This window comes from Denticeps clupeoides, chromosome 9 (assembly GCF_900700375.1).
Source record: "Denticeps clupeoides chromosome 9, fDenClu1.1, whole genome shotgun sequence".
Classification (NCBI taxonomy): Eukaryota; Metazoa; Chordata; class Actinopteri; order Clupeiformes; family Denticipitidae; genus Denticeps; species Denticeps clupeoides.
The window spans coordinates 8168778-8312956 of NC_041715.1; the positions used below are offsets into that span (position 1 = coordinate 8168778).

The 144179-nt window shown below is 43.2% G+C and overlaps 4 protein-coding genes across 7 annotated transcripts; all 4 read right to left on the minus strand.

The window, feature by feature from the left end:
- Window positions 1-445: 445 nt before the first annotated feature.
- Window positions 446-19170, minus strand: trpm2 (transient receptor potential cation channel, subfamily M, member 2). 2 transcript variants are annotated; one of them, XM_028991218.1, is made up of 35 exons: window positions 19025-19168; window positions 17663-17731; window positions 16898-16986; window positions 15064-15137; window positions 14531-14708; window positions 14263-14443; window positions 12363-12526; window positions 11950-12130; window positions 11811-11872; window positions 11530-11730; window positions 11353-11455; window positions 9051-9172; window positions 8688-8960; window positions 8316-8438; window positions 8103-8235; window positions 7504-7649; window positions 7154-7266; window positions 6598-6696; window positions 5655-5880; window positions 5444-5562; window positions 5216-5348; window positions 4960-5131; window positions 4704-4884; window positions 4194-4375; window positions 3381-3513; window positions 3206-3293; window positions 3042-3129; window positions 2827-2969; window positions 2390-2433; window positions 2274-2303; window positions 2110-2196; window positions 1854-1932; window positions 1647-1757; window positions 1436-1552; window positions 446-881 (listed from the first exon to the last, which is right to left on the minus strand). In XM_028991218.1, the coding sequence occupies exons 2-35, from the start codon at window positions 17673-17675 to the stop codon at window positions 774-776; spliced, it is 4296 nt and encodes a 1431-aa protein (XP_028847051.1). In that variant the 5' UTR covers window positions 17676-17731; window positions 19025-19168; the 3' UTR covers window positions 446-773. The 2 variants fall into 2 exon arrangements, with proteins under 2 accessions (XP_028847051.1, XP_028847052.1); XM_028991219.1 differs by lacking the exons at window positions 1647-1757; window positions 1854-1932 and having other exon boundaries at window positions 19025-19170.
- A 2866-nt stretch (window positions 19171-22036) lies between these two features.
- Window positions 22037-51666, minus strand: LOC114797328 (protein FAM126B-like). Of its 3 annotated transcripts, none has more exons than XM_028992170.1 (13): window positions 51485-51666; window positions 38639-38723; window positions 36979-37029; window positions 35897-35998; window positions 33706-33885; window positions 32346-32426; window positions 29769-29884; window positions 28666-28761; window positions 28117-28233; window positions 26937-27024; window positions 26276-26432; window positions 25057-25191; window positions 22037-23098 (listed from the first exon to the last, which is right to left on the minus strand). In XM_028992170.1, the coding sequence occupies exons 3-13, from the start codon at window positions 37027-37029 to the stop codon at window positions 22500-22502; spliced, it is 1722 nt and encodes a 573-aa protein (XP_028848003.1). In that variant the 5' UTR covers window positions 38639-38723; window positions 51485-51666; the 3' UTR covers window positions 22037-22499. The 3 variants fall into 3 exon arrangements, with proteins under 3 accessions (XP_028848003.1, XP_028848002.1, XP_028848004.1); XM_028992169.1 differs by having other exon boundaries at window positions 36979-37032; XM_028992171.1 differs by lacking the exon at window positions 25057-25191 and having other exon boundaries at window positions 36979-37032.
- A 1100-nt stretch (window positions 51667-52766) lies between these two features.
- On the minus strand, window positions 52767-74385 carry itgav (integrin, alpha V). Its single transcript, XM_028991148.1, has 30 exons — window positions 73898-74385; window positions 72806-72936; window positions 70101-70192; window positions 69742-69856; window positions 69231-69292; window positions 69084-69129; window positions 68254-68376; window positions 68096-68140; window positions 67555-67598; window positions 67406-67462; window positions 66046-66098; window positions 65736-65941; window positions 65381-65572; window positions 63837-63882; window positions 63333-63440; window positions 62500-62555; window positions 61606-61760; window positions 60555-60692; window positions 60152-60219; window positions 59920-60067; window positions 59689-59781; window positions 59474-59553; window positions 58950-59030; window positions 58728-58833; window positions 57417-57575; window positions 57207-57323; window positions 56890-57003; window positions 56691-56798; window positions 56206-56328; window positions 52767-54034 (listed from the first exon to the last, which is right to left on the minus strand). Exons 1-30 carry the CDS (start codon window positions 74065-74067, stop codon window positions 53936-53938), a joined length of 3135 nt encoding a protein of 1044 aa, XP_028846981.1. The 5' UTR covers window positions 74068-74385; the 3' UTR covers window positions 52767-53935.
- Window positions 74386-75690: 1305 nt separating this feature from the next.
- Window positions 75691-81441, minus strand: zc3h15 (zinc finger CCCH-type containing 15). Its single transcript, XM_028991452.1, has 10 exons — window positions 81256-81441; window positions 80615-80716; window positions 79014-79122; window positions 78776-78928; window positions 78609-78700; window positions 78345-78530; window positions 78090-78236; window positions 76441-76563; window positions 76229-76358; window positions 75691-76077 (listed from the first exon to the last, which is right to left on the minus strand). The coding sequence occupies exons 1-10, from the start codon at window positions 81328-81330 to the stop codon at window positions 75905-75907; spliced, it is 1290 nt and encodes a 429-aa protein (XP_028847285.1). The 5' UTR covers window positions 81331-81441; the 3' UTR covers window positions 75691-75904.
- Between the last annotated feature and the right edge of the window lie 62738 nt (window positions 81442-144179).

The window sequence follows — 144179 nt, forward strand, 5'->3', positions numbered from 1 at the left end:
ACGTGTGTGACAGACAAACGGGACACATGCAGTGCAGGACACATTCAGTAACATTCAACCAAAAAAACATGCAAACAATGACATAGACAGTAGTGAAAGGAATAATTAATGTGCAAAGGTACATATGGAACAATGCATTAATATATATTATTACAGAGAGATAATATTACCCAATTTAACAGTTGTACTGTGTGTATAGATGTATACGAGAGTTAAGATATATATAAGTGTGTCTCAACAGTAACGAATTATTTTAAAGATTTATAATTGCTGCATCCAAACAATGCTCAGTCTGTGACCAGAATGACACTGTAGAATCACGTGATCGTTGACGCGCTGGGAGTGTGGTCACGTGTTTAAACTAGCCACGTGGATTTTCGGTATTCAGCTTTCGTGTCGCCCTCTGGTGGTGGCAAAGTAAAATAAAAAATAAAAAAAAATAAAATTCCCATATAATAATTTATTTCAAAACATAAGTGACAAACATGTCCCAGAAAAGACAATCTGGAAGGATAAAAAAACTGAAAACATTAAAAACTTTATGATAAATAACAAAGATGTGAAATATAGCAATGATTGCTAATGGACATTGTAATCTGTCTGGTTGGTATAATTAACATTATGAATTAGAGTAAACAAATCCATCTTATAAATTAAAATATAAATAAACAAACATTCATTCACCATAGCCGTTGTCCCCAACTACTAGGCAACACATATTTCCTACCTAATAAGGATTTCTAGACTAACTAGGCCTGGTGTCAGGTGCAACATTAAGATCGGTCTAATTGGAGGGCTTCTCTTTGGTACGCAGGCACTGGGGTCCGACTGTTCACTTCCTGCCACTTGATTTGCTCTGATGAAGTTCGCCTGTAGGCGACCTGCAAAAATAAAAATATAATAATCTCAGGTCACAAAAGCCTCTCGGTTGAGTATTTTCATTCATTCCTATGAATCAGGACCACTTATGCCAAATTAAAATTTTGGGGGCTGGCACTGGGGCCTTTGATTAACCCCTTACACGCCGCTCAAACAGACATTTCTCAGACCATGGTATCTGTATTGGTATCAGTGCATCCCTAGTAAAGGCTATTCTGTGATATATATATATATATATATTAAAAACCAAACATGTAAAGAAAATAGCTTGACTGAACACAGAATAAATACATATTTCAAGAGCACAAGGACACTATGTTTATGGATGGTTAAGTCTAATCAGTTTTACTTATATATGCACTGAAGCTGTATTGCTGACTGTTTGAAACAAAAAAAAAATTAATATATAGTGTTTTGTTTTTTTGTGTACCTGTAGTAGTGATGGACCGTCAGAAATCATTTCAAACATTTAACATCTGACAATACAGCTTTCATGAAGCACTTCATATGACGGAAAAAATGTTTTAAAGACAATGAAACCATAAATGTTCTCTACCACATGGTTTATTTCATCAAGCAGCTCATTCTCGTTGTCCAGGTTAAGGGCGTACACCGTTGTATGCACCCATGCATTGTCAGTGTTCCTGGGGTCGTCAGCATACCCTTCCCAGATCTACCGAAAGCACAGATAAGACCAGGAGTTGCAGTGCATTGCATACACCATTTTACTTATTAGATGGTTCACAATGTTACTCTGCATATTCCACCATATTTTTGTCACGCCGATCCTTCAGCTTGGCTTCCAATGCATGATAAATCTTATTTCCCAGTAAGTGCTTTAGTCTCTCAGGCAGAGTCTCATCCACCGCCACGTCACCCTAAAGACGAACATACTGATCAATAGGCTTCTTGTCAGGACGTCCAGTACAGGACGTGATTGGTGACATTAATTTTTTTTTTTTTTATTCTCTTACCCCAGGCAGAGACCAGCCCCCTGCTGCCTGATTCCATGCCGCGAGAAACCTAAGGGCTGAACCCTCTTTGTCTCGCCTACTATAATAATGGTAAACCAGAACACAGCTACCAATTATTCACTAATTAAAAGTGAAATTACATTGAAAAATGTTACTAAAATAAGTGATGCACTGGTATTATTAGTTCCACATTATGATTCCAATGATTAAGTACATATGGGAGTGGAGAAATACATGACAAAAAAAATTGTCTCACAGAGTTATCACTATGTCCAGTGCAGGATTCGGGCCCAGGCAGCTCAGTGCCCCTCTCCCCCTTACCCCTGTACGACCACCAGGGTTTCTGCAAAGAGGGGAGGGGAAATGAAGACACTGGCAGGGGCAAAACGGAAAGCTTCCATGACTCTGACGCTCGCTTACCTGTATTCATCTAAACGTGAAAGTTCAGATCTGTTGAGGGGGAAGAGAATTTAAATTTTTTTTTTTTTTTAAATCAAATTATATACATCCGTGATTAATAGCTTGACAAAACTCACTGAATAGGCTCATAAACGGTGGGCATGTAAAGAGGGAAGTCAACCTGAAACACAGATGAGGATGTTATTAACAATAATTGCTGTATTATATGCCTTTTTCTTTATAGTACTTTAACAGGTAAAACGCAAATGCACAAAGTGCTGTCTCTTTGACTAGCAATAATTTGATATTTACCAGACCAAATTTACCAGATTAGCTACTTTATGTAATCTGTAAAATTGTAAAATTCTTCCGCACAGGACAAATTTAGGAATTCTACCACATAAGTGATAGTTGCTTTGGAGCTCAGAAATTATTCCTTATTTAATTTCTTTTAAAACCGATTTTTATTACACGTTAGCTCGCTGTTTTACGCCAAACCTGACAATGTCATAATGTAACCCCACTTAGGAAAATGCATAATTCTGTTAAACGTTTTACAATCGGAAGGACGTACCTCCCAGGGCACTTTCTCTTCCGGCACCGGGAAGCGCGTAACGTTGCTGTCCGGGTAATGTAAGTGACGTGCATAGACGTGTCTCTTCTCAGACTCGGCCTCCTCGGCCAGGGGTTCATCCGGCAGCCTCTCAGTGCTCTTATCTACAGACGACAGAAACCAAGATCTGAGGATCCAGCGGACCTTCAGCCACCAAACGTCTCCCGTTCACTTACTAAGCGAGGGGGCGTTCTCGTCAGCATGGTAACCTTGGGATTTGAGGGCGTCCATGATCCATTTAAGAGATTTTGTGCACTGAAACACCTAAAGACAGACTGGTGCATAAATATAAACAGATCAGAAACATTTATATAATCGAAAAATAACAATCTGATTCAACCTGCTGTTCCAGTTGGTTTAGTTTCTTCCCAACTGCAGCTGAATCTCGGTCGTATTTTCTCTCCAGGAGCTCAGACATGGTGTACACCCTGAAATAAAGATGCATCAGAATGCGCCGAGTGCAGTTCATTTCACGTTAGATGCCCCAAAACCGATATGATGTCATTGGGCCCCACCTCTCGGAGGTGTTCTGAATGTGGTATTCCATGCTCTGAATCCTTTCCTGATTCGTAATCATTAAATAATTATCTTTCATGAAGGCTTCCCAAGTCAGCAGTCCCTCTTCCTCGGCCTGCGACAGCTGCTCCCCTGTGCACATGGTTAAGAAGATGCTCACAAGTGTGTCTGTCGTGGCCAACATCCACCTAGACAGACAGACCTTTCACTGATAGAACATCAAAAATTTCATGATGATTTCACTTTCACCATCATGAAAATTTCACTTTCTGAGATTAATGTTAATGAGTTCCCCTGGCCAGTCTTTGGTCCTGCAGTAGTCCTGAATAAAAAGTGCTTTGGTAATTGTGCTCCGTCAGATCTGGAATTTGTTCCCTTGTCGTCATAAGAGGTTACCTTCCGTTTCTCATGCTTAGTCCGGCCACAGAACTTCCCAACAGTCCCCTAAAACAATATCTCCCCATTCAGTCATGCTTCCCATTCATGTAAAACAGTTGCATCATGATTGGGTGTAAAAATGAGCAAAAAAAAAAAAAAAATTTTATATATATGAAGTCATTTCCACAAATGCCTCCTCACCCTCCTCTATCCTCCTCATTAGCATTTAAAGCTACACACAGAAATGGCGCATCCTGGGGAAATATCATTGTGGGATTGGCTAAGTTTCGCACCGTGGCTGAATAAAAGAAACTTCAGATACAGTATTAGGGGACCAACAAGACTGATATAAAAGCAACATTTTCATGTCAAGGGACCTTAAACTTATATTTGAACGAGCAGAATTCAGATTTGCCTCTTAGATTGCTACACACTGAAATTACTGCTCTTCTTTTTGCAGCAGGGCTTCAGAATGCACTGGACGAGGAGGCACAGATGCTCGAAAAGGATGAAGGGCGGGGGTGCAGAAGGGCGGCTTTGGTACTCTTTGATCAGCTCATATCTCTGCAACTTCCAGATCGTGTCAGTGTTGTCTTGCACCTCCTGAAATGTGTAGCTGTCGGGTAGATGAGAACATAAGATTTCATTTTTAAGCATTCTTTCAAGATTTCAGACTACACATAAGAGAGGTGCCACGTCCCTTTTAATGGGATGTTTAATGTGATTTACAATGAAAGATTAAATTGTGCATTTGGGATTACAATAATATATCATATAATTCTTAAATAGCAAGACAAAGTTCTAAAAATAAAAAAATTCTGAATGTAACTGAAACAATTTCATTATTTTTCTATTAAAATACTCTATTTGAAAAGTCTTAAAACAAAGGTTGCTATATATTGGGACCAATGCAGTAACAGACGACTGACAGCATGGCAACTCACTTGAAAATAGCTATGAGGAGGTTGAGAAGTAAGATGTTGGCAAAGAGAAGGTAAACACACAACATGATGATAGTCAGCCATTCTGGGAAGGCGGGAATCTGGTCTGCGTTCAGCACAGGGCACCTGGGCAGCAGGGCATCCGAGCCATTGGTGGTGCACTTAGTCACATCAAACTGGGTGACTGAAGCGCAAGAGAGAAGAGCGCTATTTAAAAAGGAGCAGTTCCGTGTTTAGAAGACACCTGAAGGCTACTTACTGTCTGTATCTGTCGGGAGGTTGCCGAATATAATGAGGTAGGGTTCATAGAGGGCACCTCTCACGATCCAGTTCAGGCGGTCCTCGTTGTCTATCAGGATACCCTGTTTAGCCACTCCGTAAGCAACAACCCAGATGCTCAGCAGGAACATGAAGAAGAACAGGTCCATCATCTGAAGAACGGGAGAGACAAGGAGTCTCTGTAACGGCACTGCACCACATTGCGTGCAAAGCACAATGTTAAATGGAACACCCACCATTCTCTTGACAATGATTATTTTGGGACCCAGGGTTTTACTGATTATGAAGATGGCCATCAGACGCAGACAGAAAATGATGAAATCGATGCAAAGAATGACTTTACCTGCGTACAGCGCAGTTGTGGTCAGTCTGCATGAGAGATGAGGTCACAGAGTCACAGACGTTATGTAAAATGGAGAGTCCCAGGGTGCCTGTAGGTTAATACGCCCTTAATAGGCCCTTACCTACAGACCAGGCCTGCGATGAAGACCGAGATTGAGAGCACATCGAGAATGTTCCACAGGTCACAAATGTATGCCTTGGCTTTTTTGTTGATTCCAAGTCCATCTGGGTCATCAAAAAGCTGCACGATGTGTAAATTGTATAAAGAGAAAAGTCATGTTTCACCACATGAGCAGGACTGCAATCAAATGGAAATGGGATTCATTCACCAACCTGTCTGATCTCTTCAAGCACAAGAGAGGCCATCCACACATAAAGCAAAAGTTCCTTCCATGAAGGAGATGGCTGGAAGTCAATCATCAGTATGATGGAAAAGAGCAACAAGAAGCCAAAATAAGACAGAATGTTCCAAAAAAACTTGATCTGGGGAGCAGTGTAGAATCCGACCAACTTCTCGTAGCAGCTCAGGGGTTTCACATCCTCATCCTCTAGGGAGTAACTAAATTGATACAAAAAATAATAATAATAATGAGAACCAAAACAAGTAATTGAACTACAGTCAATGGAAAATCTGTATTAATAGAAAAATTTGGATAAGAACTGAAATATTCAGGGTCATATAAGGAATCACCACTAGATGGTGCTGACATCGCACCAGGAGTTGTCACCACACTCACTCTAACTTAACATATAAGGTCTACAGCAGGGGTCCTGGAGGGGAATGAGGGGACCTCATTCAACTGAAGAACTGGGTGATAAGTACAGAAGTTGAATCAGGTATTTTCTTGCATTTTAGCTTGCTGACATTTTACTAGCCTTACTCTTTCATACCCCCCCCTCGTCCTATTTTATTTGTATAACTTTATTAACAGCAGAGTGGTTCCAGAGTGGATGCATTTCTGTAAAAAAGCCAAATTAATGGAGAATTATGAAATTAATGAATAGGAAAACCTAATATATGAATAAAGCTAAATGACTATCAATATTTTATGACTTACATTTACATTTACAGCATTTATCAGATGGGCATCACCTCTGAAAATCCATTTTTGATACGGTCATCCAAAGCAAGTGATTATATTAACTGGACTACATTGAGGATATTAAGAATAATAATCTTGATGTCTCCTCAGATAGAACTAGAGGGAGCCTGAGTACTACCAAAAGTTTAAGAACCAAAGAGTCAAAGGTGAAGGGATGCTCATGCAATGCTCACTGGGATTGGTTTTCCACCAGAGGGTCGGTTGAAGTTAGCGAAGAGTCCATGGTGAGCTTTTCTTTCCTTCTGGTCAGTCGCTGAATTGTTTCATCATGCCTGAAATGTCATTTCACACACAAACTTATAAATGTGAGTAACAAATGCGACACATGGTAACCATGATTTCTAGGCCGTTTATTGAATAACCTTCCAATCTATCGAGATGTACAGTGCATCCGGAAGGTATTCACAGCACATCACTTTCTCCACATTTTATTATGTTACAGCCTTATTCCAAAATTGATTAAATGCATTTTTTTCTCAGAATTCCACACACAACCGCCCATAATGACATGAAAAAAAGTTAACTTAAGGAATTGGCATTTTTTCTTTTTTTTTTTTTTTATATATGAAAAACTGTACATTTACAAAAGAATTCACAGCCTTTGCCATTAAACTCAAAATTGAACCGGTGCATCCTGTTTCCCCTGATCCTTGAGTGGTGGTCGTAATCTTTCAATTACATTAAACACTATATATCATTCTTTGAAGAACATCAGATATAAGGACCCACCTAAAAGTTATGAATCCTGAATATATGAGAGGAAAGAAGAACATGGTGAGCATGAGTTTCCACTGCGGGTTGAACACCGAAAGCTCCCCATACCAGATCTGGGTCAGCAGGGCCTAAAGATAGAACATGGAAGTCACGAAGTGTAGTTATTTTGTTTTAAATGACTTCACTTTGTTAGTCTCAACTGAAGAACACACATTAAAACAAATCATTCATTTTTAACTCAACGTGGTTTATGTAGCTAGAATGTAACAGCAATGTTCAAACCGTGGCTTAATGATACATAACGGCCAGTTTGGTAGTTTGTCCATTTTGTTAAATATACATTTTATACTAATCTAGTGGCCCACCTGGACCCCTGAGTGAGCTACAAAATCCTTATCATCAGCTTCTAAGGCCAGGCGCAGGCAGGTGACATTGCCCCATGATGGCGAAATGCGGATCAGAAGTTTTTGAGCCCGATGCTCATCGTTCTTATGGCATTCACTGAACACACCTGGCAAAGAAAAATTTTGAAAATAGTAAAAAGTAATAAAACCAAGTGCACCACTCCCTTAATAAGGGACAAAATGAATGATTGGCAATTTATTAAATGATCAGAGGAATTATAGAGTAAATAAACACATACAATCTTCATGCTGGCACTAAGAATAGGGCTTGATTGCTAGTGTAAGGTCAGGTGTACGTAGGACTTACATATGAGAGGAGGAACCGGTATTTATTTGTTTAAAAGGGGAGGAGCCATGTGATTGCTCATATACACACTACTTCCTCATTCTGGATTATTTAAACTCCCCCCGGTTAACATGCCACATGCTCAAACATCATGGAAGTTTATGTTTCTTTCATGTTTTATGAATCATGAGGACACTTTTGACCTTACACTAGTGATCAAGAATCGAGCTTGGCACCAGTTTGAAAACAGTGCTCATAAATAGTAAGAACATACCAATGGCCCGTTTCTCATAAAGCCTGGCAAGCTCTCTCATCTCACTGACATTGTCTTCGTCGTCCTGGCTGACCAGTGCCATCTTCTTCAGCATTTTGCTTGCAGCCAAAGCAGCACTGATGCTATCTATGGACTGCAGAAAACATATTTACACATTGGACTAATTTTATTTGATTTTGGACAATGGAAATCCATTTCTTATTCACATAGTACCTGTTCCCAAGCTATTTCAGCCAGTTCCTTGTTATGCTGCACAATGGCCCAGAGAAAGAGATCTCTGCCCGGATCTCTGTGGTTTTCTTGGATCGTTTGTTGCAGTTTATCATAGAATGATGTCTAGATGGCAAAAGGTAAAAAAAATATATAAAATAATCTCAAATAATAAAAAATGTTTTCTTAAATTCAACAGACAACATTCATATGTGCTACATTCCATATTATATATAATATATGCTGATTGCTCATGAAAATCAGAAATTGATTAAAATCTCAAACTAGAACATTACCTATGACTCACAATACAGAAATGTCCAGAGGTTTTAAAGTCTTTTTTGATATTCATTAGCATAAGGAGCTCATACTCACAGGGTAGATGGGTTGGGTAAAACTACCCAGGAGGCGCTGCACTTCGGCTGAAACAAGACGAAGGGACACGTTTTCTCCCTCCGGTCTGTCGTTATTCGCACCCTCAGCCAGTTTGCGCATGAAGAAGCAGCTGGGTAGGTTGGCGTAGAGGTCACACAGCATCTCCTCGCTCAAGATGTCCCAGATGCTCACCCCCTTCTCAAACAGCAGACGCACCATCTCTGGCTTACGGCCAATCAGAGCTGAGAACATGGCCTTGTGCAGGTCACTGGACTAAGAGAGGAGAGAGGACCATTCAGCATGGAGGGCCACCATGCACTTCTCTCAGTAGCATCTGCACATAGTGCACAGGGCGTGGCAGACCTTCCACTGGTTCTCATCTGTGAGGATCTCGTTCTCCGCGATGTCCACGCGGTTCCAAGCCACCGCCAGCTCCAGCTGCCGCTCCCAGCCTTTCCGGTCAAAACTCTCACTGCCCCTGGAAGCTGGAGACATGCCAGGGAAATAAAAATATTATTAGGAGTCACTATCCCAATGTTTTCTGTGAATGTAAAAACCTAGTTTACATCTTTAAGACAAATGACAAAATGGCAGCTGATGGTGAATAGGAACTGATTTTTAAATCAAATATAAGATCAGGATTTGCATAAATAAATATGTACAGAAAATGATTGCTTCTTAGTTATCATCTAGGACAAAGGGACCTAACTACACACATTCTGTTGGTGTTTTTTTCTGAAAGCCAGAAGATAATGTAGTTAAAAGTGAGAGGGGTCCATGGGGTTGACTGACATCTCCTACAGACCATACTTCCTTATTCTGCAGGATTTAAACCCCCTCCTGTCAAACGTCACACACGCAATTTTAGCTCAAGGTATAAGTCCCTCCCCTCCCTTCCTGCATTTCTCTCCATTTTCTTTACACCTTGATTACATTGCAAATGCAGATGGATTTCAGCATTCTAAACTAAGAACTCTTACTGGTGAACTAGAGAATCTAACATGTGAAGATATACCCCCACTTATCATTAGTCTTCTGGTCTAATGGCACTCTCTCCATTAACTAAATGAAATTACTGTTACACATAATCCATGTAAAGTGCAGAGGATAGACACTGCCTGGAAATTAATCCCTAATGGGATCAGAAAATCCCATGAGGAAGCGTGATGGGCATCTTCCATCTGAAGTGTTGTCCAGGACACCCAGTCAGGGACAGATTACGGGTCGTGTGGGCCCCTGCGCAAAACCCCCCCTCAAAAAATGGCTGAGATGGCTAGTTGCTACGTCCCCATGCCACTTGTGGGACCAAACTAGTGCGGTGTACAGTATTGTAAAAGCAGAATGATGTTGACAATCTTTTGCTGCTTTTTACCTCAGAAAAAGTGAAAAGAAGGTAGCTCAAGTTGATACAGTAAGTTGGATCTCAAATTATAATCAGTACAGCCTCATGCCATTACCTCACGTTAATGTTAGCACCAGGTTACCAATCTCTGTTTATAGAAACAGGCAGCAACGTAGCACAACCAGATCGTACCATAACAAACATTATATGTTTGAATAATCCAGAATGTGCTAGTTCGAAATAGAAATGGAAATGTCTATAAAAGTGAACCAAAATGCCATGTACCTGTTATAATCTGCAATTGTTGCTTTGCAGCTTTCCCAAAGAAGACCATTACATCCTCGTAGCTAGGGGGCAGTCATATCATGCGCAGGGCCAGGAACAAATAAATTCAAGGACACCAACAGAATGAAATGGATCCTTGGTGTACCGTTATTACAACTAAGAAACATAATACAGACTTTCAGCCTGTTATAAAACTAGAAAATCATATACTTCTGGTAATGAATAGTACAGAATATAATATGCCATATATAATATAGTATAATTACAAATAATATATTATATAATATATAGCATAAGAGAGAGAGGTTTAGATAGAGAGAGAGATAGGTGGAAAGAGAGAGTGAGAGAAAGTCAAGGAGATAGAGGGACAGAGATGCAATATAAAAGGTAATGAGCCTTTAAAAAGGCTTTTGGTTGTTAATCTTGTGATAAGAAGTTTGGTTGTTAATCTTGTGATAAAGAAGTACAGAAGACTGTATAGAGAGTACAAAGCAAGTTCTCGAGCTGAACTGTCTGAATGAGGAGTTTTGATACTGGAAGGGGGGTTTAATATCTGCAGTGAAGAGTGCTCACAACACCTGATTGGCTAACTGGAGGAAATGTACCAATTTTGCAACACTCTGAGTGAGAGAGTGGGGGAGGGGTTGCAACTGTCTACTACAGCATGCTGTCTGCTGCTCTAGCATCGAATAACCATCAGACAGAAGTCAGAAAATATTAGAACTTGTCCAGTTTTAATCAACAATGCAAACTGATCATGCAGTTTGAATGTCATACAATTCATGCTCTAAATCAAAGCACTGTTGCTAATCATCCCATTTCTATTCAGCAGTCTGGTAATTTCCATGGGAAAAGATAAGTCTCTCCCCATGATTTACGCATTGCAAGTTCTCCAATGTGAAAAAAACTGTTTGCGTTGCAAATTGCAATCAGTCCCTGCACCCAGTGTGTAATAGTATGATGGATGGCCTTATCCTCTTCACAGACATATAGAATTGATAATGCCTTGGTTTTAGTAACATTCATAATGGTCAATACCTTTCAGAAAGGCCTGAAGAATGGCTACATCTACATCATTGTTCTTTAGGTCATTTGTGCTAAACACAGTCAGGAGGTGTGGCATCCTGAGGATGTCTTGAATCTGAAATTGAGTTCATTTGTAGTCAGTCGGAATAATAAAAGTCTTCAAATAACAAAAAACATTACCCAAATTACCTTTTTGGTCCACTCAAGGATCTTAAGCTCTGAGAAATTTTCAAATTCGAGGGAAAAATATTTCTTGAGCAGGGACTGTACGAGACCAATGCTCACAGAGGACACAGATTGGCCGGCAACCTGAGCAATGACGTCAGCTATGCGCCCCGAACCCTCAAACGTCACACATGGGGTGCCATTGAGCATGGCATTATAGATGGTCTGTTGGTACAATAGGAAATGTGAAATTAACCAAAGTTGGAGAAATTCAGAGCAAAGCAAACCATCCAGGACTTACGTACATCCAGGGTTCCAGGACCACCGTTCACTACCACACAAACCACTGGGATCTTCACACCACTTTCTACAGGGGTCATACAAGAACATAAATACGGGGACAGAATTTACACTATACAAATCATATGATAGTGGACGTCCCACCTCGATTTCCTAGGTTTTGCTCAGATATGAACTTCTCCAGTTTACTGCGCATCTTGATCTCCACACCATAGTGGCCGTGCGTCCCATCATCCACCAGCAGGAAGTGCGAGTGATTGTTATCCAGACAGGACAGTCTCCCCCGACTTTGCTCGTCCACAGTATAGTGGGCAGGAAAGCAACCCTAAGCAGAGAGTAGAGTAACAGTGGGGTTAGGTGGAGTAGCCTAGTGGGTAACACACCAGAGGATTCAAACCACACTTTCTACCATTGTGTCACTGAGCAAGACACTTAACCCTGAGCGTCTCCAGGGGGGACTGTCCCTGTAACTACTGATTGTAAGTCTCTCTGAATAAGTGCAGTAAATATAAAATGTAGAACCAGGCTGGAGTCTCATCTAGAAACTGATCACTTACATCAGGGTTGATCAGACATTCCCTATTATGAAGAATGCCCCATGTGGCCACTCCGATGGCAACAATACTGGCGTCTATGGAGCTGCTCAGGGTGTACTCCCGCAGGGCCGCCCCGACGTGCTTCATGACCCCGGCATGAGTTCCCCCAGTGATGATCCAAGCACCTACTCAACACACAAATCATAAGACGACCATATATTTCCATTCATGGCAAATTACCAAACACCGGTTGAGGGACCCGGGGTGCTGGGAGCAGGACACCACTCACAGAGACAGAGAGACAGAGAGACAGGGAGACAGAGAGACAGAGAGAGAGAGAGAGAGAGATATATATATATATATGGCAAGCCAAACAGGAAATAAATAATATATATATATTGACAGGGAACTGAATATATGGAATGAAACCCGAATATATGGAATGAAGTCTGAATATATGGAATGAAACCTGACATCATGCAGTAACACCACAAATAATTCTACCAACATTCAGTATAGGACTACCGGTGAAGAGATTTTTCAATAGCTCCACATCAGGCGAGCTTCCCACCGCCATTCCTACATAAACCTCCGCCTTTTAATACGGAAATGAAGGCAAGTAAATAGGAAGGAATTACAGGGCAAACTAACTTCAGCATTTTAAATCCGATCCTAGCGCTGCCAATTCATTTCATATATTCAGTTCCCTGTCATTATATATATTATTTATTTCCTGTTTGGCTTGCCATTATATATATATATATATATATATATATATACACACACACACACACACACACACACACACACACACACACACACATATATATATATATATATATATATATACATACATACATACATACATACATACATACATACATACATACACACACACACACACACACACACACACATACATACATATATATATATATATATATATAAAATAAAAATCCAATATTTACATTTATAATTTTCTGTTTGTGTACTTTTCTTTTGCAACATGTTTCCCTTCAGGATTCAAGATCACATTATAAGTGTGGCCTATTTGGTGCCATGCTTCATAGTCACAGTCAAGATTACTTATTGTCCACACACTGCATTACTTACAGTAAAATGGCTGAATCAATGGAGCATTAGAATAGACACGGTGAGGCGATTTTATTGGTCCTCTGGCTTTCCTGTTATTTGTTCGGTGCGGTAATGTTTGCCACCAGTTTCAGTCCATGGCAGATTTACATTGCATTGTACATTTATGGCATTTGGCAGACGCCCTTATCCAGAGTGACTTACAACAGGCTTTCATGTTACCATCAGTGAAGTAATCAGTTCTGGTTCACTAGGACTCAAAACCATGAATACAATCATTTTAGTTCACTTTCAGACAATTAGAAGGTTTCAAGTTAATCTAAATATTCTCTAAAGAGGAAGGTCTTGAGCTGCTGTTTGAAAACACTCAGTGACTGAGCTGTTCTGACCACAAGGGGAAGTTCATTCCACCACCGAGGGGCCAAGACAGAGAAGAGTCTAGATGAGTGTCTTCCTTTTACCTTCAGAGATGGAGGGACCAGGCGAGCAGTCCTGGGGGGTGGGATGGTGCGAGGTGCAGTGCGAGGTGTAATAAGGGCTGTGAGGTAGGATGTTGAGACCCCTTGTTTGGCTTTGTGGGGTGGGGGGGGGGGGGGGGTGCAGCTACTAGGAGCCAGTGGAGGGAACATTGCAGTGGGGTGGTGTGGGAGAATTTGGGAAGGTTGTAGACCAGTCGTGCTGCTGCATTTTGTATTAGTTGTAGAGGCCGGATGGCAGTCAGAGTTACAGTAATCCAGTCGTGAGATTACTAGGGTGTGAACAAGTATCTGGGTGGCCTGTGTTGACAGTCCATCTGATATTGTGGAGAAGGAAGAGACGGATCACTAACCCGTAGTCTCAGCAACCTTCCTAAGACCCCTCCGGAACTTTGACTTGAGATGAGAATTCATGGTGAAGTTCACGGCCCCGCCCGTCACCGAAATGAGCAGGTTGGGCGAGTGCAGTTTCCAGTGCTCAGTCATCAGCTGATAGACCGTCTGGATGGGGGTGTCCGAGGAGACCCGCACATACTGCAACACACACAGACATCAAACAAATATACATATTTCATTCTAGTGGGGGAAAAAAAAAAGGTTCTAGTGAAACTACTTGTTTACCTTTCCTGTTTTCTGACCAAATCCACCAAAACTAATGTACCCGAAAGCATCAGTGGGCGTTTGGCAAATGTGTTTGTGGCGGTCCCACGGATCCCGGTTCTGTCCTCCATCCGAGAAGGCTTCATGCGTGTGCTGCCGCTTCTGGTATCCACACATACAGATCTCCTTGCCTTTTTGTCTGTGTGTGAGAAACGTTAGCAAAGTCGAGATTTCACCCCAACACCACAAAGACCGCCGGGGTCCACTGGACAGTCAAGGCCACACCCTCGCCAGCACTGCAGCAGGACAAGTGACACTGCCAAACCGGCCAGAATGAATAAAACGGATAAATGAAGGAAAGGTCCAGCCATTGAGGGCGCATTTGGGTGCAAGTAGCCTAGTAGGTAGGACCCAGGTTCAAATCCCACTTACTACCATCGCGTCCCCGGGCAAGACACTTAACCCTCAGTGTCTCCGGGATGGGGGGCTGTCCCTGTAACTACTGACTGTGGGTCGCTCTTGGACAAGGGTAAATGCTGTAAAACTGGACTCACGCGTCATCCTCCCGGTAGAAGCAGCACCGCTTCTTCTTGATGTTCTCCTTCACCCACGACTTCAGCAAGCAGCGCTGCGAGGGCAGAGGCAGTTTGCGGGTCAGCTCGGCCGCGCACAGCTTCTCCATGCTCGTCTGCTGGTGCTGATGCAGACACTGACTGATACTGATACTGATATTGATGCACTAATGGCTGCGGCGAGGCTGCGCAGGAGCTACAGCGCCCTGCAGCGGAGGCGGACGACCCCACCCGACCGGACACCGACCCGAACCCCCGGACAGTGTTGTGAAATTATACATAAAGATAGTAAATAACGCGGTTAATGCACTCCTCAAATTTTATTAGAATTTTCCTTGGAACGATAATGCTAAAGAATTTTTTTCAGTCCCCTCAAAATGACTAAACGCACAGCTGTTAATGTCGAAACCGCTGGCAACCACTGTGAGAAACACCCCTAAATTGTGCCAAATTAGAACCCCCGATCCCCCCCCCCCGGGTGTCACGTGTCTCGTTCAAGGTCTCAGGCGCGAGCGGGGAGCGCATGTGACGTCATCGACCATCGATCTCGCTCAGGGCAGAGGACTGCTGGCCAAGACCGTACAGCGATTTAAAACAGTGGAGAGGAATCAGGAGTGCGGCCATTGTGCAACACTTCAGCACAGCACACAATGAAATGTGTCCTCTGCTTTTAACCATCACCCTTGGTGAGCAGTGGGCAGCCGTGACAGGCGCCCGGGGAGCAGTGTGTGGGGACGGTGCTTTGCTCAGTGGCACCTTGGCGGGCATTCGAACCGGCAACCTTCTGATTACGGGTCCGCTTCCTTACCGCAGACTGCATGGCTGTACTGTTCTAAAGATGGTGCACAAGAAAGCCCCACCACACACCGCCACCTTCAGAAACTGGGCCGCAGGGCGGCATTCCACCAGTACTGCCGAACGCACCGCCAAGAGGACCGCTGCCCTGCTGAAGAAACAGAGGGTAAAGGTGCTAGACTGGCTAAGCATGTCTCCAGACCAAAACTCTATACGAGCATCTGTGGGTCATTATAAACAGGAGGCGGAGGACTGCAAGTTATCAAACGTCCACCAGCTCCATGGTGTCGACATGGCAACCAGTGGCAACCAGTGGAGCTCTAGTGATGCCCAAGAGAGTTGTAAGGCAGTGCTGGAAAACATTGGTGGCCACACAAAATATTGACAGTTTGGGCACAATTTTTACATTTTCACTTACTTTACTTTACTTTACTTTATTTAGCAGACGCTTTTATCCAAAGCGACTTACAAGAGGAAGACACCAGCAATTCTCGTTCGATTTCTAGGGGTGTATTCTATATGTATGGGCCTCAAATAAGGGGGTTTATGTTGTACAAGTATTTAGTAAGTGAAATAAAAGTAAATACATAAGGGGCAGCGGTGGCCTAGCGGTTATGGAAGTGGCCCCATAATCAGAAGGTTTGAATCCAAAGCACAGTCCCCACACGCTGCTCGCCAGGCGCCTGTCATGGATGCCCACTGCTCAACAAGGGTGATGGGTAAAGGCAGAGGACTCACCGTGTGCTGTGCTGCAGCGTTTCACAACGTCAATCACGTCACTTTCATAATACACTGCCATAAACCACTTACAAATTGGTTTTATACATACTGAACACAAACTTTTCAGTCCTGAAAGTGTTCCTATGTTGAGTGCTTCTTTTTACACATGTTAATCATGAAGCTGCCTGTGTGAGTAGACTCCATAGAATAGGTGTAGTGGGTAAAGTAGTTTTTGCAAAATTTAAATCTAACCAGTGATATTGCAAGAAAATTATTAATCACCTATCATATGACAGCTCACCTTGACCACAGCCAGAAGATGGCTCGCCGTTTTTCCCACTTGCCAGCCATCCAAAGTGTCTGGATATATTTTACTAGATCTGAACATTTCTGCAACAAAAATGAATTAAATAAATATTTTTAAATATTAAATATGGCATTTATCCAGTCCACCTTACAATTGGTGGGTGGTAGTAGCCTAGTGGGTAACACACTCGCCTATGAACCAGAAGACCCAGATCCAAACCCCACTTACTACCATCACGTCCCTGAGCAAGACACTTAACCCTGGGTGTCTCCAGGGAGGATGGTCCCTGTAACTACTGATTGCAAGTCGCTCTGTATGAGGGCGTCTGATAAATTCTGTAAATGTAAATCAGTAACTACAGGGACCATCCTCCCTGGAGACACCCAGGGTTAAGTGTCTTGCTCAGGGACATGATGGTATATTATATTTATTTTTGGGAAACTTTTATACCCTCTAAAACAATCATTATAAGACAAGCCAGTATGTGCCGATACTGGCGTGTTTAAACAGTAAGGCCAAAACTGCTGACTAACGAAGAAAGCAATCCAGACACAAGAGGAGAAATACCAAAGAGGCGCCAGTCAGGTGAAACAGGACAGAGGGATTCCAGCAATGAACACCAAACTGCATGTGTTTGTATTTTGGGGCTTTTCTCATTAAACCAGTAGACCCCTAACATTCCATCTGTTTGGCACTGGGAGAAGGGAGCAATGCATCAACATCTCAGTGGACGATCAGTGACAATGCATTGCTGCTTACCTATACCATCCATTTCTATTGTCTTCGATCTTCACCCTAGTCACACTTTAAGATCCTTTTTGTTGGTTGCTGTGCAAAAACAATCAGAAAAAAAAAAAACTAAATCAGCACACTTCGGGAAACTCTCGTGGTGTTTTAGGCACAGTGTGTCTGTACACTCAGTCATTTGTGGGACTAACACACTCTTTTATTCCATTTGATTCAATTTTACTTCAATTTATTATTTGCAATATTCAATTTATTTGCCATAAATTGAGCTAATAGATTCCAAAAAACAATTTGTGCTTCACGCTGTGCATGTCTACAAAACGCAGGCAAAATTGTGTTTCTTCTTATTCTTTTTTTTCCTTCGTTTGAGTTACCTGAGGTGTTTGGGGACAGTGCTCACTGAAGCACCTCCTACAAATCCAACAATAAGGGCTGAGAAGACCTAAAACCAGGAAGCTATTTCGGCCATACCATTTCTTCCAGGTGCCAAGGGGGGTTTGTTGGGGTTTGTTGTGTGATGTGTTACTTGTTGCATTACCCTGTGTTACCCTGATGTCCTACTTAGGTTTGGCCAAGCCACTTTAAATGTCCCCTTTTGTCTCTTTGTGCCGTAGGGCAATTATATTTAATTGATGTCTTATTTGTGGTTTTGTGTGTTTCATGTGTTTGGTTGACCTCTTTTATGGGCCTAGATATGTGTTTGGTCCCACGCAATGTTCCTACTCTAAGCTTGGACTGAAAATCCGGTATCTTTTTGCCTGACTGTTTAGTCTTACTTAACGGCTTCTTTCATGGAATTGACACACAATTGTGTAGAAAGATTTTCTGTGTGTGATTGTATGTGTGGTGCATGTGTGTGTTTTCTGGGGAAGCGGCTCAGAGCATGATCAACACAATGTCCAGCTAAAACTGGTTAACATAGTGAAGCTCGTTCGACCAGCATGGGGTAATGGTTTCACACTTCACACCAGGTAAATCCTTCATCTGCACCTGACAACAATACAGTCAAAATGAAATGCCGATAAGCATGTACTGAGATTATATTACCTATCTTTAAATATATTTAATTTCCTAAAGCAGTGATAATTATATCCATTGAATGTATAAAAAGTATATGCTGCATTTTCATGACTTCATGTTATTTTTGATCTATATTATTTTTATACATAAATACACATCAAACATGCCAGTTTGTAATAATTAAGTGTAATATTAAGGTGTTCTGCTGCACTCTAAAACACCAAAAAAAGCAATAATTATTTATTCATATTTCTCTGTAGATTGCCAAGAACCCGTTGCACGTGGCCAATAAAATGTTATAATAATGAAAGGAATTCTCTTTAATGCTCGAATTCATTGTTAAACAGCACTTACTCATTTCCAGATCTTGCCATTTCCCTTTACTCATGACTTGGCCTTGTCCCGCAATGTGATTTCAGAATAAAATAAATAAACAAAAATTTAGATTGCAAAAAAGCTGAAGCATGGATGGCATTCCAAAAGCACGTTTTCCTTTGCATTTATTGCGTTTCTCGCTGCAGTTGTCACAGCAGTGGTTGCCAGGTGATGCACCAAGATCGGTTTCATTTGTCTAGTTGTACCGGTTCACGCCCTGCGGGACAACAGAGGATATCTTACCTTACCTTTTCACTTCACCCACACGGCAACGGTTAACGGAATCCTCCACTCGGACACCAGCAGTCTCAACAATCATTCCTGAGGCTGCACTACCTATAACACCTACAACTGATGAGTCTGTATGTACCAAGACTGAACATTCTAGTAGTTGTTCTATAAAACAATTAGGTATTTATGTAGCGAAGCCTTAAAGTTGTGAATAAAAGACTTGTACAATAGTGTAAATTTGCAATCTGGACATTTTCAGCTATGTGTTTACGCACTTTTATTTCCAACAGTTTAGACATTTAGGGGTGTGTGTCTAGTTATCTTGCAGGGATGGCAAAAATCATACTCTTGTACAAACTACTTTCCTTGGGACAACACTGAAGATATGACAATTTATTACAATGTAAAGATAGAATAAAATATTTACAAAACTGTGATTGGTGTACTCCATTTGTGTAAAGCTTTGCTTGAAGGTTCTTGTATCTTCCTGTATCCTTTGGTTTTGTTCTCTAAGGGCTTTAAAAAATTTCACAACTCACAAAGCACCAGTACAGCACAAGATTTATTCACCAATATACAGAATTTCCCTCTGCATTGCAGACTTTATAGGTCTCACACATTTTATTTTACATTTTTATTATTTACAAAGATTTAAAATATTATTTCTCCCCCATTTACAACGTCAATAGTACAATGTGTCAAATATTAAATGACTCGTGTTGTGGTATTTAGATGTGTTTCAGTCACCAAGAGCCCAACCTGGACTGAGATTTTGAATCTTCAGCATTTCAAAATCTCAAGGTTTAAAAAAAAAAAAAAAAAAAAAAAAGTTGAAACGATCAATTCAGCAGCAGCAACTCTTAATTTTAGTTAAAAGGGCCTGAGAGGATAAACTGCAGACGTTTCGGTGACTACCAACAAAGTGTCTTAAACTCTATCTTAAAACTCTAGAAATAAATAGACCCTTGCATAGACTTACTTTAGAAGTTGAACCAAAAAAGGGGGCTGTGGTCATACTGGAGTTACTGCTTTGACCCCCCCCCCCCCTTCCAATGCTCCTAAGGTGCTCCAATCTTACAATATTTGGTTTAAAACAAAATGTAAATATAATAATGATGATTGTTATCATCCCAGCAGTTGAGCCACTTCTCTTTTGAAAGCATTTGTTGGATGGGACTGGTCCTTACAGCAAAAAACACTTAAAAACCCTGAACTGTGTGTGTTTTACACTTAGCACATCGACATGGGTCACAACAAGATAACAAAACAGAGCTGATTGGATAAAGTGCATCATAAGAGGACAAGCACGCTTACAGTATCACATGCAATCGATACACATGGGGGGGAAATTTTAAAATAATAATAATATCAATAATGAAATGTTTGGCCCGACAGAAGCACAGACCCCCTTGTCTGTAGGAGGTCAAAAGGACTTTAACAGCAGCGAGCGACAGACAGACACACTTCACCGGTCATGAACTCTCGGGATGTCCATACTTTACACATGATCCCCATTGCAGCATATGCTCACGAGAATTTCTAGCATGTTAAAGTTACTCCTTCCTACCGTTTTAAAATCAACAAAGTTTTGTTGATTTATGGCTAAAATAACTACAAATAGGCGCCATTAAGAACAAAATGTGTCACTTGATGGGGAGAGGGAAGAAGAGAGACACACATATAAACTCATAGTAGTCAGTCTTAAAAAGGCTGTGAAGGAACACACACACACACACACACACAGTGAAATAACAGGACCCTTGATTCAGGCCTTTCAGATTAAACCCTAAAATCACCGTTCCAACTGAAACTCTATTCACCATCAGAAAATAAAGAAAAACAAAATTAATAAATAAGAAGGCATGAACTTAAGACATAAGGTCTGCTGAGTCACTCTATTGGCACAAGGTGTGTTTTCCAGTCTGTGCAGAACTGCCTGTGCAGTAATATTTTAACTTCTATCCTGGATGTGTACGGTCATGTAAATAACTAAAAAATTACAGTCAATTTACAGACATAGCTGCAGATTCTGCAGACACTACAAATAAAAAGAAAATGGTAGCCGATATAAGAAATATTGTTATACGGATGCTGTAACACAGTATGAAAAGCTTTTCACATGCCAGACTCATGAAGGCATAAATGTTCAGTAAAGGTCCATACTGGCCTATCATGCTGTACAGTGTTAAATTGAGGACGCCTGGACAAACTGGGGCAGTGACTTTTAGAATCGCAGAAGTTCATGCACCGGTTCACCTAAAGCACCATCCTGCCCCGTTCCACCAACAGCTGCCCTGAAGTGATCTAGGCTTTCCTACGGGACCTGGCCTCCCCAGTCAACATTCCTGGACTGTGACTCTGTTCGAGTGGCAGACAGGTACGAGATGAGGTAGAACGGATGTGTTCATTAAAAGAAAAAAAAAAAAAAAAAAACGACACACCGACCGGGGAACGACAGCCACACACAAAAAGGTGATGAAAGACACATCAGCCTCAAGACAACCACACCAGATGGCCCTTGTCACGAAAAATACCCTGCTTTATACCCCAAAAATATTATTAAAAGACTAAACTTGTCCCTGCAATAAGAAATTAGGTTTTGAGGGAAACGAACAAACAAAAAAAAAAAACATGAATAATTCTGTGCATATAAACATCTGGTCCTAGAGCTGCATACAGGCAACAAACATTCTTGGCTCCATAAATATTCTATGCGAGCAGCACAAAAAAAAAAAAAAAAAAAAAAAAAAAAATCAGTTATTTAATTTAAAAGGAATTGAAGTTTTCAACGCATATTTCACAGAGTGAACAAATGAAAGGAAAAAAAGAAAGAAAAAGATCAGGAAAGAAATGTGTCTTATTGCTGACAGCTTAGAAAAAATAGAGACTATGTGAGAGAACCAAAACTATATATATATATATTAAAAAAAGTTCATAATGACATCCAACCAACAGCATTTTCTTTCCCTTGGTGTGTAATAGAAGATTCATTTTTAACTAAAAATGTCCTCCGTAGACGTGGAATGGTCGGGTTGTGTCAGCAAGGGAAGCAGCTCACGCCTGGACGTTCCAAGACAAGAGCGGCTCCTCATCCAGCAACAGAAGTAAGGTCCATGCTGATTGTTCAATCACGTTAAATGGCCCTCGAAACAGTTTGGTCAGGTGGTTGAGAAGACACTGAGACACTTATTTTGGTGGGACGGCGGGACCCTCCTCCGAGGCGCTACACCTGCGATATGATCTGCATGTTGAAGCTGGGCGAGCGGGACTGCTGGGTGAGCGGCGCGCCGGGTGACAGCAGCGGCTGGGCCTCCTCGGGACGGGCCAGGTGCTCCTCCTGCAGGCTGATGGTGGAGTAGCGGTGGGTTCCGGCTCCGGATCCCCCCCGCGGCGCTCCCAGGCCCCCGCCCTGGCCTCCGTTCAGGCCGACGTTCGTGCAGTCAAATGACTTGCTGGAGGAGGCGCTGGAGGTCCTGACCAGCCTGGGTCCCGAGGGGAAGCTCAGCTGCTTCTTGACTGGGCCGAGCTCGATGGCGTCCAGCGTGATAGCGGGGGGAGACGGGGTCCGTAGACGCTGCTGGGCCTGGGACTTCTCCATCAGCGGCTCTCTCTCCTTTTCCCTCTCTCTGTCGCGGGACAGACGGCTCATTACTCCTTTCCTCACTGCCCCACTGCCACCGCCGCTGCTCTTCTGGCTGCCGCTGCCTCTGGACGCCCCCTTGGTGGCGCTGGGCTGGCTGCTGCTGGAGGCCCCGGAGGAGAAGCCCTCATCGGGGTCATTGATATTAAAGGACTCCTCTCCGCCGCTCATGCCATCAGCATCTGTGCCACAGAGACAGAATCGCGTGCGAGAGTGGGGTGCAGAGGAAGGAAGAGCAAAAAAAATAAATAATAAAATTGTGTTACACAGAGCAAAGCGAAATGAGAGTTGGGTTTTCATAAACAGACCAAAAAAAAAACATGATCTCAATATTTCTATTTTCGTATTTATATGGTGTCATTATTAGGTCAACTTTGTACTGTAATTCATTTTAAAGTACAGAAAATTCATACTTATTAAATTGTAACGATGAGAGAAGAGAGATTACCTTTTCCCAAAGTAATTCATGTCAAGCAGGACATTAATTCACAAATCTAATATAGTGTCAAGTTTTACAATTTGATCACCTCATCAGTCAAGCATAATTTAACCTCGATTTCATCCACTTGAACAGAAAAAAAAAGGTCAGATCTCAGTCTTGTTTTGGTTCATTTGAAGATAAGAGATAACACCGGCAACAGAACATAACTGTCAAACGATTCCTTGATTTCAATGGACTAAATGAACTACTTTGATAAATCAGTCATCAATGAGAGACAGTTCGTCTGGGGGAACTGAATATTCCAAACCACACTTCACAGGAATTAACATTCAATCACACACACTTTAAAATCCTGGTTCAATTCCTGTAAAAAGGGAGGAAGAGAGACACAAGATGAAGTTAAAATTAACTCATTGTTTCAGACATGACAGACAGACACGACAGCATTGTATCGCCACCATGCAGAATTAAACAAGCAAACGCGTTTCTCTGGGTTGCGCTATTCCGCAGGCAGGGGGAGCCCAAATAAAAAAAAAAAGGGCAAAAAAAGGGGCGAGAGAGACAGAGTGAAAGATAGAAGAGGAAAAGCAAAAAAAAAAAAAAAAAAAAAAAAAGGAACCCATGCATATGAGAAGAACACCAGCACATCTGCCCTCCTGACACACTCGTCACTTCTGTCCAAAGTCAGCTGGTAACCACGGAAACCAGCACGACGGCACAGGAGAGCCCTATTCCTACACAGCGGCTGCAGAGCTGTTGCAAATGCATAACTCTGTGTGTGTGTGTGTGTGTGTGTGTGTGTGTGTGTGTGTTTGCGCGTGTTCTGACCTCCAACAGGGATTTGTTTAAATCAGGCTGCTTATCTTTGTAAAATAATTTAGAGGATTTAAAAAAAGCCCTGAACGTTTGCTTTATTACAGTATTATGCACAAGCTGCTTAACAAATGCACCCAAGCACTAAGCTCTCTGCTCTGAAACGTATCCAACACGGACTGACAGGCGAGGAAGATAAGCAGTGCTGGCGTTTAAAGCATTGATTCTGGGATGGGGAAAGGCAAAATTAGACAAATTCTGCATTTAACGTCCTCGTTGGATCTGCAGTGAGCTCGTGTCTGTTTAAAATTGCCTTTGCATGCACATGCGTTGTGACAGTGCAGCCGCAAATCACTGAGCACGCTCCCTAAAATTAAATAAAAATCACTGTACGTGAAGGCATTCAGGAATAAGGGTGAAAACAGTCACCACGTTTTTTTTTTTTTTTGGTTGTTTCATTCCCAACGTCCACTAGGGGCAGCTATGAGACCAAGAATGAACATGCATGCATGAACAAGTACTCAACAGTCACCCTTTTTTGGATGATGCTATGGTCTGACGTTGAGGAGAGCAGGCTCAGTAAGTGACGACCACCACCAACCTGACACAAGGCATGTTAGGGATCAGAGATAGAATGGGGGATCCATGCAGATGTCCCTGACCACATCTCGCCCAAAACCCAGAAAGGACCAGTGACCTTGATCCTGAACAGGTCGATGTATGGAACCCAGGCATTTGGGGAGTTGCATAGCAAGTATCTACTGAGGAAGTTGATGAATTAGCAGAGGTACCCAAAAGGGAACAGGTTGGGGTTAGGGTTGTGGGAGGGGTCCAGAGAAGCCCCTCCCGCTGCCGCCCCTGAACTGAATCTCAGCCTCCGCCTACCCTCGTGTGTGACCGTGAGTATGTCGCTCTGACCCCTCCCTCCACGCTCTGGATGGGCTGCAGGCTCCTGGAAGGCGTGTTGGCTGGGATTGAAGGCGAGGCTCAATTCTGCATCGCTTGAGAAGTCAAAACAATCTGGGATTCAACACAACAGGGGAGACATGGTCCTTAATGGCGGCCCTGGACACACACTTGACAACAGCCGTATCGATGTTCCCTTTATGGTACTGTGCCTCAAAACCACAGCAAACTGCGCTTTGCCACTGCACCAGCACCATCAAAACCAGCAACTGGAACCAATAAGAGACTAAGAGATTTAAAACTGTGTTCCTATGTAAGGTCCAGTTGGAAATCTAACCTATGGTGACCTATAGTGATAACTTCTATATTCTGGTCAACTGAGAGACATTGGTCGGCAGTGAAAAAAAATGTCATTGTTCTTATTATTTACTTTACTTGGCAGACACTTTTATCCAAAGTGACTTACAAGAGGAAGACACCAGCAATTCTTGTTTGATTTCTATAGATTTCAGTTTACAAAACTAAGAGCCCTGATAAGAACTAACTTGTCAGAAAAAGAACAAGCTCGGAAATTAAGTGCTAGACGAAGAATTTTATTTTTTTTGTGCAGTGTATGTGCGTGTGTGTAAGTGTTAGATTCGTCTGAAAAACTTTTTGAACAAATTGGCCTCTATAGCCTCAGTTTCTCCTGATGAACCTACATTACCTGGAAATGTCAGCCCTGTGTGGTCAAACACGGCTTGTGCAACCAGCAACGCGGTGTTGCTGGATCCACCCGTAATACTTTGTGTTTTATGAAATTGGTTCTTAAATCCACAACCTGTTTTTTTTTTTTTCTTTCCTTTTTTGCAGTGGAAAAACACTCAAAGAACAGAGACAGACAGTGAGAGCAGCAAAAACAATGACTGTAAAGCTACTGGTCCCAAAGACGACACAAAAACAATTTGGGATGAGAAAAAAACACACAAAAAAACCTGTAAAAGTTCATGCATTTACGAGAGGTATTTTGATCAAAGCTTTTCGATTTTCCAGAGGAGGTCATAAATTAAAAATCTAACGCCTTTCCTACACCGCCAGACGTTTCCTAAACTAATTTCTTTATGGACCATTGGGCTCCCTGCCACCAGCACATCCTGACACAGTTTCAACATGACAGACTGACCCTGACGCCGCGGGGACCCACTGCGGAGCTTCTTACCCTCTCTTTTCCAGCGGAGCCGGCGGATGGAGGCTGCCGTGATGGCCGAGCGGGAGATGCGGCTCACCGTGGGGGTCACCTCCACCTGAAGGACCTTGCGGCCACGAGAGCAGTCTGGGGCACTTTCTGGCAAGGAGCTCTTCATAGCATTCCCCACCTGGTTTAAAAAATAAATGTAAAAAATGCAATGGTACAGAGATCATAATAATAATCTCAATAACCAAAAACATACAGCATAGGATCCACTAGCAACGTGCAGAGATAGCAATATTTGTATCCATATCAATTTCCATATGAGGCAGCAAAAATATTTGTAAAGTGTTAAATCGGGTTTCTTTTTTTTTTTTTTTTTTTTTGCACGCCTGTTTCCAGCACAGTTAAAAGCAGTCTGTACATTCAATAGATATTTAGTACATCTATAGGTTGTACCTATTCAATAAGCCATTATAACATCATTTGCATATAATCCATTAAAGGCTCTTTCCAGAGCATACTTCCCGAATACAGATGAAACATTTTTCAAAATATTCATTGTTTGTGCTTTTGAATTTGGCTCCTGCTCTACATTCCACATCAATCAATCAAGTAATTAATACAAATTAGTGGATTGAGCCAATTCTTATTTGTGCTTAGGGGGAAAAAATGGTCCTGTCTGTCTCACCAGGAGAGGCTGGGAGTAGAGCTCCAGCTGGGCCCGGTACAGGATGTCCTCCAGGGCCTCCCTGCCCATGTCCCATTCCCCATTGTACCTGCACAGGAGGCAAGCCACGAGAAATAAAAGCCAGAAGACACAGAGAGAAGTAAGGCTGACATTTTGGGTTAATGAACCTAAAAGTGCAAAAGCTTCACTGGGGGGAAAAAATAATAAAGTCTTGTTTTGGATTAAAAGCAAGGCGTTCTAGACATGGAGGCAGCAGAACAATTCCGGGATCTATGTTTCAAACACAGCTAGAAAGCCAAACAATCCAGAGTGTGGGACAATGTGTGGGTTTCCACACAAACAGGAACCCCCCCTTCCCCCCAACTTTGCAAGAATGAAAGGACTTAATCGAAAACACACACAGCATCAATACAACTGAAGACAACATTTGTATAGATTTATCCATTGGAAGGAAAGTGAAGTGATTGTCATTGTGAAACACTGCATCACAGCACACGGTGACACAATGAATGTGTCCTCTGCTTTTAACCATCACCCTTGGTAAGCAGTGGGCAGCCATGACAGGTGCCTGGTGAGCAGTGTGTGGGGACGGTGCTTTGCTCAGTGGCACCTCAGTGGTATGTTGGTGGCTCTTGATACGAAGCAGCAACCATCTGATTACAGGGCCGCGTCCTTAACCGCTAGGCCACCACTGCCCCATATTATTAGCTGTGAAATTCCCACACTCAAGCCTGAAACAGGATCTAAGCTGCTGATGGTACACACTCAGTCTGACTGTCTGAGAAATTAACTGAGAAACTATGTGATCATGCCTGAGATGATCACGTGACTGACGTGAGCCTATAAGCACCTCCCTCTCCCACAGTCAGCAGATTATTACTGACATGTTTTTTCCAAAGGGCATTGATCCACTGGGCGAGCTCTATCTGGACCAATATGGCAGAGGTCTGACCAGAGGAATCGCACAGATTTACAGGAAAGCCGCTGTTTATCAGCACTAATCTGCTTTGCAAAGACTGTTCCCAGAGAAATGAAATCACCTGCTCCCACGATGCCCTCCAAATCTAATGAAAGACCCCCTAATGGAGCGGTGTCCTACGCGTGTCAGAAACAGAAATAGAATGAGACGTCATGTGCCGTTTGCTTTTGAACGTCAGAAGTCGGGACCTTAAATACTCACGTTGCATGATAGACAGCGGTGAGCATCTGCACCATGAACTCGGGATCCAGCATCATGCGGTTGCACGGCTCCCGCCAGCTCTTCTGCTGCTGCCGTGGGAATCCGCACACACACAACCTACAAAAGCAGAGGCCAGGAGAGTCGGTCACGATGCGGTGACTGTGCACCCAGACAGCGGGGTTCCGGCAGGGTGCAGTTGGGGGACCTGGAGGGGTTTCAACTGAGCAAACAATTAGTAGCCAGAGGCAGCCTGACGCATGGTCATAATGAGCCGGGCCTCCAATGCCCCACTGGTGGAGCGGGACATTAGTGGATGAAATGTTGACATGGAAACCGCTCCGAAATAAAAACAGGGGCATGGCTCGCATAATGAGGTGGTTAATCATGGACGGCAGAGGATAAACGCTGTTCTGATTATCTGGTGTGTCGCAACGAGCCCAGAGCAGGCCGACTGGCAGTTGATGCTCACTGATGTGAGTGCAGAGAGAACAGACCCCCACTGAGACGTAGATGGGCAAAGAAAACATTTATCTTTTTAATTCTCCTCACCTTGAACTCATCCTGCAGACGGACTGATAGGACGACTGAGGCATGTAGACTATAGCAGAGTTGTAGCAAAGCATCAGGAAACACAGCACCTCAAACCTGAAACGAGAGAGTCTCAAAGGGTTACAACTTTTAACAATGCATGCAAACGGTTTTCTGCAGGAAAGGCAACACCACACTCCTCGGATAAAAAAACATATCGAATTGTACTGAACGACCTTGAGTGTTCTCAAGGTCGTTCTTCTTTCATCAGTCTCCACAAAATAATTGTGTGCATCCTGCACTTGCATTTAAGTTGTTGTTATTGTGCACAGTTATTATTATGCAGCAGTAATAGTAGAATGTATTATTATGATGTCTTATTACAAACCAGAAGCCGGAAAATAGGTCCTGCCTCCCAAAACCACTATGTGATTTCAACTGTGCTTAAGTATTAGGATGATGACAATGCTATTGATCAAATAATTAAAAAAAAAAAAAAAAAAAAAAAAAGAGAAATGGCAATGGTTAAGTTAGAGGAAGAGGCATTTGAGCCTATGTCCTGGCTGGTAAACAAGGTAGAATGACATCGTGAGAATAGATAAGATCGTATGTTCTTTTATTTCTCTGACGTGAAATAGCCTTTTCTGCCTAACTACAGGTCATGGCTTCTGCTTGTAACTGCAACATTGCTTTCATTATCATGTATATGTTGAACACTAGGGTAGTGTTCTGCATGTTTGCTCTGCAAACAATCGGACAAATTTGCACTTGAATGCCATATTGTCCATTTCGATTTAGGTGTAAGACAAGCCCAAACGCTGTCAAACAGAAGCAATCTGGTTATTTCCACATCAGGAGAGACAGCAGACGGCAGGGATGGAAAACGAGAGCGCGCTGGCTCCGGCACACAGCCTGCAGTAGTGGAAATAATTGACCCTTGGAGGCGGAGGTGAAAGTCACTCCTAAATATCCTGTCAGAAAGCAGGACCAGACCGAACTTTAAAAGTGATTTGCAGCTGGAGGAGTGAAAAAAAAATTAGATAAATGCTGCAATTCTCTGAATGTATATACGTGTGTGGACTGTAGCATCTATCAGCTGATTTACACTGTAGAAGTTTGTTTACCTGTTCTGAGCGGTGAAGGTCTCTCTCTGAGGATGCAGGTCGCTGTACACCACCCTAATCAGGTCGTGCTGGCTGAGGGCGCCTTCAGTCAGAGCCATGGAGCCGAGACTGGAAGGCTGATTTGAAAAACACATACAATCATTTGTGCACTGAAGCTTAAACAGTGCAATAGTGTAGCAGAATGAAATCTAGAAAGAATGGACAGAAAATGTTATCTTTAGTCTTTGTGAGACTAAAAAAAAAAAAAAAGTTAAATAAACAAATTTGCAAGTATGTTTTTTTGTTTGTATCATATTCGATACTAAGGGGAATAACTTTGCCTTCATCATAATGCTCTACAGTGGGAGTCCAATTCCTATCTTCCACTTCCTCATCTGCCTGTACAAGACCCTCTGTGTCACTCAAACTGCCATCAAGCAAAACATCTTCAGTAGTAAACTTCAGTTAAGCCATCTATAAATTGTCATTCACATAGATATTTATGAATTGTACGTTGAATTATTTGTTGTAAATATCACATCATCAATACACTGTGAAAAACATCTGTGAATAACTTCCAGAAAAAAAGGGATTTACCACTAAATCTCCCAGACAACCATCAGATAGTATACAAAGGGGATTAAGTTTATATCTCATGGTATCTCACACACTGCTCCCCATGACACCTTTCATGGCTGCCCCTAAAAATGGTGATTCGTTAAATGTACAAACAGTGCAATAGTGTAGCAGAAGGCAGTGGTGGCCTATGGTTGCCGGATTAAATCCCGATCCAGCAAGGTGCCACTGAGCAAAGCACCTTCCCGAACCACTGCTCCCCGGGTGCCTGTCATAGCTGCCCACTGCTCACCAAGGCTGGTTGTTTAAAAGCCTTTCGTTGTATCACCGTGTGCTGTGCAGTGTATCACAATGACAATCACTTTCACTTTCAGTGTATCACAATAATAACAACAATCACTTTCCCTTGTGATGTTTTTCTGTGAGAGCTGCCAATTAGGGCTTATCTTTTTCACTCAAGTTCCTATTCTTGGGAATAACAAATAATTTCACACCAACAAAATCTATCCTTTCCCAGATGAAAATAACTAGCAAGCAGTTCTTTGTTGTAAGACATACTTGATGTGACTTTAGCGAATACCCGCAACACTCTACATCTATTACATGGTTTAGGTCATGTTCTAAATCTGGTCTTTAATAAACAGGACTGAAGCACTACTTTAAATTGAAGTGTTAATCTGAACATAAAAAAGCAGCTTCTGCACAAAGTAAGATTTCTTAGACTGATAATTCATTTTTTAAAAAATGTATTATTTCCTCTTGGTTTTTGTGTTAAGATATCCAGCAGTGACTAGTTGTATTCAAGCACCTCTCCAGCATAAAGATGGGAGTCTCGCTTATTTGGAACGTTACACAAAATCAATTTCCCCGCTTAACAGAAAACCTTTCGGTGGAATTCAAGTGTGGCGTCTGAGCCGCTGCCTTGTTTCTCCTTTATTAAACCCCGTGTACAGGACTGTTATTACTCTGGGTACTCTTCAGGCAGCTCCCAAATGACAAGCTAATTAGCTTTGACCTGTGCTTAACTGCAGTGAAAGTCAGCTGCGCCTGTTTGTGTTGCTGGGTTTCACTGCAGCAATTCAGGCTGGAGAAAGAGAAAGAGATGAGGCCAAAAGAAAATGAATGGAATTCAGATCTCCAGTTACAAAAACAGCTATAGTTGACAAAAAAAAAAAGAGAAAAAATAATATTCATTTATTTTCTTAAAAAAAAAAAAAAAAAAAAAAAAAAAAAAAAAAAAAACCCACAAAACTCAAGAATCTGTAAGAACTGTTATTCAACATCACTTTTATAAAATCACTTTCCCATTCATAGATTAATCAGAGTTCTGGACTAAAACCAAAATTCTCTAATCCATGACCGGTAACGGTTGATACAAGTACCAACCATTTAAATTAATTTTATACCATTAATTGAAGTATTGAGTACTCGTTACTTGAAGTATTGAAGTAGAATGAGTTTAGTCAATTCAGTCATGTTGCACACATTTAGAAATATGAATAGGCACAATAAAATAAAATGATAGCATGATGATTAATCAGAATTGTGAAAATATTTGGCCCAACTCTACTGGATGAAGAGATTCTGCTGTCTAAAAATCTGACTGTGGCCAGCAAGACGTCTTCCCCAAAATGGCTCTTGGGGTCATTGCCGTGATTACGGAGGGTTGTTCACCCTGAACGAGAGACAGGGACGTATGCTAATGGATGCCTGATTTGTAGTCGGTCCTTGTGACGTGTTGCGCTGGTACAGCTGCCTGCAGCCCCATAGTTAACCCGCCATGACACTGCGGGGAGAGGAGCCTTCAAGCCTGTAATTACGGCCATAAATCCCCATCTGAAATCTCTCTCAGCCTCCCGCAACAAGGGCTCGTCCACTACAGCGTAGTGCTATAAATCTCGGACATGTCTGGCTAAAACTGGACTTCATAAAATGCAAAAAACAATCATGTAACAAGCAAATTTTAATGACTAACATTATCACTTTATTTTAGATCAATTTAAAGCTGACGTCAGTTCTTACCTCGTGATACACAGATGGTTTGGACAGTGACGGTATTGTGAATGACAACAGCTTGCCGTTTCCATCCTTGTCCACAATTTCCTGCAACACAACACACGTACTTCACACTGGGCCACACAGAGAGAGGGAGAGGGCAAGAGAGAGTGTAACTTGTAATCCAGACTTTCTAGACTTCAACTGAAAACAATCCATCTTTCTTTTTTGCCTCACTCCTCATTCACCTAGACAGGCAGAATTTATTATCAGGTTCTCTGGATCTCCTGGAAGATCTGCAATCATTCAAGAAAGGCAATGTGACATCAACTGTGTTGCTTCTCACAACGTTCTGCTGAACTCTGGCTAATATGGTCCAAAATAAATTACACACCATACAAAAGACAACCTGGCAATGCTGGCAGCTCATGTGATTTTGGACCAAATCCTCATAGAGACGTCACTCATTGTCTCTCCCTAAGTAACTTTAATTACTAAGTCAATTGAGTTTCCCTGAGCATGAAAGCAGTTTAAATTCGCACCTCGTGTACTTTTCACCACACACATAGAATAAGTATGCGGAGCCCTTCTCCTCAGATTACAGCATTGGTTTTTAAAGACCTCAAGCTCGAGCATTACTCCTCGTCTGTACGTCAGCTAATTGTTATGTAAAGTAATATAATATATTTACACTGTGTACGTGACCTTTCTTTTTGTTTGGATCTGAATATCTGGTTCATGTTGCTATACCAACAATGGAAAGCAATGCTGGTGGTTTGAACAGCCTGTTAGACCTGCCCTGAGGCAATATTAACCTTCTAAATACACAATACAACAAGCTGCTACAGAGTCCTGACTGGGGAATTAAGAGAAAGGCCGATTTGTCAACGCATTGTTTTCAAAAGCTCAAGTTGAAAAGTCCTTTTATTTATACTCTCTTTTTTGCAAATGATTGGCTACATGACAGAAGGTGGTCGGACACCTCAACACCTTAAAATGGGTGAAACCTGCCTCACATGAAACTGAACCTGTTGCGTGCAACAGTAATTCAGTAAACTGGGGCAAACCGTCTGCCACAGGGACCTGGCCAGTATGGATTATTTTACTCCAAAGCAGACTAAATAAAACGAAGCAACAACCACAGATGTTTTTTTTTTTTTTTTTAAATACTATGATAATTATTATAATAGGTGAAGATGACATTATCAATGACCTGTCGACTATTTATTAATTGATAAGTCAACCTGAAAAAGTTTTCAATTCCCTATTTCTGACAGTCACATATGGGTGACGAATGACAGGAAACCTGTCCATCACCCAGTTTTCTTCAACTGGTCAACCCATCTGTTGATCTACCAACTCATTGCATAATGATCCAGAGACCCACCAAGTTGTACATTCCCAGCAGCAGGGCCTCGATGCAGCCGTTGCTCTGTCGGTCCCTGCTGCCGATGATGCGCAGGTATACCCACACCAGCTCGGGCAGGAACTGCAGGGTGAAGCGTCGCAGTCCCTCCTCTGAGCTGCGGTACAGCTCGAATAGCTGGTGGCACACTGGTTCCAGCAGCTGGGGACAGAGGAGCAATCCAATCAATCCATTGGACATTATTTACACGACACCTTTTGTGCAAAAAGCAATGCAAGGTCAAACCGTACAACCAAAATGCATGTCTCTGTCTGAATTAATATTATAAAAACAATAACACAAGTGGAGGAATCTCCTTCATGGAAGAGCGTGGCATTATTAATGCCTTAGGACAAGGAGTGTCTGGCTGGGGCCGATGATGTAAGTCTCTTCAGCAGACACTGGAGCTGGAGAGCAGAGATACCGCCACCCTGTGATTTAAGGGTCTTTGGTATCAGCACGGCAGGCCTCCCTTCGTCAGAGCGGACGTCCACACGTCCAGACAGCAGGAAAGGGAGGCAGAGATGTGGAAGATGGGAGAACTGAATATATTAGACAGCAAAAGGCTATATCTGAAACAGTGAGGTTCTAATGGTGGAAGAAATGAGATGATCAGCTTCATTTCAAATTGTATGTTAAATATTGCATTGGTTCAAACACAAAAAACAAGAAAAGCTGTATAGTGGGGAGGAACTGCTGTTGACATGCATTTCAGCAGCTTGGACATAAGAGGGTTGTGGCTTTAAGAGATCAACTGGCACCTTCAGCAAAACATGAATCTGCGAGAGCAGAGTGTCGGTCTCGGGCTGATAGGAGTGTTCGAGGCATTGCAGTGTTGATGTTATCCCACGTCACTGCTGAATCGAGAGTTCCACGAGCTAAAAATATCCAGCAGCTGTCTTGTGCTCCAAAAACAGAAAACCGATGAAAGGATAGAAGATGGCCAGCACCAATTGTACATTGTAACAGCTGGGCTATTTATTCGCTAATCCAGTCTATAATAAAGTATGCAAATATATTACATGCACACACACACACACACGTCTTTTGTAGGTTAAGAGAGATGAGAAAGGGGAGCTATAACAGGAACGTTATTATAGAAAATCAAAGAGCAGTTTTGGCAGAGGTCAGATCCTCTATGCTGGCACACCCTGAACACAGTCAGCGAGCCCCACGCCCAGAGCGTCTCTTTAACTAACCCGGCGTTATTGAGCCTGGCAACGGAATTGGGTCTTCTGCCTCATTGATCACCAGCCATACTAGCAATGTCATGGTTCAGAGGCCACGCCCGCACCGGCTCTCCAAGCCAGTAATAGGATGCCCACTGGAGCTCGCGGAACTTTGAATTAAGGGAGACCTGTGATTAAACCTCAACAGAAGGGAATATTCCAAAACACTTCTGCTGGAAAATGCCTCTGAAGGGTGTTTGTACCTCATCTGCATACTACACTATGTATCACACTTCCACTTGTCCAAGCTAGTTCACAAAGCGCAGGAAGTGCAAGAACGTTTAATTGTCAGCTCTATAAATTTAACTATTGGGTACATCACTTAAAAGTAAAAATGTTTCTATTCAACATATAGGCAGGTAGTGCTTAATGAATGTTAAAAAAAAAATCCTGTTGTTGTGTTTAATTTGTTTAACAAATGACAGTAAGCCATCTTTTGGCACATTGCATTAGTAGACCAGACAATTCCAAAAGTCACATAATAATAATAAAGACTAATCTACACATTCATCCAAATAAACTGTATCAAAAAAAAAAAAAAAAAAAAAAAAAAAAAAAAGACCTGTATGGAAATTTGAGGAAAAATAGAAGCAAATCATTGGAGTTATTCATGCTTTTTAGTAGATCAGTTTCCAGAGCCACAAAGGCTGATGGGAAGATTTATTCCCCTAAGGTCAGATGAAATTCACTTGATATTCAGCTCTCGAGGGCCAGAAGCTTTTTTTGTGCTCTGAGGCGCTACGCTGAGACAGGTCTGGGGACAGTTTTCTGACACTTTCTCCCCACTGTTGCACAGGGAGGTCATAAAAGCCTGACCCCACAAAAGAAACCAGTCAATCATCCCTGGTCCCCATGAGCATCGGCAGTCAAGCGAGCATAAAGCAATTCCTCCTTACATGATTTTGGCCGGCTTTGATGGCCATCAGGGCCCTCTGTTCACCCACCTCATTGTGGGGGTCCTGGATAACCCTGTAGAGCGATGCCACCAGGGTCTTCTTCTGCTGGAGGCTGCCGGCGTAGGTGGGGATCTGGTTTTCCGGTAAGGTCTAAGAGAGAAGACATATCAATTAATTTTTTTTTTAGCGAAAATGACCGCTAATTAAGCTGATGGCCTAGTGAGTAGCTGCCTATACTGAAGCCCATTTTTTCATCTGGAAAAAGACCACAACTGTCTGCGCCAAACATTGTGGTTGGTGAATGGTGTTGATGACGTCATTTCCGCGAATGCCCGCTCATTTTCACAGGCCGCTCTCCTCCTCATCCCACCTCTCTCCTCATGATCATTTATACCTACACACACTGAAATGGGGCATCCTGTCTGTAATTCTGCATCAAGGCTGAATTTCAGAAAGAGACTTCAGATACAGTATAATGGGACAACTAAAATTTCATGTCCCGGGACCTTTAAAAATACAGTGGCGTTGTCTTATTTAATGAGTTTACACAGGAGGCAAGGCTCTGAACATGGCTGCCGTAGTAAAACGACATACACACAAACAAAATGGTCATTAACAGCATGAACGGGGAACATTTAGACCATGCTCCAAACAGCCATGTGATATCCAGTTCCCAGGATGTGGAGAAGACCGAACTTCGCACCACTCTCTCTCTCTCTCTCTCTCTCTTCTCCTTACTGGTCCCATCATGCGGTTCCAGAGGTGGGACGAGGGCTGAACAGCTTGCTCCACACATGGCCGCTCACGCTCACAGCTCATCCCTGCGCACGTCTTTCAGCCGGCTGAGGAAACCAATTACACACTTTACGTGCCGCTCGGTCCCCCGTGGCGCAGATCCACAGCACGGCCCCCAGCTCGATGGTGCTTCTGGTGCACCACTCAACAATCACACGCATCATGAGAACACGCCGGCCTTAATAATTCTGCTTAATGAGATTTGCGAAGGGGAAAAAATTATTACTCCTGTATTTAACTCCCATAATCCTGCTCTTGATTAATGGCTGTGCAACATAGGCAGAATTTGAGAAGAACCAGGACATTGACCAGGAGGACAGAGCTGCTTAGCTTACCTTGAATTCTGAGAGCCATTCTTCCACCACACCTCGCTCAGCACTCAGCATCTTCTACAGAGAGAGATACAGACATTACAACACATTTCTCTGCATAACTTATTGCTATTAGCTTATTTAGTTCTAGAATAATTTCATGACTTGGATGATCTTCATCACAACATAGTTGAGTGCAATTTCTATTTTATTATTTGTGCTGCCAGCAGAGCATAAGTAGAGGCCAGCGATGCAGCTGACGCAGCGGGACGGGAATGAAGTGAGCCAAGCAAGGGAGGAAGTGGCCTCTCTCTTTCACAAGGGTAGACAGAAGTGCTAATAATGCAGCACGGTAAAGACTGCTTCTGCTGTTCGTCTGAATAAAACAGTACGAGATGGGTTAATAGACTTGTTTAGGTGTGCTATGAACTTCACTAGACCGTTCCTTTCATATTAACCAGCCCTATTTTGATATGCTTATAACTAAAGGTGGCAACAACGACAAAGGCTACTTGAGGGAACACAGCTACACCTATCAATATGTGTGTCGTGTTATGTTAAAGGCATATTCAATACTTGACATGGCATTAGAATATATATAGAATATACTTTGGTCAGTATTTTCTGTTCCCTATACCATCTACAAACTCGCCAAGTGATATACTGCTGATGGTTACACAGTGAAGCTTACATATATCTCCAGCCTTTCGAGGAACAAAACAAAAACCTGCACCAGGGCTTCAAGATCTAATGCGGTTGGACAGGCGTGATAAGAAACGCCACTTTCTAGGGTTTCCTCGGTCAACATGGGTTTCAGTTGACAGTATTAGCCTCGGGATTATTCTCAACTGAACCGGATCAGTTTAAGAGCACCAGTCAGATTCAGGATGAAAACAACCTCAGCTGAAGAACATAGCTGGTATTTGGAAAAAAAAAAAAAAAAAAAAAAAAAAAAAAAAAAAGACTAGTAGCCCCTCTTTGCTTGAAGTGTTTGTTCTTGCATTGGAAAAATGAGGATACCAGAGAACTTTGTCATTTACATTTACATTTACAGCATTTATCAGACGCCCTTATCCAGAGCGACTTACAATCAGTAGTTACAGGGACAGTCTCCCTGGAGCAACTTAGGGTTAAGTGTCTTGCTCAGGGACACAATGGTAGTAAAGGGGATTCGAACCCGGGTCTTCTGGTTCATAGGCGAGTGTGTTACCCACTGGGCTACTACCACTTTGTATACCAATTACTTTCCAAAAAGCACTCGCCGGTCTTCCACGCTCAGCTGCATGCCCTTGAACGCTCTCTCAACCCCACTGAGGGGCTTTCATCAGGCAGGGATCTTCGATCGATCCCACAACATCTACCACAAATGTGCTCCGCTGCCGGAGCACATCTCCTGTCTCCTGTTTTGCTACATTTTTACACATTTACATTTATCAGCCAGCGTTCGAAATTTAGGGAGACGCTACATTTCAATTTCACAGTTTGCCGGGCAAAATCTTCAAAACGTATTTAGATTCAGATTAGTGTCAATCGGTGTTTTGGAAACCCCCCCCAGTCTCATTTTAATGAGCCTGACCTTACTTGAGTAGAGTAGACGAAGGAATGCTTGGTTGCTTCGTTCATCAGGACGAAGGAACCAGGCGAATTATACAGCGAGGTGACATCTGCTGAAGTCCAGACTCACCTCGCCCTGCCAGATCTCAGATCTTCTCCGTGGGAAGCAGCCGCGCCGCCATGCCTTCACACATCTGCTGATCTCCCAGACTCACCTGCACAACGCAAACACAAGCTCATCAGGGCCGAACATAAAAGAACCAACACTGTGCGGGTGGCACCAGCACGGACACGACGCGGTCTTGGCTGCAGGCCGAGAAGAACCTGGAGGAGAAGGACGTAACGTTTCCTAATGGCACCTTATATGAGAAGCTTCATGGACGATTCAGACCTCAGTCAGCAAGGCATCACATGATGGTCTTAATACCATTAGATATCAGCTCTTCTGGAACTCAGCCATTTTGTTTTCACCCCAGTTAGCCCCGCACATGAAGTAAAAACAACATTTGGAGTAGGTGGCTGGGGTGGGCTGAAAAATCCATACACCCACAGGAGGAACTTGACAAGCCACGTCTTGTGCTGCTTCCATTTGACAGCAAGCGGACACCTACATACAGCGAGTGCATTAATTTCTAGTCCATTTTTCTGCCATTTAGCAGTGAAAGGCTCAGGATTTTGCCATAATATCTGCGGAATTTGGCGGCACTTAAAAGCGGAGGCTTGTCAAGGGCTCTTTCCAGCCGAGGCTTAAAGCGGGAATGTTCATGTTTTTTTTATATATAGACTGCAAACTCATCCTACATGACTCAGACAGCGGAGCCTTGGGGGCCCGTCTTTCTTTTTATAACCACGTTCAAATTTATACTTTGTCATAAAAAGAACCATGAAAGTCATGATTTCAGTAGGGTGAGCAAAACAGCAAAACAAAACAGAGACTTAACATTCCCTGGCATCTGAATGAAGGACTAATTCCACCCGATATCTTTTTTACAAGGATCTTTGCATGGAGGATCCTGACATATCTGACTTTGCCAGGACATTAAATATGGACTGCATTACTATACCACAAACCTGCATTACCCACCACAAACCGACAGATCCATGCAATAGGCCGGTGTTTCGAAAATCTCTTCCATGACACAGTAGCAGTTAGGATGAGGGATCTCTTATAGGCATATATATATGGACCATTACTTGCCCAATTGCTGGAAATGATTCTGAAGTCAGTTCTACATATATGAAATCATGAGAAACACACAGTTTCTATGGAGGAGTTACCTTGCAGAAAGCATGAACATTGCTGCCTAAGCTAAATGGCTGGATCGGCCCTCTTTACTCTCAAGTATTAACACACACCAAAACCTGCACAGGAATTCCCAGGGCAACCGCAACTCTGCTGAGGTCATTTCCTGCAGGCCATCAACAAGGCTTCCGAGGAATAAAGCGAGATAAGGGCGGAATCGGGAACGTCGCAGAGCCAGCGGTGAAAGCGCAGGCCTGAAATAACCAGGCCCGAGTAACACCATCCCTCAGATCTGCCGCCAGCCTCTGCGGAGAGCCGCTTTTTAATCTTCCTCTGGTCTCGGAGCAGAGCAGGAAACCGGCGGCCAGGGGTGCAGCAGAATTGTTGATGACCGAGATGACTTTTCCACCGGCTCGGCTTCTTATCAGGGAAAGGACAAGTATGGAAAAAAAGCGATGGGCGATCGGTCGGTACCGATCGGTCACAACATTATGACAGCTGAAGCGAACAGTGATTATCTGGTTGTAATGGCAGTGGGTGCGATACATCAAGCAGCGTGAAGTCAACGTGCTGGAAGCAGAGGCTGGTGACAGGACTAGATGGACCGACAAGGGCCAAGTTGTGATGCTAGTTGGCTGGACGGGAATAAATGGAGCTCATATGATATATTCTTGGCCTGCATTGATTTATGGTCTGTGTTGTCTGGTAGTTAGAGAGCAACGCTGGCTAATGAATGTTATTGGCTTCGCAGGGTTTTCACTTCGTATAGAAAAAGAACACAGGCAGCTGTCCTTTTAATATTCCTTTGGAATTAAAAAAAAAAAAAAAAAACAATTACCAAAATGACAAGCATTGTGTGGGCCTACATTGTTCTCCCATTGTTGACTATTTGCAGCTTTGGCTAACGAAGCAAGCAGAACAATAAGCGTTCTTCCCCTGCAAAGCCACGCACCCTTGCGTCCTGTTTACTTCGCTCGGGTTATTGGGGCGCAGGGTTCCACCGGCCTCAGCAGAGTGCGAGGGGACGCTGGCACGGGCCGAAAAAAAATCACTCCGCAGTCACGGGCAGTGTGACTCCATAATTACCCAATAGTAGCAGTGTCCCACATGAGCACTGTTTACAGACCGTCTGGACGAGGAGGGTGTTCGGGGGGCGGGCGGGTGGCACAAAGAAGCCCTTTCTCGCCGCTTAGCGCCATGTGTTGGCTGTAGTGTGCTCCTGAGAGCAAATTCGAGTCCGGAATGAACTGGGAGAAGGGAAAAGGAAATCCAAGGCAGAACAGAAAGTTTCTTGTACCATTGGATATTATAAATTTAATTGATGCAAGAATCTATTTATTTCTGGAATAATAATTTCAGATGTTGGCTGAAGTTATCCAGTAAAGGTATAGCAATTCTGATTAGTTTTTAAGCACCGTATATTTACAGCCTATTGCTAAATAGTCAAAGAAATATGCTGCTTGGAACCTACGCAGCCCTGAAATATATTTATTTAGTCTTCCTCTTTAAAAAAAAAAAAGAATAAGATTATTCTATAAAAGTACATTTGACAGCTCCTCAGATATAAGTTTGCAATCATTTACTAATGCAGATTGCGGGAACATCTCTCTGGCTTTTCATTAAACTGGACGTCCGCTGTTTCCTTCACTCCGATCGATCATGTCATCTGCGCCACTGAAATCTTTCCCATACCCACGGCCATTCCACTTAATTGCACGTGTGTGTGTGTGTGTGTGTGTGTGTCTGGAACAGCAACACTCTACTGTGCATCAGGCCATATCGACCCACGCACTGTCTGTTCCACCCACTCTACTCACCAGAAAACACAGTCGCATCCAAAACATTCACACGAGTTGTGCTACCTTCAACAGAAGCAACATTAGTTCTACATCAGCCTACTGGTCCAATTCAGCCATATTACTAACGTGTTTAATAAAGTCAACGTTTACGTAATACCCATATTAATTTACCTCCAACAAGAATGCGGGGATTGGGGGTTATACATCAATCCCAATCTGGCCCTTATCTACACGCCCCTTATCTGGGCACATATGACAGGCCAAATCCTGAAGATTTACAACATGCAGACACCATCCCATTGCCTACATTGAGAGTTATACTTCCACACAGCCAACACTTTCGATATTATCTTGTAGATGTGCCGGCGAGCTGGATTTGAAGTGAAGTGATTGTCACACGGTGCACATAGTGAAATTTGTCCTCTGCATTTGTCACCTGAGTGAGCAGTGGGCAGCCATGACAGGCACCCGGGGAGCAGGGTGTGGGGACGGTGCTTTGCTCAGTGGCACCTTGGCGGATCGGGATTCGAACCAGCAACCTTCTGATTACGGGGCCGCTTCCTTAACCGCTAGGCCACCACTGCCCCACAATTTGGGCTTGCCCACTGCTTTTATGATGGCCTTTACCTCTGCAGTTCTGCAAATCCAACCTTGTGCTCTTATCTTTGTGTGGACTGCATGATTCATTATGGCTGTTGGCCGTGCCAGACTGGCAGACTGGAGAGAATTACTGGGGTGGGAACCGCCGTCGGTTTGGGCAGTTGCCCTGCAGCAGAGCACAAGCTGCATTTCTTTGGTCAAAAAGCTTGAGCTATCCATGACAGACTAAAACGTCCAGAAAACAGAACCCAAGCAAGCAAAAAACGCTAAAATACAAGCACTTACAGAAAATATTATTTTTAATAATAAAAAAACTCTTTATTACAATCTTATGTAATGTAATAGAGAAATGCTGTGCCAAAAGTTACAGAACACAATTCAGCAAATGTATCGCTTTTTTTGCCATCTGGCCGGAGTCTCAGGACAATACACACATGCACAGCACATTTTAGAAACAGGTTTTGCCCCAGTGTTGTAAGACTATTCAACACAGAAGACTAGTAATATCAGCTTTTCTTTCTCTTTTCTAAGCCATAAAAAAATCTGGTATTGTTGCACCAGTACGCTACTAGTAGTATGGCTAGTGGGTCCTGTAAGATGTCCTATATGTCTGAGGAGGTGGTCCTCAAGTAAGTAATTTCATTGTGCTTGGTACATTGTACATATGACAGTAAACTACTTGCACTATTATATTGATATCACAGAACAGAAAACCAAGCTTCCTAACAAAAACTGGCATTTCTAGTGAGAGAATTGGTCATCCCTTGGGTGTTACAGCATGAAAGAAGAGGGACCAGAACCCTGCATCTGCAGAAAACAATAACTCACACGGTTCAAAAAGACGTGAACTGGGAATTTTGGGAACACAGCCATTAGGTTCCGTATCCCAGTGTTCAGGTCTATGTTTAAACACATTCTTTTGTCATCCACAAAAGCCTCTTAAAAACCTTTAAAGCACTTGAATCGCGCAACCAGCTGTCTGGGTTGGTACAAAGTGCACAGCGAGGCAGCGGTGCCGGTAACGCAACGGACGCAAGCCTCGACCTGAGCCAGCGATACTGGGAGGGACCCAATGCACAACCAGCGGCACGCTGCTTTACGGAACAAACGGATGCTTACATACAGTAGTCTACACACAGGTTGTGGCACTTTCTTCAGTAACATTCAAGGCAGTGTGTGTGTGTGTGTGTGTGTGTGTGTGTATGTATGTATGTATGTATATATATAAAAGAATTGTTTTACAATGGGGGGGGGGGGGGGGTTATTCTCATGCTACTTGATGGTTAGCATTTGTATATGTGGATAGACAGACAGATATGTGCAGCACAATACACAGATGTCTAAATTCTAGGACTTGAAGGGTTTTACATTTTTTTCTTTACATGCTTTTGCATTACCATCAAAAACTACCTAATTTCAGCCCTGCCTCAGGCCTGACAGAATGAATCTGTCATCATTTAAAAAGAGCTAATGCTCTCGTTTAAAAGTGCAAGGCTTTTAACAATGACGAGGGAAATCTCTCAAGGTCAGCGCTGCCATGTGCACCATGAATTATTGAACCTTTGTGAGGACAACAGGATTTTTTTGGGGGGGTGAAACCGCATCTGCCCCACACTCTCCCTCTAGATTTCAATCTGCTCATTAAAAGGCAAAAAAAAAAAAAAAGATATAAAGATAAAGGCCAGACACACACGCCGAATTGGACCCTGCACGGAAAAACAAATTATGATCTGAATCACCACCGACTTCGCTGATTTTGTGCGAGTCTACCACTGGAACCCAATCCTTGGTTTCTGCCTGAATCCGGGGCTCGTATACGTTTCCACAGTGCAGCAGGCAGCGCGAGCTCAGAGTACTACCGGCCGGTTTGATTTCAGTCCCCTGCCAGAGCGGCCTTCTCTCACCCAGGGAAATGAGGCATGCTCAGATCCACGCTAAAATTAGCACTGCTGCTGCAGGGCCGGGGCGTGTTGGGACAGGGGTTATTGCACCCACACTCTCCCCATTTATAAAAAATAATAATAGTATCATTTATAATGTCTTAATGTACTGTACTGTAATGTTATAAAGGTTATTATTATTATTACTGGGAGTGGACAGTGTTAGAAGTGTTTTTTTTTTTTTTTTTGAGTCCGTAAATTGTTCGTACAAACCCCCAAAATCCATCTGCTTTGTGAGGCCTTCACATTTGCATTTAAGGCATTTAGCTGTTCTGAAGCCAGACTGGTTAGGATCCAGGAGGTTGTTCTGTGATAGATGAAGTGATAGCTATCATGGACAAATCCTGTGGATTACCCATCCAAAATTATTCAAATACATCAAATGGATCCTTACAAATACAACTCAGAACATTACATTTTAGGTTTGGGACCCGTGACCAGTCTGGTAAATTCACAAGATTAAGTAATGTTCATGGAGCATTATTTTGGAAAAGTCGTGGCTATGAAAGGATCACTGGTGCCCTCCTGCCCTCCATCCAGGACTTGTACCTCTCCAGATCCAGGAAAAGGGCAGGGAAAATCATCTCAGACCCCTCACACCCTGGTCACTGGCTCTTTGACCTGCTGCCCTCTGGCAGACGTTATAGAAGCCTGCAGACCAGGACCAGCCGACACAGGAACAGTTTCTTCCCCCTCGCCATCTCCCTCCTAGACAGCTGATACTGTAAATCACCTCCATCATTGCACAATGCACTTTATGTACACTTGTATATAGGATTTAGTTTTTTTGCCTATTTATTTAATAAAAAGTAGATGTAGTTATTTATAACTCACAAACAAATCCACAACTTGTACAATAACACTTATCACATCCTTGCACATTGTTGTTTTTTCCTACACTGTACTTGAGAGACACCATCTACCGAAATCAAATTCCTTGTATGTGCTTGCACTTACTTGGCCAATAAATACGATTCTGATTCTGATTGACTGTGGGAGCGGCTACTCCAGTTATTACGACAATAGAGTCACTCAGTTGAGCCAATAAAATTGTTAGTTTACCACAGCAGAGAGAAAGAGAGTTAAGAGACAACACGGCTTTCTCCAAAAGTCGGAAAGTAGATTATGAAAACCGTTGTTTGAACGGACGGCGAAACATAATGGACGGCGAGCAGTTCAAAAACAGTGTGAAGCGCCACTACGAAACAACGCACAGCTCTTCCCCTGAACTCGAAAAAAACTCTAAGCCGAGTATGACAGATCAAGCCAACTCATCACACATACATTTACAGCGCAGCAACGTGCAAACTATTGTTCCTTAAACAGTGCGTGGATTTTGGGGCAACATAAAAAAATAAAATAAAATAAATTTAGTGATGGGACAGTTGAGAAGGAGTGCTTAAACACCTTTGCTGAAGTTTGTATTTATTTTATACTGAGGTTTCTGTTTTCTTTCATCTGATATAAAGGCCTTGCATTTGTTTGCTATAAGGGGAAGGCTACAAGACTCAAGATATGCAACGTTTCGGAACTTCTACTTGGACAAAATTTAATAACTGGACCTCAGTTACTTTTAATTGAATTCCCCACGTTACCCCACCATGCCCAACTGTCACCACAGACTGACTAACCAGTCTGCTCCAGCACACTCTGCCCCAGTATCATGAGCCAGGAAAGCCAAGAGCAGATGATCCGGATCACAGGACGAGCCCCTCCTGAGGATTAAATGCGATTTACCATCAGATTCCCCCTGACAGATCAGAGACGTATCCACACGTCGAGTGGCCATTTCTACAGGACTCTGATGAAATGGAGCATGCTAGCATCCTGTTCATGCTGTGGCATTGGCCAGATTATCCGGGAGGAAAAAAGCTTTTTATCTTTTTAGACGGGATGCCAATATAGCAGAAAATTGGGCATTATCACTGTAATTCACACAACGACGAATCCTGCACACACGCAATATAATGCAAATCTCTGATTAAGTCCCAGCTGATCTGATTGGTTTGATATTGGGAGTGGTGGTCTTAAAATGACTGTAGCATAGATTGAGATTGTGAAGTCTGAAGATTGTTTGACGGGCAAAGAAAACGGAAGGAGGACGCAGGACCTTGGATATTTCGTATCGACAGGATGGGGTTTAGACCATGTAGAATGAGGAAGTAGTGCGTGAGTGCTCCTCCCATTTTAAAGTTTTGCATGTAAAAACATCACTTAAGTTGATCCACTAGGTGACAGAAACAATTAGACTCCAACAAAAAGGGCAACAACAAAAATCGTATCCTGAACCCATACTTGACGTTACATTATCAAATTACTCTATCAGTCGAATGATTATTGATATGGTCTGATCTTTCCACCCCACCCCACCCCCTCCCAAACAGATAAATAGGTGTAAACGAACAGACAAACCCTAACCTCTGAACTTGAACTCGGCGGCTCAGCAGAGCACCGTGTTTCAGGATGTGTCATTTCCTTTTCCTGCTGTGTCAAATGCAGGCCCTGGAAGAGCCGAGCCAGCATCACATGAAAGAAAGTGGACTCGAGTTTCAGAGCGACCGACAGACGCATGGAGCAAACACCGCCTGTCATGGGGAAGTCAGAAGACCATTTTTTTAAGCAATATACATTTACATTTGGCAGATGCCCTTATCCAGAGCAACTTACAACTTCCACGTTTCCATCAATTCTTGTTCACTAGGACCCCAACTATGAATACAATCTTTTTATTCACTCTGTTTTAGATTCTATACACAAGTAAGACAATAAGAAGGTTACAAATTCATCTAAATATTCTCTAAAGAGGAAGGTCTTGAGCTGCTGTTTGAATACTCAGTGACTGAGCTGTTCTGACCTCAAGGGGAAGTTCATTCCACCACCGAGGGGCCAAGACAGAGAAGAGTCTAGATGAATGCCTTCCTAGTACCCTCAGAGATGGAGGGACCAGGCGAACAGTCCTGGAGGCTCAAAGTATACGAAGAGAAGTGCGAGGTGTAATAAGGGCTGTGAGGTAGGATGGTGCTTCTCCATGTTTGGCTTTGTAGGCCAGCATCAGTATTTTGAATCTGATGCATGCAGCTACTGCGAGAAATTGGAGGGAACGTAGCATAAGGCTTACAACTTAGCAACGAGTTATAGAGTCCAAAAATGCAACATTATTCATACGCTGCATCAAGAAGAATAGCAAGCAATGGTGGAGGGTGAAAAAACCCATTCACAGCCACCAAACCCGAGCCAGCAGGAGGGCGCATGTCCCTAATACCACACACCGTGCATCAGTTCAATATTACTGATCATGTCCAGGTCAATAATGCCTCTCACAGCCAACGAGAACCGAAGAGAGAGAAACGCTGATTGTGCGGTCTAACCCAGGCAGTCTACAACACGACAAGAATGGTCAATTTGAGATACAAAGACCTTGTGCTGCCTTCCAATTAAATACTCGAAATAATCGTATATATTTACATTTTACTATGCAAACTGTCATTAATATGCAATCATGTCAAATCCACGACCAACACTATTAATCACCATTGGTTTGTACCACCAGATGAAACATTTTTTCTGTGAATGGGGTATGTTGTATAACTGCATATAACTGCATAACTGCACTATGTGACGATCGTTGCATTGCATTAACTGCACCAAGAAGATCATAACGAAAATGTATCTGAATTCCAAGTATGCGTAGAAATGGCTTTGTCAGTAGCGACCAGCTTCAGAAAGATTTTGACCTCGGGATGACAGAAGGATTAAAGGTTAACTACAACTGCGGACAAGCGTCTGCGGCGTCACCACGCCTGCAGGGTGGAGCGCTGAAACCAGGAATAAAGTCCAACTCTAACCAAACAAAGCAAGTCACATGCATATTGATCAGCGTGATCCATGCTCAGGTAGTATCTGAAGCAACTTATGCTAACAGAGCCTAAAAAAATCAATCAATCAAAGCTTCAAGAGACGTACCGGTACCTCGGTACCTAAAGCCATTACATTCACGCTTTCCACTGACAGGCGCATGTGTGTGCAACGCCACAATCAAATGAGTCTCGCGAGTCATGTGACAGGCCGGTTTGACTGGCAAATTGAGAAACCCGTGGCGAGCCAGAGGTCACATGGTCCAGGTGGTGGAGGTCTGTGTCAATGGGATAGTCCTCAAATCGCTGCTAAACCCTCAGACATGTTCGTCGTGCGCCGCCACCGCCTTCTCAAATCCCATTTCACTTTGGTTCAGTGATTTCACACTTCGGTCCCTGGAGCACCAGGCGAACAAAGCACTGCCCCGTCAATCCAGGCTTCTTCCCAAACTTCTTTTCCACCAGGCCAAGCCAAAAAGTCGGCCACTCTGGCGTCCCGCGTTCGCCGCAGAGTCGGCCCGGCGAGTCTCAGCAGGCCTCCCAGGCGAGGCGCGCTTCGTGCGGCGGGCTGGGGGGGGGGTGAGCTGTGAGTCAGCACCGCGAGACTCCTGCGCGGTGCAGATTCGCGTGCTGACACAAGGCAGCGGGAGCGCTAAACGTGCACTGTTGCTCTTCGGCGCTGCCAAGATCTGCTTCACCGGCTGCAAGGCGAAAAAATTATTTAACATTTACATTTATGCCGTTTATCAGACGCCCTTATCCAGAGCGACTTTACAATCAGTAGTTACAGGGACAGTCCCCCTGGAGCAACTTAGGGTTAAGTGTCTTGCTCAGGGACACAAGGGTAGTAAAGGGGATTCGAACCCGGGTCTTCTGGTTCATAGGCGAGTGTGTTACCCACTAGGCCACTACCACCCTTTTAAACCTCGCGGTTCTAACCGAGTCCAGTAATTTCAACTACGTGTGTCACCTCGGGGCGCACCGGGTTTCAACCTCTCATAATAACACCAGAACGTTGCTCCACTGCCGCAGGCCCCGCGAGTAATAACGCACGGACGAAGACGAATGGGACTTGGGAAGAACCTCGGGGAACCGTCAAGTCTTTGAAATGGATGCCTCGTTAGAAATAAATCTACTCTTGAATTCCCTTCAAGGGAGTGAGTGAGGATCAGATTGTGTTATGTTACGTTCGAACGCTGAACTCAAGATCCCTTAAAAGGTCCCCTTTTATGAATTTTTCTTGCTTTTATATCGGTATTAGTGGTCCCCTAAAACCGAATCTGAAATTCAGCTGTGGTGCAGAATTAAAGCCACTTTTGTCCAGTACCACAACGAGAATTCCCCAGGACGCACCGTTTTTGGTGTGTGTAGCTTTAAATGCTAATGAGGAGGAGAGAGGCGGGACGAGGAGGAGAGCGTTCATCTCGGAAGTTGCTTCATCTCGGTTTCCTGTTTGGTGCAAAAGTTGTTTCAGAAAAAAACACCAGAAAACATTTTTTAATTAACCCATTGGATCTTCAGAGTCTCGCATTACGGACATTTTCAAGCCATGACCTTCTGTTTAGTTACTTTTTTAGGAGAGGGGCGGACAAAGCACAAGAAAGGGGAGGTAACCTTTCCCCTTATGACAACATAAAGGGAAAAATTCCGGTGAATTTCGAGCACTCTTTATACACATCGGCATTTCTAGCCACTGCAGGACCATAGACAGGCCAGGGGAACTATTAAACAGTGAAATTTTCCTAATAGGGGACTTTTAAAACAGTTTTGTTCCCCATCTCTATTGCTGCCCCCTTCCCACAGCTACTCTATCTCCGTATTTGAAAGTTTTCATTAAAGAGAAGAGTTGTATGAACTGAAAAAGACATTCGCCAGAGACAAGGCCGTGCCAAAAAACATTTCAACGTTGTGAACCGGCGTAAATATCGCTGTAGTCTGGTTTTCGTTCAAGCCTTACACAGAACCTGGTCTTAAAAAAAAAAAAAAAAAAAGCCGCCGTTCAAGCCAACCGCACACTGCGAGCTACCAGATCTCGGAAACATTTAAGCATTCATCCAGCCATAATTAAATTTTTAGCATATAAATACTTCATTAGATTTGAGCAAAATATAATTATCTTGACCTTACTTGCTTCAAAAAAAAAAAAAAAAAAACAATACTCGCAGCTACGCAATTACATATCATAGAAGCCGTAAAAGCCGCCGCCGTATAAACATCCGTCCTGTTTCCCTGTGTGGACCCAAAGGCCAGCAACTTTCTACACACCCAGCCGAGTCCACATACGTGGCATGTTCAAATATTTGCGTTAAGATGCTCCTTACAACGCACCAGGAAGCCGACGGGAACCAGGCTCCTGCAAACGCGTTGACACCATCAAACATTCCGAGGAGACGCGGGTGTTGGGGGTGTTGATTGTAATTCCACAGTGGTACCTGAATGCTGAAGGGGAAAATATGAAAAGGAACAATGCATGGCTGCAGTCTGCTCCGTTGAAACTGTAGATGTAGTAAGTTGGCTCGAGACACGGCGCACGCGGGGACGCCACAGATGGCCACGACTGAGGTGTGGTCAGACCACAGAAGCCTTTTCTTAACAATGCGGTTATAAATAGACCTCGGCCTCTTTGTCACCGCAGGGTGAAGTGGAAGAGACAATCGAGGGTCTAACCGGAGCCACAACTCCCGACGCAAGGCTTTGTTCTCGACAACCTCACGGTGACCTACCAACGGCTCTAATTAACAGTGATAAGAGGGAACCCACGAACTGGGACCTTCTATTACAAGAACATTCAGACGCCTCACACCTACTGCGTTCGACCCCTGCGTTCAACGTTGTTGGGCCGGCGAGGTGAATTCCAGCCTCCTTTGAGTTTCTGCCGTCAGCCGAGCTCCCACGACACCATGCAAATATCACCTGCGATCAATAAAAGCCTACAGTCTTAGACATGCGTATTACCGGTACCAGGTTCGTACCTACATGTATGCGTATGAACACAAACCACACACACACACACACACACACACACACACACACACACACACACATATATATATATATATATATATATATATATATATATATATATATATATATATATATAATGTATAGGTGTGTGTGTGTGTATATATGTGTGTATATGCAAGATATACATGCAGTTGTCGTGAACGGACGTTGCAGAATTTGACTGACAGCTTCCCACGCCGCACACGTCACGTGGTGCAGCCCCGACACGCGCGTATCTATACGTGTAAAGTCAGGCGCGTACGCGTCGCGGTTCGTTTACGCAACGTTCGCGGCGGCGGCGACGTCAGGTCAGTCAGGGGACCGCGTTGTAAAATCCGCTCGGTTCCGCGAGAACGTCAGGTGACGCGCCGGAGAACGGCCGCGGGCTCCAGAAACCGAGGGAGGGGGCGAGCGGTACTAACGTGACCGCGGTGACCGTAGCGCCGGTGACGGGGAGCGGAGCCGGAGGCGCCGAAACGTGACCGCGGGTGACGGGCTGGAGTGGAGAGGAGCGGAAAAGAGCGGGGAAGCCTTTACCAGAAACGTCGCTGCCGGTTCCGGCTCGGTTCGGCGCGCCTCGTGTTCGGTCTCGAACCGACCCCCCCCTGCCCGGGCCGCCGGGTCCGGGTCCGGCTCCGGTCGCCACACTCCGGCCGCAAATCGGGCTTCAATGATAACCTGACTTCTCTCCCGATGACTTTTTTTTTTTTCTCTCTCTCTCTCCCCCTTCCTGCCGCTTGATGGCCCACCAACGCACGCCGCGATTGGGCAGCCGTTTTAACGAGCCACGCAATTGGATAGGTGGCCCCGCACGTCCGGAGCGTCGCGGAGGGAGCGCATGGGTGGAAAATAAAACTTCCAAAATCAATTCCGATCGCGCGGTTACGTAACACTCGTGGGCATTATTTAAGACGAACCAATTCGGAGGTCACGTGGTATGCATACATACATAAATACATACTTATATATATATATATATATATATAGGAAGAGAGAGATAGCGCATCTATTTCTGCTGTATCCATTCACAAAAGATTTTTATGAACAAGATTTTTATCTACTGCGCGCCTCTGTTGGGGATCATCAGTACGCGCTGACCAACTAAACCGGCCACGTGCTTTATAATAACAATAATAATAATAATAATGCTTTATATATATAAAAAAATATATATATTAATAATAGAGGTGGCGATAAATTCTGACAGCCATGGTCACCTGAACGCGTGGCCGCATTCCTGGGGGCGACAGCGCCGCCCCGCGGCGACGCGTCGGTCTCGCAGGCTTCTTCGGCTGGTGACCAGCATCAATGTTCTATAGACAGAGACCCATAACCGAGTATGGATTTGATAGGGTATGCAATGGGGCAATGGGGCGAGGGTATGCAATGGGGCTGATGTGTTGTGATCATATTCATAGCAACAACACAGGGTGGGCCATTTATATGGATACACCTTAATAAAATGGGAATGGTTGGTGACATTAACGTCCTGTTTGTGGCACATTAGTATATGTGAGGGGGGCAAACTTTTCAAGATGGGTGGTGACCATAGTGGCCATTTTGAAGTCGGTCATCTTGGATCCAACTTTTGTTTTTTTCAATAGGAAGAGGGTCATGTGACACATAAAATTTATTGGTAATTTCACAAGAAAAACAATGGTGTGCTTGGTTTTTAACGTAACTTTATTCTTTCATGAGTTATTTACAAGTTTCTGACCACTTATAAAATGTGTTCAATGTCACCAACCATTCCCATTTTACTAAAGTGTATCCATATAAATGGCCCACCCTTTACATTAAGAAATTACTTGAAAACAGCTCATGTTTTGAACCTTTTATTGACGTTTATGTATTCCAAACGTGGTAAAAATGTGGTACCGAAGGTTCAGATACAGTTGGGGCGAAGCAATTTTAATTTAAGACGCTCAGGTAAACCTGACAACTCACGATCATGGGTCATAATAACAACATGACACAAAGGCTTCGCAAACACACGCTTTCAAATAGAAAAGCTTTACACTGATTACTAGCATTCATTATGATAGTCGAGCCACTTCCTGGTGGTTAATCAGGATTAATTTAGTCTTTCATGTAAACAGATATAGCATAGGGTCAATCTCACCACCAGTTTTGTCACTTTCTCGATCTACGAACTACATTTAACAGGCACGGTCAGTGTATGCAACAATTATTCTCTGCTGTCTAAAGTACCAAACAGTAAAATTTTACTATAAACATTTATTTGTGAAATTTTTACGAGTAGCAAGTTGTAATATTAAAAAACAAACATATCTAACAGTTTACAGTATCTGATTACCATGGCAATGTGTCTATTACAAAGTGTTAATTTCTTCCACCTGTAGCAAAAATAATTTAAGTATTTCATTTCATTTCATTTCAAATAGTCATGTTAACAGAAAATAGGAGTGCATTTAAATAACATCTTCTGTGAAGTAATCAGATGTGCTGGAAGTACCTCTGGACTGACGTTACTCCGGATGTAAATACACAGTAGTAGTTGTACGGAACATATGATTATTGCAAGGTGCATTGCTCGAAACCCAGGAGTGTTAAGGCCTTTCTTACATTGTTCTAAACTGGGCAAACAATGGCGGAAATGCCTCGTAGTTGAATGAGAGTTGCAGATAAAATCTCCAATGATCAGTGCACTCGGGATGCATAGACTAAACCCAGCAGGTTACGATGAAGCACAGTAAAAACAGGATTGGCAAATTGTCCCAGGACACAGACATATTTCTGCACTTGTCCTGTGTCGGGTAGCAATCAATCATTCCTGCACACACTCGCACGCCATAAAGTACCGGTACTGTCCAACCAAGCTGTGGAGAGGACCGTTTTTGTGGATTTGGCCTTGTACAATATTCAAGAAACAGGGCAGAATAGAGCACACACACACACACACACACACACACAGACCCACACACAGCTGTTGTGTTTTGTGCTGGTCTGTGCAGGAGAGACGTCGGCTCATGCCTCTGTGTTCCTCTCCCCGTTCTCGTGCGGCTGCAGCTGCTCTTTCTCAGTGCAGTCTTCCTGAGGGGGGCGCACTCGTTTGAAGAATCCCAACTGTTGGACAGACAGACGGACAGACATTCAGTCCTGTGCAGTAGTCTTTCAATCTTCCCAACAGTAACCCTGAAATAGTTCAGGATGGGAATATACCTAAAATGTAAAAGCACACTGATATTAATTATTAAAAAGTAAAAATGCTGATATATGTAAAGATGTGCTAGAAGAACTGGGTGTTGGTCTCTCCCAACCCTGTAAACTAATGATGAAAAATAAGGATCATTCAATATTGGATCAGTCTTTGACATGGGGGCTTTTGTTGCATTAACAAAATTGCTTGCAGCTTAGATCAAGGGGGTTCCCACTGTCAGACCTAAAATTCCCTGACTGTTCCATGACTTTCCCTGACCAAAAAGCAGAAATTCCACGACCTCTCGTATATACAGGGGCAGTGGTGGCCTAGTGGTTAAGGAAGCGGCCCCGTAATCAGAAGGTTGCTGGTTCCCCATCTGCCAAGTTACCACTGAGGTGCCACTGAGCAAAGCACCGTCCCCACACACTGCTCCCCGGGTGCCTGTCATGGCTGCCCACTGCTCACTCAGGGTGATGGGTTAAATGCAGAGGACAAATTTCACTGTGTGCACTGTGTGCTGTGCTGCTGTGTATCACGTGTGACAATCACTTCACTAAAAAAAAAATAAAAATGTCCAATATAACGTTTGTGTGCTGAGCATAAAAGGGCATTTAAAGGGGTTTTAGAATTCAAAACTGCACTTAAGTCATTGTTGGGATTTGTTGAGCACAATTTTAGCGCAAGAGAAGTTTTACGCAAAACAAAAACCTTCACTGGGAACAAAGACATGTAAATACTAGAGGTGTGAACCTTCATTGGCCTCAGGATTCAATAATGATTATCAAAGCCTCAATATAGATGCATCGTGATGCCTCCCGTACACTTTCCACGTTGTCACATGACGACTGGTAGTACGTCACTCTGCTGTGGGCAGAGTTGGTCGTCTGCCCCGGTCCTGATGCAGAGAGCGTGATGGAAACCCAAGCAGCGGCGTGAGATTCTTTTTCCTTCCCAGCAGGCCTCCTTTCTCTGCACGCTTCACCAGAGTTTCCTCTACTACACACCGACCCAAACCCGCTACAAACCTGAAGCCACAAACGGCAGAAAAATGCCTGGTCCAGACGTCAGTCAGATGAGCTCGGCCTGAACACAGACCATTTTTCTGCTCGCCGCGGGGCTCAGCTCGGGTTTTCTAAACAACATTACCGCTAAGACGATTATGTTGTGTTGTAGATCCCTGGACACTCAGAGACTGTTAAGATCAGGTCTTCCTCCATTCCCGCTTCGTTTGAGAACAATCGGCCGAAAAAACGTCACCGTGCGCACCGGTCAAAGTTCAATAAATCTCAACTTTGGTACGAGGAACTCCTACTCCTACTGTACTCAGATCAGGCCGCCACAGTCACTACCGGCACTAATTTTTATACCGCCGCCAGAAAAACCTTATGACGTAATCGATAAGGTTCTGCACTGCATCAATGCAATATCATCCACATCTTCATCGTGATGCATCGATTATACGCTTAATTTCAACACCTCTAGTAGATACACATCAGGTTTTGGCTACAGCACTATACGCTATTAACAGAATTCCCTGATAATTCCATGAATTGGCACCCAAATGATTACATTCCCTGACCTTCCCTGTCTGGAAATGCCTTTAATGAAATTCCCTGATATTCCAAAAATTCCCTCACCTGTGAGAACCCTATTAGATTTCACTGGTTTTTATTGGTGCTTAAGATTTTGAAACAGTAATGTATGTTAAATATGGACACGACTGATAACTGATAAACTCAACAACAATACACTTCCAGCCTTATGGACCTGATAACATACAGACCATTTTGCACGTCTCTGCTCATTTTGCACGTTTGTCTTTTGTGTCCTGTCTGAAATATCCAACATATCCACTTACAAGCATCCTACATAATGTTGTCCAGTTATGTCCTGTTCATTGTACAGAACATAATGTACAGTATTTAAGGTTTAGTTTAGTTAAGTGTGTATATACATATTTATACATATATATTTTTCTTTCTTTTATGATTGCCCTGGACAGGCAGTAAATGGAGTATTAGAAATCTCAACACCACCTGTATTCAGCAAAAAACTGATTAAACTAAACAGTTCCTTTGAGACCCGAGTCGCTCACCTTGTACATTACAAATATCAGCAGAGCCAGGAGCAGGAGTCCAGCCAGCACCGCTAAAGCCACGACCCACCCTGGCACGGGCTGCGCATAGTCCGTCTTCACCCAGATCACCGCCAAGTTGACCTACGGATCAGAGTCTCGTTTTCATTCAGTGCTACACGCTGAGAAATGCGATGTTGGACAGGCTTCGTTAGCAGCTCTGTTCTGCGCCTGTGATTTTTACACAAAGTCGTGGTAAATATGGTCGTGTCTAAAGCACCAGGCTGCTGCCAAAATACTGTTCCTCATTAAAACCACATGTGAGAACTGTATACGTTTCTTGGTTTATTGCCTGGTACATGCAATTTAGCTCAAAGTACAGGGTGTGCGGTTCCTGTTTTATATTACCAAATGCAATGGGCTTTTACAAAGTTTCTCTGACATGCGCAAAATATATTATACCTGCTTGTGGAAAAAAAGTCCCATCTGTAGGAGTCACAACTCACCGCAGTGCTGTTGGACGGGAACTCGGACACCAGGTTTTTGTAGGGCATTTCTATGACGTTGAATGTCGCTGAAGATCTCACGATGTAGGACTGGTTCTGACTCTCAGCCTGGAGGAAGATAAAAGCAGACGTGGTTCTGGTTAGAAGGTCAGCTCTGTGGGACACTTGTTAGGGGGGGCGGGAGAAGTTGGTTTTGCACCTTGAGGAATGTGGCCACGCTCAGCCTGGAGTTGATGAACAAGATGGCGCTTTGGCCTCTCTCCAGACGGCCAACCTGGCATTTGATCTTGAGGCACTGGGCTTTCTCACAATCCTGGAAGGGGAACAGGTGACACACAGAGGATGCACAATATAAAGTTTTGAATTGATCTGTACATCAAATCCATAAAAAAATAGATACAGAAAAGAAAAAAAAAACAGCAGTATCAGTATGTGATACTAACAAATTACTCCACAACATTAATATTTAATACAATTATGCTCTTTACCAACCATGCATTAGAGCCGTAATCATACCAGTGTCTGCAGATCTCCGTCCATCTGCTTTCGCTCCAGATCCCTACGGTGCACGTGGTTGCGGTTTGCCCGGTCCCCACTGGACAGCGTGACATTTTTGTCAGTCAGCAGGGGATTCTGGGTAAGATATGTGGGACATATTTACCATTATCAACACCCTTCCCAGTGATCAGTGCACTCAGGTGCTGAGGTTCAGGGAGAGAGACGTACCGATACATTGAGAGGGTTGATCTCCATATCCGTGCTGCAGTTCATAGCACCGTCCACCGTATATTTTGTGATGTAGAGCACTGAGCCGTTGTTGTACTTATATGGCACTTCGATGTCCAGCATGGCCTTGCTGAATGTGCTTGGCCCTTTATTACGAAGCTAGCAACACAAAAAAAGTTCATTATTTCACGAAAGTTCATGAAATCATTATAATAGCACCAGGTGTATATATTTTTATGTGTTATTCTTTAAATTATTGCGGCTTACATTATGAATGAAATGTCCTGGACATAAGATGGTAAAGTAGCCAATGACAGTGGTATAAGTGGGATGATTCACTCTGAGGTGATTTGATGACATTAGAATCATAATAGTGTTTATTGGTTAAGTATGTGGGCAAACATATACAAGGAATTTGATTCCGGTTGATTGTGTCTCTCAAGCTCAATGGGCAGCGGTTGGACTAGTGGAAATGGACACTGAGCAAGATACTGTCCCCACACACTGCTCACCAAGGGCGATGGGTTAAAAGCAGAGGACATATTCCGTTGTGTCACTGTGTGCACCGCTTGCTATGTTTCACGATGACAATCACCTCATTTTCACAACAGTATAAAAACAACAATATACAATACAGTCTATATACAATCGACTGCAAATGAATAAAATGTGTTTATGAACTGCCCAAAGCTTTTTTTTTTTTTTTACAACTAGCTTTAGTCCCCTTTCATTATATTTTATTTATTTCATGACTATCTTTAACTATGCACAGCTAATAAACAGAGCAGTTCAGGATGTCTTTTAATGCATGTTGCGCTGCTGTTTATAACTATGCAAGTGATAAAATCTTGATTACAGGGCACATCATTTGTTTATTGCAGTGCTTTATAGTTAGGGTGGCCACCTTGACAAGCAACGTCTCTCCTGCCTTGTCTGTGTCTTTGGGGGATTAAATAAATAAAAACAGCAGAATCTATTGGTTGAATATATTATTGCACCGCATATCATCTTTCGTTAAACGATTGACTGGACCTATATTAAATATATATTTTGTCCGGGAGCTGGATAGCATACAACACCCTGTAATTGTGTTAGGAGATAAGAAAAACCAAAAAAAGTCTAAACTAATCATAAATGAATAGAATAGACAATGGTTTTGCTCAAATCTGCATTTCTGATTTTATATCTAATATATGTGTGGTGTCCTCTGTATGGCTGTTTACCTCAACACTGCACATTGAAAAACACATTGTTGTGAATTATTCCTTACATAGACACTGTGTGAGCGCCACAATGAGAGCTATATCTAACCTCATAAACGTTAAGGACAAGTGGTCCGATGTCATCTTCTTGCTGAGGATTCTCCTTCGGCTGCCATTTAGCGATGGGGAGGAAGACCTGGTCAGGGGCAGATACCCTAAAATTGTGCGGGGTCACAAAAAAAACAATACAAAAAACATTTAGATTTAATTTCCATGCCAGTACTTACAGAGGCTCAAGTCAAATGGTTTTATACCCCCAAAAATTACGTACCCTCTTATTTCCACTCTTGCTAAAACTGCAAGCTTTGTAACGCTAGAGACCAGGTTGCTAGTGTTATTGAACTGGTTGGAACTAGAAGAAAAAGCCAGAATGAAAATGTCAAAAAATCACAGGCATGCAAAGACAAATCTCAGAAAGAACAGCAGGTGGCGCTGTTGTTTCAATATCTGTAGCTGCAAAACAGGGATCCAGGAAGTTCCTGAAATCAACTCGACATGTATGAAAGTGATGTATAATACAATGTTAAGCATCACAGTAATCTAATAATGCAAAAATAAACTATATACAAATACATAATAGCAATTTGCCATATGCACACAACAACGTGCATGCATTTCGAAAATATTTGCATATTATAGATATTTGCAGCTGTAGAGAATAACAGTTTCTGGTCATATAAAACACACCCCAGGACATGCACGTAACAAAGGTAGGAAGGGAGAAATTAATACTTCACTGACATATTGTTTACTGACATGTGTGATTGACAAGTCCCACAATTGAAATAAAAGTACCTGTGCATCTGCAAGTCAAATTTCACTGAAGTGTCCTGCTCTGAGAGCTGGTGCACGCTGAAGCGCAGCCCAGCAAGGACCTGAAGGAAATCACTGGGGTTAAGCACGGTGAGACCAACATGTCTTCCTGTTTCACCATGAAACCAAAGTTTCCACTGAATCTGATCAGACACATATCAGCAGGTTCAGTATGAAGCTGTAGGAAATCTGCCCACCTTTGTGCCTCCTTTCATCGGGTTTCCTAAGTCACACACCACCACTCTGGTCTGGTTCTCTTTCTTGTACGCACAGGACAGCCTAGACAGAGTCTGAGGAGGCGGAACAGAGCAGCGATCAAAACGTCAAAACAAAGGCGCCAGAAACAAACATGCACATCCGAATGAATAAAAACAGCTGAAAATAGACAGAAAAAAATCCCCCACCAGCCCATAAAAGGTCAAGCTAACCTCACTGTTGCGTACGACTCCAATGAAGTCTGCCTGTGGGGGCATGATGACGCGTAGCTCCGCCTCATATGCCCCCTCTCCGCTGTTCTCTGCCGTTACTTGCAGCGTCAGAGGGTTGTCGTCACCGATATAAATTTGCTTCTGGTCACTGTGGAGACGCAGGTGACTGTCTGACTCAACCAGGACGTGCTCGCATGTGGAGGAACTATAAATCGGGACGTGTCTGACTCACCTGACCACAGACAGTTTCAAGTCTGGTTTGCAGATATTGTCCTCCCCGCAGTCCAATAATATATGGGCCTGTAAACATATGCATGTGTTCAACCATGATACCTATTGTCCAACAATGCAGACTCGTGGCCGTCTTTGATGGTTTACCATGACTATGACATCATTGTTTCAATGAACTTCCAAAACCTCATAGTAAACTACTGCAGTTATCCAGAAGATTGTGAAGAAAATATTCATGCATAACCCCAAAAACAGCTGTTTGTGGGACTGTTAAGTTCACACCGTTATAAAATCTGGCACTCAGGCACACGAGAGGTAACGCCCTCTTCTCCGGACCGGCCCACACGCCAGCGGCCCAGGCCGCGAACAGCTCCAGCTCTGCAGGGTTCAGTGTGTGCGGCTACCTGTCTGGTCACATTGGCCGGTGTGCTCTGGTCAAGGATGGGCAGCAGTCCGGTTTTGTCAGCAGCCATCCCATAGTCCAGCTTGTACTCCATGAACACGGCGATGGGTGTGATCTTATCCCTGAACTCTGAGTCATCCTGTACGGAGAGAGGGAGGCGATGAGCTCAGTCCTGGGGAATTTCCACAGCCTCGACAGACACCCAGCTGAGGGCAACGCTCAGTTGCTCTACCACTTCCATTTATGCACAGGAAAAACAGCATCCCGACGAGAGACGCGTCATTTTTGGCCCAAGGGAAAAATGCGAATATATTTATATAAAGATTACACAATATATTTCATTTTATCAGCTCAACATCACAGAGGTTCCCATGTAGTGTGTTGATTGACTGTGTTGATTGGGTCCCAGAGCTGTGACGGGGGAAGAGATAAAACAAGCAATTCTCGCACCAGGGTTGAGGCAGCCGCAGCCTGTCTCAGTTTATGGCATAAGTACATGCACCCTAGAGACAAGAGAATCGAATTATTTCCCACATGCAGATATTAATGGCCCATAAACGTGTGTGCCATGCAGAAACTTCACTTCGCTTTCATTTGCTTCTCAGTGTTGTCTGTGTTGCCCGTTATGTGACTGTTTTGTATTATAAGGTCTTAGAAGGTGAAATTTAACAACTGTGCATGCCATTATAAATACCTTAAGGCATTTTTTTTAAGCAGTTTTTCCAACAGAGATGCTTTGCAAAATAGTTTCTGCGCTCACACAGCCTGTTTTTTGTGGTGTGTCAGCTAGAAAACGAACGTCTCTCTTCTGCTTTGTTCCTTCCGACTCACAGTACTGGAAAGGTCCGTGGGAAGCACTGACCTCTTCACCAGAGCAATCAGTAACCCATTCAGTCACCCATATTTAAAGAAATGACTTCATACATTTGGCTTGCAATTAATTATTGGCACCTTTTTGATGTGAGGTACTACAGGACCCCATTTTAAGACCACTTTGTTTCTTTGTAATATATAGAGAAACAAAATGTAAGCAAAATCAGCCAGACACTCACTATCAGGTAGGCTTCCAGCTCCTCACAGGCAGGGCCTCTGCCATTGGACACAGTCATGTTCTTGGAGTACTGGGACTGCCTGCTGTGAAGGAACAGCACTCGTTTCACCGCCCCTTTGTGCTTGAGTCTGTCCAGAACCAAATCGATTTGGAAATCTGCAAAGGACAGCGAAGTGCAATGAACATTATCGTTCCGTCAAAAGGTTATGGCGCCATGCAATTTGAGCCTGCCTTGGCTCACAACAATTTAATTATAACACATTAGAACATCCAATATCAGATGTTTGTAATATCCAATTCCTGTTTAAATAAATCCTTTTATTGATTTAGACTGCTTATTAACTGGCACAATGATTAAACAAGCACTGTTTGTAGATAATGCAAAGTTTAAAATTATTTTATTAACAATAAATCGTATTTACAGCTGACTTTTTCAGTCGGCCTATCATTTTGTCCTATCCTGAAGTGCTGTAAAGGCCAGGCATGTCAACGGGTATCAGTCCAGCTCACAGGGCTCCTAAAACAGGACCCATTAGCAGTAGGCAAGCTCCAAACTTCAAACGGGGTCGACCAAAATAATGAATTGGGTGCAACGCCTGTGGTCTGCAAACAGTAGGCGGCGTATCTGGGAATCATTACACATGTTGGGAGATCGGCGTGAGAGCCGGATGACACCTTCATAAAAAGTTCCGCACCACACAGTGCGCCCTAACAGACGGCCTGCAGCTATGCTTTAATTAGTACAGGGAGCGAAATTAAAGAAGTAAAAAATAAATATGACATTCAGTCTGTGGTTAAGACCTTCATCATCTGACTTTTCATAACAGGACCCATTCTTGAAATTCGGATTTATAAAAGGACTGATGACAGCCGGTGTGGATTATCGGGCACTTACTCAAGGAAGACGGAGCACCTCTTCCTCGTGCCTTCAGGCAGTATTTCACTCGGAAGCTGGGGAGAGACAGAAGTGAAATTAGCCTACAGCAGACAGATTCATTAAAACCGCCTGAGCTGCTAGGGGCCGCGCACAAGCAATTTCCTAAACTGTAAATCAAAGCACAACGCCAACAATAAGCTTTTCATTAAATCATTTATTAGTCTACACGCGCCATATGGAAGGCTTTTTGTTGTTGCTCCACTATATGGGAAACACTCAAGCAAACAAGCTACTTGTTATCAAAGGCAGACACTGGGATTTGGGGGTCGGGGGCTTCAACTAATGTTCACTGGAACAAGCAGGGACAGGAGAAAACGTCTGATTTGTTGCCTACTGCTGATGCTTGCTGCTGTGTTAAATAGTTAAAACTGTTCCAGCCACGAATGTACTGGCAGATGCGCTATACATGCATCACTGTGTAGCAATAATAAATAAACACATTAAAAATTCATGAATAAAATTAAAAAATAAATCTTGAGACACTATTGTGCTAGTGTCTCATGATTTAAGACATTACAAAAGAGTTTTATGATGGAAACAGGTATACATATCTGCAAATAAAATGAAATGAAGTCTTTCAAGTGCTGAAAGGACATGAAATCGTTCACCCAGTTTGCCAAAAAAAGAATGAAAAAAAGGGATGCCAAAACTGCCAAAGTTTGTCAAACAGCAATTTAATCATTTCAATTAAAACCAATACTAAGGCTAAACTAAACTAAGGCTTGAGCAAATGGAAATTTTATTTTATTTCATGTGTTGGCACGTGCAGAACGCTGCATCAGCTCTCTCACCAGGACACTAAGCTGGAGGTTCCCGGAAGGGTGCAGCTCTTCTCCACCGGGTTCAGGATCTGGGGGGTTATATCCAGGGTGGTGTTCACACTGATGACTGGCCGAGCCCTAAGAGGATGAACCGTTAACAAACATTCTGGAAGCAAATCAATGACACAATTCACACATATACAGAAATGGAGAAAGACATTTAAACAGAAATAATTTAATCAGAAAAAAAACGAAAGCCACCAATATGCGGTCAGCAAATCGATCTAGTCTAGTGTGTGAATAAACACCGCCTGAGGGGACATCCCAAATTGTGAGCTTGTGTGTCGGTCAATAGTAGTCTGTGACATACTGCGTGTTGGCAGAACGTTCGCTGGGTGTGTTGTTTAACTAGGCAGCCGCTGTTTTCTGTGTTAATGTTTAACTAATTGCACATAAAACCAAACTGGAGGGAAAAAATAAATATTTTAATGGCTCTACTGGTGATGGCTTCAAGGGATATGCAATACACAGTACCTGTACAGAACAGCTTTGTCGGCCCCAAAAACCCCAACAATTAAGTCTGTGGCACAGGAGACAACAGAAGCAGACAGTAGGTGTTAAGCAAGCAAACACACACACACACACACACACACACACACTCCCACTCACATACAGTGCCTGACAAAAGTTTTGTCGCTTGTGTACAAATTGACCTCAAGTGCTGCTGGAATATATTTCTAATCAGGATTTTTACAAGAAATGGCTCATTTTAATCCCAACAGCTTTTGTAATATTGTTTCAGTGCAAAACGAAACGGTCAAAAAGTATTCTAATATTAAAAGCTTGGTAAAGCCCACTGAGTCAACATAAGTGTTGTCGCCTTGTCATATGAGCTGTGACTAATAATGGATCAGTTAGGTCTCAGGTGTCAGACCTAAAAAGAAAACCTTCACATCAACTAGACCTCTGCAAACATGCCTAAGATTCACCCTGAGACTAAAGTGTTGATTATCAAGAAGCTGAAGACCAGATCCACTGCTGATGTGGCAGACACCTTCAATGTGTCTCAGCGTCAGTACAGAGGATAAAAAAAAAAAAAAAAAAAAAGAGATCTGAAGAGACTGGAGATGTTTTTGACAAGCCCAGGTCAGGCAACTGAAGACCTGAGCGGTTTGTCAGATTCTGTCTCGAAATGGCCTCCATGGTCGAATCAGTGCCCAGAAGCCACCACTAAACAAAAGACGGGGCAGTGGTGGCCTAGCGGTTAAGGAAGCGGCCCTGTAATCAGAAGGTTGCCGGTTTGAATCCCGATCTGCCAAGATGCCACTGCTCCCCGGGCGCCTGTCATGGCTGCCCACTGCTCACTTAGAGTGATGGGTTAAACGCAGAGGACAAATTTCACTGTGTGCATCGTGTGCTCTGCTGCTGTGTATCACATGTGACAATCACTTCACTTAAAAAAAAAAAACTTAAAAAATTGAAAAACCATGTCACATTTGCCAAGGCCCACAGCGTACTAAAAGGATGGACGCTGGAAAAGTGACCAAAGGTGGATTTTTCAGATTAATCTTCTGTTGAAATACACCACAGTCACATTATACCACTTCATCAATAAATGAATCCTTGCCTAACCACATGGATGCAGTCCTTCAAGCTCGTGGAGGTCATACAAGATATTAAATTTGGATCTCACAGCACCACTACTTTATTTGCTGACATATTTCTGTATGCTAAAATTTGTCTTGCTAAAATTTGACCATTCTGTCTTGATTAAATGGTAAATCTTTTTTCAGTGAAACTAATTCATTTCATATGCATTAAACATCATTTGGTAGGGTTTTAGCTTTTCATATGAGCTATTTCTAACACCAATTGATTAATTAAAAGTCAGGTTAATAGCAGGTGTTTCTACAAAATAGATAAGCGACAAGACTTTCGTCAGGGACTGTAGTAGATGCACAAGAACAATTTAAAGAGGACACAGCCTTGTCTTACTAAATTGTGCAAATTTTAATGAACTTAGAACCAATTAGGCAATCTAAAATGTATAAATGTATAAAATTAGAACTGTGCCTTACCAGGGTACCCGTTTAGATCGATATCTGTGGCTCCATGCATGGAGTAGCCAAAGCTGGGTGGCATGAAAGCAGAGACCCACTTCCCCTCCAGAACCTGGGAGGCCACTGGGTCAGGACCTGTCGCTCTGCCATTGTGGATGTATACCAGACCCCGGTGGTCCAGCCCGCCATAGGGCGCTCCGATGGCCACATCTGAAATCATGACAGACTATATTAGAAGCTCTTGTTTGAAAGGCTTTATGGGTATTTATTTGAAGAAAAATAATTGCGATTTACACACAACACTTGAATGAACATTTTACATTTTAAAATGTAAGTGGGAGATGGCTTCAGCTTCAGTAATGAAGTTATATACCGTTAAACCCATCCATGTCCACATCTCCCAGGCTGGCGATGGAGCTTCCAAATCGAGCGTAGATCTCAGAGCCTGTCAGCTTCTGGGGGGTGTGGAAGAAGAACTCGCCCTTTCCCAGGTACACATACACCTGGCCCACCTCCCTCAGCTTCCCATCGGACCCTCTGTCCATGAAGAGGGGTGCTCCAACAAACAGATCTACCTTGCTGAGGGTCAGAACCGTAGGTTTTTACCCTTCTTGACCAGGAAATTGTTTTAGATTTTTATATATAGACAAAGAACTGCCTTGAGCTCACTGTGCATTACCTACCCATCATTATTAATGTCAGTCGTTGCGACTGAATGACCAAAGTATGCAGCCATCTACAAAAAACAAAAATGAAAGAGAAACCAGGTTTAAAGTCATCCTCAGTAAAGGCAATAATCAACCAACCACTGAAAACAAAAGTGGAATTCTAATGGCCAACTTTGACCAATTTACAGTTTGGATCATTTCCACTGGTGCTAGTGTTATCATGTATAATTTTATTCACACATCAGAGGCACGGCCCAAATGTTCTTAACTTACCAAACTCACCTGGATGCAAACAAGATAAAAAATATTAGTAATTTAACATTAAAGTAATTCCACAATTATTATTGCCATAACCACTTGTGCAAATGTAAATTCAAGCTTTCCCATAAAACATGCATCTTGTATTATATCTTGTACTGCACCCAGCTGCATCCGGTGCACAGCCGGCACCCTGGCCAGTGTTTCCTGGTTTTGAGGGCCTGTGATTTACGGACTGTGAGCATCTCTGCGTTACACGGAGGAGGGTGAAGGGGAAGGAAATTCTTCATTACACCCTGCTGTGCAAGCTTCCAATGGGAACAGGTATCACAAAACTCAAGTTGGTTTTGTGACTCACAAATTAACGGAAAACAGGATCTTCACAAAGAGAATGTTGGTGGTTTCACTATTTCCCACCAGCAGGGTTGTCTTCAGTCGTGTTATAAACAGCTTCAGAGAGGCCTACAGTAGCATCACAGCGAATGGGATTGTGAACCAGCGGTCTGGGCGCCCTGCCCAAGTCCTCTGCTGACTGCGCACTCCTACGCCGCACCGTCCGCCCCTCTTCACTCTCCCAAACCAGTCAACAGCGCCGAGAATGGCTTCCAGATGTGGGAGTGGATTTGGGACATGAACTCCTGGCTTGTAAACAAATACCCAGCTAAACCGGGCCACAACCACAGAGGACGTTCCGTTAAAAATGCGTGGTAAGGCCACTTCCGGTCTAGCGTTGAATGGGGCTCAAGGTCTGTGACAAAGTGACCTACTGACCGGGCATTTCCACAAATTACTGCAATAATACCGATCTAGTACCGGAGTTTTATCCAGATCACGCTTTTGGGAGCGAAAGTTTCTCTGGGACATTGGACACTGCTGTCACTGCTGACTACAGTTGCTCTCACTTCCTGCTTTTTTGGGGTTGAAAATGGGCCCTTTGCTGATTGAAGATGTCCTGGAGCGCTGCCGGGTGAAAGATCACATGCGCAGTATTGGCCACCTGCTGGACCAGCGGGTAAGGAAACGGAGCCGCCAGGAACTCGAATCCTGAACCGGCGGAGTCAGGAAGTGTTGCTCCTTCACATTCATCCAACACAAGAATCAAAATACTGCTGCATACCTGCACACCAGTAAAGTTCACCACAGACTCCATATTGCTCCCATTAAACACGTTCACCTGACAAGACAACGCAAAAATGAAGCAGAGTTTCACATACGGGGAATGTTGATATTAATGAATTAAGTTGTAAAAGTGGTTGATCCACTCACATAGCCAAGGGCCTTCTCCCCTCTGGGCACCCCTGTGACATAATCTGGTTAAAAGGAAAAACGGGAGCACGTATGAGTCGAGACAATAATCCCCCCCATTGTCTGTCTAGAACGAGTGAGTCAACTCGACGCCACTCGGGTGCGGCACACGCCGCCTCGATCTGTATATATGGTGCTAAATGAACAAACAGCGGGCACTCCTCTGGGTCAGCGCTGGAACGCTAGATAACAACATCAGGGAGGGAAAAACTCCCATTTCCTATCTGATTATATTTTATATTTACCCGGGATTGGAGCGGTGCCTGGAACACTTGGCAAAAACACGTCTAATTGATGGCACTGTAACGTGCCACCCGAGGCATATATTTAAACTTCCATTCGCCGACAATCCTTCCTCTAACTGCGCTTACCAGGGTCATGGACCGTGAAGGTTTGAACGGATCAGGCTAGCCTACACGTCTTTGGACCATGTGGAGCACCACGGAGGAAACCCACCAGAACTCCACATCAGGAGACCCACAATGCATGTATTACGTCTTACCGTCTTCGCCATCGTTATTGAAGTCCCCCACGGTCACAGAGTATCCTACCAAAAAAATGAAGACATAATTAATATATTAATAATTAAGACATGAGGGCCACGGCATCTGAGAGCCTGTGTGAAGTTTCTCTGCTCAACCCAAGCAGAGAGGCCTTTACCCAAATAACTGTCATCATACTGGGGACCGGCAGGCTTGGTGGTCAGCTGCTCGCTGTACGGCGTGATGAAATCGCCGTTGAATTTGTTTATGATTTCAGATATGTCGTCTGAGATCAGCTGACCTGCGGAGGAAGAAGGGCAACGTAAATCCAACCCGTTGCATAACAGGTTTGTCACTTTTCACCATTTGTCAAAACGGCTGTTGATACTAATTGCATAGGAAGGTAAAAAAGGTAAAACCACACTTAGAAATGAAAGCCAAATGCAGAGGTATTAAAGTGATTTGTCAACTTTCCAAAGCAAAGCCTGTCACCTTAATAAGCATGCATTCATTCCTTTTTTTCTAGACTGTAGGGTTGGACTGATAATTGCATTTTCATTATTACAGCAGCATAAATGAAGTGGGTTGTTAATTATAGCAAAACTCACCCCGCTGCTCTAAATCTGCCTAAATCAGCACGTAGGTGTTACTGCACACTCAAATACCCAACATTAAATTATCAATGCACAACCGCACGATAATCAGGGAGCACTTAGAGGTGAAACGGCAAAACTCACTTAACACGTAATTACCGCCGCAAGCTGTAATTAACTAGTGTACGTCACTCTTCTTCTGCAAAAAGCGCTTCGCTCTGCTCAAACACTCTTCTAATTTGAACTGGTTTTCATCTTATCTGACCAGACCGTCGCAAACCCGAATCTTCCTACAAATCGCGAATACTCGGCCGCATCCCAGCCACCAACACGAACTGAAGACACGTTTGTTTGGCTTTTGCAAACAAGCAAATAGGGCTAAATCAGTTTAAGTAATGCAATTACTTTTAGTTACCTTGCCAATAAAAACTTCCCGGTCCCCCAACAACGACTCTCTTATTCTGGTTGAGACAAGAGAAAAAAAAGGCTTGTTAATATGTGTGAACAACACAAACGAGCTTTACTGCTGGATTTAAAAAAAAAAAAAAAAAAAAAAAAAAACCTTCACGAAATCAGCACTGAAACCAGCCTGGCAAAACCCTTGTCCTTCTGGTGAATGTGAGCCTGGTGAAAATCAGAAATTAAAAAAAAAGATTAAAATGACAAACAGACATGCAGAACACAAATATGCACATACATATGTTGTGTGCATATGGTATGTGCCATGTACAATGGCACGTACCATTTAACCCCTTAATATCCATCAGTGGGTCCACACACTGTGCAGTTACGCCATTAACAACATGCCACTGTCTGTGGTTCTGATTCATGACATTTAGTCACATCAGGGTCTTAAGTTCGAAAAAGAACTGGATGCAGACGTGGAAATGAATCTGTAAATAGTTGAGGAAGTAGAGAACAGTAGAGTAGAGGCTCGTTTTCCTACAGTCAAGCTGGCATATAACATGCTGCCCTCAGACAAGCTGCGTTGGGGAAACAAAATATGACACACACACACACACACACTCACACACACACAGACTATGCACATGCTGGCATCGCAGGCAACTTACTGGATCGGCAAGGCGAGTATTCAACAATGTTGCCCCCTTTCTTCAGATAGCATGTTCCAACAGGCTCTCGCTCTGAAAGGCCATACGTACTCCACTGATAAAGCGGCGCACACGCCTGCCGATCACAGAAATCACATCATTTCTCCGTCCTAATCGGGTGACACGACATAGTTCTCTGACTGATAGTGGGGACTTCCACTGAAAACAGGGCCAAGCTCAATATATCAGTACTGATATGTGTCATAATAAATGTAACTATGTTCTTAAGTACTGATACAGCCATGAAGTTTCAGGGGATTTACCCACAAATTTTCACGTCTTTGCCATTTATACAGGCCGTTTTGCACTTCGTAACATACCAGTATATGCTCTCCGTCCGACCGTACTGTGGCGCCAAACCACTGGTTGGACTTGAACTCCATTTGTTCTCCATTCGTGTTCTTCCGCTCATCTGGGGGGAAAAAGAAACACGGACAAAAAGGCCATAGGTCGGCGGTCTGAGCGAACAGGAAAAACAAGTACAGACGTCTGACTCGCGCATGACGGAAACTTGAGGAAAGATGTCTCTTCATCCTCAAATCTTGACCCCGCCCCCTTCCCCCGGGAGGACGGACAGCTGACTCTATTAATAACCCCTTTAACCGGGAATAATCAGCACCTTTCGTCACCAGAGATTTTTGCATGTTACCTTTGCCGCACACGTCGGCAAGATAATAACCGGCAATTTAGAGTCAGATCAGTGGAATTACGCAACAAAGTAAATGCTGACTTCTGGCACCGCGTACGGGGTGTTGTCTCAAATTTCGTCCCCTAAAGTGATAAGGCAGAAGGCCGGTTATGTTTGTGCACATGGCGGCCATTTCCTTCAGACAAAGTAACTAGAAAACTGATTACAGGCCCAATAAAAAGAAAAGGGGGGATGCAGAGCTTTGAAGCCATAAAAGCCCATGTCTGGCATAACTGAATGAGGAAGTTTTTCTAATTAAACAGGGATGGTTGGGGTGGCATCTCAACTCCGATTTTAATCGCACCGCAGGCAGGGCACTAAATCAAACCCATCAAAGCAACACAGATGAAATACATGACGTGCAGCATGACGTGCTGTGTGTGAGAGCATTTTTGCGATGATCTTGACACCCACGAGGTTCCCTGCCCGCTGTAACGTCCCAGACGACCTAGCTGTTCCCCTCTGTCTGGTGGGAATGTCCCTGTGTGTCCACCGCGCTGCAAATCAGATTTCTTTCTTTTCTTCGTGATAACGCTTTTTCTGCTCTGTTCTAGTCTTGCTTTTACAGGTGATGCTTACAGTTATAGAACAATTTATATGTTATAGATCATGAAATGATCTATATCAACTACAGTACCAGCCAAAAGTTTGGACGCACCTTCTCATTCAATTTGTTTTCTTTACATTTACCTTGGTAGATTCTCACTGAAGGCATCAAAACTATGAATGAACACATGTGGAGTTATGTACTTAACAAAAAGTGGAGACCTGACCTCCACAGTCACCGGACCTGAACCCAGTCGAGATGGTTTGGGGTGAGCTGGACCAGAGTGAAGGCAAAGGGGCCAACAAGTGCTAAACACCTCTGGGAACTCCTTCAAGACTGTTGGAGAACCATTTCAGGTGACGACCTCTTGAAGCTCATCGAGAGAATGCCAAGAGTGTGCGAAGCAGTAATCAGAGCAAAGAAACTAGAATATAAAACATGTTTTCACTTATTTCACCTTTTTTTGTTAAGTACATAACTCCACATGTGTTCATTCATAGTTTTGATGCCTTCAGTGAGAATCTACCAACGTAAATGGTCATGAAAATAAAGAAAACACATTGAACAACATAAAGTGCATTACAGCAGTTCATTTTATATCCAAGCCCTCATAGACTAACTGACATTTAAATGAGTCCTACCTCAGCCAATCACAATGCAAAGTCGAAACTTAACACCGACTGCACTACATTAACACCGACCTGAACCCGTAATCAGTGAACTAAATCTACTCGGACATGAGCAACAGATAAAAATGAACAGACGCAACAGAAGTCTCAAAGCGCAGGGTCGTCGTCACATCCTCGTAATTCGCGAAGCAGGCCAAGAGAAAACAACTTCGTTCTCCGCACGTGAAGTGATTACAGTGTTTATCCCCCCTTCCCGCCCCACGTCCCTCTCTAATCTGAGCCGGGGCTGTTCACTTCAGTCAGCAGATTGACTGGCACAAAGGGGCCTTTTGTGGGTTCGTCATCGCTTACGGTAAAACGGCGGCCAGCACCGGCAAGGAGACAGGATTTTGGATAGAACTCCCTGAAACGAAACGAACGCATTTTAGTCTGTACTTTGTCAATATTATTCAGGCCAAAGGGATATGAGGAACTAATAAAAATGTCACTTTAAAAAGCACCGGCTGTTCGTACCACTACACACTCTCAAAAGCGGAAATTACCAATTTAAAAAGCCATTTTTATTAAACTAAACGATGCCTTTGACGGTGGGAAGTTTGAGCTCGATAAATCGTGATAATCCCACACAAACAAAAGCCTTTGTTGCGGCCCATTGTACGGATTTGGGCCTGGCTTCACATCGCTTATTTGCCACAAAAGTCTGTCACTGACAGCTACGGAATGGCAATGAGATCTGAGGGACGGAGAAACAAACGGTGCCCTAAATGCCACAGGAATATCAAGGACCCGCGAAGATAACGCGGCGGCGCAGGCGAGCTCCCCTCCGACCGTGACCCAGAGTACGCCAAAACGCTCCTCACTTTCTCAGGACGGTGTACGAAATTAAAAAAAATTAACTGCACAGACGTCCGGGGGGTTCCAGAAGGGTGCTATTTATTGTTCTGCTTTTAGCCGATTCAGCGAGAGCTCTAATTAATAGGAGAAAAGGCCGTCAGCATTCCGGGATGAGCCTGAACTTGAGCTGGAAAACAGCACCCCCCCCAACACACACACACACACAATAGATCACAACACTCACTTAGAAACCATGGCAAACTTGCATTGCTGTTCAACCTTTGGTGTGTTTACAGGTCCAATAAGAAGGTTAAGCGCTCAGCTCACCCGTAGCGTCGAACGCCACCTGCTTGCAGGGCTGGCTGGCCTGCCACGGGCAGCTGTAGACGGCTCCCCTCTCGGTGACCGATGACGCCGCCGAGGTGTTGGCCCTCGGGGCGCCTACCAGCACATTTAATCTGCAAAGTGGGGGGAAAGGAACAGGAAGAATAAACAAGTGCTCGTCCTTATTCACCAACGATTTCTAAAAAAAGAATACTGTAATAATACTGTAATAATAGACAGGATACTAGATAGGACTGAGCCAGGATGTCACACTACAGAGTATTTCATGGTAATTCATATGTTCTAATGGATATATTATATTACAGACAGATTGCAAGGAGATTTTTGCTTAACCCTTGCGCCCCGTTCCTCAGGTCTGCCCTCTCGCCAAGTGTAGTGTACAAAAATGTACACTCACAAAAACCGCCATAAAATCCTCATCCATCAATTTTTTTTTTAACGATTTTTTTTCATGAATCACTCAATCAACTTGAGCCACTTACAAAACAATCAAGATTTCAATCATTTTCAGGATTTGACAAAGTGAATTATGGAAAAAAATAATAATAATTTTTGATGTATGAGAATTTTATGGCAGGTACATTTTTGGCCACAAGGGGCGTCGTGGCGCATTAGTTAACGCTACACAAGAACTACTAACGCAGCAATCACATCAATTTGGTTGTTGATCTTTGTTAAAGACTCTAATTAACACCACGGCCACGTCACCCTACAAGTAATTCGTTTTTTTTTTTTTTTTTTAATAATAAAATAATAAAAATGTTTAAAAACGGGTTAAAAATCCTGAAAATCGTTGAGCGATTGATTATTATTTTTTTAAAGGGCTCAAGTTGACCAAGCGATTTACGGGGGGGAGGAAATCTGAACAGAAATACCGATGTATGCGGGATTTCGTGGCAGATTTTTGTGCGTGAACATTTTTGCAAAACGCAAAAACCCAGATTACGGATGACATCTGGGAGTAGAAAAAAAAAAAAAAAACGCAGCCAGAACGATCGGCGAACTAAGCAAATAAAAATGGGACCGAACGCGCAGCGAGGTGCTAAGCGATCGATCGCAAGCGAAGCGACTTACTGCTTGTCGCCGGGCTTGAAGAAGTCCACGGAGAAGCCGAAGTAGCTTCCCCGCGGACCGGAGAAGACGGAGGGCCGCTCCGCGTCCAGGTTGAAGGGGGCTCCGTGCTGGAGGCAGGACAGCAGCAGCAGCGCCGCCGCGGAGAGACACGCGCGCCCGCGCCGCCTCATCTTCGCCGGGACGTTCCCGTCCGACCGACCGACCGCGGGCAGGAGAGCAGAGGAGAGGAGGTCCGGATCACAAACGCGCGGGGTCCGCGCCGACTCCCGGCTCCATGTCGAGCGGAACTCCAGCTGGTTACGGGTCCCGCTCGGGCGCCTGGGCTCGGGGCGTCCGAGCAGACAGGAAGTGAAGGCTGACCGGTTTGAGCGTAACACCCCCCTCCCGCACCGCACCACACCGCAGCGCCGCGCAGCGCGACGCCGACTTCCGCAGCCGCGCTCCTGGCGGAGGGGGAACGGCGCGTCCCGGCTGCGTGGAACCGCCGCGCCAAGTCGACACGAGTCGGCGCCGCAGCGCCGCCGCGCGTTTGGAATGAGGCATTCCGCGATATGGCGATACTCCGCGATATACACGTAATTTCTAACAATTTAAATGAAGTTTTCTGACGTTCCATGCGTTCCGGTGAAAATTGTGATTAGGATTCATTCAGCTTGAAGAACATTTACATGTGTGGTACGGTCAACGTAAAGCGTTCGGTAAAACAGGTGTCGTAATAACAGTGCGTGAGTGATGCATTGCGATCGTTGTGCCTTTCACCCCTATTAGATAAAAATAAGCACGCATTCTGTCGACTTGTTTCCAGGCACCGACCGCAAGGCCGCCTTTTCAAACGCCATAAAACCATCATCCGTAAATCCTTTTTTTCTGCTGTAAAATGGCACCCTGACAAAAGGCAAATCACTGGGCCTGGTTTGGACATATTCGGCTTTTGGAGGCCTGCTGTGCGGTGAAGTACGCGAGAAGGAATGCAGCGTGGCCTTGCGCGTCGTACAAACAGATCCTGATCGGCCCAAACGAAGCGGCCGAGTTTGACGCGGTGTCGTCTTGTCGTCCACAAACGTGCAAAAAAAAAAAAAAAAAAACGACACCGCAGGACGCATCCTCGCGCCTCAGCACATCAGACAGCACGAGAACACGAGTTCAGCTCCGATAACCTTTATTTACAGTTCGTCTTGGCATAATGGAGGAGGAGGGGGTGGGTAATTATAACAGATGCACACACGAGGACGAACAGCACGCTCACCATCTTTTTTTTTTGGGGGGTTAGTCCATAGAAACCGCTTCGCCGCTCATAACTGTAGCGTGAAGTCGTGCGGGCCGACTGTCCGGCCAAGAGACAGTCCCTGGTAGCAACAAGTCGATAAAAAGACGGACAGAAGGGAGCGGCAGGTTTCGTAGACCCGGTTTAACCGTTCACCACATACATTCTCATCCTGATACAGGGCATGCGCTTGTTTACATCAACTCAACATGGCATCACCGAAAACAATCTCGATTTGGCGTCGGCGGAAAACCGGACGATTCCCAGCCACGAACAGTGCTTTAAGTTTAAACGGACAGCAATTGTACAAGCTACTACGCATCAAGGATTGGTGAGGGCCGCTCGGGACCCTCGGCATTTCTGTAAATACAAATCGGGCAAAAAGGCGAGTCACGCCTACCACGACAAACATGCCGCCGAATCAACAACCAAATAAATATTTTATTTTCCAACTGAATTCCGTTGCAAATTTTGAAATGCTTTATTAAAAACTTAATTCCCACCCCACCCAACTCCCACTGAAATGTGCTTCTGAATAGAGAATCGGCTTGGTTAGTGAACGGTTGTTTGGACAAAGCATCGGATCAGAGAACGCGTTCCTTAAATCCGCTGTGTGGCATCCTGCGAGGGACAACAGGTTGCCGGTCGCAAGCTTCCGACATGGAGGCCGCGGTCATAGTGAAAACGCTGTCAATTAAGTCAGGCCTCGCGAAGTTCATGAGCATCCCAACGTCGTCCGGCTTTTACTCCTCCAGGTCCAGTGTGTTCAGCTCCTCCTCTAGATCCTCCAAGTCATCATCCATGAAAAGGTTCTCGTCCACGGGGACGGCTTCCGACTCCCCGTCCTCGAGGGTCTGGTCCTCACAGTGTTCCCCGTTGTCTTCTGCGCCGCCCGAAGCCTCGCTCAGTTTATTGTCTGGGTGGGGGGGGGGACGGGACATTTCAATCAGCTGAAGTCAAACCAGCTCTACTTAATTTGTTCAATTAAGAGACTGAATTTTTGGTGTATTTTCATGGAAGCCCAACGACAAGGACAGAATACGTGTAGTAGTGTGCCGTGAACTCACCGTCTGTATCGCTCGCCGGCTGAACCTTTGAAAACCGGTCCGCGGATGCCACGGTTATTCCAGCGCAATCTACTTCTTTAGGAATAAACCTGGAAATGTCGATATCTTCGTACATTTCGCCATCTTCAACCTGGACGAACCACACGACTCCGTTTATTGAAACATAGAAGCTCAAGTAAACACACGCTACTACTGCGCTAAAGAAACCTTACCTGAGTGACACCATCTTCGTAATCGTCATCATAATCTTCATCAACATATTTAGTGTCATCAGCTTCAGCATCGTCGTCATCAACCAGCTCGGGTCGGAACTCGAAAACTTCACGGCCGCTGACCTGCAGGGGGGAGCGCACAGTTTTATCGTTCTTGGAATCAGGAACACACGCAAGGAATCTGTTTTTAGCAGACATTTAGAAGTTTGGCGCCACCACGTGGTACATAAAGCAAAAATGCACCAAATTGGAATAATAATTTCTTGCATGAATGAAGTAACCAGGGTTCTTACACATTTTTACAAAAAAAAAAAAAAAAAGGCAAACTTTCATGGCCATATGTTCAAATGTGGAGAGAAAAACTTTATTAAGTTAATTAACTAAACTTGACAAACCTGAACCCTTTAACTTTTGCCTCCTCCAAGTGTGCGCAAGCCCGAGCTCGAGTCCCAATCATGTTCCGGCATAGATAGTCAGCTGTAATTTACATGACTTTTAAACGGAGACACGTGGCTGGAAGGAGCTGGAATACTGACGCAGCACCACGAGACGTGGTTCCATACATAAAGCCAGCAAAGATACTATAGACCTGCGCTAGTTCTGAACTTTGTAGTTGTACTATATATACACATTTTAATTGGTATTCCAATACTTTTCAAGGCCTGGAAAAATCCTCCTTTCAAATCCCATGATTTTTCCAGGTTTTTAATGACCGTAAAAACCCTGACTAAACAACTAATGATAAAAAAAAAAATGATAGGACTCATGAGAGCTCGTGATTTTCATTTGAGAAACTCAAGATGAACATTCAGAAAAGGCGTGACCCATTTTTCATTTCATACATATATGATGTGCCGACATTTTAAATATGGGTCACTGTTGCAGTGGCAGGTTCACTGATCTTGGAATGTTAAGCCTGAAATCATACACTGTGGCCAATTAAGGCCGAAAACGACAATGGGTTACAGCCTATAATGATAAATATTCCAGGACTGCAGATATTTGCACACATCACCTGAACATACCGATATGAACTTGTCCAGAGTATAATCAGACAACACCCAAAAAAACAGCAGTGCAGTCAAAAACAGTGTTTGTGTCACTACAGATTTACATTATTTATCAGACGCCCTTATCCAGAGCGACTTACAATCAGTAGTTACAGGGACAGTCCCCCCCCGGAGCAACTTAGGGTTAAGTGTCTTGCTCAGGGACACAATGGAAGTAAGTGGGATTTGAACCTGGGTCTTCCGGTTCATAGGCGAGTGTGTTACCCACTAGGCTACTACCACAACTTCGGTGGGGAATTAAGCCACCACATTCACAGCAGTGACACAAGAAAACGCTTGATATAATTGGCCCAAGTGGGAGGACGTGTTTGGAGTTCACTTGGGGAGAATCAGAAAGGCTCAAAACCACAGATACTTTTGCCTTGATGTGAACAGTATTATTTAGTTAAATCCCTCACCATTGGCTTACTACACAAGCAAGTCAGAAATGGTGTTTAAAAAAAGGACAAACCCCTTAAGCGTTATTCCCAGTACTGACCTGATGCCTCATGAGTCAGCGGCACATCCATTGTGTAATATTTGATGGCAATTATATCAAGTGCGTAGCTACAGAGCGTGAGAAGGTTTGAAAATTCTTACCCCTAATGCCTTGCCCGCTTTGAAATCGGCCTTCTTTTTCTCCATGTCCTGCTCGGCTTTAGCTATTTTCTCCTGCCGTTTCCTCTTCTTCCACGCCAAGAATGTCTCCAGTGTGATTCGGGTGACATTTGGTCCCAGGGCAGATCTCTACAGACGCAAACGAGGTTAGACCCGAAATCTCTCTGCACGACCCCCTACATAAGCGCGTTATTACTCACGTGACGCGCAAGGAAAACACGGACCACAATCGCTCACCTCATTTTCTATAAGCTCCTCCAGTGAAATCTGTTCCTCCTCATTCTCCTCCTTCTTCTTGTCCTTCTTAAGGACAAACCCCACCGGGAGGGCATGGCGGTACATACAGTTGTCACCTCCTCCAGGACACACCCAAAACCAACCATACTTGTTGCCCTCTATGGCATCAAGGAAGTATTTACACACCTGTGCAACGACAATGACAAAACCGTTCAAAGTCACAATCCGGTGTGGAAGACTGCGCATGTCAGACTTCCAACTCACAATTTGAGTTTTGGCTTTCTTTTTCTCCGCTTCACCATGCTTCTTGTTGACCACTTCCTCCAGCTTCTTCTCATCCCAGTTGTCCATGGTGTCTGGTCAGGGGAATAAGACACAATCACACACAGAAACAAACATGCTGACAAACGTTCACCCACGAGCAAGGTTACCTTTCTCGAGGTCTTCATCTCGCTCATCCACGTACATACTGCGCTTCTCACATTTTCTTTCCAGGGATAGGTCGTGTGAAAACTTGCACTTTTCCCCTTTGGTACACTGGCCTTGCTTGAAAAAAGCGCACAACACCGATTTGGGGTCCACACCTAAAAGGATAAAGTGGTTAACGCACATGCGCTCATGTTGTTTTCGTCACTGTAAGTCACAATTTGTGACCGAATCCTGATCTACCTTTGCTGACTTTCTGAGCGGCCACAACCGGCTTGAAAAGCTCATTCAGTTCGGCTATCTCCTTCTTTTTGTCCGTTTTCTTGGTCTTCTCGGTTTCGGACGCAGCCACCTGTGTCATTTATTGGAGCAATAAATATTCCATACACAAAAGCAACTTTCCTAAAACATGCATTCTACAATACAAGATTCCACAGAGTGCTTCTGGGGTCTTTTATCATAACTCTAAGTAGTGCTCTTACTTTTTCATAACTAAGTAGTGCTGCACGATTAATCTAATCGCAACCGTAATCGCATTACATGAACGCAAAAAGCTGCGATTTAAATGTGACGTGTCGCCGCCATATTGCGATAGGCTCTGCTGTGGCATGAAGCATATACACGTCTATGGAGAGAAGTGCATAAAAATGCCTCACTCTTGTGCTGCTTGGGGCTGTACAAACCGCTGTACGCTCCAAACCAGATCCCGGGGGATTACATTTCATAGGTAAGGCTGGACAATTGTTTTGAATATATTTGGCCATTATAAAATCCTGTTTTATAAGTCTTAACCTTAGCTAAGCTAGGCTAAGCTAGCGAAGCTATGCATTCATGTGTTCAAGTCAGCCTCCAAACAACGTTTTGGCTAAACGTAGGCATTAACTATTTAGACTGTTCTTAGCTGTTTAGTTAACTTTTCTCAAACATTGAAGGTTTCCTAAACAAATTCACCTCAGTTTACAAATCTTAACCTTAGCTAAGCTAGCAAAGCTATGCATCCCTGTGTTCAAGTCAGCCTCCAAACAACGTTTTGGTTAAACGTAAGAACTTATAATACAGGATTTTATAATGGCCAAATATAATCAAAACAGTTGTTTAGCCTTACCAGGGTTTGTTGTTCGACAGTAATGTAAAGAGTTTTTTGTGATTATTTAATTTTGTAGAATATTGTATTTTGAAAGCACTGGGCATTTCAAGTTGTTATATGTAGTTTTACGTTTCACTTTGAAATTAAACATTTCACTATCAGTAATTTGTATGTGACTTTTCATTCATATACAAGCAGGTGTCCTTTTTCATATTGCAATAGCATATCGCAATATTGATCTAAATAATTGCAATATGTCTTTTTCCCCCAAATCATGCAGCCCTAACTCTAAGGCCAATTTTCATGACAATATGTTTTCTGAAAATTCAGTGCAAATGTGAGCGAGAGAAAAATTGTTTAACTAGACTTATGACAAACCTGGAAGCCGAGCCAGAGTAAAAATGGATCCATCATGTTCCGGCACTTGTAATTTACATGACTTAAAAGGAGACACGCGGCTGTGGAAAAAGCTGGAATATGGAAGCAACGTGTGCAGCACCAGGAGATGTGGTCCACTACGTAAAGCCAGCAAAGATACTATAGGCCTGAGATAGTTTCTTATGCAGTCTTACAGGAACTATATGTACCTCATGTTATACATTCATGTGTCAATCAGATTTCCATGACTTTACATGTGTATTTTGTATTCCAAGACTTTTCAAGGCCTGGAAATTTTTCAAATTCCATTAGTTCAAGGTTCCAGTTAAGATGCAAGTCTCAATCTGAGCGGCACAATCGAGCAAAGGACAAGACAGACCTGTCGAGCATTTTGCTGTCCATACTTGACTTGTTGGGTGACCGTTTTGATGAACTTCTGCTGTTTGGCTCCCTTTTTGTTCTTTAGTCCAAAAGTCTTATCCTAAACACAGAAAAGAAAGAAAAAAAACACCACATTCAATCATGTCAAGTCCGACCGCTGAAAAAGATCGTCCAAACGCATCTTAATAAGCGATTAGTCCTCGGTTTACGTAAGATCGCTCCCTGCCTACAATCAGCCGACAATAATATTTTCACACTCATTCAGACGTAAGAGGTTTAAAGTGCTTTAAACAAAAAGCTTATGTTTAAAAGTACTAATGGAAACTGTCATATTGCCGTTTTATCCCAAAGGTGGGATGGAATCGATCTTACTTATTCTCCAGGTACGTTATCAGCCTTCCTAAACATCAACGAGAAGCGTCTGGACGTGCGATTGATTTTGTGCTTTTATCCGGCGTCATATCTGAACAAATACAGCGTGACAAGCAGCTAGCAGCGATGCTAATGACAGGGCTGGACGGGCTGAAGAGACGGGGAGAGAGGGAGGGAGGGAGACAGGGAGACGTAGGCCGAAAAAAAAAAATCTGCAGCATGGCTCTGCACTCGCCCCGGTCTCCGCTCCCCGAAGCCGGCACTCACCTCGATGATCTTCTCCTTCTTCTTCTCCTGGGTCTTCTTGCTCCCGGTGGGCTGAGGGGGCTTCTTCGGAGGCATGGCGGCTTCAAAGTGTGCAAATGCCGAGGTGCCGGAGCTGCGCGCCTCTCTTTCCCGCGGCCGAAACGCGTGCTAGCTAGCATGCAGCACACGGCACGTCCAAGCGCTACTTCCGGGAGCGCGCGCGGTGCATTGTGGGTAATGGGTGGCAGGGCGTCGTGGCTGGACTGCAGCGCTGATGCAAGCGTTTAGATACACATTGATACATTATATACAGTACAGGCCAAAAGCTTGGACACACCTTCTCATTCAACGTGTTTTCGTTATTTTCATGGCCATTTACGTTGGTAGATTCTCACTGAAGGCATCAAAACTATGAATGAACACATGTGGAGTTATGTACTTAACAAAAAGTGGAGACCTGGCCTCCACAGTCACCGGACCTGAACCCAGTCGAGATGGTTTGGGTTCAGAGATGGTTGGACCGCAGAGTGAAGGCAAAGGGGCCAACAAGTGCTAAACACCTCTGGGAACTCCTGTTGGAGAACCATTTCTGGTGACGACCTCTTGAAGCTTATCGAGAGAATGCCAAGAGTGTGCAAAGCAGTAATCAGAGCAAAGAAACTAGAATTTAAAACATGTTTTCAGTTATTTCATCTTTTTTGTTAAGTACATAACGCCACATGTGTTCATTCATAGTTTTGATGATGCCTTCAGTGAGAATCTACCAATGTAAATGGTCATGAAAATAAAGACATCACATTGAATGAGAAGGTGTGTCCAAGGTGTGCCTTTTGCCCTTCCTGAGCAAGCCCTGCACTGGTGGTGTGGTGGAAGATTTGCTGAAAATGTGATCAATAAATTCAAGCAACAGTAAACTATTGTAGACAGTTTTCTTTATTGCAATATGCAAAAAAAAAAAAAAAAAAAAAAGACCCGGCCAGCCAGTAGACAAATCTGCCCCCACCACCACACCACACCAACAGCTCATTTTCATAGCAAAAAGAGACTTTGCAATTCATCCGATAAATCTTCATAACATTCTGGAGTATAAACAAATTGCCATAATAAAAACAGTAGCAGCAAACTTTGTATTTGTGTCATTCTCGAAAGATTTGGCCATGACTGTACACTGGATTTTTTCAATACTGCTGAAACAGCAACATCATACATTCTATAAACAGTCAACACATAATTAGTCTACTATGTGTGCATAAATTTGACTGTTATATAATTGTACAAATGTTTAATTAATTACATGTTTATTATCCATTAGATTTTATAAATGAAAAGGAAAGTCCCCAGAGCAGTGTCATTAGGAAGTGATTTGATTAATCAACATCAGCCCAATGTGCTCTCCTTGTCAAGGTGATGGATAGTGCCTCATCACAAATGGACACCCCGCTGTAGGTAGCCATCATTAACACGGGTGTTTTTCACGAGCTGGTGATTTCACAGTTCCCCCTGCATATAAACTTCATCCATTCAGAGCAAATGGGTAAAGGAGTCGATGAGTCCTCTGTTATTTAACCATGTCTCTAATGCTGTAATGCGGTCTTGAGACAGAGAATACTGATGCATGTAATAATGCATATGTAATAATTACTTGCAAACGCACAAATTTTGCATTATTTAAACACTGCAAATCAGTACACAGATTACCATGCATCGTGGTACATGCCCCATACATTTTGCATAAAGGAAAAAGGGGGCTGAAGACAGACTGTAGATATTACATATTATGACATATTCATTGGATGCCTATATAAAATCAATTTTGGTTTCAATAATCGTGTGAGTCATGAAAATGATCTAAAATGCTCATTATTTAATAAAGTATTTTAACAAGTCAAATGTAATTGTCTGGGTATATTTATGTAGCATGTATGTATTCAGGAATAGTTCTTGAGAGCAAACAGTGGTTTACAAATGAACTATCTAGAATTCTGCATATACATTTTCAAAACACTAAGGCTATAATAGCTTAGTGTGTAAGACACTTGCCTATGACCCCAAATACCACAAAGTCTCAGGTTCAAACCCCACTTACTAGCATTGTGTCCCTGAGCAAGACACTTAACCCTGAGTCTCCAGGGGGGACTGTCCCTCTAACTACTGATTGTATGTCGTAAATGTAAATATAAGACCAGACAAATTCCTCAGCTCAATGATTGGTTTTAAGTACTTGGCCACCACAAGAGGGCAGCATTTGAACACAGATGCCTGGGAGTTGTTGACACCCCCTCACAATCTTTTCAAGGAGGATTAGGATGAAATATAGTTGGGATATATACACTTAATCCTTCTAAAAAAAGCCTCCATTGAGCATTGCTGTTCAAATTATTTTAAGTGGATCTTAAATGTTGCCTGTAAGAACCTTCATGAATTGAATTGCATACTTTACAACGTGCAACTGAGCTGCATCTTCCTGTGACTACTAACAGAGTGACAATTTAAGGTTTACTTAAGTGTTTGCTGAGTTATCTTCATGCCTTTCCTACAAACTTATCAGTCAGAGGCAGCATGCAGGAGACGAATGGAAAAACAGAAGAATGGGACTGTACCATTTGAAAAAAAATGATGTACAAATGGGTCCTAAAGGTTTGTTTGTCATGTATCAAGGCCATTGGGTTTACTATACTACTGACTGTTTGATTCCTTTGCATTGTCTGAATTTTGATGTAGTTGAATGTCGTTACTAAATAATAAAATGTTCCCTGTGTTGTCCCTTATATATTGTTTAATGGGTTGAATTCTTTGTTTCACTTCTTTAAATGCAATTCAATCCATGAACGTCATTTAGCAAATATTTATGGCATTTATCAGACACCGTTATCCAGAGAGCCTTACAATCAGTAGGACGGGCAAAAGCAACAATAACCTGTATATTAATGTTCTGATTATGAACACATAAAAAATGACAGAAACCATCCAAATATAAATTTGTAAAGCACTTCATCATTCCTTTATGGAATTGAGCTGCAGATAATTAAATTGGCCATGTCCTAAAATACAGCCCTTAAAATACCCACAGAAATGTTCACCAAACATGATTTGGGGAAATATCAAATACTCAAGCTGCAAACCATAAAAACAGGGAAATGACAGGGCATTCACATACCAGAGACAAATAATTGCAGAAATCCGGAATGCAGTAAATTATCAGCAGCCTTTTGTGCATTCATTGAGCCATACAGTATCAAATAACCCAGCAATAACTTGTTTTTAATATTTATTAAAACAATTTATGCACCGACTGTGTCTAAGTATGCAGACATATTTATAGTCATATTTCACACACTGCAATTTAGCTGCTTTTGTCAGCAGGCCAAGCAAAGAGTCCGGAAATGACATGATTGTCTTTTCTTAACAGCTGCTGTGCACACAACGTGGCTTTCTCGTGTCATTTGACCAAGTCAAATTAACTCTCAAATCAATTCTGCATGTGTTCTGGGCTTTGTTCCCCACAGTGGCCGCACGGTGGGGACTCACCTAGGGTGGGGCACTGGCCTAGCGCTGCACACGCACACACACACCTACGGACAATACAGTTATGCCAAATCCCCTTGTGTACCGTACTTGCCTTTGGACGGTGGGAGGAGACTGGAGAACCCAGAAGAAATCACAGGTACAGGAAAGCATGCAAACTCCACACACACAAGGTCCAAGCTCAGATTATTAAATATTGCTCTTGCACTATTTTACAAAATGTCGTTTTTATGTAGTGAACCGCAAAACAGCAATTTCTCTAGTAAAAACTGAATTGTGTATTTTTGATTTAATGGAAAGGGATTGCACAATGGCAGGGATTTCTGATGCTATGGTAAATCAAGGTAAATAGAGTATTTAGAGGTTTATATTATCATGCAGATTATGTATGATGGGAGAACAGTAGTTCCAGCAAATCCATTAGTCATATTAAATAACTACAGCCGCAATAAATAATTTAGACAGCCCGTGTAATAAAGTGCAGAAGCTAAACTGCATGTGAAGGAAACTTAATAAACGGATTGTACAGTTTGACATTTGAGAAGGGCTTCAACAGCAGGAGAGTTATTCCTTTAGGCTCGTCTTCTCCACTGAACATCTCTTTTGGCTCATTAAGTAATTACGGCTCCCGACTGCGTGGCCCTGAACAGCAATGCACGGTTCCGGTGCTGCCTACCAAGAACACAGCTTCCAGTGTGAGAGGAAAGACAAGGCTCCTTTCAAATACTTTTTTTTTTTTAGCTTATGTTTAATTGCCCAGAGCCATGCACGCTTGCGTCAGTGTAATATTTTTCACAGATACTGGCATATTGAGACACATTCCTTGCTTGTTCACTTTCAATATAACATTATGAATTTTAGAAAGGAAAGGAAAGAATGAATCAATATCAGTCATAAGTATGTAATGATGGACTGATTCGATACCATTCATGATTTTAAGTTCAATCGATGGTTTTCTCTCAATTATTGGAATAAAATAAGCGGCAGACAAATAAATAATAATGAAATCCTTTTGGCTTCAAGAAAATACTAGAGGTTTTGTGTGCTTCGCTGAATTGCCTGCCTAGCGGTGGATGTGGTGCTTTGGGCACAACCTGGCCGCAATGACCCAGCATGCACAGGGAACACTCAAATCTCCAAAACGCTGGCCGCATCCCATTCCACGTACTAGTGCACTTCCTAGTCATGGCCGGGGCAGTGGTGCCCCAGCGGCTAAGGAAGCGGATCCATAAGGGATGCGAGTTCAAATCCAAAATCGTCAAAGTTCCCCCAAGATCCCCTTGATCAAGGTTCCGTCCCCACATGCTGCTCCCAGGGCGTTTTTTATGGCTGCCCACAATTGCACTGAGAAAAAAAAATGCTTTTTTCTTACATTTCTAGAGATTTTTAGGAAAATCATATTGTCTTACTGTAACAGATCATCAGTTCAGCACTGCATCTGTACGTAGATCTCGCATTGTGTCCTTCAACTCGTGTCATTTAAACAAAGTGCAAATAAAACCAGGGTATCATTTATGAAATAGGTAAGACATGCGGATGATTTTACAATTGTGCAACACAGGGTTTAAAACCTCACAAACCGATGGGGAATCGTTTTTAGATCGCACACATATAGTAAAGAAACCCCTCATTTGCTCGGTCAGCACAGAGCTGACAAGCCAAGCCGGTGATTGCAGTTTTCACATACCCCCGCGGTCCGGCTACCATTACCCCATTTTTGTCTGCAGTGGGATATTTAATAACAGACTGTCCCCCCCGGCTGCCAATCATCCGCAGCGTTTGATTTTAAAATGTCTACAGTAACCTTTGGCCCAGTACAGACTGTGCCCCGCTTGTGAGGGCTGTGGATTCGCATGCTGTATGTCATTACTCTGATGGAGCCCTCCTGGGGCTGAGAGGAGCCTACAAATAAACAGCCAAAGGGCTTCTGTCAGACGGGGGGAAAGGTGTGAATGGAGGATGTTCTTTCATGCTGAAAATGTTCTGCACGTGTGTACACTTGTATGCAGAATATGTCTCTGTACTCAATACTGGTCTAACTCTATGTCTTTGAATGTGTCTCTGTGGAAAACTGGGTTGTAACATGTTCCTTTATGCTACAAAATAAACAGATTGTGTTCAGAATATACTTAAAAGGCATTTAAAATGCATTTAAAATACATTTGCTAATCATTACTATTTGTCTTTGTTAATCATTACTATTGTTCTGTGATTCGATCCACCAACCTTCCGATTATGGGAAGTGAGGTGCCACTGAGCAAAGCACCGTCCCCACACACTGCTCCCCGGGCACCTGGCGTGGCTGCCCACTGCTCACCAAGGGTGATGGTCAAATACAGAGGACACATTTAGCTGTTTCACCGTGTGCAATGTTGCTGTGTTTCACAATGACAATCACATGTAAACAGTCACACCTTCATGCACATATTGTGACTAATGTGGGGCAGTGGTGGCCTAGTGGCCACCACTGCCCTGTAATCAGAAGGTTGCTGGTTCAAATCCCGATCTGCCAAGGTACCACTGAGGTGCCACTGAGCAAAGCACCGTCCCCACACACTGCTCCCCGGGCGCCGGTCATGGCTGCCCACTGCTCACTCAGGGTGATGGGTTAAATGCAGAGGACAAATTTCACTGTGTGCACTGTGTGCTGTGCTGCTGTGTATCACGTGTGACAATCACTTCACTTTCACTTTCACTTAAATACATAACAAAGGAAGTCCCACACTAACCGATTTAGCCCAAAGAAACGGGACATCCCAGATAATATGCTACAGTTGGCTACTGGCATGACAGCATTAATGTGAATAAAACGTAAACTTGTATACAGTTTTTTAAGGCAACTTGAAATGAATAGGCTTTTTTTTTGCAATACATTATATTATTCTCACTCTCAATCCTCGAACATGTGGTCCTGTTACTCAGTCTCCATCCCAGGGTGCAAGCTCCATTCAGGGTCCTAACACCACTCACTCACACATTCAAACCTACGATCAATATATTCACCAAGCCAACTAGATTGAACACCCTCCGATGGCGGGAAGAAACCGGAGAGCCGGGAGGAAACCTGTCGCAACTGGGGGATAGTATGCAAACTCGGGTCTGAGCCGGGATTCGAACCCACAACCTCACAACAATGTGTTACTTTAATAGTATATAATTTTTAACTGTTGGTACTGCATGTAAATAACTCTTTTTTTATATTTTTTACATCGCAGTGTCACACATCCACATGTGACTGTGGAAAAACAGATTACATATTGTAGTAGATTTATTTTTAAAACATAATGTGGACTGAATACTGAGCCTTCGTCGGTATAATGTGGACCAGAAACACCACCACAGATTCCTTGTACCTCTTTTGTCAAGTAAGTTGCAATGGCCACTTAAGAGCATAACAGTTGAAGAGTGAATGAGGGCAAAAGAAAAATGGATGATTACAGCTGTATGGTACAAAACCACGTGTTTTTGTACCATACAAAGGCAAAGGAATCAGCAAATGAACTGCATCCGTTCTGCTGCATCGCGCGGCAACGCTCTTCCCACAAGTTATTACCTCACCAGCGCTTAATGGAGTTTACAAACCCAGACCCTCCTGGGTATGACAGATGTGCAGTACCCCAAAGTCGCTCCCGCTGCCTAATTCACTTACCGTATTCCGTAATGGCAATATTTAGTGCACACATGGCATGTAGCTAAGGGTGTACAAACACCGGCAAACCCCTCGGTGGAACGTGTTATTTATAGGTAGCATGTGTTTAAAGATGACGCCCCACTCCATTACGCAGTTTACTCGTGTATGTATGTACGCATGTTGCAAACGCCCATAGGGAGCTGCGTCCTATTATCAGTTCCGAGGCTCCCGCCTCCATAAACCCAAAACAGACTCTGCGCTTGATGCCACAGGGCATGCTCATGTCCCTTTGATTCCAAAATTGATTTTATTCATCTTTGATCACTGTATACATTATGTTGGAGTTAGCACACACATATGAAATTGGTGTTAGGCTTGGATAGCCTGTAGAGTCTTGGCAAAAACTATTATTTAGCTGTGAGGATTCACAGGGACTATGTCTAAAGGAAGGTGAAATGCCATGGAGTAAAGCCATCCTTGGTGGGGTGTTTTTTGGCCTTGGCCAGTGTTGTCAGTGCTGTTTTTATTCCCCCCCCCCCAATACTTTTACTGCAATTTTTTTTTTGCAGTGGATTGCATGAGGGCAGGAGTTGGGGAAAAGCTGCCGCAACATCTCCCTTTCTGCTCCGTGAGCACATTCAGGCTGACAGGCATCCCTGGAGTGGGCTGGGAAGCAGATGGCTGGGGACGCAGCTCCCATCAGCACAAAAACAGGAGCGTAGCGCCCCAGCCTCCCGCGCATAATCACCCGCCCCGCAACGCCCCGCCACCTCGACGCTTTCCATCCGGATTTGTCGAGTTTAAGATTCACCTGGACGTTCTGCTGCTCCTTGATGTTCCTCCTCCCTGTGGGGATTCTGAAGAAGCCTTTTCCTCAGACCGAAGAGATTCTGTAGAGCAGGCAAATTACAGAATTGTGCTTGTATTGTCTCAGTCATCAGTCATTTGAACACAGCAGACAAAGAAAAAGCCACTGTAAAAATTTCCTGAAGTGACTGAAAATGAATTTTTTTAATCATATCTGGCTGCTAAATTTTGCTGCTGTATTTTAATGATCATAGTGCCTCATGTTTAGCCACTGATTTTTTCCTGTCTTTTCTTGTGTTTGACTTATGCATCTAAGTCATCTGAACATTTTTGAACTAAGCCCACAGCACAGTACAGTACATAGGTATGCATCCAAATGCACCTGTTGGCTATTTCCAGTGACAGAACAGTTAAGATAAGACAAGATACAAAATGATCCTTTATTAATACCACAAGTGGGAAATTTACATTGTCACAGCAGAAGACAAGAGAAGGAAAAATAATAAACAGAATAAAAAACAGTATTAAAAATACATTATACAAACAATCTGAAGCTATGTATATTTGTGAATATGTATCTATGCAAACTCGGATCAATAAAAAAAATACAGATAGAATAGTATTTGTATATACTATTGTGTTTTGGATAGTTACTGAAGTTAAATTATATAGAATAGAAATAATAAAAATAGTAGAAAAGTGGAATAACAGGAAAGTAAAACGGAAAACGGGCATATGCATACAGTAAGAGTTCCCAGTCAAAGGCAGCATTTCTCCCTCATGTATACCTTCAACTGGATTCTATACTGGAATGTTTCAGCCAGGGTGTTGGTCTGTTGCATGCATGCCGAACACAGCAGGCGAACCCACTTTATTATCCAGGGTCAGTGGTGAGGGCAGAATTTTAACTATAATTGCCATTTGATTCCAAAACCAAAGAAAGTTTTGTGTAATTAGACAATCTGTGGTTAAAAATAATTTGACAAATGCATAATTTGACAAATGCTTTATTTTCCAAACCATTTCACAGGCAATGCATTAACAGGCTGTTAGTGCCCAGACAGTGATGCTTAAATTACAGCAACTATGATAAAAAGAGACGCTATAAAGCAAAAAGGTGCACGTCAGAAAAAGAACCTTAATATGAACCAGAAGAGCGCAACAGCTCTTTTTCAACTGATTTGCTAAATTTAATCTCAGTGATGACAGTAATGTCTCTAACAGGACAAGGAAAATTTATCACAAAGTGGCTATTTATTTATTGATTTAAAAATGGAGATGCAGGTTATGGATCAGAAACCATCTACAATGGTGATGATACAAAAGTCAATACAAGTAGTGTAAGATGGGACATCTTGGAGACATGACATTCCTGTGCCTTTGTTGTGATAGAGATTGAACACCTCCGTTTTTGCATCCCTTTGTCAAATTACATTCCAACACCCCCCGAGCCAAACGTGTGATCTGCCGGCCGTCGGGACCGCCTACCCTCATTGTCTTGCCCGGACGGGAGGCCCCCGAGCCAAACGTGTGAGGTGTCGGCCGTCAGGACTGTCTTCCCCAGATGGGAGGCACCGGGGGCGTGACATCAGAAATAACAGGTTCTGATTGGTCTATGACAACTTCCTGTAGGCCAGGGTTATAAAGGTCTGTTCACATGGGGGGAAGGGGCTTTTTTCCTTTCTTTCCCAGCTGTCTTTCCATCGAAACCGGATCTTCCGATTTTCGAGCCTGCTCTATCATCTAATTTTTTCTCATGGCTCTGCCTCTTTCTCTCTCTCTCTCCCTTTACTCGTTCTTCTTATTTTTGTTTTCTCTGTAACCTTTCTACATACAATATTCACATGTAATTGCAATAATTATTTACCGGTGTTAATAAATTAGAAACTGTTAATTTTTAACCTCTATTGTGCCATGCCTCTTTCTGCCAGGAAACATCAAGTTGGAGTGGTTTGAATACAGTGCTTTTGTGTGGAGGGAGAAAGAGTTTTTTACACTCTGTTCTCTCACGTTTTACAGTAGCATTACATTAAACACATACTTATTACCACAAAAGAGTTGAGAATCTGGGACATAGTGCTTGGCCTAGCACTATTTAAAACTTTATGAACTATACATCGAGCCGTTATTTTCTAAAACTGCCTAGCAATGTGTAATCTCTCTTTATGCACATATTTGGTCTATGGTAGGACAACACAAAACCCAAAAGAACACGTATATGGATCCCCTTGAGTAAGGTACCACCCTCACACACTACTCTCCAGACGCCATTCATGGCTGCTCACTGCTCACAAAGGGTGATGGGTTAAATGCATTGTGTATCAAAATGACAAAAACATTCACTTTCACTTGTTGTGAGACAGCACTTGCTGTAACACCACTGTAGAGTATCACAGAGGCGCCATCGTGTTTCTTCCATTCATCCAAGCCAACGCTGAGCGTGTCCTAGTTCAGTCAGACATCATCATTCAGGGAGGAATACAGACTTGTCCTAATATTTAAAACAGCCGCTGCGACATGCACCTGAGGTGCAGCACTTCCCACGTCCCCCGCTTCCCCGACTCTCACTGCAGAGGCACCGACATAGACCTCGTCAAGAAAAATGCTCCCTTCTGAAAGTTACATCAAATTATGCAATTGTAATTAGCATGCCTGATTTGATTAGGGGTTCCCTGTCTTAGCCTGATTGAAATCAAAGAAAAGGCTCAAGGGAAATTGGCAGTACAGTTTCGTACAGCAGCTGATAGAGAAGAGGGGTGTGACAAGTAACCTGAAAGCACAAGATGTGGTATGGATGTTATTAAAAAATGTGAAAAACAGAAAAATGCATGATTGTCCTTTAATGCTTGAGTTGCATTTGTATTATGATTCACTGAACAAGTACTTTATGTTAGTGATTGGGACTCATCAAGCTTTCTGTATCAGAATATCACAGTTCTCCACCTATATATAATACAAGCAACGCTCAGTCACACGGAATGTCAACCTTTGGAAGGCGGGAGGAAACTGAAGAGCCCAGAGGAAACACACACCAACATGGTGTCAGGAGAGACTGCAGCTGGTCTCAACACCGGTGGCCAATCCTGATGGTGCATATAGACCGCAGAATTCAGCCCCTTCCAAAGGGACGACATTTTCGTGGACGCTGAGCATGAACTTCAGGTTCTGTTTGGTATTTTTGAGCTCTGGCAATCGCCACACGCCTGCGGGCAAGTTTATGTTCTTTCATTAAGGTAATTTGTTTTCGGCCACTGCGCCATTGTTAATTTGTATTTATGTATTGTTTGTTATAATAAACCCCTTCCCAGCATGTCAGACCTCTGCGCTTCCTTCCCCCGTAAGTCCGTAGTCGTGACACATGGGAAGAGAACGAATATTCCACACGCACAAAGCGGAGGTGTGACGCCCCGGCCACATCACGCCAGCCTTACCAAACACATTAAAACAAATATTCCACATTTAAAGGTAAAATGTCTATAAATGTACTGTTGTGTTAAGGTAGCATGTCTAAATAGGTTATAGTGAGTACTAGTCCCAGGGCGTCAGATAGTGAAAAAGTTTATTATTATAAAAGGGGTACGTGTGGGCCCTGTCTCCACACGTCCCCTCTGACATGTCTTGTGTCACCGGAGCCTCCGGCGACTGTTCCAGGCACCCCAGGCTGATGCCTTCTCGGCACGTGCAGCCCCTCTCACTGCACGCCCCTGGTGCCAAGGGGGGGGCATTGCCGGACTATCCGGCTAGCCCCTTCTGCGTCCGTTGGGACAAGCAGGCCCTCTTCCTGCCTGTCCCAGCTGGGTCCTCATGCCTACCAGGGGGCTATATGGCGATCCACCCCTCTGGAGGCGGACACAGGCCCAGGCGCCATCGCTTCCCCACCTACCCTCCCCTCAGGAGGAGCTCCCAACCCGAACTGCACCCCCCCAAAAATTATTTGGGGGAGCACCCCCCCGGCTGGACATAGGGGTACCTTGGGGCTTGTCCACCTTGCCTTGGACCAGCACATTTGGGTCAGGAACCTCCTCCCTGGGGTTCGGCTCCGCGGCTGGGTCGCCATCTGGTGGACACAAAGAGGGGACCCAGACAGACACGTGAGGATGGTGGTGATCTCATCAGTGTCTGCTGCCCCACTGAAGGATCCCGGGGCCATTGGGCTGTCCCACACAGGGCTGGGCACGTAGCTGGAGATGGTGGTGGGTGTGTGGCGTGGAGGCGGGTGGACGTCTTCTCCAGCAGGCGGGGGCGCTGGTGCTGCGCTGCCATTTCGCTGGGGCACGTCCGGGCAGAGGGAAGGCGGGTCGGCGACCGGAGCCGGGAAGGCGTTCTCCCCGCAAGGCAGTACCGGCAGCGCAGTTGCTGGCTGGCAACCTCCCGTCGCCCTCTTCCACCAGCTGTCCCCACACTGCTGGGAGGGACGTGGGTCTCCACGGACCTTGTGACGATCTGGGACGGGCACACTGTCTTCGTCACTTTCGTCGTCGTCTGTGTCGCGACGATCTCGGACGCATGCAATGGGCGGAGCCATCCTGGCACCGACTGGCCAAAGAAAATCCACGTCGTCGCCGCTTTCTTCATCCGTGTCCTCCCACCTGTGACTCCGAGGGTCGTCCACCCTGCGGACATCCTGGACCCATGGTGCGATCAGTTCCCATGGGCAGTACTCTGGCCATTCGGGCTGGAGCCTGCCCACCTCCTCGCTGGAGGAACGCCGCTGTGGTCGTCTCTCACCCCCCCGGAACTGACGTGGGTCCCCACGGACCTCGCGACGATCGTGGACGGGCGCAATGGGTGGAGCCCAACTCGCGTCTCCCGTGCTCTCGTCGTTGTCATTGTCCGTGTCGTCCCAGTCCACGCGGAGCCTGGCCGGCAGAGCGCAGAGTTCCTGGCTCGACATGCCGAAGATCGTGGGGGTCGCATCCTCTGCGCTCGCTGCCCACGTCACTTCCAACGTCTTTGCTCCGCCCACTCACCCACCGACGCTTCGGGGTTTCGCGGAGTTTCCCGGGGGTGACGTCATCACGCGCCGCCGCGTACCACGGCTTATCAGGGAGAAACCGCTCCACCAGAACAGGCGGCCGGGCTGCGTCCTTCGCGGGGTTCCTTCTCTTCTGCTTTTTTCCTCTGTGCTTTTGTCTGGAGGGACGGCATTCTGTCACGACTACGGACTTACGGGAGAAGGAAGCGCAGAGGTCTGACATGTTGGGAAGGGGTTTTATTACACATAAACAATAAACACAAATAAAGAATAGCGCGGTGGCCAAGAACGGGAAATAAAAGGGATAAAACTAAAACTAACCCGTAGGCGTGTGGCGATTGCCAGAAATGAAAATACACATTCACATACTATACTTGCACTAACGTCCACGAAAATGCCGTCCCTTCTGAAGGGGCGGAAAACTAGGGTATGTAAGCGCTGTCAGGATTGGCCACCGGTGATTAGAACAGCTGCAGTCAATCCGGACAGAGACAGAGTAACGGAACCAATAATTTGCATAATTTTTCTTTTCTTAAACCTCAAAATGAGTCCCACTGACCAGAACACCACACAGTGGTTAATTAACAAAACACACACACAACAATATTTAATATTTAACTTAAATAACATGTGTAAGCAACCTAAAAATGACCACGGACAACATGCAGACATCCAGCCCATGACTGATCAGTCCAGATACTGGGTTTAGTCGTAATCTGAAACAAATGCAAAATTGAAAAGTTATTAATGTTATTAAAAGTTACGATGTTTTTTTCTGTGTATATGTAACTCAAAGCTGATTTTACTTATAACCATGCTTAGTCTTTTTTTTATTTATTGATTCTGGGGGAAAAGGTTTTCTGTTTCCTGCCTGATTTTCAGTAGGGTTCAAGTAGTTAGGCTTTTGTAAGAATGCATTTGGCCAATGGCCCAAATTTCCCACAAATATGGCTTCATATGCAGCACTTTTCACGGGTGTTCATTTGGATGCCACTTACAGATCTCAGCTCATCAGCACCAGTAACTGAACACAACAGTTTTCCCAGAAGCAATAAAGTCAAAGATCTACCGTCTGCAAAACATCTTCGTGAAACGAAACTGGCGCCAGCACAGGACGACAGGCTTTCCTCTCTGAGGTTCCCTTCTTCTGGGCTCTTTATGGGTTTCAGACAGGAAATTTTCCTGAGGGTAAATTGGACTAAAAACATTAAAAAAATGTTGTGGTCAAATCATGTGGGTTTTTCAATGGCCAATAATGATATTTGCATAGCAGCTTTATAATGTTTATCTAATACTTAAGATTTATTTTGCCCTGATGTTGCCCTGATAACTTGATATTAACGTGTCATAATGAATTTGTTCATTTGTAGAAATATCTGTACAGGATTCTTCATAAAAAAACTAGTTTTGTACAAGGAAGGGGTGTGATGACTTTTACAAAGAATGCTGATGCCACTCTCTAGGAAAAAATAAAAGCTATGGTTGTGTGTATAATTCTTCTGTTCTGTTCTGTTGTGGAAAAAATGAAAATAAAAAGTAGGTTTTGGCCAGGCTGGCAGCTCAGGTTGAGTGGATTGGTTCAAGCATGGCGACTGTACCATCGGACTGGGCGTAGCCAGGGCCGCTCGTGTACTCCTAATTAAAGTTTGTCCCTCTCAGCGCTGTAATCACGCTCTTTAATCTCCTCTCGAATCGCCCCTGACAGTAGCTGCCGGGCAGACGTCAGGCGTGTTAGTTTAAGGCCTCTGATTTATCAAACCGACCACTAGTGGCACTTCCGCAATTTCCCCCGAGGCGATCCTTCAGAGGAGTTGTCAGCTCCAATCCGGCGTCCCTCCCCCTGACGTCCTGGCCTGCTCTCAGACACTTCAAAACCGCCGCGGTCAATATGGGGGCACTTAACCCACGTGCACCGCGGCGGCGGCCATCACAGGCTCCCGCGATCACAGCAGCACCTCCCCACACTTTCTTTTAATGGCATAAATATTACAACTAATGGACGTTTCAGAATTCATTTCTAGGCAAGCATGACTTCATTAGGTGCCTTCCCACAGGTACCTGCTGAGATTAGAAACCCCAACGGCTGTCAGCCGAGGCTAACGCGGCGCACAAAGACGGCGCTAATTACGAGCAGTCGCAGCAGTGGATGTCTTCAGTGTTCGCGGCCCTTTCTCTTCGCGTACGAGGATTTTTATTCCACTTGTTATTAAGAACACGCGGTGCGTTTAGGCATGAGGGAGTGGAATGACAAACCCGACCTTGATAGCGAATCTTATTAGCCGCACTGCACGGCCTTTTGGAAGAATAAGGCCCGAGAGAGCCGGGTGGCACGCCACGTCTGCCAGTATGGTACAAAGCTTGCCGCATTTTTGCACAAGCAATTCGAGATTCCTAACACGATCAGTCGTAATAATTACATGCACCTCAAAGCACGAATAAGTTAGCAGGGAATTACGCTGATTTTGTGATACGGCGCCACGATAACTGTCACGCAATCTTAACGACAGTGGAAGTCAAAGCGTTCTCTTAGCGAACGATTAATCATAAATGGGTGGCACGCTGTAAAAGGCTAAAAATAGGTTCCCTGCCCGGGCGATCAGCGATCCAATGGCATCAATTAAGAAAGAGGTCTGATCCAGCAGGTGGAGTTATTTATGTAGACCCCAGATCCTCGTTGGTTTGGGACGCCGCGAGAGGAGAGGAAAGGAAGGCTTTTCTAATGGGGCACGCGCTGGATGTCACAGGGAGCGGGGGAGCGCCTCCACCCGAATGTGGCTAATTAGGGAGGCTGTGTGATTTTTTAAAAAAGCCCTGATGGCCACGCTCTGTGGAGAGAAAGGAGAAAAAAACAAAAGCAGGAGGTAAAAGAGAAAGACGAAGCCACCCCTTCGTGACAGGAATCATATCAGTTGTCAGCTAGGAGACCGTGGACCTACTTAATCAGGTTGGCTCCGAATGGAGGTATACATCACGGATTTGTTCTTTTGAAATAACAAGACCGGTGCCTTCTGAGGCACCAGTACGATTGTCTGCCGTCACAATAGTTTTTCATTGTGTTCAAGGGGAAATCAGAATACACTGTGCTGAACATTTTAGGGAATCAGTAATGACTAAACAGCACATATTTTATTCCCTTCAGAATGACTAGAAAATTCCATTATCAGATCTTCATATGTGCAGTCTCCTCGTAGGGCCAGAACTAGGATATAGAATAGTTTTATTTGAGGTTGATTCAAAGTCTGTTAAAGTTTTGTGTTTTGTACCATTTTAGAAAGTAATAGGACATCATTTTTCAGGTCATGAATTTTCTTGATTAGCCCTTTAAACTTCCAAATGAAAGATGAATGAAGTTTAGAGCTATTTCAAGATATAGATCAGTACACAAAAACACATTAATCAATGGTAGTTTTCTCCCACAAGAAAAAAATTCACACCACTCAGGCTCAGAATTGCATTTAGTGAATAATAATTGGCAATGCTCATGCAAATATTTTTGTTTTATAATGGGGACCAAAATTGAGCACTATTCCTACCAGACAGTTATTTTAAGAAAAAAAAAATCAGCTCTTGTGTAGTTCAGAGGTTTTGTTCTAAATCCAAAAACTACATTTTGTGGTTCAGTCTCAAGATTAGATTTCCTTCTAAATAATATAATCAGATTGAGGCATTCACTCTAGACGCTGCACCGCTTTTACATGGAAAAACCACCTTAGGTCTAGTGCCCCTGCTGGCTAGCTGCAGTTTTCCTTTTCCTTTTCCCGGTTTGTTGTCTTGTTCATACAACATTCTCTGAGAATACTTTATTACCCTTGAAAATAAAATGATTGATAGCCTAAGCTGGGAAGAAAGTTGCAGCTATGATATTCAGGGATATTCAATTAATTTCTGTAGAATGGTAGGGATTGCAGTGTCAATGTTTTTATCACTTTTACCACAAGTCAAATTATTGGAATGTGTCATGCTTCTTATATAGATGTGTCATGCTTCTAAATTGTATTCATATAATAGTATAGTCATCTAATATATATATATATAGTAATATAGTCATTATATAGTCATATAATGAAAGTATTTTATTATATTATATTATATATTATAATACGTTATTGTAATATATTGAAAAAATTACTGACCTGTAGCTGTCCAGTGGTGGCAGAGCAGTTGTGGCCTGTCACGTAAGGAAATCCTGAACTGCCAAGGTGCGTCCCCACACACTGCTCCCCGGGCACCTGTCATGGCTGCCCACTGCTCACCAAGGGTGATGGTTAAAAGCGGAGGACACATTTCGTTGTGTCACCGTGTGCTGTGCTGCAGTGTGTCACAATGACAATCACTTCACTTTCACTTCCAGTAACTGCTGGTGTACAGTCAGCAGAAGTCAACATTTATTTTCTTTCACAGAGAAGTGAAATATAGTTAGGGTCATTATCTACAGCTTTTATTTATTTATTTACCTTAAAAAAGGAGTACATTAGGGCGGAATTTGATTAGCCTTTGCCTTTGGCTGTGCTGCAGTATGTGGAACCACATCATTAAACTCTGCCTGGCACAATTGGATTTTAAAAGCAGCCATTACCAGAGGTTTTCATCCAAATCAAGGGACGGTTCCTTCTGGTATCTTTCATAATCTCATGAACGGGGGAAACGTATAGTATCTGAGTAGTGCTCCATAATAGCTTTCTGTGTAATACTCCACTTTTTTCTTCCTAGGTTCTGCCAACGCCTTGTCATTGGAAATTCGTTTACACCTAACATCCAATGATTTGGAAGCCGCTATGAGTTCAAAACAACTACGAGGCAATCTAAAAAGTACATGCTCTTCAAAATACCTCTCAGACTTTCTACATCTAATTCTGCCCCTGCTTGTCATCCGGTTATTGTTCCCGCTGAAATTTAAATTACTTCTCCTTTCAAGACGAGACAACACGGTTTCAGCTCTTCCAGAGGCAAGGAACACTCTAACTGACGGGAGAGAACAGAAATGAGAGTGTCATCAATTTATTGAACATCCCAGTCCTGGAATATAACAAGAGCAGGGATGCAGCAGTCCATTACTCCGTAACACGATACTGTACACTGGGGCTCTCCGCTTTATGGGCCCATGCAGCAGATTTAGAATCAATGACTTAATTCATTTGCGTTCTACAGTCCGCCTCTCCCAGGAACAGCAGAGGGTTAATCTACCATGGACCAATGTGGAAACCTAATGCTTACTTCACGACTTACTTTTTTTATTACCACAATATATAATTCACGATTGCTATCACTTAATAAAGCATAAAAATGAATATGAGATCATTGTATCATTTTGTATGCCAGTGTCTTCCATTGGCAATGATCTGTGTTAATGCAATTTTCTGTGCAGATTACTTCATTTTGATTTATGAGATTTATGATGTTCACTTTCAGTAAGAAATGTGTGGATCTTGCATGCATTCCTCTGTGATGCCAATTTATCACTCGTAATCAGATTTACTCAAAGCACTTAAGCATAGATACAAAAATTTGGCAATGAATGAAAACTAATCCATGGTAATCCAAAGCACAAAAAAAAAATCCTGAAGTGACTGACATGTTCTGTTAGGACTGACTGAGATGTAGTGATAAGATCAGGTACGAGGCTTCTGGTTTTCAATTACGAGATACCGTGTCATACTTCGGTTGAGTGACAGGGTTAAGGAACGCAATTAAATCGAACAGAACTTCGATAATTGTTAGCAGTTTGGATTTGGATTCTATCCAAATACCCATGAATGGCATTAACCCTAACCCACAATACAGCAACTGGAGTGCTGTTAATTAAACCTTTAATGGGCCTTCTGCGCAACATGCCTTTCATGTATCCTGGCTGATGGAACGATGGGACTTGAGACATGAAAGTTTCAAAGTAATTTGAGTGCTGAGATGCTTGACATTGACAAAGTAAAAAAAAAAAAAGCAAACATCCACGTTGCTGTCACTCAACCTCTCCTCTCAAAATTGAAATTTCATTATTCCAGGAAAATGAATTTGTCTATAAGTACCTTATACCAGGCCGGGCAAAACCGCATTCTCTTGTTTAATCAGTGTGTCAGTGCCGCAGAACGCAGCAGAATGAAATCCAGAGCTCAAATTTATTTAAAGGGATTTGGCGAAGATCGGGAACGTGGCAGCCATCTTTCACCCCCCATCCCTCCCATGCATCAAAGACAACACAGAGATTGCATTTCATGATCAATGCGGCCATGATGAAGTTGCCTCTCTCTTACGCTACCAACCATGAGCTGAGCTGATAGTGATGCCCTGTAAATCATCCCCAGTTACATTTAAAAGCCCTGCTGTGCCAAGGCAAAAATTAAAGTGACGCTGCAGAAGCACTGGTCGGCTGGCAGCCAGTGTGGCGCTGTCTGTCCACCGTAGATTACTAATATCTTGGCTCCGTTACAGGAAGAGCCTGATTCTTTTTTTTTTTTTTTTTGCAGAATTATGGTTATGACTGCAACGATCGAAGAAAAAGTGACCAGTTATTGGTGACAAATGCAATTTGTTTTCCGGCCACTGCTTTTCACCTGCACGCCAACAGGGGGCAGTATAATCTACAGAAAGCCAAGTCCCATTCACACGGGAAAAAGGCATCTGGCTGAAACGTTCATTTCTGTGCGGAATGACAAATAGCAAACGACGACGGCATGTACAATTAAGCTTCAGATGGGAAAACTGGGCCTCGGATAAAAATCAATAGCGAGCAAAATTAGTTGGGCTTGAGCTGCTTCTTATCAAATGTCTGCACAGGGCAGCGCTGGTTGGAAACTCGTTGCTTATTCGAAATGATTATTTTATGTGCTCAAATATTCATTACATTTTTATATTTTTTTGGGCGTATGCGTATTCCGTTCAGATTTATTTATTTTTTTTTCCGGCCGTCTGAGGGCTGTCGCTTTCCCTGCAAGTCAGTTTTGCCAGATCTCAAGTCTGGCAGCGGTGTATACAGTGTAGGCCCAGTTTTGGAGGAAATGCTCAGGTGTGCATGTTTTGCGCCGGGATTCTGTGTGCCGGGGAGAACTGGTTGTTGTTGACCAGTAATCTCTCAGCGCCCGATCAATTTGTGGAACCCTCGGTGATGTCTCCTGACAGCCCTGGCTCCAAAGCCGCTTGGAAGTGCTGTGAAGGCAAAGCCTGTTACTGCGAAGCCGCATATCAGTCGCTGCAGTGCTGAGGGGAGCCTTATCTTTTTTGCGAGGCTCAGGCCCCCGACTTTCTTCTCCGGGAAGTTTTCACGGCGGCTGTCTGTGCGGCCAGCGTCACCTCGTTACTCGCTTATTGATGGGAACTTATTGACGGGCAGCGCTGAAGGCTTGGATGTAATTATCAAGGTTCCAGGCCGACAAGGCCCAAAAAATTGATTCGGAATCCATTCATCGACAGGGGATAATGAGAGATTTGATCATGATTTGAATCCGAAGGACTGTCCTGGGAGATGGTGGCGAACCATCTGCAGAGCAGAAGTCGATGTACGCGGCTACGGGTGACATCAGAGCTCAAACTATTGGTCGTGAGTGGCGGCGAACGCTTTTGGGACCCTCGTCCTTGAAGCTGCTGTGCCTTGACCTGTCACATCTCCACATGTCTGAGACCACAGCGGATCTCCTGGGGCCACTGACAATTTTGACATTAGCACCCGATGGCTGTCACCACATGCAGTCACGCACATGATAATGAAGGGGCGGCAAACAAAAGACCATCGCTGGCGCGGGGGACATATGCCACGGGGGCAAGAGGGCGCGGCCGCAGGCTTCGCGTGTGTGCGCTGGTCACCACGTTCAACTGGCCTGTGTCCGAGCGGCCCGGTCACAGCGCGCGTCGCCGTGTCATTTCCTGCGGTCCCCATCCCCCCTCGCAGCGGCGGCTTGTAATTCCTGCGAGGCGTCCAGACGGCCCGGCCACGACTCCCGCGCCAGCACAGTCAGGTCCGAAGCGCGGCGACACGTTTCCCTCACTTCCTGCCATTTGGCCATCGCGGTTACGTAACTGAACCCGCTACCGGGGTGTGCGGAGCAAACCGGCCGCATTTACTCCCATGATGCACAGCCATTACCTGAGACAATACAGACAAGGATAGGTCTTTTCAGGAGAAAAAAAAAAACGTTTTCTTGCCAGTGCCACGTTTTTTTTTTTTTTTCTTGGTTGACAGGAACCGAAGAATTTTGCTCATGTGTGTCCCCAGCCATAATTTCTAATGACATGCTTTTTGCTTGCAGGGTCTGTCTCCCTTCAGCCTGGGAGCAGGGGCTGGTAATAGCAACCACATTATTCTGCAGCATGACGAAGCGGTTATGACATGCTAGCTAATGTGGCCGCGCTTTCCTGTGAAGTGCTGATGACAGGGGCTGCTTCTCTGTCATCGCGGAGGATCCAACGGTCAGTCATGCCTCGCCGGCAAAAGCTGCTTGCACACTGCAACCCCAGCGAATTAATAAAGCAGGGCATTGAGGGTTTCGGAAGTTTTTCGCCTTGCAGTTTCTTCCACACTCGCACTTTTATTATGCTTATTAATATATACACATATTCATAGTATACCAAACTGGAAATAGTAACGTCCAGGGCCCTGATGTAAATGCAGCGTATTGCACCAGAAAGGACTGCTTGCTAGTAATCTGTATCTTGGAGAGGAAAACGGACTAACTACAGTCCCAGGGCTTTGGGTTGGGTTGTAATTTTCTCTGACATCCAGAAGACAAACGTTAAAGATATTTTAATTGTTAGGATGCCATAATGATGATTGACACTGCATCCTCATTCTTGACTGATTACATCCCCTCCTGTCAAATACGTCACATTCGATAACCCTTCCGATGTCAGCGGACATCACAAAAGCAATCTCTTTTATAGTCACCTTGCGACCATAGTCACCTTGGGACCATGCCTAATTCCAGCATTCTGGAACACAATGGGTGGTAGTGGCCTAGTGAATAACACACTCACCTATGAACCAGAAGACCCAGGTTCAAACCCCACTTACTACCCTTGTGTCCCTGAGCAAGACACTTAACCTTAAGTTGCTCCGGGGGGGGGACTGTCCCTGTAACTACTGATCGTAAGTCGCTCTGGATAAGGGTGTCTGGTAAATGCTGTGAATGTAAATGTAAACACAAACACCTCCAGTGCATTTTGTCTGAAATATCCCCTTCACTGTCAAATACGGCTGTGGAAAATTAACAGTAAGAGGCGGCATCAGACAGGACAGCCTAATGACTGGGTGAGCAGCTTGTGATTAGCAGTTTTATATGATGAACAGCTCACTGTGTCGACTGCGGTGTTTAGTGGGGTTAATTAATGGCATGACTATCATTGTTATGCAAATTGACCTAGTTGAAAACAACGATTTTTGCTTTAGAAAGTAATCTCAAAAGTAAGGCTCAAAATCTGCAGGGTAGGTTGCTGTGAATACAACTTGTTTAGGGTGCACTGCATTCTGTGGTTATGACTGCCACCTCTGTCCCATTCACAATGTTCAATATAATATTTCATTATGATTTTTGCTCACTCTATCAAGAAATATATTATAATCGTACTATAAGCATATGGTCTTAACAACAAACATCAATTGATAGTGGCCCTGCAGGGCCCATTGTGCCTATTCTGGCACCCATTTATATTACAATTATGAAAATAAAGTGATTGTCATGATGCACAGCAAGCCCAGTACACAGTGACACACAATGAAATGTGTCCTCTACAATTAGCCCATTGTCCTTAGGGAGCAGTGGGCAGCCATGAAAGGTGCCCGGGGAGCAGTGTGTGGAGACGGTACCTTGATCAAGGGGACCTCAGTTGCACCTTGGCGGGTCAGGACTTGAATCTGCAACCCTTAAGTTATAAGTCTGCTTCCTTACCTGCAAGGCCATCCCTGCTCACAGTACTACATGACAGTACTACCTTCCCAAGCTTTTCCATATAGAGGATTTGTCTTCAAGGGTTAAATTGACACACTATGTACTCTCATAAAAAAAAAAAAGGAGCAGTGGTGGCCTAGCGGCTAAGGAAGCAGCCCCGTAATCAGAAGGTTGCTGGTTCAAATCCCGATCCGCCAAGGTGCCACTGAGGTGCCACTGAGCAAAGCACCGTCCCCACACACATTTCGTTGTTTGCACCGTGTGCTGTGCTGCAGTGTATCACAATGACAATCACTTGACTCTCACTTTTGCTTGTATAGTGACAATAAAGACATCTATCTATATATGTTTGCAGTATCCTGAAAAATCTTCTGTGGCATTTTTCCCCCTTCAGGACAGAGGGTCAGCTTTTACGACAATCTTGGAAAATCTAGAACATATGTCTATGACTTCCGTAGTATAGAGAACTGAACTCACTTGGTGTTCCTGAGTAGTAAGTCGTTATTGCATAGAGAGAATTACGCTTTAGTGCGTTACACAAGCAGAGTGTCACTTTCATTCCCAGGACACTCATTACCTCAGTGCATGCACAATTATGTGGTGAATGCAAAATTTCCAGCCTAAGAAATACTCTTGTGTCCTGTTACAATGGAAAATATCAGGCAAGAACTTTTCAATTACAATAAAATATTTTCTCTCCCCCTGCACACTACTCATATTAGAAATAAAGGATTGCATGGATTGACATTTGACTGTAATTCTCAGAGTCCTGATTCAGGGTTTTTATTGCTGACCGAAGAATCCCAGGAGCACTTTATGAAAAAAACAACACAGTCAATATTGGGGATAAATCTGATAAATTTTGCCACCAAAGGCCTTTAGAGATCCGCGGGGAAAAAAAAGTAATTGCCTTAGAGAACACCTTTCTGTGTCCTATTGAGCAACATGTTTTTCCTCCCAACTCCAGGCCTTTGTCTGATGTGAAAAATTGAGATGATTCGCTGTCTGAGGGTGCCCTTTACTTGGCTTTGTCTCTCCTTGTGCTTATTTCAGCATAGAAGCAGCTGGTACACTAAATATCACATTCTAAATTTGACTTTACAGTCAACGGGTCTTGCTTACATTGCAGAAAGGGTGACTCATTCAGAAGCATATGGAAATACTTTTATTTATATATATTTACTGAATAGTTATTACTGATCGCTATAGTGATCTCTCTCTTATATATATTATAATTTCTTGCATATGAAAAAAGAAAGATGCAATTCATACGAACCCGTACATATAACCGGATCCTGTAGCTTGGTTCTCCCACTAATGAGTATGTCAGGTTTAATTATTGTGCCCTATTTCAGGTTTGATTACCTCTGTGACCTTGGGAAGGACAATGAAGCATGCACACATGGGCTTTAAGTTCCAACCACTGGGTTCTGGAACTCTTCTCCTTTTTTGATCCTCCTCACTCCTGCGGCAGCACAATGATGCCATTTAAACCCATTCAGCATCACATTTTAGAAAATGTTCAAGGCCTGTAACAAGTGCCTCTGCAATGCTGGCTGCAAGGCACTTAAAGGTGTGCCTGAATCCCTAAAGGAGTCCTTTCCATTAAGTCTCAAATTCATTAAATTATAAATTCATTAAATTATAAATTCTATAACCGCCATACAAACCATACAATAAAATAAATGACAAACATTACAATTTTCACTGTGGGTGTTTCTACCACCTCCATACAATGGATTGCAAAACCTTTCTGCACCTTCTATGTGACCTATAACCCATACAATACAAGTAAAAAACAAACAGTTAAAAAAAAACTCTAAACTGTGTGCATAAGTTTGCACACCATTAAATTAATACTTTGTATTAATTTAACACCTTTTGAATTAATTGCAACATTCAGTCTTTACATTTGCCATTAATTAACAAGACAGATTAAACAGTTCAGCTGTACTAGTAGAATTTTCCTCACATTTACTCAGTTCATGCTTCAGCAAAAGCCATGGTTCACAGACAGGTTACAAAGCATCAAAGGGATTATGAAATAATTGTTTTAAATTATTCTCATAAGTTTGTACATTTTATGTGTCAACTGCCTCAGTCCTTCACAATTTTATAAAGGAAAATTTTATTTAGGAAAGGAAAACTTTCTTTTTTATTTTAATCCAACCCCATCTATCAATATCTGCATTATAAGCATATTACATGGTAAATAGCCTCAACCCAGATGTGATCCTTGCCACCAGAGATGACAGGCAACTGCTGTCGCATAGTGACCCAATGCTCAGCAAAGTGTCATTGTAGCATCACTATGCAAAACGCGTGCCGCCCGCTGACAAAAGCCTCTCATCAGTGGTGGCCAAATCCTCCTTTTTTTATTGGCTCACGTTACACGTGTGTTATCTGAATTATGTGAGCTGGGATAACCTGCAAATGAGTGCAGATGAACCACCCCCTTTACTTACCTAAATTGGTATGGCTCCTGCTCGTTTAAACCAGCCCCTGAATAAAATGAGCCTTGATGAGTTCACTGCCTAATCCATTCACTGCCTAATTCTTTTGACACCTAACATTACATGCACATTTTAATAGGCAGTCAAGGTCCCAGCAGTGGCAAAAAAGACTGGATTTCTGTTCAACAATATGGACCTCCTAATGGACGTACTGGCTACAGAAGAGTTGTAAGCGATTGATGAACAGATCATTCATATTCCATTGAAACAGTAATATCTTTTACAGAAAACCAAGAACATGTCAACCAAGTAAATGTATCAAATGTCTTCAGGTTTAAAACTGGCATTGTAATTAAATCTAACTATTAAGGGGGAATAAAAATGGACTAAAATAAAATAACATTTTGTTATCAGCTTTTACAAAGATCTAGACAATGTTATCCCTCCCCGGTTGCAATCTAGCATTTCTTCCACCATTAATGGTGTTATCTCAGCAGGGCATCTACCTGCAGGAGGATGCACGGAAGATGAGCCTTGCTGCAGACATTCTCATCTTCCAGCTAAAACAGTCCCCCACAAAGAAACCAATCCCAGATGCCCTGTTGGCTCAGTTTTTTTCCAGTCCTACGGAAATATGAAACAGCCATTCTGTTTTGGATAACGTCTTTCAAGCCTGGTGTGGTATCTTCTCTTTGCTCCCTGCAGATTGTGGAATGCTCGAAAAACCATCGTCTGTGCCTGGAATCCTCTACAAATCCTCTGTAATTCTCCACTCAGCCAGGGAGCTGAAAAAAACCCTTCCATCGACCTTCAGTGCTTGCACTTCCTCCAAAGTGCTTCAGTTTTTAATTACAAATATAATCACCAGTTAGTAGGCATTAGAAGTCGGACTAAACCCTATGGATTTCCATCCTGTGTTCTGCTTAAATGTTTCATCCGTAATGGGCATTTCTTCATTGCAGCTGCAAAAGAGGATCTGTACTTTTTGCTTTTCTTAATGGACTGTTATTAAATGGTATCAAATGATAACGATTGTTTGATATGACACGATAAAAGGCTTAAAAGAGGACATTCTATTATACTAATAGTCAAAAGTTATAATAGAACACAACTGAAGACAGAGAACTATAAAAAAAAAACAACAGTGAAAAAAGCTTTTGCTCTGGACCACCTTAAGTTGGATAACAAGAATGATTTTCCAACAGTCCTCAAGGTTTATGCTGAACACTTTCTTATCATTCACTCATGTTAATGAGCATTTCATGAAGTGGCTTTTATTGATGACAATAGTGAACAAAAGCAGCTATGAAGGTAAAGTTCACAAAGTTTGCTGCTTTTTTTATTATGGTAATTTACATATACTATAGACTGTTATGAAGAGTCATCAAATGAAAATGAACTTGAAAAAAAACAAACATTTCCACTGCATTTCAGCCCTGCCACAAAAGGACCTGCTGAGATCATTTCAGTGGTCCTCTTGTTAACACAACTGAGAGTGTTTCAACAAGGCTGGAGATCATTCTGAACAGCTAGAGGAACGGCAGAAGGAGAATGAGCAAGCAGCAAAACCAGAACCAAGGGTACAACTTTTTCATCCTTCAGCCACAATGACACCCTGCCATCACAAATCTACACGATAGACCAGCAGCACAGCTGATCAACAAGAGTGAGCCTTATCACCGATAAAGTAGGAGCCTTCTATGCCTTAAAGTGTAATCATAGCTCAGACAGAGAACATGTTATGGATCGTATATTAGCATTGCAAAAGTCTGCCTCCGTGGCACTCGTGAAACCGAGCTGCAATATTAACATCATAGCCTCAACTGTACTTGATAATCTGATTGAGGTCGAATCTGGCACTCTAAAATTCATCAAGCTAGCTGTATGAATGAGTGTGAAAGAAACATTTCCTTTTTCATGTTGATGGTAATAGTAAAGGGTAAAGTCATTTTCTCTGACGAAGCCCCTTTCCAATTGTTTGGTGCATCTGGAAAAATTCTACCATCAGTCCTGTCTCGTGCCAACAGAAAAACAACCTGAAACCATTCATGTGACCATTTGTTCACTCATGCTGCTTCTCATTCAACGGAGTGTACTCACTCACAATTTTGCTAAGAAACCAGCCATGAATAAAGAATGGTACCAAAACATCCTCCAACAGAAACCTCTGCCAAACATCCAAAAACAGTTTGGTAAAGAACGATTCCTTTTCCTGCATGATGGAGCACAGTGCCATAAGGCCAAAGTGAGAACTAAGTGGCTTGGGGAACAAAACATTGAAATTTTGGGTCCATGGCCAGGAAACTCCCCGGACCTTAATCCAACTGAGAACTTGTGGTCAATCCTCAAGAGGCGGGTGGACAAACGAAACCCACACATCCTGACAAACTCCAAGCACTGATTATGAAGGAATGGGTCACCATGAGTCAGGATTGGAGTAACTGGCCCAGAAGTTGATTGACAGCATGCCAGGGTGATTTGCAGAGGTCTTGAAAATAAAGAGCCAACACTGCAAATATTGACTCTTTGCATAAACGTGATGATGTCAATAAAAGCCTTTGAAACTTCAGTCAGTATAGCACAGAAAGAACTAATAAAATACTAAATATGTTTCTTACATTGGAAAATGGCTCCATTTTACTCTCCGTAACTGCCACAGAGTGTGTGCATCCAAACTTTAGACTGCTAGTGTACATACATAATGAGAATTTTTCTACTCACATCTATTCAAGCCATGGAGTGCAACTGGAAGGAATATGGTCCAAATCCTGCCACAGACATAGCACCACTTTGATAAGCGTGCCAAAGCAGAAAATTCCACTTTCATTGCAAAGCTTCAGGTTTCAATTATTTCCCACAATATTCAGCACATCCTGAGGAATGCTGTAGCTCCCTCCTCTGTCAACAGCTGAGGTGAAAAGATGATTTTCTCTTTTCAAAACCTGGTGGTTATGTCCGCACATCACTGAAGTGCTGCAACATGCATTGCACCAATTAAGAGAAAATCTGCTCTGCCTAAAAACAATCCACTACAAAGACAGACATAATTCCTCTGGTGCTACCAGCATGTTCCTGTGAGTAAAAATAAGGTGAAGACTGTGGCCTTCATCAACCTGCAGTCTTCATCAGTCGTCTTGAAAATATGCTCAATTTTTTTAAAGAAAACTGCAGACACAACAATACATCAAAGGAGTCTGGCTGGAAATAAAGAGCTTCCTTCTGAACAATAGCATACATGCAAATGTATTAACGCAGCCATAAATATCACTTGGACTTAGTGTGATGGATTACTTCAGTGCATGTGTGAAAATGGCTGAATGGGGGCTTTTGTGGAAACAGTGTGCATCAATTACTTTGTTTTTGGGGTCCGTATTGATTACCACATCACTGGTTATTTAGCTGCTGGACGTGAATTAAAATTTGATATGCGGAGCCATAACATTATAAACACTGAGAGGTGAAGTGATTAGTGGGCCATGAGCGTTAGGTGTTGACCTGGCCTCCATTTTTTTTCTAATTCTTCAGCTCTCAGTCCAGGCATTCATCTGTGGAATGTGCCGGAAAGACATATTCTATCCATGACAGTTGCACCTCAAAACCTGCTGGACACTTTAATCGCTTGGTTATTTAGAAGGGGCCGAGGTGGCCTAGTGGTTAGCAAAGCACCGTCCCCACACACTTCTTCCCAGGGCGCCTGTCATGGCTGCCCAACGGTCACCAAGGGTGATGGTTAAAAGCAGCGGACACATTTCACTGTGTCGCCGTGTGCTGTGCTGCAGTGTTTCACAATGACAATCACTTCACTAAAAGTCAGGGCTGTTTTGGTAGCAAAAGGTGGTCATAAAGTTATGGCTGATAAACGTAGAATGATTTTATACCCATGCCATATTTTTTGTATCTTCCTGAACTTGAGTAAGGCTAAAGAGAGCTCTTACTTCAGCACTTTTTGAACACATGGCTGTCAAAAACAGTTTTATTCATCATTAATTCCCCAGCACTAGCAATCAGTCCCTGATATAAATATATTTCCAGCCCTGCACTGACACTGGTCAGCTATACATACTTTATCTTACATAAGGACATAATTATTAAATATGTGGAGTTGATTTGGACCCCCACAGTGGCCGTATTTTTTTTTATTTGCACCTTTGAAATTCAGTTTTCATACTTAGCCAAATGTTCTGTGCTCAAACACTCATCCTTTCACCAAAAGAAGCTTGTAGTTGGCAACATGCACCATGGATGTCCTCAAACAACAGTTAACTGTGATGCGTAACAGCCCCAAGCGAAATCCTACAGCTTATGTCATCCTTCAGAGAGGCTCTGTCTGTCAATGAGAGTAATCTCCTAACACCGAACGACTGTTACAGGCGCCACACGTTCCTGCTGCGACTTCCCTCCTGCAGAAAGGACGGGAGATTTAGCGGCCATGTCAAAAGAGCCAGTGCAGCAATGATGGAGATCTCTTTCATATCCCTCTGATCCGTGGAAGCGGACAGGTCATTCTGTCATCAGAACTCGGGACCGGCGTTTCCTCCCCGATCGGATGGTGTTCGGAGGGTTAATTCATGCCGCCAAAGCAGATGTCACCTGCTATTCCTAGCCAGTGGATCTGAAAGCAGCGGCCCTGCATAAAAATTTGGAGCGCTTCATTAATGCTATTCATGAGTGCTGGCATAAGAAGGAAAAGGTCTTTTTGTGAGGCTGTGATCAAGGCTTGGCTGATGTGGTTGCTGCATGCTCTACCCCGCTGCCTCCCGTTTCTTCTCTCTCTCTTTGGGGAACATTCAGAGTGCTAATGAGGGATGAAACCCAGAAGCTGAGTGTCTTGGACAGCCAGGCCCTCTCTTATGGTTTATGTGATCTAATTACCCAGCATCCTTAGCTCTGTTAAGTGCCAGGGCTCCAGGAGCATGAGGATGAGAGACATGGAGCAAGTCTGACGGGCTGCCCTCAATCATCATGATGTGATCCTTTATACTCTGCTTCTAACTCATTATATATGGTTCATTAGCAGACTTGATCCTGCATTCGGATTTATGAATTGGAAACAAACACAGTTTAATGATGCATGGCAAATATAAAAATATTAATTTATCATTCTTTGAATTTTTTAGAATATTTTAATTAATCTATTTTATGACATATATACACACACAAAGAGAGATAGATAGATAGATAAATAGATAGATAGATTAGGGTTATAAAGGCCGGATAGATAGATAGATTAGGGTTATATAGAGGGTTATAAAGGCCGGCTGCCTACCAAGAACTGGAAACCTTTTTCCATTGTTACTGCTCTTACTACCATTCATCTCCTCTACACCAATCTTGCTGGCAACCAGAACATCTCATCCGCCTTCGGGTTGTCTCCCTTCAAAGCGCACATGGGCCACGCCCCCTCCTGGTTCCCCCTCAACACTGCGGATGGTCCCGTCCCCTCAAGCAACACAACTCAGACCTCAGTCCAACTCAATCAACATATAACACAACTGCGCCGCACCTGGGACCTTGTTGACCAGGTCCTGGACCGAACAGCCAACATGATGCGACATCAAGCTATCATCCTCCATCCCCGGGACCAGGTGAACTCTCAAACGTGCCGCTGATGTGATCAAAGCAACAAGTTTATACACTGAATATACCCTTATTGTATGTTGCTTTTTAAATATTCTTAAAGATTGGCCAACAAGCCCAGACAGCCACTTCATTGACAGTGAATTAATATTCAAAAGGTTTGCATGTTAATGTTTGCTTTGAGTTTGTTTAGCTCATTAATTGCACAGAACCCTAGTGGCTGTGATCGGTGGGGTCTTTTCTGATGGCAGGTGTCGCTGACCTTTTCTTAGAAGAGAATTTTTAGAGCTTTTTTTCCTCTGTCTTTGTCTTTGGGTGGTGGAATAGAGGGCGCTTGTCTGTGGAGGGCTGTTGTCAGGGGAGAGCTGTCTTTGTCCGGCAGATATGGCCACCTGGTGGGACTGTGGCCCCGGCGCTGACACGGCTTTTTAATATTTCACCTCACGCAGAGCGAGCCATATGTCCCTTCCAACACCCCCCCTCATGAATTATGAATCCAAATGCACTTCTAATATTTGGAGCAGAGGAAAAAAATGCCAATAGCATTCCTGTGAGGGACAAGCGCTGGGCTGCAATTCACCCTGCTGCACTTGACATGGGGAGACACTCTATAACATCCTTGACATGAACAGTGGCAAAAATATAGGTTTCCCTATTAGTTCCCTTTCCATAATTTAAGAAATGTTCATGCGGACTAGACACAACAAGGATACATTTTTACATGTGACAATAGGCGCACCCAATCAGGAAATTTGGAACAAGCTCTGAACATGAAACTTTTTGAGCACCCCAAAAAGTCAAGATTAATTGCATTATTTAAAAAAAATACAGAGCTCTCGTAGATGCACTTGCATGATTCAGATAAGGACCTGATAAGTGGCGAATCACCTCTGTCTTCAGCATGTTAAGAAAATGTTATGTAGGTAGATATGATGTTAATAATGAGATTATACTAAATGTATAGATAACAGAACGTATTAAGGACAACCCATACATCTATTTATGTCCTGTTGTTGTATGTTTATAATGGGAAGATGTAACTTTATATTCCAATTTTGTATCAATGTTGATTCTTCAATAATTGACAATACCACCTAACTTTGTGTATGCATTGGATTACTGTAAAGCGTAAAATTAATAAAATGTTTTATCACCCATGTTGGTTATTTGCCATCACAAAAATATGCATCACAAAAAAAATAATCTAAGAACTATATAAATTTATATTTAAAAGATATGTTGTGCCATTTCTGTAAAGAGCAGCTCTAATATTATTTTCATCTCGTTGTGCATTCCCTGCATGATGCAGACAGTCTCTCGGACCGAGACGTCTGCCATATTGAATTGCTGTTAATAATTCACAACATAATTTTGCGTTATCCCCGAAAAGCGATACAAGAGTCAGAATATCCCATTTATCAATCTGCCATAACCTTTTATAAGCACGATGAATTGAAATCGTGGGCTTTGTCGGAGTTAAAAAGGCTTTGTAGGGCACATTTTGATGAAGAAAAAAGTGGCTGTGCAAAATGAATGCAAAATGATTTTTTTTTTTTTACAGTACATTACCCTGGCAGCTCGGGGCTAATTTTGTCATTTTCAGAGAAGAGAAAAGGCCCTGGTGCCTGTTGACCCTGTGCCTATGACTAAAGTCCAAGCAACCATGGGTAGGACAGGAGAGACTTTGTGTCTCTTTGGTTTGTTTTTTTCTTCCAGGTCACAGAACAGGCTAATTATACACAAGAGTGTTTCAGAGCAGATCCCATTTGGCAAAGAACTAAAGGTGATGCCCCCTCTTTTTTCCCCGACGCATATATCAACCTGCATCGAGATTTGCGGCAACCGCCTGACATGAACAATAGCCAGCGGGAGTAAACGAATCCAAACACATTGTGTCATTTCCTGAGCCGGCCTCTGACGCAGCCACGTGTTGTACCTGCAGCGTTTCATTTGTTGAACCGAGGCCTTTGTTGAATTGCAGGACAGGGATGGGGGTTTGCAGAGCAATGAGCCGCTCCTTAATCTGCGGCGACCTGAACGAGGCCCCGGTTCCCTTTCACAAGTCCGGCTACCAGGAACAGTGTGTAGCCCTGCTGCTTCCCCGCAGCCTGGCCTCGGTGCAGATAACGCAGCGATGCTGAAACATGACGCGTGCCGGGCCTGTTCACCAAGCGCCTGGCAGCCGGGCAGCTCGACAGCCAGGCAGCGAATGTGTCAAACACAAGCCCTCGTTAATACTTCACCAGCTTTTAACCAATCCCGTTCGGCCAAGCAAAGCTGTGCCAGTTTGGAATTTGTTAATGGCGACAGAAGCATTACTGTACCAAGCAGCTTTGAACCAAAAAAAACTTCAGGTATTTGTTACAGATGCTCCAAATCAATCTCTGATCTGCCAATATTCATCAGTTTGACCAGCGCTCTTTATGCAAATCATTTTGACCTGGCCTCCACAGTCACCTGAACGAGATGGTTTGGGGTGAGCTGGACCGCAGAGTGAAGACAAACGGGCCAACAAGTGCTAAACACCTCTGGGAACTCCTTCAAGACTGTTGGAGAACCATTTCAGGTGACGACCTCTTGAAGCTCATCGAGAGAATGCCAAGAGTGTGCAAAGCAGTAATCAGAGCAAAGAAACTAGAATATAAAACATGTTTTCACTTATTTCACCTTTTTTTGTTAAGTACATAACTCCACATGTGTTCATTCATAGTTTTGATGCCTTCAGTGAGAATCTACCAACGTAAATGCTCATGAAAATAAAGAAAACACATTGAATGAGAAGGTGTGTCCAAACTTTTGGCCTGAACTGTATTTATGAAATATACAATACTCTGACATATTATCATATTAAAGTGAAGTGAAGTGAATGTCCTTGTGATACACAGCAGCACAGCACACGGTGCACACAGTGAAATGTGTCCTCTGCATTTAACCCATCAACTCTTAGTGAGCAGTGGGCAGCCATGACAGGCGCCCGGGGAGCAGTGTGTGGGGACGGTGCTTTGCTCAGTGGCTCCTCAGTGGCACCTTGGCGGATCGGGAGTCGAACCGGCAACCTTCTGGTTATGGGGCCACTTCCTGCCCCATCTGCTACTTTTGCTACTATTACTTGCCCATCTTACTTGTTTAGTTGTCTCAACCTACATAATATTATGGGTCGGTGCACAATGTCCTTTTCATGTTTTTGTGTGGTGTGTTATTTCCATTTGACACAATGTGTCTTTTTTGCTCACAGTGAATCCCCGAAGCTTTGCAATCTTGTCTCTCTGTGTACTTGTATATGGTGAGATGACAATAAAGTAGACTTTGACAGACGGGTTCATGGCACAGCTGTGTGTTCAGTTTGAGGATATCCATGATGCTAGTATGATGTGAACAGACCTCTTGCCTGCGGTCTGATGGCCGCTTGCATGCTAGACAACAAATGCAGCTTTTCCTCAATCACCAAAGCAGAACGAAGCAGGACATTCTCAAACTCATAGATATTTATAAAGAACAATACTAACAATACTGTGACTGATATTGACTACTTCTGCGATCGGCACTGTACACAGAAATGCTATTACTATTATTTCTACAAAATCAGATTTTTATTGTAGCTGTAAATGCAGGGAATGCAGTTTTTTTTTCTTTTTAAAGTGAAGTGATTATCACATGTGATACACAGCAGCACAGCACACGGTGCACACAGTGAAATTTGTCCTCTGCATTTAACCCATCACCCTGAGTGAGCAGTGGGCAGCCATGACAGGCACCCGGGGAGCAGTGTGTGGGGACGGTGCTTTGCTCAGTGGCACCTCAGTGGTACCTTGGCAGATCGGGATTCGAACCGGCAACCTTCTGATTACAGGGCCGCTTCCTTAACCGCTAGTCCACCAGTGCCCCAGGCCACCACTGCATGTCTGTCTGCCTGTCTGACACACACACACATATATACTTTGTGCGTGTGTGTATACATATATATATTTTTTTTCTTTTTCAAGCCATATAACCATGTACTGTGAAGTTCAATTTATATAGACAGCACCAGTGCTGTGGCGAGAAAAAGGAATGGGCAGTGGCACAGGATGAATTGGTAGCCAGTCCTCAGAATAAAAAACCTGTCCTCTGTTTGAAAAGAATTTACACTGCGGCACAGCAATAGCCAGTCTCATACTGGAAGCGGCAAGAAATGATTGTTTCTTTGCGGCTGAAATAATGATCATGTCTCGAATCACAGAAGGGTTTCCTCTCTCCATTTAATAACCTGCCCAGGGTGCAATTGATTTACTCTGCAGACGTCTGAGCGGTTTCAGAAATAAATCCCAAAGTTTTACCTGAACTGGAGAAAGTGTTGACTTAGTAAAGCATGCACTTATTTTTGAGGCATTAGAAGTGAGTTTGCACTGACATAGCTTCAGATCGATATCATGTCCTCCAAGTGAACAGAGACCAAGGCCTTGGCTTCCACAGAAATAGGAACTGGGTCGGTGTAATGGCTGGCTTTGCATTTTCTTGAAATTGCTTTTAAATGAGACATCAGAAGGCCTGAATTTTTACAGGTCATTTTTTTTTTTACGGGTTACAGCCTCTCCATTGTCCTTGTGGGGGGTATTGATTGTTTCGAGTCGGGACTTAACGCAGCCACGCAGGACTTAACTTGGATCGCAAAAGAGAAGGGCTTTGCTTGCAAATTTTCACGTGCCATCTGTAAAGATAACACAAAAGCGACGGGGCATTACGCTGTCCACTGAGATTTGCACAGATGTTGCCACTGGTAAAGAAAGCATTACTGTTATGGAAGCCTCATGAAATATTTAAAAGGTCGGTCGGTCTACTCTGCCAGCGGTAGCAGGGAATTCAGTTGACAGAATGACCCGGTGCATCGTCCGTGGACATCGGGCTAATTCTACACGGCCGTGCCACATAGAGCTCCTTCAGACGCCCTGCAGAGTAGCTGATTCTCCAGACTCCCATCAGGATAAATAAACGCTTCCCTCCCCCTGCCCAGGAGCTTCCAGCACAAAATGGCACAGCAGTGGAGAGACTTCTACACTCCAAGACGCAGCATTGGCTTCCAATCGATTTTGAAAGCTTTCATGCTGGATTCTAAAGCTTTAAATGGGATGGGGTTGAGGTGCGGTACCTCGTAGAGATATTTAGAGAGTACACACCTACGAGATCTAGGTGGTCACTGGGGAGCAGTTTGCTGAAGGAGCATCCAGCTTGGAGCCACTGTGCTGCATCTTCCACACCATCTGCATTGTTTTTTAATTCCAGGTTCCCCAATGGTTTTATTGTGCATATTATGTATGCATTTTTAACATTTTGCATTTTTTACTTGTGTGCCTGTGTGACAGTCTTGGCTTATCGTTCTGTCTCATTCTTGAGAACGTTTCATAAAAAGGTTTTCTTTAAAACATAGCATTACAGATGCTTTTGATGGTCAAAACGTTGTGTCCCAATGGTACCATGAATTTAGTACGAAAAGCTTTTATATACACTACCAGTTAAGTTTGGATGCACCTACTCTGTGGCGGTTATGGAGACTAAGATGGGGGCCATTTTGAAGACTCCAATGCTAGAAACATATTTAGTATTTTCTGTATCAGTAGAAAGTGAAGTATATTTACTGAATCAGATTTTTCAGAGTCGCCTCTTTTTACCATCATCACTGCTTATTATTTCCCTATTATCATCTTCAAAAGCTGTTTCATGAGATGCTCATTAACATGAGTGATTCATAAGAAAGTGTTCTGCATAAACCTAGAGGACTGCTGGAGAACCATGGAGAGATTTTTTTGGTTTGTGACATGTTACCTTTGTTTTTAACACATAACCACATGTGTAGACATGAGGCAGTAATTCCTTTTTATTAATTTAGTTTCTTTTTATCTCTTATTTATTATCTATGCAATATTTCATTTTTGTAAAGTTCTTTGTGTTTGTAATTACCAGTATGTATGAATCACACTCAGCCTGCCTTACCTTTTTTTTACTCTAGTAATGTGGACAAAACTATATATTTTATTTTAAATATTTGTATAGATGGGTGTTGACACTTTAGGGTTTATTTTCTGCTATTTAGAAAGCAGAGATCAGTGCCCTCTGCCCTCTGAAAGGTTACAGCAACGTGTTCTGCTTTTTCATTGGCCAAACTCCATCAGCACTTCCTCCAACCTGTTTATAGCATCACAGATAAACACCTGTTCTTTGTGTGGCTTTAAATAGAGAGCATTTATGAGCAGAACATCTCTGTGATCCTCATGGGCTGCCGTTTCTCAACAAAACCCTTCTTCAGCTCTCCATCTCTGGAGAAATGACATTGTCCCCATCGATTCCTCATTCTCCATTACACAGTCCTCACTGTGGTTATTCTTAACGCATGATAGATTTAGCCCACAACACAATCTGTTTTCTTTTCAAAGAGTGGAAAAAATATAGGCACACGTCTTGACTTTTGGCCCCTAGAATGGCCCTTATGTCTTTATTGCTTTCATCTCAGCAAATAAAGATAGTTAGTGCAGAGTTGTAATCATGGGTCAAAGCAATGTCAACCCATTATTTTTATTTCGTGACTTCTATTCAATTCTGTTATTAACTTCTAATTACCCAGTGTAGATTATTTATTGCATGGAATCGTAGCCGTGACAGAAAGAAAGTCTTTTGGCATTGAGGCTTCCCACCAGGACAGCAGAATCAGCAGGAGAACGGGAGGTGGGGGGGGGGGGTGTGACTGAGCACATCCCTGGTGGGAGAACAGGTCCTGGAGTTGGTGTCAGCAGGGAGGACGGATAATTCAAAGTGACTGAAACCAAAATAATGAAAAGAAATAAGTGGGGGGAAAAAAATGTTATGCTCTCCCACAGGTTTATTCACAGTTTATTCGTCACAACACAGAAAAGTACAGGCTCTCCTCAGCATGCTTCCATGCTGGAGATGAACACCTCCATTCTAAATATGTGTTAATCACAGGTGCCATTTTAAGCATCTTCTGGAAAGCCACTCATAAAATCCAACATAAAATCCTATGAATAGCTTATGAGTATACACAGAATTAGCATAAAAAAACAGACATTAGTATAAAAAATCCAGTCATAGAGCATTGAGCACGTCCGAAACACCCCCTTTTTGCAGAAATTCACAAAAGTGCATGTGCATTTGCATGTGATCCTGCCTTTGACCATAAACACTAGTGGACAGAATCACCAATGGTTTAATTGCACATATTATATATGCATTTTGAACATAATTATTGTTTTTTTTGCCTCCTCCCATGTGACAGAATCATTATGTTTTAAGTAGTCATTCTGTCTTGACTATGTCTTGAATGACGTTTCATACAGAAGTTTTCTTGTAAAATTAATTTATTTGTTTTTTTTATTTAAAAAGTTTAAAAAGTAATGTCCCAACATGAATTTGGTACAAAAGTTTGTACATACACTACCAGTTGTGAAATCCTGCCTTTGACCTTCTACACTAGTGGACACATAGGGCTTCAAAGGAATGGACTGTGTGGTTTCATAAAAATAACAGTTACATTTACAGCATTTATTAGACACCCTTATACAGACCGACTTACAATCAGTAGTTACAGGGACAGTCCCCCTGGAGGGTTAAGTGTCTTGCTCAGGGACACAATGGTAGTAAGTTGGATTTGAACCTGGGTCTTCTGGTTCATAGGCGAGTGTGTTACCCACTAGGCTACTGTCATGATTCGGACTGGCAGGGGTTACTCCGGCAGGGGTTACTCCGGAGTCCAGACCGAAGTTTCATGTTAGTCTCGTGTAATGTTCCCTGATCGTGTTCACCTGGTGTATATTTATAAAATTGTATAAAACTATCCTGTTTGTGTCTGTTTGCCGTCAGGTCATTGTGTGTGTTCATGTTCCCTTGTCTCGTGTGTAGTTTGTATTAAAACCCTGTCGCGTGAAATCGTGCGAATGCGTCCTCCTTCATGCCATGTCCAGCCCACCCGTGACAGCTACTACAACCCCTTCTGCACATCTGCAGTGAAAAAGACTCTGACTTTTTATGGTGTTTCTTGTAATGATTTTATGAGTGTACTTGTATCTCGTTTCATCTTTGTTAGCTACTGTAAGATTAAACACCATTTGGATCAAAAGAAAGTCTTTTCAAGCTTAACTTCCTTTAATCATTTTCTTTAGTTTCTATCAGACTTCGCATGTCTGTAATCAGGGAATGAATAACTGTTGTTTGCCTTCTGAGAACTGACAAATGACATAACATCCCACGAATGGAAAAGCCAATATGTTCTGCTGAGCTCTGACTAAATGCTGTTCCCCCATTATGCATCTGCTCAAGTTCAAAAGATCCTGAAGAACGCAACTTCTGAATGTGGATGAGGCCGTGCTTTGCACATCACAGGGCGGGTAACGTTGGAACGCTTTTTTCCTCCTGCCCAGCAGTCTTTCTGCTTGAGGAAGTTCATTGCTAATGAAAAGTGACCATACTCTCACCTCCGAGAGAGCATGGAGGCTTTGCGTGGAACCACCTCAGCCCAAATGTAATCTAAAAACAATTTCCCAGTTTCTCCCCAGCGCCCCAACCATCGCCACTTTCGCTTTTTTTTCCTGACAGGTCCACGCTTTGTTAAGTAAATATTGTTCTGACCCCAGTAAAGCTCTATCTAGGGGATAGAATCATCTCGCCTTTCTTTCTTTTCCTTCATTCGTTCTTTTTTCCTAAAGGTTCCCCTTTTGTCCCCCCCCCCCCCCCCCCCCCCCCCCGCTCGAAATCAGCTCTTTCTTAATTGCCGACGCTATATCAGCCTTAATCAAAATTCTGATTGCAGAATTCAAATTAGACCCTGAACCAATTCGAATGCTGCACAGCAAGGATTCTAGGGATATAATTAACAATAATTGTAGGCTGCCGCAGTGCTGCGGCACTCAAAAGCAACTCATCTCCACGATGACGAGCTCTTTTTGTTTGTTTGTCCCATTTTATCCACCGAATGATTTATTCATGTAAGGTAGCAATCATCCAGCCACGACTCTCTTGATAGAAAAATCAAAATAGAAATACCAAATAATTAATTGTGCTGTTGCACAGGTTAATTATTTCTTCAGTATTAATTAGGTGAGTTGATGTGATTATGACAGCCTGTGAAAGACGTATTAAAGGTAAATTTATGTATCACTGTCATGGGTATAATCTTGTCAATTTGATTGCACTTGATGCGAGGCTGAAGAAGCCTTAAATAATTGACTTGATAATTAAACATTAATGCTAACGATAATCATTGCAGTGTTTTCTCTTGAGGGTTCCCTTCATCAAGCATTTAAATGGAAAGAGCTCATCTCAGGAAAGGAAAAGTTTCCATTCAGTCCAACAAACAAGCCATTAAAATGAATCTCATTTCACTTTTTAGGGGAGAATTTGAAATACCTTTGTACCAATTTCACAAAACTAGGGTGCTGACTTCTCCTTTGCGGACTCCAAGGCTGCAATTATGAAGCACCACCCCTCAATCCATTAGATAAAAGGGGCACAAAGAAGTGGGCTGCGATGCTGAACTCTCCCCAGAATGGACATCATTGGTACTCGGTAACGGTGGTGGAGATCTAAAACGTTGCGCTAGATTTAAAATGGGCTTGACAACTTTGTGACAGAAGGTCAGATCACACGATCGTGTTCATACCATCATCAACTATTCTGTGACACTCGTGTCCTGTGGATGGAGTGACACCCCTGGCCCCAAGATATAAATGTCCCATCACAGGATAAAGGCCATCACTCCAAGCCACTTTGTCTGCATGGACCATTTGCCCTAAAGAGACAAGAGGACCCAATAAAGTAGGCAAGAGGAGTTTCTTCATTCATACATTCGTTTTAATTAGTCTCCTGTCATGTTTCTCTGTTAACAATGATTTGGCTTCTGTCCTCACAGCATCTACTGTCAACATTGGGACTGATATTTTGTACTGCACAAGGATGCACAAGAACTATTGGATGACATTGCGCACCCGCTGCCAAAGCGTATTCCCATCTCGGGGTGCGCTTCAAATGTGAAGCAGCTACAGGATGCTCCCCCCACGGGAACAAAGACCTTGCACCAGCAGGGCACCGCATGATGGAGGTCGGGCAGCAGTCAGCAAGGCTGCCGTAATGTATGGGCTCAGACAACAGGTTACTGACGACACCATGGGAGACGGCGGGGCTGTGTGGCCCTGATAAGACATGATTTAGGCCCGACAAAAGGCGACCCTGGCGAAGACAGAGAGATCCTCTTTGTGGCAGGGGAACCTAAGCAGTGTTAATCTTTCTGAATTGTGTTTCTCTTTCACAGTCAGATTCGTGCCTTCACACTCCCGTCCAGAGGAGATCATTCGTTATCGCGCTCCCGCTCCTCGTAATTGTGCCCCGTGCTGTAACGCTAGCGTAACTGGGGAGGCGGGAACACGCGCTGGAAAGGATTAGCCAGCACAGGTCGGCTCCTCATCAGATTTAAAACGTCTCGCACGGCTAATGTCTGATTACATTCGAAAGACACGAGGAGGCGTGTCACGGCTCTTTCGCAGCGGTTTTGTCATCGCAAGTTTTTTTTTCCGGGGGATTATTACCTTTGTTTTATAGCCGTGGAGCGAGTTTGGAATGCAGGCCTACCTGGCCACCTTCCAGGCGGCGCAGCTGAGTCTTCCTCCACGGAGGGGAACTGGCAGCGCGATCGCACAGTTAGGCTTCCCTCCGCATTCATCAATCTCCCTCACCAAGCAGATGCTCAATGGGATTAGATCTCCACGGCAGGGGAGGCAACCGCTGAAATATGGCTACGGACGCGCCAACGATTAACAGCATTACTGAAATGTGGATGTGGTTCAAACCGAGTTACCCTGGCTATTAGCACTAATGGCCAAGCCGTGTCCACCCCGACAAACGTCCAAATTTTATTCCCATAATGACCTACTGGCACCTTTCATGCTATAAGATCACTCAGTATCACTGAATAACAACATTACGGCACCAGGAAGTCTCCTACAAAGTAGCTAAGTTGAAATCGGTGGGAGTAAAATCCTCTTTCCACATGCTGACTGATATGACAATTTCCAATGATTTGCAACCATCCTTTTCCAGCAGATTCCTGAAAGTCCATGCATGCGTTCTGACTCGGCTAGTGATGATTAAGCGGAAGCACTGATTGCAGCCTCCAGGACAACAATTTCATTAACGGAGGCAGCCATGTAAACAGTATTATTGGTGCCCAATCCATTCTCCTAATTGCTAAAGCCTTCATTAGGACATATTATCTGGTCCAGCTGCAATTCTGAAAATGTTAATGGTTGTTATTATGTTATTATGCTAATGGACATTAGTCTTATGCATTAACGTGGCTCGATATTACAACCCCCCCCCCCCCCCCCCCCTCCAAAACAAATTCATCCAGGTTCCAAACAAGGGGAAGACAAAGAGTGGTAAACAGCGGATGTGAATTAAACATCAGTCACCCGTTACAAGTACCGGCACTTGTGGCTTCCCGCTGCCGTTTTCCCTGCATGGCAATATTAAAATTGACTGTTACTCCACTCCCGCTTCTTGTTAAAGGCTGTAATGCCTTACTACCCGCCAGAGTCCCTGTTGCCTCCCGACAGACTGAACAGCGCTGAGAAGCTGCTCCCATGGTGAGCCATGTCTAACATGATTATCACTTGAGCTCAATTATCAGGTCACCCAAAGAGCGTGTTACTTGTGGATTACGTTCTAATGAGCTTACCTATAGGGGTGCAGACAAAAGTGTCCCCTCAGTTCAATCCATTATTGCGTTTTATTGCATGGCACCCAAGGACAGGCAATATCGTGCACGCACCTTTCCCTCTGCATGCAGCAAATGGGAAAAAAATGATTGTAAAAGAGCAAAACCCCCCCTGCTGCTTATTAATAAGGTGTGCAGCTTGTGACAAAAGAGTGTTAAACTGAAGAAGAACTGCAACCTTATCGGGCCTTTGTATCTTAATTCATACCAGCACGATCAAAAATAACACATGAATAACACCGCGGAGTGACTGACAAGTCCATTCCAGCAGGCAGCTCTAACAGCGCTTTCACTCTGACAGAAAGTGTTTGAAGCTATCAAAGCCCACCCAACTGAATCCTTCATGGTATGATTTTCAATAAAGCAATGCATTATAAAGGCTTAGGGATGGAGAAGAAGTAGAAAAAGAAGAAGAGAAAATTCCCCCTGCCGCGCCACATGGAGGCCCGAGTAAATACCACCGCACATTTTCCCCTCCTCTTGCTTTAATATAGCGCATCGATGGCTAATGGCCCCTGGGGTGTTTTACTTTCTCCTCACAGTTTTAATGTTGATCGATGAAGGCCGGCAGTAAATATGATGTTGGAATGTGGCACATATGCCTGCGCCGTCAGGTGCTGGTGCACCGGCGTGCTGTCACATTAATTAGGGGCTGCCAATGATGAAATTCATTAAGGGATGGAAATGATGGAGCAAGCAGACTTTCAGAGGATACTCGTGCACTTACATGTTCTGACATTTTCCCAATTTGCGTGCGTTTTTTTCTTGTTATTATTCATCAAGCTGACAGAACATGAAATGAATATGAGCGTATGGGGTGAACTGTAACCATGCAAAACAACACCAAGCAGCGGACCGCTTAAGTGGTATGCTAGAGTTTATTAAAACTAATTCATAGAAACTTCAAAATGTGTGCAAAACAGCTGCATTAGCCATTACTGTTATCGTTCAGAGATTTTCTCATTTACCAGAAAAAAAAAGCATGAAAGACACAGTTAGAAATAATCGTGCGGTCAAACCTTAATCAGCGCAACTGAACTTGGATTTGTGCAGAAGTGTGTTCTAATACACAGTTAACCTTTTAGTGACAGTGACAGACCTGCATTCTATTGGAACTCAGGACTAATGTACACATTAGTGTACACATTAATGTACACATTTCCACCTACCATAGTCATTCACAGCAACGTCTGGACAGGATTTTATTTTGCATTGGACTCGACCACAGTTTTCCATCAAAATGAGGAGGTTTCTGATCCACCCTAAACTAATGAAAGGTAGTATGTGTGCAAAGTTTCTATGTAATAAAAGAGGTTTTTAATTAACTTTTAAGCCACATTTATCAAACAAGAGACTTATGCCTGCTGTAGATTAGTACGAATGAAATACCAACATAATTGCTTTTTATTGTGCCAGAGCTCCCTCGTCGTTCGGCTCGAAACCAACTGACGTCTTGTCCCACACATATGAAAAGGTTGCCCTAAATCACAAAGACAATGCCTGCCAGGAGCTGAGCGGGCTGGGCCAGTGAATAGTTTCATTGCTTTATGCCACTTAAAAGACTACTGGGTGATGGTATAAATTTTAACAGAGGTACAGCTTGTGCTAATTGTGGCGGGAGAACTGGACGTGCTCTTTAGCAATAACATGACGGGGACCTTATCTTTGGGGATGACAGTATATGACAGTTCACCATTTAAGGTTCCTGTTTGCACGTTCAGGTCTGTACATTGTAGGTCTGAACGCTCATCAGAATTCAAAAGGTGGATTGTACTCCGTACTTTATTGATTGTAAGCCGTACTTTATGTCTCATCATATCAGATGAAATACACTCCAAATAGGAAATACGTTCTGCCATTTGCCAAATGGTTTGAAGGAAATGCTGATTTGAAATTCAGATACAGTTTATCACATTGCCAAACTCCAGGGCCATGATGCATAAAGTCATATCCAGTTGTAGCACATAATATTTGCTATGGAGTGAAAAAAAAAATCACCATTTCTTCTCACCATGGCAGGATGAATATTCATTTATTCTGCTCAAGATGTCTCGAGAAATGCCGTAATGTTTGAAACATGCAGACACACAATTACCAACAGATGGTCAGAATAATAAGTACACTTTTCAGACCCCGACTCTCTGCAGTACTTCTGAAAGATATGCGCCCTGTGTTTCTCCTCCATAAACTCTTACAAAAAATATTCTTCTCTTACAAGTATCGCACCGGTCCTTATGGAACTGTAAAAAGATTCATAGGCTTCTTAAAGGACAAGCAACAGATCTTAATTATATTAGGGCCTCAGAAAAGATATTTCACATTATAATACAATTTCCTGTTTTTTTGCTTTGCTTAGGGCTGAAAGCATATGTCAATTACGGCTACTGAATTAGCTTTTGTGCAGAGCAGAGGTGACAAAAACGAAGTTAAATTAACTTGTAATTAAACAATTTTAAATTATAAACCCAGCCGAGCCATAATTTCCTGGCTGTGATTAAACTCACAACCCCAAAGTTAAAGCGATCCCAGGGGTAACGTTACTGACTCAAAATCAGCACATTTAGAAATCTAGTGGGGTTGCAGGGAAAATATTTATGTAGATTCTCATCATCAAAGACGGTAAGAAAGAACGAAAGAATTTTAGCACCCTTGATGACATTTTCTTTAAGATGTGACTCACACCGAACCATTTTAATTAACACATGCTGCAGTGTGGTGTGCTGTCGTCCTGTACAACCGACACTTCATATAAGTGACAATATGAGAACAAGGGCTTTTTTTTACTTTAAGTACTTCTTGTATGAGGAAAAAAACTCTTCACAGTTGCCCAATGCAGCAGTGTATAAGGGTGTCTAATAAATGCTGTAAATGTAAATGTAACATCCCCAATAAAGGATGGGCGACCATCTTGGATGTCGCCCGCTCTTTGTTGATATTGATGCTAGCCTTCAACGCTGGCCTTCTGATCATTGAACATCGTCTGCCTTAGACCACGACTTTGGAACACCATATACTGATACTGAAAAAGCCTGTTCTTCCGCCCCTTACAAGTCTCCTGCCAAAGCCTCTGACACATCCACGCCCACAAATCTGGATAAAGCCACCTTTGTGTTCACCCCTGCCCCTGTAAAAATTGTTCTTCCCAGCCTTGTGCCTCACTGACCCCTGCTGACCCCTCTCCCCGGGCATCAGCGCATTCCCATCCTCATTCACCCTCAACTCCAGGCTCCATTTCAAATTCCTCAGTCCACCTCCTTCCTCACCCCTCGTCCAAGTCCTCAGAATTTACATTTACATTTACAGCATTTGGCAGACGCCCTTACCCAGAGCGACTTACAATGTGCTTTCAAGTTACCATCGATGAAGTGATTTAAAATGGGAGGACCCAATGATTTCCAAGTTTCATGCATGCTGCTTTCTTGTGGATGTGGATCTGATTGTGGATGACTGTAGCACCACATGGGCAAATGTCATTAAAGATTGTCTTTCCTGTGTATCTCTTTACTTAAGTAAATCCCGAGGACCCATTTGCCCTTACACTTGTAAACAAGCTCCACAGTTAGCGTCTAGCACCAAGACAATTATGCCTTACATGTGTGAACAAAGGTTTCTGACAATCAGCAGTTTGTCTCTTGGCTGTAATGTCCTTTAATATTCCCTCCCAAAGGCAGTTCAAAAAGTGTTAGATGTCTAATAATAAAAACACATAAACTGCACTCTTTGCTAGACATGGCCGGTCAAGTGTGTTTACCATCTGCCTTAATGTGGATCATTCTGGTCATTGGGTGGCCATGTCACAGGAGAAACCTCAGTTAGAAACTGAAAATCAGAAGTAATTTGAAAAGTGTAGCATATGGCCACAAGCAAAACATTTTTCCCAATTTTGTGCTAATTTCTCAGATTCTCCCGTTAGGGGTCGCCATAGTGGATGGTTGTTCGCACAACTGATGGTGTTATGCTGGGTGCCCTTCCTGATGCAACCCTCCCCATTCACCCAGGCTTGGGACCAGCACCAAGGACAACCAATTTTACAACCAATCACATTTACATTATTTATCAGATGCCCTTATCCAGAGCGACTTACAATCAGCAGTTACAGGGACCAACTTAAGGTTAAGTGTCTTGCTCAGGGACACAATGGTAGTAAGTGGGATTTGAACCTGGGTCTTCTGGTTCACAGGCGAGTGTGTTACCCACTAGGCTACTACCACCCTTATAAGGTGCCACTGCTGACTAAATTAAATGTAGGTGTTAGACCATACACAACAGAGCAGAGATACTTAGATTGGTCCACGATCTAAATGCATTCAGCCACCCTGTCAAAAAACAACAACCCACGAAAGGCAGATGGCTCCACATGGTTGTTCTTCAGAATTTGAGCAGCTGTAGGATTTCAGGCCCAAATTAACCACCCAATTAGAGTTACTCAGACGTGGCCTTCTGCTCCTTAACTTTTATGTATGACCTTAGGTCAGGCACTTCATCTTGGAATTAACCTCCACCTGCTCATCAGCACCTGCACTAATAGACTCAGAGTAACTTTGTTGCTAATTCACTTGCTTTTAACACAGCCTGATATTTCCCAAGGTTTAATTGTCTATAAAGGTTTAAGCTGCTGTAAGGAGGAAGAGAGCAACTGGGTCAATAAGACGGATCAGGAATGGAATATCCCATCAGAGGTGGAGTGAAATTGGCAGATTTTGGACATCATGGACCGAGTCATGTGAAGGTTCCTTCCTGTTTCTTTTCGTACCCCCACATGAGGCTGAACAAGCGGTATCATGCATCTCTTGTTGAAACAGTGCCACACTTTTCAGGTCATTTGAATCAGACTGTACCCTCAAGGTGGATCTCTCTGCAGGACACCACCCAGTCACATGGATCACGGATTCACCCTGGAATCATGACCCACCTCTATGCCACTGCTCAGTAAATTAATATGTAGACTGCTGCTGGTTGTCGTTTAATTTAGAATCGTTTTGATGAACCGAAAGGACATGGAAATACTTTATTAATTTATATATTAACATTTTCATACTTTAAAAGGTATACGAGGGAATGCTTGTAGATCAGGGTTTCAGACTAGCCTTAGTCTCTACTTACCACCATCTGTCCTGCCTCCAGGGCTACTTGTACAACTGACCAAAGCTGTGTTTACAATTAAGGAGCCAATCGCAGGCCAATGCGTCTGGCGCTCTGTGATGAGGCGTCCTGGACAGTACAGCCTGACAGCTGTCCAATCAGTCTCATTTTACGTTTCTTAATTTGGAGTGGAGGCAAAGCCCAAACGGCCAAGACATCAGAGGAGATTGCATCTGACTGGTCACTGCAGGAAAAGTGAGGAAAAAATTTGAATATTTGACAATGAAGAGTCTTCTCAGATATATTGCATAGCAGCCTGTGAACAATAATACAGACAATGCTTCAGTTACCATATAAATCTAAAACTTAGCGCACTTGTGAGACAGATAAAAACTTATTTATGGACAAAGCTGCTTTGACAATGGGCAAAAGCGGCTCCGGAGAGCACACTGAGATAACGAGGTAATTACAGCCTTTTCTGCAGCCCTGTAGCAGCACTGCTCACATTCACCTTATAAAGCCAATGTGTGAAAATCTCCACATGTGTGAAAATACGTCCTTAATGTCATTAAGTTTCTGGAATTTAGAATCGAGGTAAAGTCTGCAAAATTCTTACTGTTTGTTGCTTTTGCAGTCATATAACCGGATGATCCCTGAGAATTTTTATATATTTTCATAGTATATAATACATCAACCTGGCTGCTTAAAAAGTAGCTGTTTCGAAAGAATCTATTACTGCTGTGCAAATCCGTTCTGAGTGAACGTAATCATCTGAAAAGTGTTTCCCAGAGTAATTTCTTTTTATTATTAGGTAATTTCACTTGAGAAATTGTTTTCTATCAACTTCATTTTCCCCTTGATTACGTTGCTGGAAAACATAAAGCAGTCATTGGATGACCCATCTTTACAGCATTTCTTCAAACATGGACATTTGCCTCCTGGAGTGCCTTGGTCTGATTAAAGTAGTATGAAAATAAAAATGTGAAACTCAAACACATTGCACACACATTAACCCAGTCTTTACTACATTAGCATACATCATGTATCATGTGCAAAAAATTATGTGTGTTTCAAATTAGCTGAATATCACAATTACAACCTAACCTGAAACCTTCCTTTCTCACTCAAGCACTAACCTTAAGTATCTTGAATTCCTTGAATTCTTTGGAGGGTTGCAGCTTCCATAGCACATCCTGGTGACACTGGGTGCAGGAGGGGAATCTGCAAGGAGCCCACTCCAAGGTGCACAGGTGAAAAATCTTCCCTCATCCTTGCAATTTATAGTCATATTTTATATGAACCTACAAAATCACACATGAACACACACACGCATGAAGGTCTATGACCTTCTGATTCTATTTTTAATTTCTCACAGGAGATACATTATAACACGTTAATGTTGAATAGGAGTTATGTTAACTTACACAATCAACTTATGTTAACTCAAAATCATACGTTTAAAGTCCACCTATTAACCCTGAACACCATAATTAACCCTGTGTTAATTACTATAATATAGTGTGTGTGTGTGTGTGTGTGTGTGTGTGTGTGTGTGTGTGATGTAAAAAGTGACTTTACTTTTTTATGCCACCCACTGCTTTTTGTTTAATAATAAGGTCCATTTCCATCATGGTCAGTAATAGCACACTGACAGCAGGTTGAACATCGGTGATGGGCCTGAAGCTACTAATACGATAGGGACTCATTAGTGACAGTGAGGTGAGAGCCATTCTGGGGCTGAGGGGTGTGAAGTGTGACACCGAGCGTTGGGACGGCGCTGCACTGCACATGGCCGCAGGCGGGGGTTATTAATTGAAAGAGATTAAGTTGCTCTTGCCTGTACCATGACAACGCCATCAATAAGGGCCCTCGTACACGTCCCCAGACCAATGTGGCCATTGTCTCACATCTCCAAACTGCAGCCGCCAAGGACCTGTCCACTGAAACTGTGACAATAAATAGAATTTGGAAGAAGGTCGTCTGGTCTATCCTCATGTGCTGTCTTCCGAATCAGTTCAAGGGCAGTGGAAGCACGGTGAGATAACTTCTAATCCACTGCCTGCCAAGCCAAACAAGGGGTGTTAGAGAACAATGTGCATACTTCCATAGATCAAAAAAAGATCTTTAACCTCAGGATTCAAAGGTTCAATATGTTTTGCAGACATTGCAATATTTATGCAGTCTGCCTGCTCTTGATCCCACTGTGCAGTTTTTATTTTCACTTATTTATTTTTTACTTTACATCTTTCTGCTCGGCATACAAAATTAAAACCCCATGCCTCACCAAGCCCATGCACATCCTCCGCAGGAGTCTTAGACAGCCAATCACAACTCTCCCTGAGAAATAGGTCCAGTATTCCTCATAACCAAGTTCTTAAGTCCATCAACAGCGCAAATATGAAAGCTATTTATTTCCCTTTATGTCGAATCTTTGCTTTAATTGAAGGCCCAGCGGTATTTGTGAAGAACAGTGAGATCCCCACACCCCGGGGGGAAGACTGCACCATGTGAGGCAGCCGAAATGAGATTGACTCTGTCGGAAGATATCATGCAGAACACAAGGGTTGTCCTCCCTCATTGAACAGAAAAAGAATTATGACCCGGCCCTCAGAAAGCCTCAAAGAAAGATGAACAAATTCAGGGTCTGAAACAAAAAAAGCAGAGGAGTGTACAACGGGCTCTCACCACGGCTCCCAGCCAACAGGGCAATTTCTGCAGCATTAAGCGGCGGGGCCGAGATTACGGAATGGCACTCAACACTGTGAAATATTCATATATCCGTTCCTCCCAATGACAGCAACGAAATATATAAATGAAGATGATGTATGGTTCCGCAGGCCGATACACTCTCTCAATTTGCACGTTTCCAATGCAGAACTAATGGATTGTTCTTTAAATTTTTAAGTAGTGGCCTGCGAGCCTCCATTCTTAAATGGCAGTTTGTCTTGGGGTGGGGCCTGTCATGTATCACAATAAAACAAAGCAGTTGCCATGCATCACCATAAAACTTTATAGCCCTGTTATGCGTGCAGGATAAATAAATAAATAAATAAATTCAAGACATAGTTTTCTGGTTATGCAAGCATAAAATAATACAACAAAAACTCATGCAAAACACTTGCTGAAGAATGCAAATTAATTAATTAAATTGCATTGGAATACGAATGTAAGAATCAAATCTGAGATTGACATGGTGCAGTGAAAAGGGTCTTTCAAATGCACAATCACAGCACAAATACATTTAATTGTTTCTTTTTATCTGATTGCTAATTTGACAGAATAGATGCAGAAAATGTGTCTGCTGTAAATTTTCTTGGCTCTATCTAAATGACTGAATGCATTATTTTAAATGACTTTTTCTGTTTAATCTCATTGTGTAAGTATAATGAATAACCAAGAAATGTTGCCACAGTTCACATTTAGAGAATACAGAATGCTTGCTGTCATTTATCAAGTACATGGTGCAAAAGAAAACAGCACGGAATATGCGAAATCATGGAAACCGGGATTTTCAATTATGCCGTATCTGGATGCCATATGTGAACGTAACAGCTGTGGACTGTAGATAACTCCATCAAATATTCAGCATTTCATATTGTGCAAAGTTGATTGATTTAAACAGTGAGATAAGAATTGCCATTCCATTCCATTTGCAGAATTAATATTAAATCAAGCCAGGCACAAAAAAGAGAGGGACTTCCTTCAAAATGACAAACCAGATGGTGAAGTACCATGAAGCCAACGTTTGCTGAATAATCTATATGATTGGATGGCAGTAGTGAAAGCGAGCCTGATGCCTGTGACAACCGGCACACAGATCAGATTGGGCCTCGTTCAGATGCGTGGCTCGAGACGAGCGTTTCCTTGCTTTTCATTACAACCCAGTAATTATGAGTGGAAAGATGGTGGCACCCTGTGGTTTTCTTGTGTCTCCCATGTCTTTCTTTCATGTCTGCGAGATTATTCCTGGTCATTATGAAAAAAAAAAGATGACAATAAATGGGGACTCGGGTTTAAGAACGTTGTTATTGAAAGGAAGCCAGATTTTCCTTTATGTGCTGCTGTCATAATAATGTACTCTGCCGACCACTTAAGAATAACACACGAGAATGGTGCACAACATATTGTACAGCTTTTCTTCAATTCTGTTCAGTAAAATGTATGATTTTATCATTCACTATCACAGTGCACACAAATGCTTATCTAAACATGAAAGGTCTAACTGATAAAAATTACAACAAAGATTATATACAGTTTAATTTACTATTTAATACTTTACCATTGTATTTAAACACACAGTAGCTGTGAATATTAATCATAATTCTCCTTGTGTACCACTAGAGGGAGCCCAAGTACATTTATCACAGTTTGAGAACCAAGGTTTTCATTTCACATTGGCAATAGCAATTTTAGCCTGGTCTCCTGTCAAGAGATTTCAGGTTCAGGTCCCCTAAAACCAAGTTGGGTTAAATATCTTGTTTTGAGTTTAAAGGTAGGTTTAAATTCACTTTTTGAGTTACATAAGCTAACTCAGTCATCTAACCATCATTTGGGATATAAAGAAAACAGCATTTAAAACTTTTCAGAGCACAATTCACACATATTTGCATTTATGCACTTATCAGAAGACCTTGTCCAAAGCAACTTACAATCAGAAGTTATAGGGACAGTCCCCTAGGACTGTCAGGGCTAAGTGTCTTGCTCAGGGACATGATGGTAATTGGTGGGGTTTGAAACTGGGTCTTCTGGTCCATAGGTCAATGTGTTACCCACTAGGCTACTACCACCCTATCATGTCATGCATTAATCACCTTGATCTCCAAGCCCTACGGTTACGCTGCGGTTGGATGCAATGAGTAAATAGTTCTGCATGTCCAATTAACCCTCACCAACCCTCACTATCCCTGTCCCTAGTTTACTAACTAGTAAACATCATTCCATCTGGCTGTCACTCCTATCTCGCTTACACCAGAAGTGCATTTTTTGTGTCTCCTGGTGGCCAGAACGGCAGTTCCTTGTGATACAAAACACAACCCTTCAAAATATTATCCTGATTGTAGCATATGCACATTTTGTTCAGGATTTTTGACAAAATAATATTTATGTGGGCCAATGAAGGTGAATAACAGAGGTGTTTATGATGCAGGGCAGAGCGCTACACAACACATTCCCTTTGCTCTCTGTGGATATCTGACAGTCTCAGACGGGAGGTGGCGCTAGACATGAAGCAGCTCCGAAATTATATTTGTGACGTGTGTTGTTCGCCACCTGTAGCGCACAGGTGCATTCATTTACAGCCCACGAGAAGCAAACCAACAGGCTTGGCCTTTGAGTGTGTGTGTGTGTGTGTGTGTGTGTGTGCATGTGTGAGAGAGTGTAGAGGGGGCTGTGCCAGGTGAAATAAATAACCATTTTTGCACATGCGGGTTGAAATGGAATCAAGGTTCAAACTTTTTCTAAAAACAAGGTGCCACCTGCAATTCCACCATCCACAAATCTAGCGGCCCTGCTGTTACCTCAAAGTGACATGGCATTAGGCTCAATTGCACGACTTCTGTCCAGCAAGTGTGAAAGTAGCGAAATTCCACATATAGACTGACTCTGTGAACGGCGTTAGTCCAGGCTCCAGATGAATCTGTCTGCAATAAAGTGAAGATGATGACGTTTAGTGACAAGACGCAAAAAAAAAAAAAGCAAAAGAGAAAAAAGGTTGACAGTGTCTATGAGTACATTGTAAGGCTTAACAAAAACATGCTATCAGAATGTCACACATACACATTGCCACCAAGACAGCCCTGACCCTTGGAGGCATGAACTTCACCAGGCCTCTGGATCTTTTCTGTAGCAGCAGATCCTTCAAGTCCTGTTATATACATTACAGTGTGTGTGTGTGTGTGTGTGCTTATAACAGGACATTGGGCGCAGGGTGGGGCTGCCATGTGGCCCATTTACTTGTATATATAATTTAATGCACACACACTTTAACATCATGACATTATTATGCCGCCAATATGTGTTTTGCACATTTACATGGAATTGTAGGTGCAACTGCTTCACACACAAAAAAGCCATGAATTACACAGCCTGACTCTAAAAGTAAACCATCAAGCCCAGCGTGAACCACTGTAAAGTGGAGGGTAAAAGACTGAAAGGGGACTACAAGACTGAATGCAGACAAAATTATGTTCATACCAAAAATTGCAGCGTAGAATAATAACATTATTATTGTTATAGCAATAACATGTTTTTGTTGCTGTTGTTGGCTCAGATGTATTTGCTCTGACAATGTTTTTTCTATCATACTCCGTTCCTTCTGACTGGTAAATCGTTGCTTTGGTCGGGATTTTCTTGCCAGTAAACAGAGCTGACTGTGACACGTTTCATCCAAGACTTCCTGCAGACTGAACATGCATTAAATAATCCTTCAAAGACCCTTGTGCCAAGCTCACCTGGGGCCTAAACACTCAGGATAAGCGTTTAAGTGGAGCGTGGACTTCAGTGGAGCACACAGCCTCTGCAGACACACGCCTGCGCAAAAGCGTGGTTCTTATTTAACCAGTCGGACCTAAACGCTCGCAACTTGAAGACAAGGCGGATGACCAAACGGCGTGTTTTTACGTCAGTTCGAATCATAAATCTTCATGACAGTGCTGCAGCAGGGAAACGGAGCGCAAAATGATACCGACTGATGTAGGTATCACCCTGCTCACTCAGGGTGATGGGTTAAATGCATAGGACAAATTTCACTGTGTGCACTGTGTGCTGTGCTGCTGTGTATCACATGTGACAATCACTTCACTATTATCACTATTATCACTATTATTCACTATTATTCTGGCCTCCCAATGCAAGACAACAAACCAACATGAAACAAGACGGCTGGAGCTTGTTTCGATGCGATGAGCGCTGGGATTTAACTGGCATCTGGCTGGGATTCCAGGACGAATGGGCACTGCACTGAATAACATCCTGTTCCAGGTTACTGCCATTCTTTAGCATTCCTCACATGCCCACTGAAGCCATTGGCAGGGGCTGGAAGCGGGAGCTCGTGCTGAGTGATGCGGAGGCTGATTGTTGCTGAACCAGAAGACAGACTCCCCGCCAGACCCGTGTGACGGTGGATGTCAATCTTTCCTACAGTCAATGACGTTAATGAAAAAAAAGGTTGTAATTAAAGGAAAAAGCACTGATTATAACACTAATGGCCTCAGCCTGGGGGGATTGAACTTCTGCAATCAATGATCGGCAGCCAATTGTTGATTTGGACCAGATCTGGGCTGAACAGGGCCCGAGCCCGGTATTCGTTCCTGCTACATTAAAAGTCATTTAATACCCTGTGTCCTCTGAGACGAGGAGGAGATCGAGGAAGGAGAAAATCCCGCAGTTGTAATGCAGTTTTGTACAGCTAAAGGACTTGGACATAGTCTTATGGTTTTACAGACCACTGGTGGAGTCGGGGCTAAAAATAACTCACAGGACTTAAGTGAGAAAGGGATTAAAAAAACCCCACACACATCTCTTAGCTTTCGGCGGTTCTTGTTGTCCTTGCCTTCTTGAAAATATTCTGAGAAAGACCGATCAAGTGCCTTTCACTCTGGTATATATCAGTGGTCAGAGTGACACTCGATTTTAGTCAACAGATGAGTAACGTGACATCACAAGCATGTCACCAAGTCCTAGCAGTTGTGGCATTAATCAACAAGGCCTCATCCTATCACGCCACACCTCGACTTCTGAGACGGGACAACTCCGGAATATCAAACGGTGCCGATTTTGAAGTGTCAAGCAGTAGCTACACTTTTATGTTGCAAAGCAGCTTGGAATAAAAAAAAAAAAGGCTCCTTGGTGTCAAACATCCACCCACTATTAATTAGCGAGATGGGGGTTTTCTGAGGTAGCGTACATTTCATCTTTACCGCTTATCTACACAAGTATATGGAAAAATTAAGCCAACTCCCATATAATCTCTGAAATTATGTGAGAATTAGCTATGCAGTGTCTACATAATGAGTCTTCTGTGGGTCGATTTCAAATGGCATGGAGATCAAAGGCAGACGAAAAAAAAAGGGTGCTGTTCCAAATCATGTCATGGTAAGGGTTAATGACCATTCATTTTAGTCATTTAACAGTACATTTTGTGGAAGGTTTGCATCATCATCACCTTCCCAGATATGGTGAAGCATCGCCCCTTTCCGAATGGCACCGGCAATTTTGCTAGTCTGTGCATTTCGACTGTGGATTTCCTCCAGCAAGTATGAAGATGTATTTCATGGCTGAGCGAAATAACAAAGTGTGATTAAAAATGACATGCAATATGGGGATGCCATGATTAATTGTAATGATGGGCTGATCGCGAGTGGCCCTGTTTAGCTTTTTTAATGGTGACATTTTGTCTGAATCATTTGATAGCTGTCAGATCTCTCCGACTGGTACTCCGATAGAGGCAAGTGGGTTTTGGGGGGGTGGAGAAACGAGTGCATTATCTTAATAAATGGCCGTTCCTTTGCAAACACTCAAAAAAGATGATGTTCAGATCTGTTCAGTATGTGAACGATCTAAATTAATTTAATGTCTAAATGAAGATTTTTTTGTAGTCTTTCTGTAACACTTTTACACACAAACTTTCTATATAACTGCAAAGGTAACCTGCCTGCGTCAATAAATTAGAAACTGTTCATTCCTGTAAATTCTATTGTGGCATGCCTTTGTATGTGTCAGATAAACAATAAAACATCTCTGATGTTCACCCTTCGCTACCAAGTTGGATTCCATTTTGATTTTCCGTTTTGGATTCCCAGGTTGCTGTGGTCTGATGGGTAGAGGATTGGTTTGCCCAGCGGGGTCCCCTTACGGGAAGATGACTGGAGTGAGCAGCTGGTGGCCGAGTGCAGTGATGATGGTTAAATCAGACCCAGGGTGCCATTTGGGCTCATGACTCTTCTCCCCAGAATATGCCCTTTTACTGTCGTGTGTAGGAGGTAGGACACTGTCATGACCCGATCTGTTTTCCATGTGTTTCTTGTCTCTTGAATACTGTGATTTTTCCACCTGCATGTAAGGTATAAATGTATCCTGGATGTGTCAAGTCAGCGTGTGAGTGCAGATGTTACCCTGTGTGCGTTCCATGTTCATGTCATATGTTCCCTGGAGTCTTGCGAATGCATTCTTCCCTGCACCGTGACAATTACTTTTGTAATTTCATGTAGTTACAATCTGAAGATTACATCATACTACATGATACTGAACAATAATGATTCATATGGCGTTCGCATCACATTTCAACATAATAGGCCCTGGAGTTCATACAGAATGAGAAGAAAGCTGAGCTGCCAGCTCCGATTAAATCTAATTAACCAAGGAATCGCACGCTAATCCCTGTCAGATGGCTTCAGCACCAACCGACACCAGCAGGTGCTTAGTCATCTTCTACAAACATCCCCTGCAATCCTCAACAAGCATCACACATCAACGATGTAACACCTTCCTCGCACGCCATTAATTGATGCTAAAGTCTGCGACAGCACATGTCCTTCTTTAGCCGCGGGGTGGGATCGTGGGACATCATCTTCCCGCGACCGTTGGCCTGTTGGTAAATGATGGGCCTCCGCCCTGCACTGCAAGTTGTCTATGTATTTTTCTCACATGCTAAACATCATCAGTCCGTTACCGGGAGCTTTCATGGGCCACCGTGAATGATAATGTCCTGGGAAAAAATGAATTATGAATGATGCAACAAGCGCATTAGACCATGACGGGAAATAGAAGAGATCACAGATGTGACTAATGGGGACAGCGGAGGTGTGGTTAGGAGGAACGAGAGAAGAGGGGCCTGTGATTGCTTTTTATTGGTCTTCCAGCAGAACAGGCAAGCCAGGCATGCTGAAGCAACCACAGTTAATGCTCTTTTAATGCTGATGCACGCTTAAAAGAATGTCATTAAGTACTTTAGGTCATTTCATGTTTGTTTGTGTTTGAATTTGCAATAAACAATATATGTGTGCTTAAATTTTTTATTAGTTTAAAATCTCAATAACAAAAATTTGCTAAAGCAAAGATTGCAATGCTGCTGAAATAATATTAAAATAACTGATATTTGATCGTTTGCCTCGAGCCAAAGCCACTACAGGGCCACATGATCCAGGTACATCAGATTTTTATTGAGCTCCAGTAGCCGTTTGTCCAGTTATTTCAGCATCCGGATTAAATTACTTGCGACACATTTTGGAATAGTCCTCCAAATAATGTAGTGCATATTGAAACAATATCAGACATAGATTTTAGCAAATTTAAATGATTTGAGACATAAACAAAGTACCATGACTGAAACTCGTAACTTGGATCTAGGATCAGTAAACAAGCAAAAAAACAGGCTATACGCAAGGATGATATGAACAGTGCTTGTATATGAAAGGAATTAGATGCATGGTGTAAGATGGGACATCACAGGACCATGGTGTTTCTACGTTTTTGTTTTGCATAGCAGCCGTCTGTAAGATGGGACGTCGCGGAGCCATGACATTTCTGTGCCTTTGTTGTGCATGGAGATTCAACACCTCCATTTTTGCATGTCTTTGCGGAATGGCATTGCAACAGTCCCTAGCCAAACGTGTGAGGTGCCGGCCGTCGGGACTGCCTACTCTCTTTGTCTTCCCCAGACGGGAGGCACCGGGGGCGTGACATCAGAAAGAACAGGTTCTGATTGGTCTGTGACAGCTTCCTGTAGGCCAGGTTTATAAAGATCTGTTCACATGTGGGGAAGGGACTTTATCTTTCTTTCTCAGCTGTTTTCCATCGGAAGCCTTCCGGCTTCTCTCTCTCTTCCTTTACTCTTTCTTTTCATCTTGGTTTTCTCTGTAACATTGGTACCCCTTTCACTTACAATATTCATATGTAACTGTAACTGCAATAATAATTTACTGTTGTTAATAAATTAGAAACTGTTCATCCTTTTAACCTCTATTGTGCCATGCCTCTTTCTGCCAGGTAACATCAAGTTGGAGTGGTTTGAATACAGTGCTTTTGTGTGTAGTGAGAGAGATTTTTACTCTTTTCTCTCCACACTTTTTACAATGGTAAGGAAAGAAAAACTGAAAACAAAATGTGTTTGGAACATTTACAGTGAATCTGATATAAATATGTTGCATTCAGTCTAAATAGGGAATTTATGATATATATATATATATATATATATATATATATATATATATATATATATATATATATATATATATATATATATATATATATTCATATATATTATATTTTTTACCTCAAACAAGGAGAAAGAGATAATTAAATGTAATATTTAGACAAAAGATTCTGTGTGATGCATGTACTGCTTATTGTTATAATAATGTTAGGATACCACTACAGGAAAACCAAATTTTTGAAAAAAGAACCCATGATGAAAATAGCCTTGTTTTTTTATTCCCTGTTAAATGCAAGGCTGAAGTTCATACTGGGAGGTGATGGCCACAAGCAGCAGGATGTGACAGTTTCATTCTCTCACAGAAGCTTGATGGGGTGGATGCCTTTGTTATTTTCTTTTGTTTCTCTGACAGAAACAGTTGACTGTTTTAGTTTTTATGGCATCAGATTTTTTCCCCCTCTGAACTGACTTACCCCGTTCTCTTCAGAGTATTAAAAAAAAAACCATTTTATTTCACTAGCATCTGCATGTTTTCCCTTAACATACTTTCCCCATATTTGTGCTTTCCCCATTCAATTAAACTGATCAGCTAGGTGTCTGGGGAAATTATAACCAAATTTACTGGATTAGTGTAAAAATGCATTCATCTCTGAAAGCAATTTTTAGATTTAATCCATTGATTGGAGACAAGTGAAAAATTGTTCTAGTAGAATTCAATTCTCTTTTTTCTAAACATTTCATATTGAATGATGAATTAAGCTTAGTGCAAATCAATCACCTAAGAAACAAAAAGATAAAATATTGATCCATTGAGGCAATTTCATTTTAACCTTTTTTTTTTTACCACTCATGAATCTCACCGCAGTTTGCAGGTTATCAATTATTAATAAAAATGAACAATAAATTAAATAATAATATTAAATAAAGAAATGCCTGTCATGATGATTGATTTTAAAATGCACAGTGTTTGAAGAATAAACACGTGTGCCGAAAAGCTCATAGCAAATTGTGTACTACAGTATTTTTCTGTAAAACTGACCACTTTTCTGCAGGTTTAGGGCAAAGATGTTCAAGCCCAAGAATATTAGGAAGTCTGAGTATAATTATAGCTTTTCTTTGGTTTTTAACCTTTAGTGAAATGTCAGTGATACTGTAGCTGGACATGTAGAATAGATGTGCATTACATTTACTGCAGTACATAGTGGGCATTTTGCAATGTTATGTAGGACTCCTTCGGAAGGACATTGCTTATTAAGGCTGTGGAGGGCGGAAGTACACAACGTGCCTAATGCACCTTGGTTCACATAGGGTTAGACAGCAAAATTGTACACATGCCTAGGCACATGTTGCCTAGGATTTCTTCTCAGTTTCACTTCCCTGATGTGTCCTATGAAAGTTCCCCTACAGGATTCCAACCTGGTCTGAATCTATTATTGATCCCATTAAACACACTGAAGAACCCTTTGTCTGCATTAACATTACAAAATGTAAGGTCATTTAGAAAAAAAGCTTCTGTTAATCAATGAAGCATCTTATAATCAATGAAGCTTTGGAAAATACACTTGTATTAGTGAACTTGATGATAATGTACCTCTCTACATGTATGCATTAACAGCAATTACCATAGTAATTTACAAAAAGAAGCATTTTTTTTACATGATTTTGATCAGTTTGATGTTATTTTATGGTGGTGTTCATTTTCAGATCCCACCAGCTAATGCTTGATGCTGAATATATGCAGTACAGGATGATATCCACAAAGTCATGACAAAAAAAAGAAACATTTCTCCCCAGGTGCTAGGGTAAAACCAGAGCACTGTGGTTTGCTCACCCCTTGATGGCTGTTGATGCTTTGATTCTTGCAGGGATGCTGGTGGGGGTTCTAGCTCGATGAAAGGGCTTCGTGCTGTTCTTCTATCTGACCTGTCTGGATGGCCATTCATAGACACTGATCTCACTTCATACAGAACCTAGAAAAAATCACCTTCCAAGCTGTGCTTTTAAGGGCCATGTGACCTCTACATGAAGATATATGCCACTGAGATGAGGACATTAGTTTGTGCCATATTAGTAAAGTAAAAAAAAAAAAATCGGACTGAATAAATGAGGCAATGGTAAAGGAATGGCACACAACAGTGAGGCTTTCCATCTAATATAGGTGTCATTTTGTGAGAACTAGTTACTGTGAAGCAAATTAATATCAATAAATTAAGCCGTGCCCAATGGCCCTCTTCATCTTAATTGTCATCATTGCTCAAACGTCAGGGCTGGAAAATTGGGTTTCCCCGCCATTGCCATAGCAAAACTCATCCGGGACGATATATTCTACCACCTGACCATGTGTTTTTTTTTTTTTCCTTGTGAGTGATCTGGCAGTGGTGTTCATAATATGACCTCTGGAGAACCCGCAATCCAGAGACACACAGTAAAAACACAAGAATTTTTACATTGGACAATACATTTAATATAATGCATTTTTGCAACATTTACACAAGTGACACTTTAAAATATTGGCTCTTGGATTTTACTTCAGAGGAAATATTTTCTACAGTATATCTGTGAAGATTCTCAGTCATCCAAGTGAATTTGTCTGAAAGTTGAGTTGTGGCAACTTTAGAGAAAGAAAGTCCAGAGACGTTTCATTCTGCATCCACAGAACTTTGTCAATGTGAGGGAAGTTGGATTAATGTATGTTTACATTACCATATTTTGTGGTATGTTGTGTAACTATAGTGCAGGCCTATAACATTTATCTTTATTAATATGCAGTGTGAAAGTTTTTTCCACACAAGGCCACCGCTCTGCTCTGCTCTGCTCTAATTATTAAAAAACATACACACACACACACTACACACATGCAAATGCACAAACACACACACACACACGTAGAAAATCTGAAATCAAATGCATTCTGTAAGGAGGATTAAATCTGCCTGTGTCCTTTGTAAGGCAAAAAGATATTCACTTTCCCTTCTCATCATTTTACTTCCCTCCAGCAAATCTGAAAATCTGTGCCCCATTGCCTGTGCGGAAGTATTGCTAAATCAACAGTCCTTTAGCCCATTATTCTGTAATAGCATAATGATTGTGTCAATACCCAAAAGATTTGGGGCATTTTTCTGGCTAAGCTGCTAGAATCCATTTTCTTTTTTTTTTTAATGCTTTGAATTCACCCGTGAGTTTGAAATGCATAAAGCAGTTGCCTGCGACTTGATGATGACTTCAGGATTGTTGTCACGACTACGGACTTACGGGGGAAGGAAGCGCAGAGGTCTGACATACTGGGAAGGGGTTTTTATTATTAAACAAACAAAGAAATACAAATAAAGACTGGCGCGGTGGCCGAAAACGATTTAAACTTAAATAAAGAACATAAACAAACCCGTAGGCGTGTGGCGATTGCCAGAACTCAAAACACATAAAACTAAACCAGGTCAAGTTCGTGCATAGAGTTCACGAAAATGCCAGCGACCCCGAACGGGCGGAAACTTCCGGCATTTATGGGGCGTCAGGATTAAAGTCAGGTGTGGAGGCCAGCTGCAGGCAATCCTGACAGAGCCCCCCCTCCAAGGGCTACGTCCTCGGAGCCCCAACAGTACCATCAGTGGAGGCGGCGGGGTGGACGGCGGCAACCACAGGGCTCCTGCCCTGCTGTATCCTCCCCTTGGAGGACCCGGTCCCTCGGGCTGGCTCCCCGGCGTGGTCAGGCGTGGCGGCCCCGGTCCCTCGGGCTGGCTCCCCGGCGTGGTCCCGCTTGGCGGCCCCGGACCCTCGGCCTGGCTCCCCGGCGTGGTCCCGCTTGGCGGCCCCGGACCCTCGGCCTGGCTCCCCGGCGTGGTCCCGCTTGGCGGCCCCGGACCCTCGGCCTGGCTCCCCGGCGTGGTCCCGCATGGCGGCCCCGGACCCTCGGCCTGGCTCCCCGGCGTGGTCCCGCATGGCGGCCCCGGACTCCCGTACCTGCACACAATAATCAGGGCCGATCCATCTGGGTACGTGTGGGCCCTGTCTCCACATGTCCCCTCTGACACGTCTTGTGTCACCCCCTGCACCGCGCAGGGAGATTGTCCCAGAGCCTCCGGCGACTGTTCCAGGCACCCCAGGCTGGTGCCTTCTGGGACTATG

Coding starts and splice junctions, on each gene's coding strand:
- trpm2 (XM_028991218.1), bottom strand. Junction 14,709..15,063: donor TTCTACCGGGAGGATGACGC/GTGAGTCCAGTT, acceptor TCTCACACACAG/ACAAAAAGGCAAGGAGATCT. Junction 2,304..2,389: donor ACCGTTTATGAGCCTATTCA/GTGAGTTTTGTC, acceptor CCCCCTCAACAG/ATCTGAACTTTCACGTTTAG.
- LOC114797328 (XM_028992170.1), bottom strand. CDS start 37,029: ATGCTGAGTGCTGAGCGAGGTGTGGTGGAAGAATGGCTCTCAGAATTC. Junction 28,234..28,665: donor GTCTGCAGGATGAGTTCAAG/GTGAGGAGAATT, acceptor CTGCTTTTGTAG/GTTGTGTGTGTGCGGATTCC. Junction 26,433..26,936: donor TCTACTCCCAGCCTCTCCTG/GTGAGACAGACA, acceptor TTTTTAAACCAG/GTGGGGAATGCTATGAAGAG.
- itgav (XM_028991148.1), bottom strand. CDS start 74,067: ATGAGGCGGCGCGGGCGCGCGTGTCTCTCCGCGGCGGCGCTGCTGCTG. Junction 70,193..72,805: donor GGTGGCGTTCGACGCTACGG/GTGAGCTGAGCG, acceptor TTTTCCCCCCAG/ATGAGCGGAAGAACACGAAT. Junction 69,293..69,741: donor ATACTCGCCTTGCCGATCCA/GTAAGTTGCCTG, acceptor GATTTTCACCAG/GCTCACATTCACCAGAAGGA.
- zc3h15 (XM_028991452.1), bottom strand. CDS start 81,330: ATGCCTCCGAAGAAGCCCCCTCAGCCCACCGGGAGCAAGAAGACCCAG. Junction 78,531..78,608: donor AGAAAGCCAAAACTCAAATT/GTGAGTTGGAAG, acceptor GTCGTTGCACAG/GTGTGTAAATACTTCCTTGA. Junction 76,359..76,440: donor ACGAAGATGGTGTCACTCAG/GTAAGGTTTCTT, acceptor TGGTTCGTCCAG/GTTGAAGATGGCGAAATGTA.